Source organism: Homalodisca vitripennis, chromosome 5 (genome assembly GCF_021130785.1).
Source record: "Homalodisca vitripennis isolate AUS2020 chromosome 5, UT_GWSS_2.1, whole genome shotgun sequence".
In the NCBI taxonomy this organism is placed as follows: Eukaryota; Metazoa; Arthropoda; class Insecta; order Hemiptera; family Cicadellidae; genus Homalodisca; species Homalodisca vitripennis.
The window spans coordinates 103,649,494-103,771,389 of NC_060211.1; the positions used below are offsets into that span (position 1 = coordinate 103,649,494).

Below are 121,896 nucleotides of genomic sequence, written 5' to 3' on the forward strand. Positions count from 1 at the left end.
GATCTTGAATCAGCTAATTTTAGAATTAGCTGATTAGTTGATTTTTTTTAGATTTGGGGGAGGGTTTAGTGAGTTGTTGATTTTTAACTACTTTTTACTTCTGTAAACAACGATCTTGAAATCAAGTCATATCGGATTTATAATTTATGGATTCCTCAATGCTTTTAAATGAGATCAGGTTTTTTAACCTTTAGTTTTTATTACTAAATAGCAAAGTATGTACCAAATAGCAATCATTGCGAATGAGTAATGAGAGAAAGAGTGACGAAGAGTCTGCAATATCAAGGAATTATCAATGTATATAATATGACTAATATCGTCCTTAATGTAAATGTATTACTGAAAATTCTAACTTTAATACCAACTTGGAAATAAAACCAGTGAGAAACAGAGTTTAGAAATTTTTAACATTTTTAAATTTTTAACAATATTCTCAAGATACGACTTCACACTTTCAAGCGGACAGTCCTTTGGGAGTCGGTAAATCTTAATTTTAAGCAGCATTTTATCTTAAAACTTTTGATGTGGCCTGAAAAATAAACTAGTTATTACTATTTTTTACTTATTATTTTTTATTATAAAAGGTTTTTCATTATTTGATTTAGATTATTAAAAATATTTCAATTAAAATGATCAAAACGACATTTGTGCAACCTGGTAAAGATGGGAAATAATGTAAAGTTTTTCAAAATAGGTACAGTATACGCAATTTTTCATTAAACAGATTTATTATTAATTTTTGGTAAAAAAAACATAAAAATTTATGGGTTGAAAATACAGTTAAAATTTATTTTTTCCAACTGAACTTTATAATACTTTTAAGTTGTAGCCATTCGAACTTTTTCGAAATATTTGGTTTTGAGTGTTTGTATTTAATGAAATTTGATCAAATTTGTTCATTTACGATTAAATGTTTGAGGGATTTGACTGAAAGTTATTAATTATTACAATAATTAATAATTTATTTTATTTGTGGATGCTTAAATAATTCCACAATGTTGTTATGTTTTAGTCCACCATAATGAAACGCAATATTACTCTATACAACATTTACGTTAAAATGACATTAAAGAAATAATAGTAAGTGTTTTTAACATTGAAACCAGTGTTTTATTCCTCGCTCAAATACGTTAGAGGTGGTTTACTGTAAAATATATTTCTTTTTAAAATACGTTTAAAAATTGATTTTATTAGTTATTACGTTTTTGATTTTATCAATATGCTTGTATTCGTTTGTTTTAAGAGTAGACAAATTTTCGAAAATATGCTTATGTAATATGCCATTAAAAAAGCAAGATTCATTGCAAGATTAACTAATTTTTAAAAAGATGATGAGAATACAATCTTTGTAAAACATCCTTGTAAGGTTTTTTTGTTCCAAACAGTTTTTTTTTGGAAACGGTTAAATAATTTTAAAACATACTTCACAAATTTGTTTTTTAACTGCAGCTTCAAAAGAATGTACAAGTTATCACAGGTTTAAGTTTAAACATTTGAACATTCGAATATAATACTCCACACATTCGACTCGCCCGCACATCAAATCGTATGTAAGTATGTAAAATAAATGTCCTACACATGAGTTAGAGTTTGGGGTATTTTGTTTCGTTGTTATAACCTTACACGGCCTTCCGCAATACACTTAGGACACCTTATTAGACTCAACCTGGTATCAGTACCAATGACCTTGAACTGTATCGACTCCCTCTTATTCTGTTTGGTAAGATCCTTGCACAGGACAGTGACCCATGAGGACGGACAGGATAAGGTTTAAAAAGTATATTTAAATTTCCGGGAACATAAAAGGCAAAATAGGATAATGGATGATAACGTGAGATAAAGGAAATGGTAGGAACTACACTAGTATTTAATCACAGGACTGGTCCCTTTTAGTCACCAAACCCTCACAGGAACCTCAACGAACTAACCGACCTGCAGAACTTCCTCAGCATCTCGTGGTGGACGAGAAACCTTAACAACCGAGATTTAAGACCCAATATTATTAAGAACTCAGAGCGTATAATCATTATGTGCATATTATGATCATATACTGAAAAGTAGAAACTTTTTAATCCATAACTTTAATTTGAATTCATCTTTGCTTTTCCTATCGTGCTGCTTTGTTCGTAACCAATATCGATTAAGTTAGTCCAATTCAATCATAACAGCATGTTATTTTAGACTTTAATTATTGACTGCAAAGTGGCGAAAATTAACATATGAACGGCAAGTAAACACAAACAACGCAGTTATAATTTTAGGTTACATTACAAATGTTTGTGTCGATAACACCAGTCGAAACTATTTAAGATTTGTAGTTAGCACGATTAATAAAGTCGGCTAGAAGAGACAGAACAGTGAGCAATGGATACTGTAGCCACGCCCGAAGTGATAGGCTGTTTGCTGCTGGCCCGCACCGCCATCCTTGTCATCATCTGGATGAGGATTTTACCGCAAGTTGCCAGGGATCTTTTACTGTATTAGGACATGACCGGTGGAGCTCAAAATTGTCAGGGAATGAGTTTCAAGTTAATAATTAAAAATATTACTTGCTGAAATTAAATATGTCTTTATCGTAGTCCTTTCTTGCGTTACATTGATGTCAGAATTAAAAATTAAATAAACTGAATTAAAAAAATACAGCACCCAGTGACCACGATGTGTTTCTTGATAAATCTAAGCTATGTAATTGAAATAAAGTTTTTCATTTACTCTTTACAATTTGTAAGTAGAATAGATTTAATCGACTCAAGCAATTTATTCATGATGATTTGCGTGCGTTCTTAACTCTTGAAGTGGCAGTCAGTTTTTCATCAGATGACTGGCCATTTTTTAATGTTTTTTACCCATTCTTTAACCATAACCCACCACATACACCCGCACACCAGCACATAACCGGTACAAATGTGCATACATTCTTTTTTTTTAGGAAATGTAGAGATAATGATGGTATAAAACATTATGTATGAGACGTCAACTACACTAGACTATTTTGTTCAGGTGGTAGAACTGCCCCTGATAAAGTGTTATAATATTATAAATATTAGAATGTGAGATAGGCAATGTATTTTTTATTTTATCAAGTTTTAGAAAATATAATAATGGTATCCACGTCCCCTTAACAAAGTAGTGTATTTTGTAAAACCAAAAATAGTACACGGAAGGCTAAATTTGTTGCTATATATACAATTATTTTCCAAAATTTACAAAAAATGTAATTTTTACACGTAATGTTCCCAAAATAAATCCAAATCTAGAGAATTATGTACACTAAAAAATAATAAATTAATTAACAGCCAATTTCTAGTTTTGTTATTTTTGAAAAGTGGTGGGACGTACCTACATTTGTTACAATGGGTACGATAATTTAAAAAAATGACCAAAAATATATAATTTTTACACTAAACATTTCCAAAAATTTAGTATAGTATAGCCTAAAAATCTATAACAAACCTAAACCAGTATAATAAACCACACCCGTTATATATCGTTAATTTTCAATATGGGTAAACAAAGACGATCTTTCTGGAAAGATTTATGACGTCATCTCTATAACACTGTTGCCAAAACAGCACAACAAATTTCACCATTCAAATCAGCAATCTTTTTGTTTGAAGTGGTATATAAATAGTGGTGGTAGTGTCGATTTGTGTACATTATAATGTCGATTACCACCCATCAATCGATTCAGATTGACATTATAATGACGATTGCCAGCTCTAGGGTTAAATGGTGACTCATGGAATGCGGAACAGAAGTACAGTAATCCCAGTAGAGTAATCCTGAAGCTCTATCTGTACACAACTCAATCTGTAACACCCTGAAATACTGACCTCATTACAGCTAGACTAATGAACTAAAATGTGTTTTTATTTAAAAAGTAACCACAGTAATACTATGGTAGAGAACCCATGTGGTTTATACCACTTGTTTTCGAATGATTCAGATGAAACATACTTGTAACATCGGACAACCATGCAGAACTTGCTGTTGTGCCTGCGGCTTCCATCGCCAGAACATAAATAATAATCATTATTTATTTACTATGAACATGAAATATGCACAAGTAATTTATAATAGAATATGTCATTAAATACTGTATACATTACACTAAAAAAACTAAATAATGTTACATATGATCTACGTAGTTATATACTTTTGTATGAAATTTTGGGTTATCCGGAGGCTACTATTTTTTAAACAGGTCTTCGTACCGGAGACCTGTGAAAACTACATTATTAGTAAGTCCATACTTTATTTGACTCACTGTGAAAATGACATGTAATGACATTTTGATCGGAATGAACAAGAACCGATCATCATAATGATGATGATCGGTTCTTGTTTACTGCCTCTCAAAAGGAAGCGATGTCGACGAGAAGGAAGCCACTCTGCCCAAATCTACTAATTGTTATTACGTGATATAAGTAGCTTTAGATTAGGTTATCAAAATACGTTACTAGTAGTGTCAAATTTAAAGATGACCTTTACGAGCGCTCACGTGATCTGAGCTTAAATTTGAGTACTATCTCGAGGGATGTTTTTCTTTATTCGACAGAAGTGTGAAGTGGACCCTCCCCCTACCTAAGTCCGCACTGATGGCCAGAGGCATTTCCGATCAATATTTTGCTGACCTCGGATCACGTTCCAGATCGTCCAACGTTTCCTGCGTCAGATCACGTTGGACGATCTGGCACGTGATTTGAAGACGAGAAAGCACCAATCGGAACTGTCCCTGGCCATCAGGGTGAGCTTCGGTGATGCCTTCGGCACTGGTTACATTTGTATATTTATAAAACGTACGTATGTATTTACCTACTATATAGCCTAATAACAATAACTAGATAGGGAGAGAGTGGCGTCCTTGCCGACATCGTTTCCTTTTAGGAAGCAGAAAGCAAGAACCCATCGTCATAATGACGTGTAATATTCACAGCAAGTCAAATAAAGTCTGTTCTTTGTAATCATTTAATATTTTTAGGTCCCTGGTAAGAAAAAAAATCTTAAAGAATTATTAAAAATTCTGCCGTTTCTCATTGCTATCACGGTTACTCATAAGATCAATGTTAATATATTCACTAACGCTCAGCCAAACCATGGAGTGATATGCAATATCCAGTGTTCCTCATATTGTCATGAAGCTTCATTCAAAATTTCAAGTCTATAGGTTCGATTCCTTTTCGAGATATTGTATGTACAGACTGACAAATGAAATTATACGAGCTTCTCCAGTGATAGGATTCGCTAAAGCTCAGCCAATAAAATAATCATTTAGAACCTTTGGGATATAGCAAAGCAGTCATAGACAAAAATTACTGTCTTCTAGTCGAGCAGTAAACATGTAGTTTAATATTTTGTACACCGCATGAGTGTACATTATGATTAACCAATATAATTTTGTATTACTTAACAACAATAACTGCTGCTATAGTATGAAGTCAGAATTGATTAACTGAGTCCAAGATCGTCCAGCGAGTATGACATTTTAACGTTTTGGAGAAAACAATAAATACTTACTCTTAATTTTATTGAATCCCTTCACTTTACTATAAATAGTTAAGTTAATAATCAAAACATTATTATATGTGTTATAGAATTGTAGGAGTAAAGAGACCACGAGTACGAAAAATGACACTTTTTGATGTGTTAAGTTTTTGTGAAATAACAACTAATAACAAACGTTTATACTATTTAAAGACCACAAAAATATTTGTCAAAGTATACATACTCATTTTGAAAACAATTGTAGACCATAAAATAATGAGGAGCATTTTTATTGCATGCTATTGCAGTCCCAGAACCCTTTCGGCTCGTTGGTTGCCTAGATTTTCCCATATCCAGGCTGGGGCTACACCCGTCCTCAGGATCTCAGTGCTTGATATGCTTTGGGCATTACAAAGCAAGACTATTTAGAAGAGCTCAAGTTCGTTAAATAAAGCGTATTACATCAACCGTTGAAGATACGACAAAAACATTAATCATTTCTTAGAAAATGTAATGGTCCTGAAGTAGTATTCGAGCCATTCTTCTGGTATAGCCACTACAGAGCTGTGAAAACCTTTGTCGTAGTAGTGTATGAATAAGGTTGCGGCTCTCTAACCGAGAGGTCACGGGTTCGATTCTCGGAAAGGTCAATACATATTTGTAAGTGGGTTTGGACTGCTTTGCCTTAATATCGTTTTATTATCAACTGAAATGCCATTCGAGTAAAAAGAAACCCCTTCCAAAAAGACCCTCTGTATATGTATGCTATTTTGAGAAGTTAAAAGTAAAAACTCCTACATTCCACAAAAGAAAATTGATGCCTTAAATAACCTACATAGCATGTACAATGATATTATGTAATACGTGTAAATACAGTTTTATATTGTACTTTGTTATTTTAGCTCAGTCTGTGATTTTTTCTGTTTTAGGGGGATCTGGGATTTAAAAAAGGGGTTTTCAAACTCTACGATGGTCTGTTAACTTTCAACATTAGAAATGTCAAAAATCGTGATTCTCATTAAGTTAGCCTTGGAAATATGAAAGTATGCAGAAAATGGGTGAGCTCCGGATACAGGTTTCCATACGCAACTCAAAAATGAAGAACAAACAAGAGAGAAATAAGATAAAGTGAAGTTTGGAAGGCATTGAAGATGACCTTGATGCTCAATGATATGGAGCTAGTGTTTTAAAATGATAAAGATACCACATTTATAATATTTACATTAAATTATGTGTTTTCTACTCTTTTTATAACCGTTCCCCAAAAAACTGGGATTTACAGATGTCTTTGTCGACAGATTTCTATGGAACTATTGCATACAATGAAACCGACTTTGTACCTTTTATTTTCACCATACTAGTTCCCAATTTAATTCATGGGAAATATAATATTACTTTCAATTTCAAATTTATAAAATAAATATTTGTATTACAAATACCTCATAAAATGCAATAAAATAATTGTGTTTTCATATTAAAATCACTGTTAATGTACTAAATTAAGTAAATAATATATATTATAAATTTGGCTTTAATATATCGAGTGGTTTTTTAGAAAACTGTGCAAAAATTATACACAATTATTATGGTAAAGATACAATACTAATGCTACTCTTAATCAGTTTTTACGGAATATTTACGGTGTATTAAAGAAAAAATCTTGAAGTATTACTTATTACAAATTATAATTATTACAAAGATTAATCCAAATTTTAAATGTAGGTCTAATCATTGAACATAGTTCTTAGGTGGGAACTGGTTGTAAACAAACAGACAATATTTAACTAAATACATAAAGTTTATTTTTAACCAAGGAAGTAGCTGTTAGCGAATACTTAATTATTGTGCGGTACTTTTGACTTATAATAAGAGTAAAACTATTTTTCAATTTTATTAGAAGTCAAATGTGTATTTTAAATTTTAAATTATTTGAAATGTTAATTATTTATTATTTACGTTTTGAATAAAACAGTCTCATAGATAATATTTTCAGTCAATTACACTAAATAAATAATTATATACAATACTTCCTTGTTCCCTGGTTGTTTTTTATGACAAGGAAAGTAGGCTTATCACGAGCAAAGAAAAACTTAGCTACTTAGCGCTAAATAATTTACATAGATATAAAAAGGCATTATTCTTACTAATTACAAACGGTATGGTTTGTTTATATTATATCCATACTACTACTACATACTACTATTGGTAACAAAATTGGTTTCATATCATTGAAAGCTAATCTTAGTAGAAATAGAAAATTTATATACAAGTGACAAAATGTGTGTGCTTTCAGTTTAAGGCTTATGTTACTCATTTCAAAGCGGCGAAAACCTACATTGCTACTTTTAAAAATACAATACTTATAAGCAACTAAAAAAATACTTATTCAACATCATACTGTATATTGTGTGTATATATACATATTTTCTTAATGTATGATTTTATTTTTCGTGACAGTTATTTTTTAATAGAGCTTTACGTTTACTGAAAATTATGTACTGTAATTATTACGCTTAAATAAGAAAATTAAGAGAAGCCAATTTGGTTTGTAAATTTAATCTTTCTATAATATAAATAATAGCAATGTATTTCATGTTAAAATTGATAACCAGCATACTAGTGGTGGTAAAACAGCCTGAATATCACTAACATTTTTTATTTTCTACTAAATAGACATATAGCCGTACATCATAATGTATCAAAACCCTCTTTCTATTAGGAATTAATGATTTTTTTCTCTTCAGAGGACGACACTAGAGATGTCAAAAGGTAATAGAATTACAGGTCAAGTGCAAATAATTTAAAACACCTTCCTAAAGGATAACCAGAATGATTTTTGGACGACATTGGAAAATTGGAGATGCTTTAAAATTGTTGAGTGCATTAAATATAACTTTCAAATAATTAACTGAAAGCTCAACATGTATTTTTGAATCAGATCGTAGGCGATTGTTCTCTGAAATGGGTTCTACTTGAACTATTAATCAGTTGCATTTAAAATTTCTCATAAGTATTTTCTTTCAGGAGATAAAAAAGAGTCTCTATGGTAGTATGAGAACAGTTTTTACTAGTATATTAAATCGACCCCTCTTGTGAAATTAACTTTTAAAACCCATCTTGCAGTTATTAAGATGTATTCAGACCTTTCTACCACTCAGTGTACATGCCTTGCCAATGTTGACAATTGCTTCTGTCCTAAGGCTTGCCTTTCATAATATCATCCTAGAAAAATTCCTAAAATGAACTGAATCTAGTTATTTTGATAGAAATAGGTTATCCCAAGTAATATTGCTTGGCAATGCATTAAATTTAGTAATCCTAAAATTAGCATTTTGTTCTAGTGTACTAGACTTTATAACCATAACCTACCTCTTATATCCAATATTACCTCTACTAAATAAAAAGATTATTATACTGTAAATGCTAATTTACCTCTAAAACACGGTTTAATAAATAAATAGAAACCTGGCTATAAATAACTGTATTGATCTTCACTAAATGATTATAGAACAACTAATTTTAAATTCTGATGTTCACGATAGTGCACAATCTCGACCTATGGTTATATACATTTTAACAGACAGAGAACTAAAAATATAAGAAGAGAGAAGTAATTTTCTTAAATACTATAACATTTTAAAGTTGATTTTACCTCTTTAAAAACAATGTTTATGTTTCTATTGTGTTTAACACTTTTACGTTCTTATTACGGCAATAGAGTTGTGGCAGATATCTAATTTTGAAAATATTAATACGCACCCAAATACTTAGTTTATTAAAAATTGTTATTGGTTACTTCGAATTTCAAACTTTTTTGTATGTCGTCGTTTAAACATTCAAAAAGTATAAACTTTACAAAAACATCGAAAATCATTTTGATGCGTGTTTACTCGTATTATATTTTAAAAAATCAGACATTCTGTACAACCCTACGACCATAAATAAGGCAGAAAGAATATTTGAGGTTTAAAAATAATGTTTTATGTGACAAAACTCAAGAACGTTTCACTACATCCGACTCTTAAGAGTATATTTTACATGTTACAGTGTTTTAAGCCTATTGCACTTTATAGAGACAATCCCGGTCGTATGAAAGACATTGGAAAGACAAAAGCAGAAAGTCACACAATATCCTGCACTTGTCGTAAAGCACGTGGAAGGATGGCTACTCCGGATGGGGATGCTCGTGGGTGGGATGAGTCCCGTCTCCATGCTTGGTTATCACTCTTTCGACCATTGAGGGGGAGGCGGTCTTCAGGTCGTAAGCCCAGCCTATCTTGGCGAACATGTCGATGAAGAAGGTGGTAAAGTTGGCGCGGTAATTACCCAACTCTGCCGCCTTGTAGTCCCAGGGGAACACGTGGTGGTAGTTGTGCCATCCCTCGCCCATGGCCACCAAGGACACCGATAGGTTCTGGGACGGCTTTATCCTCCTGGAGCACAAGTGGAAATTATTTATCATACGTTAAAACTGGCCACTAATTTATTTATTTATTTATTTATTTATTTATTTACATACGGTATACACCATTTCACATTTGTTATAGGTATTGAGAAAATACAAGAGGCTTGATATAAACAACTTACATAAATAGTTTACATGCATACATGCTAAAGCAAACAGAAGCAAAAAAATAAGCAAAACAAGTGCCAAATAACATCAACATCGTGAATAAAAAGAAAAATTACAACAGCAATATACTTCATAAACAAGTGCAACATGAAGGTGGAACCGTAAAAAAGACTTAATTAAAGTACCGGTAGCGTATAAAATATAGAGTTACTTATATACTACTGAGACATACATGAACAAATACAATACGAAAGAAAAAATAAAGATTAGCGTAGCCTATGTTCATTGATATATAAAAAAATCACAAGAAACCATTTCCATTTAGCAAAATATAAAACATGCTACAATATATGCAAATTTTGATGCTATTATAATAAATATATGAACAAAAGTGGTAAGAAAATAGCAAGCAATATATAACATTCACAAGAAACCATCTCTATTTAGTGAAATATACAATATGCGACAATACATGCAGGGTTTGATGCCATTAAATATAAACAAAAGTGTTAAAAAAAAACAAAAACAAAAAAAAAACAAAAACAAAAACAAAAAAACAGCAAGCAAAATATAACGTTCAGTGTCAGAGTTTCACGTGTGGCCAGAGAGATATTTAGTGACCTCCCTCTTGAATGATGTGTCGGACATGCTGAACAAATCAATATGCGCAGGAAGACCATTTCCCAACCTGTGAATTCTCGGTATTGTACTGTTGTACGCATAGTTCGTAGCGAGGAATTCCCTCTCGAAAAGCTGCACAGATCTTGAAGATGGTCGAGGACAACGAAGATTGATCCTCTCTAAAAGTCTCGGGGAATCACAAGACGACGACAAAATCTTCTTCAAGAACATCAGGTCAGCAATTTGGCGTCTGGTGCTCAAGGGTAGGAGCCCAAAGTGGCGTTGCAGATCTTCAACAGGAACCCCGTCGTAGGCAAATCCAAGTCTCAACCCAATCAGCCTGATGAATCTTATCTGAATTCTTTCAACGAGTTCAACCTGACCCAACAGGTAGGGAGACCATACAGGCGAACAGTATTCCAATATTGGTCGAACCAACTGGACGTACAGGGCCCGAAGTGTCCATGGTGAAAACCCATCTCGAGAAGTCCTAAATATAAGACCGAGGGCAATAGTGGCTTTCCTAGTAATTGCAGACAGATGCTGTTCAGGGCTCAGTGACGAGGACAAGATAACTCCCAAATCCTTAACTGTACTTGAGCGATTCAGTATGGTTCCCTCCATCTCGTAGTTGAAGACTATGACCCCAGCTGAGCGATGGAATGATTATTCTTTCTTGGCAGTAGACAGTGAGTGTGAGCTATTGCTGAGAGTGTGATATATCTAAATAGATAGATGCTAAATAAAGGTTTAAAGGTCACATATTATATACCTTGACTACTTTCCACAGATGATTCGCAGATTGAAACTTGTGCTTGGTTACAAAACAATGTTATCTAATAAACACAAATTGACTAATACTTTCTTTTTTAATGAAAGGTGAGTACATTTTCATCATAACTTTAAAACGCACGTAGAAGTTTGCTACGTGTTATCTGACGCTGGAGGAGAATACATAAGATTTATGTTTTTATTTAAGAAGGGCCAGAACGGAAATCAATGGCTTCCCACGAATTCAACATTGCATAGGACTCAGTTCAAACATCTATAGGTGTGACTATTTTCGTAACGTAACAATAATATTTATTAGATGATGCAACACAAACGACGATGATTCGCTTGCAATCGCTTGCTGGGAAGACCGAGATTGGACTTTGAAGCAATAGAAATTGTCGTACTAATCAATTGGTTAGGAAAGCCTCCACAGCCAGGAAATAAATAAATAAAAAGGGCGATAACGTTACTACCCCTGAATTCCAACGCCACAAAATGTCAAAGTGTATATAATAGTGACACCCTAAAAGTTAAAAGATTCTTGTCATCGGATAGTAGAGGAAGAAAACAAACATATATCAAGGGATCATATATCTACTAGGACAGGATACGATGTTTTCCAATAGAACAAACAGACTTAATATTTCTCCATCGCACTTGCAGAAGAAATGATTCCAGCACTGTTTACACGCTACAAATAACTTATCTCTGAAATTCTTTGAAGATTAATAACAGATTACTGCTTCCTCAGACAAAGCGACACTAATTGAGGAAACCATGTCCAGAGTCTGTTATGGCCCTGAGACCAAATAAACTTCTTCGCTAATTGACACAAGAACTTGTAGCTACAGGCGATGGTGTGGCTACATCCATGAATGGTTTCAAATATCTGTAAAAAACAACTAATAGCTGCAAGGACTCATATTGGCACTCGACGCCACACAAAACGTCAAAATTTGTGAAAATCAGTCATACCAGAACATAAAAGTTAAAAAACTAAACAAGATATTGAATGGAACAAATAATATTTACAAAATTCTGATCTACTGTCCTAGGATAATAAGAGAAGCCTTATAAAAATCCAAAAAGGAAAGTAACTACATCAGAGAATACAACATTAGAGTATGGAAAACCTGCCAAATTGTGATAAAGAAAGTTATATAGATCGCTGATTGGTCAGACTGATTATTGATTTGTTAAACTAAAACCAATCACAATAAAACTCTGCCTCCAAATAACCTGCGGATGGTATGCATTAGTTTCTGCCAGTTCTGGTCAAGCCTTATTGACTTAGCAAAAAAGATATCCATTGCACTGGTGTTACCCATTTTTGAATTAGATTAGTTTAAATTAGCTTGCAACAGAGTCGCGAAAAGGGCAACGGTTTGTGCTCAGTGTAACGGTATTTTCAGGAGGTCTACATCCAAAATAAACTCCTGGGTAAGAGGAGAGCTGATCATCTGCTGTACAGTTTGTTTTATATTAATTCCCATATATAAATAGTATTTACCAAAGCTGTATAGTCTGCGTGTACTTTGTACTCTGTACGGGCGCAATATGATGCGTTAATTAATATCTTTGAGGACCATTCATAAGCCAAAACTTCTTTTTGAAGTACAGTAGCTTCCACAGGAATGTATAAAATACAAAATACGTGATCCGCGTACTATAATCAGTACAATTAGGTTTCTTTATTAATAATCTCTCAAAACGTTTAATTTGAGAAGTAATACATCATTCCATTTCTTGAATAGATACAGTTTAGATGAAAAAAATTTCCATACTTGATATTACCTGCTATTTTTGACTGGTGGAAGGTAGTCTTTTTATATTTTATTAGATTTGCTTTTTTAAGTTCTTTTTTTTGTAGGTCAAAACGAGAGAGTTGCTATTTCAAAAGCATTCTAGCCATTTTGGGAGAAGGAAAAAAATAAAACTAAAAGTTATTCGATTATATTTGACTTTTTTACCATACAGTAGGTATGATGATCTTTTTATTTTATTTATTAAAAGATATAAAACCTAAATTGTCAAACGACACAAATTTACGTACTGATCGGCTGGGGACAATTTAGGTGTTTTTATTTTATAAATAAATATGGAATTAAGTACTTTTGAACCCCATTTCCACCCTCTCTCATTTTTGGAAATGGCGCCATATTAGTCATTTCGAAACAAAACTTGAAATACTCTAAAACGACTCACAAATGTTTGAATTTAATGGTTAAATCAGTTAAGAGAAGAGGAACCGATCTCTTTTTATCACATTCTCACGTTTCTCAAGTTAGTGGATTTCACGGACATCTAAATATAAAATTGCTTATCATAAAAAAACAAATTGTTCCTGTACCTTTTCGCAAATTTTTCATTATCTTAAAGTATTATGCCATAACTATGACTTAAATATTGCAATTAGTTAATTATGTTAATTATCTAAAATTAACAATGAAATTTTACTTTAGATACCTGAAAATCTTTTACTTTTTTTCAATAAAACGAGCGACCTCTTCGGTCTGTGATAGTAACAAAGTCTTTTCGTACGGAGTCAACATCTATCTAGAGATGCCCCAAGCGCTACCTTTTACTCGTGCATACATCTACAAAAGAGACCCTTTTGGACTGCCGCTAACGTGGGAGTAAAAAATAATTGAGTGAATTCTTTCAAAAGCAATATTACTCCTCCACAACAGCCTATTTAAATTTATTTATTTTTTCCAAAACAGATAAATTTCTATATCACTTTTGCAGACGTACTCTAGGAAGATCTTAATTTATCTTCAAGTCATCTATATCAAACTGAAAATAAAAAGATATTTTTGTAATAAATCATCTTGGGGATTTATAATTTGTTGTATAGAACATTTGATAATATACTCAAGACTAACGTGAAGTACTATTTAAGATACTTATCATTACTTGTGTCATATTAGAACTATTACACTCTTACTTGTCGTAAGGCTTGTTGCCGTAGATGTGCGCGGCGCTGTTGACCAGCCAGGTGAAGTTGAGACCCATCACGTACCGAACAAACACCATCCCCTGGATCATCAGCCTCGGGTCCTCGCCCCAGCAGTAGATCGGGATCAGTGTGGGCAGGATGAAGCAGAACACTATCTTTATTAGAGTAAAATGCCTATGAACACATGTTAAGGGTTATTACTATTTATTTGCAAGCGGTTTTGTAAGAAGATCATGTCAAAACATGGGTTGGTTGAAACCCTGTAGAAGTAATCTGAAATATTGTGAAATTGTCATCAGACGCAGACATACTTGAGGAAGATTTTAATTCTGATAACTCAAGATGGCCAAGTGGACAGATTCTACTGCAGAGTTACAATCTAGCCCTTTGTAAATAAACCAAATGTTTATGGTCTTAAGGAGCCGTTTAACGGCTTAGAAGACGTTTAATTACGGCCGTTCAATTACGATGTAGACATCGTAATTGAGGTGCTATTACATTGTAAATGAAAATGTTATTTAGTTAATTATAGGACTTTATCATTGCTGGACTAGAAATAACTACAATTTTGCATAACATAAATTAATGTGATCCGCAATAAAGTAATCCAATGATATTGGACTCAATTTTGCCATATCGCTGATGGCCACCAGTTGTCCCCGCTAAACAGATGAATGAAATCAAATGTGCTCGTACTTGTTTACCTTAACAGCTGATGATATTTGTTTATTGCAACATATGTAACAACCATACAATGCAGACGGATACGTAATTTTCCGTACACGTGAAACTATATAGCTACAGTTTTGGGCGCGGAGTGAAGAATGGTAGTTCATGAGCAACAGCCACTGTTAGACTATTTTTGCGCGAGCTGCTCTAGCAGAATGACTCAGGTGCTCTCTCCCTCATGCGCCCAGTTAAAATCTGGGCTTTCAAGAATGCACGAATAAATATGATAAAAGTGATACAGTCAATATAATGAAATTCACTGGGGATGTTTATAAGTGGAAATTTCGAGTCTATTAGCAAGGCGTGGAAATGAAGAGATGAGTGTAGATATTGTGTGAACCGACATACACGTGGTTGTGTTAGTATCTTTGTCAATTACGATGTGTAAACATCTTTAAATATTTCTCATTGTTATTCAGGCGTGGAAATGAAGAGATGAGTGTAGATATTGTGTGAACCGACATACACGTGGTTGTGTTAGTATCTTTGTCAATTACGATGTGTAAACATCTTTAAATATTTCTCATTGTTATTCAGGCGTGGAAATGAAGAGATGAGTGTAGATATTGTTGTGAACCGACATACACGTGGTTGTGTTAGTATCTTTGTCAATTACGATGTGTAAACATCTTTAAATATTTCTCATTGTTATTCAGGCGTGGAAATGAAGAGATGAGTGTAGATATTGTGTGAACCGACATACACGTGGTTGTGTTAGTATCTTTGTCAATTACGATGTGTAAACATCTTTAAATATTTCTCATTGTTATTCAGGCGTGGAAATGAAGATATGAGTGTAGATATTGTGTGAACCGACATACACGTGGTTGTGTTAGTATCTTTGTCAATTACGATGTGTAAACATCTTTAAATATTTCTCATTGTTATTCAGGCGTGGAAATGAAGAGATGAGTGTAGATATTGTGTGAACCGACATACACGTGGTTGTGTTAGTATCTTTGTCAATTACGATGTGTAAACATCTTTAAATATTTCTCATTGTTATTCAGGCGTGGAAATGAAGATATGAGTGTAGATATTGTGTGAACCGACATACACGTGGTTGTGTTAGTATCTTTGTCAATTACGATGTGTAAACATCTTTAAATATTTCTCATTGTTATTTCAGGCGTGGAAATGAAGAGATGAGTGTAGATATTGTGTGAACCGACATACACGTGGTTGTGTTAGTATCTTTGTCAATTACGATGTGTAAACATCTTTAAATATTTCTCATTGTTATTCATACTGGGTGTTCATAAAACCATCCCACAGGTTAACTTTTGAACGTTTTAGAATTTCCCTATTTTTCTCTTTCCCTATCTCTCTTCCACAATCGGGAACTGGCAGGAACCAAAGCACTTTAAATTGAATGACCAATTCGTTAACACCAAGTTTTGAGGGAGAAAATTAACGACATCGAGAAAACCAAGTTCTAACTCCCATAACAAAATTACATTTACTGTTTCACTTCCTTAATTGTTGAAATGTGAGTACGAATTGTAATTTTGTGATTATATTTATTCAAAAACTGTATATTATTATTGTCTTGGAATGTAGTAAAATACTATTAACTTTCTTGTATCATATGCTTGTAATGAAACTTTAAAATGAAAATTCTATACCCGCCAAGAAACCGAGTAAGTAACCGTAGTAAGTATACCAAGTAAGAAAGAAGTAATACCGAAGGTGGGAAATAAGCAAGCCTCTGAAGATTTCTTTTCTAGGTTCTTTGTTGATATCCTTCGGAAGTGAAAATAGAAGCACAGTTGATGACGAATAACTTAGATGTTTGATTCAGGACACTGTACCTTCGAATTCTTTATTCCATTTAGGGCTAGAAGAAAGTACTACAGATTGTTCATTGGCATTGGTCCTCACACAAGAATTCAAGGAAATATATACTGATGGTCATCAGTAGCAATTAAAAGATGACAACTTCCTTGACGTAACTCCGAGTAATACAGAACTTCTTGTACCTTTTGTACATGGTTTGTGACCAAGGAAATTAAGCTCTAGCTGTATTCAAAATTTTAAGCTCAAATTTCAGCTGAATAGAGCGGGGTATAGGTAAGAATGACTAGTTAGTACATATTAATTTCAAAAATATTTGTAACTTTTTCATTTTTTTGGAAGTGACGAAATAGTTTTGAAATTACAAATTGGGTACTTTTTTTAATTTGGTAAATCTTAGGTAAATAACGAAAGTAGCGTTAGACATCAACCATTGCATTTTAATGTTGTAGATGTTGTAGATCTAGACCATTGCATTTTAGTTGGATTTAACCCTTAGATACTGAGAAAGACTTACTTAGTATGGAATGTAACAAGAGGATCGGCAAGGATGTCGGACATGTCGACCTGAGCGCCCTTCCGCAAGACCTCCGGGTGTTTGCGCTGCATCAGCCAGCCCACGTGGGCGAAGAAGAATCCTCTATTGGAGTTGTGGGGGTCGGCGTCCGTCTCGCTGAACTTGTGGTGTACCCTGTGGTCTCGCACCCAGTCGTACACTGTGTTCTGACATAACACACTATCGTATTACTCTTATTCGGTACTGCTAAAGAGAACTCCTGTTAAATCGTAAGCTATATATAATATTCATATACCCTCTTGAAGTAATGGAAATTGAGCTTTCTGATTAAATAGAACCATGTTCGGTTTAACATTTCAAGGAGTATCTTTAGAATTTGGACCGGGTGCAAATTGTATCAGCTTAAGATGGCTATAATAGTCGATTCACCGAGTGTTGAGAGTAATGTACCGCCCACCACTGCCATGACATGGAACAGCCCGGTTCACATGCAGCCTTCTTGAGAATTCGTAAGGTTGGTAAACATTTTTTCATTGATATAATCGGTGGATTTTGTATAATAAGTTCTACAATAAAACGTCAACCTCTTCCCTCATGCGAGGGTCACTCTTACTTTGGGGAAAAGCAATATGAAAAATACCAGCAGTAAACTCGGCACTTCGAAATTCTTGGAATTCACATAGTCCACGAGGACTTTCAGAGGTTTTGTTTCCAATTGGTCATAATCACGGAGCCACGGCACGAGGGGGGTTTAGAATCACTCACAACACTCGATGACTACTTTACAGATACCATACCGGCTGCTTATTTTGATAACATTCATAAGATAAATATAATTTAATAAGTAGGATTTAGCTTAGATAGGCTGTTTTGAATAAGTTCCAATATCCGAATTTCCGAATTTAATACCCAATGGTCAATGTCAACCATGTTATGTGTGGGCCAGGGAAATTAAGCTCTACCAGTATTGACATTTTAAGCTCAAATTTCAGCTGAATGGAGTACGTTAACAAGCTGTATGAAACAAAAGTGTGTGGTATGAACTTCACACTTAATACAACTACACAATCTGCCTCGTAATATATTGGTACACGATAAACCAATATATAAAAATAAACTTATACAACGGAGTATCGAAGAATTCGACCGATCGTAACGAAAAACTTTATCGAATTTACTGTAACTGTTTACCGCATCATTACAACCTGCATCCATGTAAAGAATATAGACACCGAATTTAATGGAGTTCTCCCTTGAAATAAGTGGAACCTATTTACAAGTTTCAAGTCTTTTGGATCTTATCAAGAGTTATCGCGAAGACACGATTTTAAGAAGGACCTGTTTGGGTTTAATAAATTAGTGCATAATCAAGCCGTCAATTAAATGAAAACTTACTGTGGAGAATGAAATGTTGTTCACCACAACATCCTTGTTTGCATAATTACTTGTCTTTCTTCTTACAAATTAGTTTTCTTCGCCTTTTATATTCACACTAAGAAGTCGTACAAGGCAAGCAAACACACGGGTGCAACATTTCCGTAATATTGGCTGAAGAGATGGAATCGAGCGATGGCCGTGACGACTGTGGTCAATATTAGTGTGCGGAGATAAGTTGCGCACCTAACAGTCTGACCTTGATGAGTACATCAATACAACTCGAAATGTGCTCCTAAAGTAAATGCAAGCTTTTAACTGTACAAATAGCATGGGACGAGTTCTGTGTAAATTAGCTAGTCCGGCTGTAATGCATTTTCATTTAAGTGTTTTTATTTAAAATTTTCGAACAGACAGCATTATGAATATACTAGTCCTTGAAAAATAACGATGGCTTCGGATTAACGCAACTTATAAAACCGCTCTTAGTATTTAGCCATTCAGCATGAGATGCTCCTCGTTGAGATTTTGAGAAAAACGTAAAAACAAATTTTACAAAACACGGTTAAAATATAAAAACAAACACATTAATCATTTATCTACAATTTTCAATACCAAAAAAGACTACATGTGAACATAATGTTGGCTTAGTGAGGCGTAACATTTTACTGTTAAAACATTTCCACCTTAGGAAATACTTTCGAATCTTTCACTGAGGGCACCCTCAAAATCTACATTTTGTATTAGATTCATGCGTACATATCTGATATGAAATATGGATATGATCCGTATTATACCGTAGCTGCTTCCAACGTAACGAAGCATTTGGACAAATAAGACTACCTTCAGCGACTTATACCATGTATTTCATGATGCAAACGTTTATTTTTGCATCTCAAAACTTTAAAATGAAATGAAAATCATCTTTCCTAGTATTAGATTAAAGGCTACGTTGGGGTTACAAATAACCCAGTTATACTTGTGACATGTGGCACATGAAGAACCCATTCTAACAAAAAATGAATTAATTGAACTAACTCCAAACGAACTTGCCACGGATACACTTATCGGTGCAAATTTGAGGAGAAGTGAACAAAATATGGAATAACATAGACAAGACAGACTTTGATATTCAATTCAAACATATGTATCGGTTACGTTTCCGCCTATCTGTCTCTGTAGACAAGAAAGCTCTTGGAGATACACAATTTTAGTAGCGTATATCTTACCCGATTCTAACTTTTATCAAACTGTATCAGTGTTACCACTGAAAAAACGGTCACCACTAATCTCTCCGTTTTCTATACGGATTTTTTGAGATTTCATAAGACTTTGTAATTAACAAGACTATAAACCATCCGACAATACAATTTAAATGACTTTTGCTTTTAGCTGAGTAATTATGTTTCAGATTTAATAACTAATATTCATGGATAAACCGTTACGGAGTATAGGAGAACCCAACATGGTGTACATAACAAAAGAGTTATCTCTCATACAGACAGACAGACGGTAAGACCTTAGGACACAAAAATCATTAGAGTACTTCCTTGGACCAAAAGGAACATGCATACCTCAAGTTTCAAGTCTCTAGAACATTGTTATCAACAGTTATCGCACAGACGGACAGACTGCCCTTTGACCTTTTCACTCAAAAATCAATAAAGTCCTTCATTGGACCAAGAGGGTACCAATTTTCAAGTCTCTAGGACCTCTCCAACAAGAGTGTCGGATGGACGGAAAACTTGAAAAATGTTGGACTCCACTGCAATACTTTAATTCGATATCAAACTTATTTGCCGAGGTGTACTCACTAATCGACTAGGTCGCGCTGCGACACAAACAGTTGACCGACTTCTCGTTGACCTACAAAACAATCGGTCAATGACTGGTGGGCGTTTACAACAGTAGCGTCTTCTTGTACCTAATATGAATTATTTATATATTGAAATCACAGCAACCCACGCTCTTCATATATGGACATAATGTGGCTGTCACTTTAAAATGGAATCAGATCTTCTAGTGGATTATTAGATAATAAACTGATACACCTGTGTATCTAAGGACTCGACAGAACGTAAGAAGGTACCGCACAAACGGACAGACAGACGTACGGACTGCCCTTTGACCTGATGACTCCAAAACCAATAGCGTTCTTCCTTGCACTAAGCGAAACCTATGTACCAAGTTAATAGACTCTAGGATCTTCTAACAGAGAGTTATCCCACAGACGGACATGGGGACAAACAACTAGACGGAGAACTACCCGACGCGATAATAAGTAGGTCCTGTTAATAATTAATTAATAATCTCTAGAGAAATTAGTATATAAGACATATAAAGGGTTAATAAAAGTCTGGAAAAACTTGTTGCTGGAGAACATTGTTGTTGGATATCTTTTCTTTCCCTTCGTTGATAATATTACAAAATACGGGTTACAAAGAAATCTCTATATTACATTGTATGAAATCTTATGTGAACACCTTAAAAGTGAAAATTCACTGAATTGTCCTTAAAACTAACAATTGTTAGCTCCTCCAAAAGGTTACTGCCTATGTTGTAAGTAGTTAATTCTGAGTTGTAAAATTTTTAATTGGCCGCCATTTTATACCGGGTTAAGATAGAGACCTATAGTTTGGGTTGTTAGTTCTATTTTATCGGGACCTTCAAAATGAGAGGTTACTCGATGGAGCTTATCCTTTTAAATTTTTGAGTTGTACCCTAAATCCCCCATCTTTGGTTTTTCAACTAAGTAGTAATTATGCCCAAAAAGTACTTTATAACATGACGTGAGCCGTGAAAATATTCACAGAGGATCTCCTGACTTTTTATTAACGTTCTGTAAAAAACACTTAACTCTAAATCATACTATTCGAGGAAACTTTGGAAAGCTAGATTTTGGAAAAGTTCACTTGTCAAGTAGTGGCAGAGTTCAAATTTTGTTCATCTCTTGTGTGCAAATCGGTTGTCTTTGTGTGGTAAAATGTCCAACACGATTTCCTTATATCCGGGTAACGTCTGCTTACATCATCTCATTTCGGCAGTGTCCAAATTGTATTTATTTCTTTTAATATAACAGTTAAAGGTATTTAATTTACCGGATCACATTAAAAATATAAAAGGTCCTTTATCAGCCCACTTAAAGCCAAATTTTAGACAATTTTAAATCCGGGCTCAATAATAAATTACGAAGAAAAGTGTTAAATTATTTAGTATAAAATAAATTGTGCTTTAAAGGGATAAAATACTTTTAAAGAAATGTGGCAAGTCACATTATAAATAAAGCCATTTTCAAACTGTTATATTTTATACAAATAGAGTAAACATTATTATCCTCATCTCCAATCTTTCAACCTAATTTCAAGTTATCTCTCTAATCTCTACAATCTATCTTAGCAATGATAACAATCTACAAAATCGTAAAAAAATAAATATTTTTTGCTTTCAGAAGGAATTCTAATGGGCTGTGACGATGACCAAGTGATTGGTCTCAAGTCCATTCTCAGTAGATGTTGCAGTGCATCGGATAGACAACTAACCTAGATCTAGGTGAAGTATTGAGTCCGGTACCTGGCCAGCTACGGAGTAGCAGATGAGCAGTATAACCCTGAGAGGCCATTTCGCTTTGTAGGACCGATGCGCCCATAGCCTGTGTGCGCCTCCTGTCACGCCGAACCCGCCGATCTGGCCCACTATGTACCCTGAAACACAGAATCCAATCCTGTTATTGAAATTATGACACAGCAAAGAGCTGGCGACGATTTGGGCTATTTAGATCTTCGGCAGTTGTCAACAAAGTGGATCGTTCTTAAACAGATTCGCTGAAAAGATTCGTTCATTGTTTTCATTACTACCAGTTGTCACAAATTTTCTCAGAAATTATAAATATCCGTTTACGCCACATTTCGTTTTAATAGGAGAAGAAAATCTCACTACATTTGAACAAACAGGCATACTTGTAAAAAATTAATATTAAGTATTGATAAAACATCTAGGTAAAAAGTAATACCTTAGACTCAGCCTTACTACTTATTATTCTTTTTTTATTTAGATAGGCTATAGGGTGGTAACTTTGTTACTATCAATGGCTACAATATTTCAGCATTATTTTCTATAACAGCTGACTGATTGGAAATGTTATTAGAGGATCTAATACATAATTGAATTAAGTGGACATATTATTGTCCTATTCGAATATCAAACGCGTTCCTCATATTTCCGCACGTATCTAAGAAAATGTTCATGAAAATAATCGGATTAGTTATGTAATCCAAGATGGGAATGTTCAAAGTATTCATGAATATATATTGGACACCCTACATCAATTATGCGGCCTTCCGATTAGTAACATACTGAAGATTCGCTCAAATGTAAGAATGTTATAATGTTTTATAAAAGAGCTTTATCCTAATCACTGAAGATGTAAAACAAAGATTCTCTTCATCGTTATTGAGTAACGTTAGAGCAATGACATTATAGCTGTAGTAATGTACGTGTATGATTTTTCAAGAACATTTTTCAGCTTTTATGAAACTTTTGGCACAGGCTCTCATAAAGGTCTGAAAGACAGGTGACATGAAAACAAGATGCCTTCGGCTCAAGCCAGATTATAGGTTATGAGAATGAGCTAGGATCGTACCATATATAATGCTGATCAATCTGAACTTGTAGAGATCAAAGATGACGGTGTACAGGGCGATCAGGTGAAAGAGGCTAATGGAGATGATGTTGAGCCAGATCAGTCTCGGCTTGTATTCCTCCAACTTGGCGGGAGGCTCTACCACCACCGGCTCCACCGACGAGTTCAGGATCGTCTCGCTCTGAAGCTCATTGTTCGGAGGCATTCTGTAATATTAAGATATCATTTATTATTGTAAATTCAAAAGATTCCCCTATTTTCTAACTTATTAACAAATACTGTCCTTCAGGGTGGGAACCTAATGGAGTAACAATTCGAGACTCCAGCTCGAGCTTTTGAGATAAGCTGCGGTACATTATATTGTTTGCATGTTATATTTACTCTCAAATGTGAAGAACTAAAAAGCATTCAGGGCAGCTTACGTCACCAATGTTGTTTTCAGTTAAAGAAGTACGGCCAGTTATTGATTAGTTGTTGGTAAATTATTACGTTTTCTCGCCTCCACCAAATTCAAAAGTACTGAGACATTATCGAGTTTGGTTCTATTTTTTAAATAAAAAGTATAATAAATAAAAACGGCTTTATTTACAAGCGATTTTTGTTCATGAAAGTTTTTGTAAAATAACCAATACCAGTTACCTATAACTATATAAATGTAATCCTTAACTATATGGATAAATCGAAAAATATCTAGTAATTTATATTGTAACTAATCTTCAAATTATATTTAACTTAGAATTAGATAACCATTATATGCTCTCGGGAAGGTTTATTTAAAATTTTTGTCCCGAAGAAAGACAAACTTCTTCTGTGAATCTCTAGTCTTACTTTGCGGATTAGAAGTTTTGCAGTGGCACTAGGCAAACAATAGGTGACAGTTTCAAGGGGCGGCAAACAGAAAATGTATATAAATTACTATACTTTTTTCCGAGCAAAAAAATAGAGACAATACGAAGTACAGCGTCCTGACTTGTGAGTTCTGTGTGTGGCCTTAAAAATACTGTTTTCGTTAGCTAATTGAAACTAATTGAAATACTCACAAAACCAAATACTGTATGAGTTTGAGCTTCATAGAAACTAACAATACGTTTCTGAATCTGCACAGACCCCTCAGTCTACCAATGGTTGCTGGAGAGCGTACTTGACATGATTTACCAACTAGATGCCATTGCCAAACACGATACCAAGAGCATCGACTGCCACTGCCTCACAGACAGCTAGACTCTCACCACAGAGCACGATACCCACGCCCTGCTCACCTAGATTCTGTACAATTTACGACTGATCATCTTAAAGTAGTTTCAAAATCAGCATTGATTAAAGAAATTAATTGACGGTTTATAGGGCAAGTGAAATTGACATTCAGCAAATTGGTGACTATGTAGTTATGCATACAAGTGGGAAAATAAAGTGCACAGATTAAACAGCATAGGTCCTAGGAAACTTCCCTGAGACACAACGATTTTCTGTACCAGGGCAGTAGAAGTTCATTTTTACCCAACGACCTGACTTCCAAGTATGGCTTGATCCAACTGACTGATCTTACATAAAAGCCAAATCTAATCTTAGCTAATAAAAGCATACGACGTATTGAGTCATGGGCCTGCAAATAATCAAACATTAATAAAAAATTTGTACGACTCGCTATCTTTTCCATGAGAGACATCACTAAATACATTTCCGAGGGCTGTGCACGTGCTATGGTTATTTCTGAATCCAGGTTTTAATTTGTGGGAGAATTTCCGTTTAATTTGCTGACAATGTAAAATAATTTTATTACGTGCGGTATAGCTCGCTTCTTGACTTTTCAGTTGTTGTTCTGCCATGTTTTAACCCTTAGACGTAAAACAAGAGACTGTAATAAACCTGTTTAAATCAAAAGCATTCGTGGGTATTTGACTGCTTTTAGTTTTTTAATTCCGCACAGTGAAATCTAATATCGCATAAATAAAATCGATATTTCGCACAGCAAATTTAGGTGAATCTAGATTATAATACTTAAAGAATTACATGTTCAGGAGAACTAAACAACTAGTAGTCTAAACGCCACAAATATGACGGAAATATCTACACGTATCATTTTACTCGGCTGGTATCACATTTATTGTTGCCTTACAAACAATGCGTTGGCAATTCAAATGCAGTGATGTATGTGTTTTGCCGTTTACAATTGTGAGGGCACTTTACATCACGTGGCGTGATATGCTGAAATGAATCATATGGGCCTAGGGAGAGACTTATTGATTTGTTTGATTGATAAGTCCTGTACATCTAGATTTATTATAATTTATTTAAACAATTTTAAAAATTGAAAATTTAAGTGACGTGAAAAGCGTAGGTTTATGAAACTCCACATGTTGTTCCGCACATTACAATGTGAATATAGTTTTGTTATCCATTTCTATAATATTGCCCTAAGCATTTAGAACTGATAATTTCACAGTCTAATTTGTATAACATCTTCTCTAATGGATTCAAGACGTGTTTGTTAGAGGTAGTACCTACATGTACAGCAATACTTATCAGTATTCGTTGAAACCGTAGTACTTTCAACGATACTCTGTGGTGATATACGTACGAGTACAATAGTCAAGTACATTTTAACAATGTAACAATGTATTTTAACAATTGGTATATGAAATACCATAAACATATAATACTGTCACTGATTTTCAATTTTCAATCAACCATTCAGGCTCTCATATCATATTAAAATCTGTTAGTATTAATATTAGTTAAATATAATAGTAATAAAAATAGGTAGTATAATGAAAACAATTATCGCAGTGGATTCGTTGAGATCGTAAGGGTTCATAGCGACGAAAAGTATTTTTTGGCTAAATAAAGAATTCGATAAGATAGAGGAGACCAACCTACTTGTATTGCTTAATACTGTATTTGAAGCTTAGATAGAAACAAAATAAAGAAATGTTAGAGAACAATCTAGGATACAACGGTAAACAAAATTAGGAGAGGCCTGAATGATAAGCTGAAGCAGACAAACTTAGTTCTGAGACTGTGATAAAATTTAGATTAAAACCTTGGAATGACTGTTTACCAAACAACATCCTATTGCCTAAACATAAAACAGACTCCTAACGTCTGTTTAACACCTTTGACTGTGTAACAACCCTATAAAAACCAAAAGTAATACAGTAATAAAAATAGTGTCTGTATCATTAATTTAAATTATTTAATAAGTTTATTTATATAAAAGACTATTACAGCTGTTCTGTTAAAGCTGGTAATTTTGGTATTCAAAATCTGCCATTGCAATAAATGAAGTGTCATTGTTACCGTTTTGTATTGAGGGAATTATATGTAGTACATTAAATTATAAGTATTAAACTATATATTAATTCATTTATTTAACAGCATAGTAGTTGATGACAATATACGTATAAAAAGAAAGTGCAATGCTAAATTTCAACATGGTTGAATTCCAGACAAAAATAACGAAATGATCATAATCTGACTTTCAGGATCGCACTGGTTATTATATAAGGTTATTAGATAAGAAAAATAGAATCACTAACAAAACTTCAATTCCTAAATTATGTTTTACGTAAATTTGCTTCTGAATCCTAATTTAAAATAGTCCTTTTTCAGTTTTTTTCAATACTATTCTACACATTTCAAAAGTTGAATTAGTTTAAGAAATCTTATGAATCGTATATGACTTTCTAGCCTGGAATACTCAAGTATTATCATAGTCAGTTTTTAAATAGCTGTAAAATGTAATCATTATTTAAAATTGTAAAATTGGTAAATTTCTTTGATTACATAAATATGTTATGGAAACTATTTAAATAAAAAAAACTTTGTTCATACAACATCAAAATTTAATGAAAATTCTGAAATTTGAAACAGTGAAAAAAGGGACATTGATCTTATAATGTGTTTTAATTATGTAACAGTTAAAATGTCTAATGGTTTTTTGGGAAAATAAATAAATACATTGTGACGTATGTGTGATTGTCCTGAGGATTGTCGAATAATATGACAAACTCAATTATATTATATTATGCAATTATATTTGCTGTCAATGTTATTATTGTTTACACAGATTAACCTTGAGTGTATAAAACTCCCCTACAGCCTTGCTCTAGGTTATGAAGGTCATACACCAGAAGCGCTATGGTTCGCGGAAAAAAGTAAAATTTGAAAGTTCGAATCAATTTTTTTAATTTCCACTTACAGGTACATTACGATAGATTCGTGTTTTCCGTCGAAATGTATATGAAGAGTGAATGTGAATTACAATTGACTTTTGCATTCATTAGGAACCATTATTAGATATTCTTAGGCCCAAATATTTCACTATGTTATACTAATATTTTTCATACACTACACTCGAACATGAAGGTACTCAAGGGTAGGCTGAATGTAGTGTGAACTACAAACGTATATAAAATATTTGTTATATTGGCGGGAAAGAGAAAGATATGAACATATACGAACTGAAAGGGTAACAGGATTTCGGAAATTTGCCATCATTGTATGTTAAAAATTATAAAACAACGTTTCGAGGAGTGAAATCTGTCCTCTTCGTCAGGTGGGGGGCGGTATTAACACGTACAATAATACAGAAACTCTGACGAAGAACGTAGACTCTAATCCTCGAAACGTAGTGTTATACCTCTTATAAAATATAACGAGGGCAAATGTACGAACTCCTGTTATCCTTGCAAACCTTCTATCGTCGATAAGCTACTTTAAACAAATATTATGCGAACTATTTACTATGAGCACCGTCCTGAAGTAGTTACACACCCTGTTGAGTGAGTCATAGTAGTCACCTTTCCGTCTTTACTTATAAAATAATCCTTATACTCAATCGGAAGGAGTATGTATAGCTTGTGAAATATTTGTAGTTTATTCTCATGGAATTTACAATACACATTACAATTACATTACTACAATTTTTAAATACTCGAAAACCATTTGAGATCAAGAAAATTGTTCGTTAGAAAAGGTTTAAGAAACGTTATAAGCGTTTCAGAAAACTTTTTCTCTTGGTTTATGAACGGAGTAGCAAAGTTTTTAAAAAGGTGATTTAATATATTTTAGGAAGCAGAGCATGTAACATTTGTAATAGATTTTTGGAAGTAGAGTATACAACATTTGTAATAGATTATAGGAAGTAGAGTATACAAAATTTGTAATAGATTTATGGAAGCAGATTATACAACGCTTGTAATAGATTTTTGGAAGCAGATTATACGACATTTGTAATATATTTTTGGAAGCAGATTAAAAAAAACATATATTTCGAGCAGATATTTCATTGGATACATTCTTCAGCTGTTTTCAAGCAGGTTTAACATTCTAAGCAGATTTTTCAATAATGTTTGTGTTATACTTTTCTGGATTATATATGGTTCTGTAAACGTATTTTATTCGATTTTCGGTCTGTTTAAAAGTGTGGGTGGCAGATTTTTTGTGACATTATTTATGGTCCTTTGAACAGTAATTTACATTGATTTTCGGCCTGTCCCAAAATTAGGCTAGGTTCGGCATATACATATCTATTTGTGTGTGTGTGTGTGTGTGTGTGTGTGTGTGTGTGTGTGTGTGTGTGTGCGTGTGTGTGTGTGCGTGTGTGGGCGCCCGCGTGTGTGGGGGTGGTTTTAGCCTCTGGAGAGGGGGAGGGGTAATGTTAGGTGAAGCTACGAATAAATATTCGCTAAATTCTACCATGAGGACAATTGCAATATGCTGATTTAGGATAAAAAACCTATATAAAGTACAATTTGAAAGGTTTTCGTTCAAAATACTCAAAATGGATTACATATTTATTATACATGTATCTACAATTCACATGTTCACCAATCTTCCACTGTGTAATTTTCATACTTTATCTTACCTAAACTCTATGTATACGAGTGGTCATAACTTAAGAGAGAATTAAGACAAGTCTAGAATTAATGTGCATGAAGGCATATACGCGTATTTCTATAAACAAGGCACTTATCTGTCTTACCATCAGTACCGAACTTTACACAACCTCCATCGGGATTACCAATGGCAGCATTCGTTGTAACCTCCGTTAGCCATTTCATTATATTTTTGTAAAATTTAGATTGGATGGCTGGCCATTCAAAGCAACAATATGGTTGTGTCACCAGCGATGGGTATCTAAATGTCTCCTCCTTTTGTACGCATACTACCTCGTCTTTTGTCGCTGTGCCATCAACTAATCGTTTACTAGTTCGAATTGCAAAGTAAAAAGTATTAAAGTCCACCTAATTCAACATGTTCTTGTTAATTATGAATTTCACATTAACAAAGACGGATCTATCTCGAGATTTGCGATTTCATTCAGATACATACGATTAGATACACGTAAATATCAATTATACAGTATAATTATTATAAGTCTCTCAGTTTAAAAACCTTTATGAAATAATAAATGACTCTTTATTTATTAGAAGTTTCAACACTTTAGCATTCGCAAATACGATTGTCAGCTGTTGTACGTACAGACCTGCAACATTTAGTTGCAATGAATACATACATATTGCAGTAATGGAAAAAAGTTGCAGACAGTGTGTGGCTGTCCTAAGTTCTTAAAGTAAAACAGCCTTATCGCCCCAGATCTCCCTGAAATACCTAAAGTCCAAATAGCTACATAACACTAATTCACTTTCAGCTCAACTTTATCCTGGCAGCACCAATTAATGATTATTTACAGCACAGGGAAAAACAAGGTCCGTGTACCACCGGCGGGACAAATATTGAGGAATGGTGTAAACGAGATAGTCTAAACGCAACAAACACTTGGCCCGGGGGCGACATTTTTGCCGGGTCCTCTGTTGTTTGTGAGGCGCGGTGCAGGGCCCATCTGCCCGCCTGTCTGCTGCCGATCGGCCGCCACTTTCTCTGCCGCAGGCCGCGAACTGCCGGTCCTCGAGCTTGCGAAACGTCATCGTCAGACATTGTTGATGTTTTTATCACGAGCCGAACAAGTACTAAAATGCAAGCAATGTAATTCTATCACAAAGCCATGTTGTGCACGCAACAGTCCAAGTGTGAGTGAACCACTCTGCTCTCCCTACTCGCATACTTCTTGTTGTTCCTCTTCGTTCTTCTTCTAATATATGTCCTCTTTTCTATCTGATATTTCTAGTTATGGCCTCAGAGTATCATAAGACCCGACAGGACGTAACGAAAGTCTTTGCTGAACTCAATGCAACAAATTTGCCGGACAGGTGGTTTTTCCGAACTGTAATTAAGCTGCCACTTGACCTTTTGACACCTAAATTCATAGAGTCCATAAAATCTCTAGGACCTTGCTATCGAGAGTTATTACACATATGGACAGACAGACGGACGGAATGGCCTTTGACCTTTAGACACCAAAATAAAAAGGACTCTTCTTTGAATTAAACGAAACCTATGTATCAGGTTTCAAATTTTCAGGACTTTTCTATCGGGAGTTATTACACATATGGACAGACAGACGGACTGAATGTCCTTTGACCTTTAGACAACAAAATAAAAAGGACTTTTTTGGGTTAAAATAAACCTAGGTATCAGGTTTCAAATCTCCAGGACTTTTCTATCGGCAGTTATCACACAGACGGACAGACAGACGGACGGAATGTCCTTTGACCTTTAGACACCAAAATAAAAAGGACTCTTCTTTGGATTAAAAGAAACCTATGTAACAGGTTTCAAGACTTTAGGACTTTTCTATCGAGGGTCATATCACAGACGGACAGATAGACAGACGGACGGTGAGATACTCTTTTAAGAAGGACTTGTCATGTCCTTAATAGATTCATAATACTAATTATAATTATTATTTATTTATTATTTTATTATTGGAAATATGGATTAGTTAACTGAATTTTATTCTGAATTAGTCGTTATAAATTACTTTGATACAGTTTGGCTGAATACGAGTAGATGTTCGTACTCCACGTACTCAGAATCAGAGTTGACATATATTTTAGATCGTGTGTTTTATGGCTCTCCTTGTACTTGCATGATAAACGGTACTTACATGACACAATTACTTTAGTTATGTATTTTCTTATCTCACGGCACTTCGAATTCATCCTGTATAGAAAATAGCTGAAATTACTACATCAAACTTTCATTAAATTTCTATTTAAAGCTCTTGAGGGTATAGAATTTAGAAGTTTCACATCCTCATAAACCTTATGCCATTGATCATTTTTTTATTATTAAAAAAGGAGAGACCGATCCTCTTCTAAGCCTTATTCTGTCCGTCCTCATGGGCCATTGGCCTGTGCGATGGATGTTATCAAACAGAATAAGGGGGAGAGTCAATACTGTACGAGGTTGATGGTACTGATAAAAAGTGCAACGGTCACAGACAGGATCTGAACCTGCGCTATCTCTAACTCAGACCCAAAGTCCAACGACAGACCTCTCGGCCATCGGTACTCCCAAAAATCCATCCATCCATCGGTCTTTGGTGGTTAAGGTAGGCTATACTAGCAAATACCCCGATACTGGGAGAGTTTGGGAGAATTTCGGTATTTTAATTTTTCACTAATAATTAAGCTTTTCAACTTTATCTGTGTTACGTACCAATTCTAAATTTACTCCTTTTCTCACCTAGGACATCTAGAACTTTGAGAACTTGCCTGAGATATCCTGATCTATATATTTCATTGCTTCCGTATATTGTATTACTGTGCTTATCTGTTTAAAACGAAATTCTGATGTTTGAAAGATAATAAAAGGAAATAAAAAAGAAATAATAATGAGGGCATAAATAATAAAATTTGACTCAATATCAGCAATTAAAAAGTAATTTCGTTTTTAGTTTAAATATGTTACACGACAGTGCCAAGAAATTCAATACCATGGCACAAAATGTTTACAAGAAGGAACTACCTTATGAGCAAAATTGCTTCTATCTTATCGAAGTCATTGATAATTATAATTGCATTTGTCGGTAAAAATAATATTTATGTACAAAGCGTAAACTAGTTATCATAATTTCAATATTTACTTACGGAGGCAAAGAGCGAACAAGATTTATTCATCTGTTGTATACTCATTATATTACTCATAATTTATTTACGCCTATCACATTTTGGTAAACCTCATAGTATATAAATCGATAGACTTTAGAATGTCTAATATTCATAAGAATATAAATGGCACATATTCTTTCAGAATTTCTTATTGTTATTATTGTTATGGCGATGTGCAAATTTATCCAATTTGAATCTCAGGTGCCCCCAGAGTACTTATGATATCAATATATTTTTTAATATTTTAATGTTTACTATACTGATGAACAGAGTTACACTGAATAGATAAAAATGTTAAATGATTTTAATATTCTGGAACTTTTTCAGTACTTGTGTGTATAGGATTTGTGTACATATTATGTACTCGTACTAGCAGTTACCCGCTCCTTTGCACACAAAGTAGGTGTAGCACGTGTATGACCACTGTTGGTTCGAATGGATTATATTTCCGATGCCAATGTTGAGTTTTCCTTGTTGTCACAATAAATAAAAAAGTGTTTTTTTTTTGTCAAAAGACAACTATGGGTGTTATAACAGTCTTTAAATTTAGAGTAAAAGTTAGATAGTAAATTTGTCTTTTATTTATACATTACAGTACTGACCAGGTACTGCGTACGTAATATTTGCTCAAAATGTACAGTTAGAAGAATATTTTTACTAAACAATTTCGTTATCTGGACATTTTCTTATCCCGTCCTCAACTGCGCGGCTGTAGAAAATGTTGAAAATAGAAATGTTGTTATTATCAAGCTTACTCTATGCTTTCAAGACTATAAATGTAAACACAATGAAAATAGTGGTTAAATTAAGTAAGTTTATGGTTGCTTACACAGAACAGTTGATTACATTAAACAGGCTCTTTCAATTAATAATGTTGGTTTGCTGCAATGAAACTTTAGAGACTAGTGAGGCTTAGCCCGGATGAATTTTTGAAATAAGAATATGTCTATATATTAACCAAGGTCCAAATAATTTCCATGACAATTTTCAGTACACTCGGTTGAATAGTTCACGCGTGAAAGCGTGACAAACAAACACTCACTTTTGGATTGATATACCAGTTAGATACTATACATTATTACAATGTTAGTAGTTTTTAATTAAATACTAATAAACTGTTATTCGGCAAAATTAGGCCACTCAGAGAAGATGGCACAGGATGACAATATACTGGCAAGGTAGTTTGTTGCCATTGTGACATCAAACCAATGAACCGGCATGTAAATTGCAACACTTGTAAATGTAAGCAGATGCTAATAGTGAATTTAAATGTGCCGCCGGGCCAGGCTGATTGAATGAGCTTGGGCCTACTTTGAAATTTGGACTGTCGAGCTGAGAGGCCGTTGGCATTGGTGGCTTACGTGACAATAAAATTACAGTCTGCTCTAATTATTGTGTCTATGTCTAACGATTTTAAGTATATATGCAATGAAACCGAAAAATGCATACGTAATTGTAGTATTATTCACTCCGAGCATGGCGAAATTGAAAAAAAAACTTAATCCTAATCAGGAAGAGATTTGGTTCAGAGCAGTAGTACCATGGGTGTAAAATTGTATGGAACTCTTAATCTGGTCTCATGCATAGGGTTCAACATATCATGCCCATAGTGCTTTAAACGACCTCTGATACCTTTACCATCAGTTTTGATGCGAGAGTCATTCTAATCCAGAATTCACTATTTTATACCATTTAAGTTGTACTAACCCATGTTAAAAAAAATCACGATCTGTCCTCTTCAAAAATGTATGTAGTATTTACCAACATTCTGTTCATCACTAAAAAGTATATTAACAATACATTTTTTAATAACAAAAATCGTAAATGCTCTTAGTTTCTTTTACACTTTTTGGACTTTCAAGACGCCATTTTTGAGAGCACATACCATACCTGAAATCAATGTGGAAAAATAAATAATACTGGTAAAAATCTCAGAATAATTTACATTGGCGAACCTCACTTACATTTTAAAATCAAACTGAAAGCAAAATTACACTTGCAAAAGCTTAATTCTCTCAGAAATTTTTCAGAATATAAAAGTTTCTTGGTGTTTTTTGCAAGGTAAATGTCATGGAATCACGTCTATTCGACCATATGTGACTATAAAATAACGTAATTGAGTTGACAAGTATTCAATCGTGCACTAAACATCCGGCGTCTTTTGTTTGAAGAATGTTGTATAACCTAACAAGTGCTGACGGACAGAATGAAGTAACGGCACAATGCAATGGTAAATAAATATTTACTTTCTAATGTGACACGTGACCTTCACATGGGTTCTAGGAACCAGGACTATTAGTTCTTTATTTGTTGATATATCAAATCAAAGAAACACTTTCAAATCCATCTTGCGTAAGGTGCCAATTAAGTAACGTTTCAGGTTTCTTGTTAATAAATTGCATTACATATATGTAAGATAAGTAAGGACATTTTATGAACTATCTTAGTGTATTTGTGTAAATACTGTCGTTAATATGGAAATGTTAAAAAATGCAAGTTTACTGTTCATCAGTTTATTTCAGAAAAACAATATAGATAAGAGTGTTACAAATTCTTTAATTATAGCATGATTTCGGTTATATACGTGAGAAAAGTACTCTGTAAAGAACAAAAATCCTCAGAATGGAACGAAACCTAATACAATTTTATAAAATGCAGCTCGTTTTATTTCTCAGTCATTTTCTACCCTAAAAAATTGAACGTTTCAAAAGGAATATTCCTTACACAATTGAAGTTCACTGAAGTAAAGCCGTCAAGTAAAAAAGGTTCTATACAAAATTAGTTATCTATCGTCCAGTCCTCGTATTACCTTTGTTTACAAAAATCTTTTAAAAAGATTATTAATGCAAATTAATTACACAAAAAAGCTGTAGATGACAGTTTCAGAAGAGATGAAAGTACAATATTATCTATTTCTGATTTGTTAGATAAAATTCCTCGTGCAATGGATGAATCACTTGACACCACTATGGTACTTGATTGTGCTAACCTCCAAATTGTGTTGTAAAATCATCAATACTATTATAAAATGTATAAAGTAGTCATGACTGTCATGTTTATCAATGTTTTGCTGAGAACAGGTATTATAAATATGAAGATAAATGTTGTTTGAACTAAAAAAATCATATAAAATGATGCTCTGACCTTCTTTGATGGATTTTATGATGTTTGTAGGCCATTTCCCATAAAAATGTATCAATAAGGGAACTACGCAATAATTGGAGCCCAACGTATCTATGACTAGAATATATGCAAATGATTTTAAAATATTCAAACTTTCTTTCATACTTTTTTCATGATTGAGATTTTGTAAACTTTTTGTAATAGTTCATGAATGAGGTAGAATGATAATTTTAGTCTGACCAAACGTTTTAACTATCAAAAAGAATCGCTGACTTTCTCGAATTGTTTTTTGGCTTTGATATTTTGACCCCAAAAACAAGTGTTGTTCCTTGGAGCAAAAGAAACCTATGTAGCAAGTATCAAGTTTATGGGACATTTCTATTAAGGGTTATTACTCAGACATAAAACAGCACGATTTTCAGAAGCAACTGCCGGGTCCTTAATTAAAAGTTTAATTTATATATGAACTAAATGTAATATAATGAACTTATCTATGTATATGTCTATCCTTAATCAGTTTGGATTACTCACCTACTGAGACGGTGGTCGGTGCGGTGCTGCACGGTGTGACGACGGTAGGAAGACGACTTACTGTCTACAGTAGGGCTCTGTCCCGGACAACTGTCACCAACACCACCGCCGTCACCACCACCACCACCACCACCACCACCACCACAGGCGCCTCCAGTATTTGCATACCTTGCCAGAATCTGCCCTGACTTGCACTATTGGTTATTGTTGCTTGCTTACCTCTGCAATCGGCTTGTACTAGTTATATCAACTGATATATCGATTACCGTCTTCAAGACAAATCTACATCACGAGGTACGTAAAGTCTTCAGGAGTTGTATTCTGCAGTATTGTTTTAAAACAATACTTATTCTTTATAATACAAATGGTAATCTTTGCCAGTGATGTAACTAATGTTTTCACCGGGCATTTACATAGTTTTTTTAGAATTTTCTAGAAATTATAATACAATAAAATATGTGCTTAAATGGTAACTTGATTGTTATATCGATTACCGTCTTCAAGACAAATCTACATCACAAAGTACATGAAAGTCTTTAGGAATTGTATTCTTCAGTATTGTTCCAAAAATATACTTTTTCAGGTAAACATATTGTAATAACAAGTGTTTTTATGTCAGTGGTGTAACTAGAGTTTTCACTCGGCCTTTACATAGTTCTCTTATGAACAACTAAACCATTAACAGAAATTTCTAGAAATTATAATTTAAAAAAGTATGTGCTTAAATGGCAACTTGATTGATATAGCGATTACCGTCTTCAAGACAAATCTACATCACAAAGTACATGAAAGTATTCAGGAGTTGTATTCTTCAGTATTGCTTTAAAAATATACTTTTTCAGGTAAACATATTGTAATAACAAGTGTTTTTTTGTCAGTGGTGTAACTAGAGTTTTCACTCGGCCTTTACATAATTCTGTTATGAACAACTAAACCATTAACGGAAATTTCTAGAAATTATAATATAAAAAAGTATGTGCTTAAATGGCAACTTGATTGATATAGCGATTACCGTTTTTAAGACAAATCTACATCACAAAGTACATGAAAGTATTCAGGAGTTGTATTCTTCAGTATTGCTTTAAAAATATACTTTTTCAGGTAAACATATTGTAATAACAAGTGTTTTTATGTCAGAGGTGTAACTAGAGTTTTCACTCGGCCTTTACATAGTTATCTTACGAACAACTAAACCGTTAACGGAAATTTCTAGAAATTATAATATAAAAAAGTATGTGCTTAAATGGCAACTTGATTGATATAGCGATTACCGTTTTTAAGACAAATCTACATCACAAAGTACATGAAAGTATTCAGGAGTTGTATTCTTCAGTATTGCTTTAAAAATATACTTTTTCAGGTAAACATATTGTAATAACAAGTGTTTTTATGTCAGAGGTGTAACTAGAGTTTTCACTCGGCCTTTACATAGTTATCTTACGAACAACTAAACCATTAACGGAAATTTCTAGAAATTATAATATAAAAAGGTATGTGCTTAAATGGCAACTTGATTGATATATCGATTACCGTCTTCAAGACAAATCTACATCACAAGGTACGTGAAAGTATTCGGGAGTTGTATTCTTCAGTATTGTTTTAAAAAGGTACTTTTTAGGTAAACATAGTGCATAACAATCGTAATCCTTTTGCCAGTGGTGTAACTAGAGTTTTTATCTGGCATTTACATAGTTCTCTTAAGAACAACTAAACCTATAACGGACATTTCTAGAAAATTATAATATATAAACGTTCGTGCCATTTAAGATGTAATTTTTATTGTCATTCAAATTGTTTTTAATTGTTCTAAATATTATCTCCCAATATATGTAATCTTCTCATTTCTAAATATTATTTAAAGGTTCTGTTAAAATCTCAGAAGTTCAAATCGAGCGTACCTTTAACATTTAAAATAAATACCTTTAATCGTCCATTTTGAATCATATGATTGGGGTTGAAACATAATGGAGTATTATGGTTACAACACATACTGTTAGGGGTGTAAAATTTCATGGTTGAAACCCATTATACCATTTTTATCCAAAAGTCAGATGCGATTAGAGTTCTAATACATTTTGAATTTGTAGCATGTTTAGTGAACCAAACACACACGATCGCCAACTAATTAGGTTCATTAGCTACAGCCGATTATTCGCTATGGATGATTGAAACAGGATTTCGGACATTTTACATCATCATATTGTGTACAAGGTTGCATAAACTGAATACTACGTTTCTGGAAATGGTACTTGTCCTCTTCGTCAGGCGTTAAAACCTAAGGCATAAACTGAAATCATTAACCACTCTCTAAATCGAATTTAATTTTAAAATACAGCGATAATAATCGCCGGGAATCATGTTTATTAGATTATTTAGCATATATCTTAATAATCTAATTAACAGGAATGGGAATTTCTATTATGTTACCAGGCGTCGGGCGCCGGGAAAGTGGTACATGTGGAGCTACACCCAACAGAAGAGACCTTAACTCGCTAACTCGTTCTACTATATCCATTTACTGTTATGGCATGTTCTAGAACGCATTGTTTGATCGCTTTTAAAATGATATTTTAAATAATAGAATTATATTTTCGATATTAGTTTCAATGTAATATGTTTTTTTAAATTTCAAAATGAAAAAAATATTAATTTTTAACTAGGTTTAAAAAAAGTTACAGACATCGTTTTGCCTCGTAATTAATTATTAGGTAGTTTAGTGGACATCAGGTTTATCCAAACCTTTTAAGTAATTAACGCTCTTAGAATTTACTGCGTAAAGTCCTGCATAAAATAAACTCTTTATGCACAAATACTACCTAAGTGTTCAAATAAATATAAGTGTAGAACTTCTAACATAGTTTAACTTATACCATAAACCTCTAGTGACTTTGTCGTTGGCAATGCCGATTATATCTTTCGCCCTTTTAGGGCCGAAACAAAACCAAGGGATCTTCATCCAAGTTTGAAGAATCTCAAACCATAAGCATTCAAGATCAAGCCTAAGTTAAATGACTGAAATCTAGCATGTTTCTATGTGTCGTAACTTACCTACAAGTAACGTTTTACTCATCATGGTTTAACCTTCTTAATTATTTTCGGTGAAATTTCCTATTGCCCAGCCACAAAATGTTCATAAGACCTTGTGAATGGTGAATGCACGCCCTTTAATCAAACTTGTGACCCTTACAAATGTGACCTAAACCACTCATAAGGCTTTGAAAATATACAGCCTGTTTCGTTTTACATTTCAGAAACTCATGAACTGCACCTAAAATATAGCTAGCCGACAATTACCGTTACATCGTCTCATCATAACAATTTACCTTGAGTCATATATAAGTGTGAACGACCCCTAGGTAGTCTTGTCGTGCCGTATGACACGAGGTTGTGACATCCACTCCTCAGCCATTTCTTTCTATACAGCGGCTTGCGTAACAACGTAACCCCATTGTATCAATCACAATGGTGAAAGTATTTAATAAATCTTGTTCTGCTGGCTGCAACGACTTAATTACACTAATTAATATTTGCAACGATAATGTACAGCTTTAGTGTAAATGAGTTTGAGAAAACTGTGACCTCCATTTTTATAATTCTTTGTATTTATTTATTTTATTTTATTAATTTATTTTTACTTTCACTTCCAACGGCAAATCCATTATACAATTTCAATATCTTAATCTAAATAACTAAAACATACAAATAATAAATATACAAACTTACCAGGCTACAATTTACAATAAAAAAAAACTGATATTAATATACATTGATCTGACACTCTATGCGCAAAAATGATCGCTGCTTTAATAGACAACTCCGGTTCTGACAAAATGCTCAAGCATATAATTAACTGGTCATAATAGACCAATAATATATTCAATAACTTATAAGTTTTGTCTCAACCAATCAGTTACTATACTATTTATTTAACAGCAAATGAATATAGTGAAACAATAAGAATAACAACATTAACAACATAATAACATAACAATATATAAATAAATAACAAAATAAACAATAACTATAATATATATAATATAACATAACAATAATTACATATGTATAAGCGTAAACATTAGATAAAACAACAACATAAATATTAACATTAACCCCAATAAATAATCCTAAAATAATATAACAATAGTAAGGTAACAGGTCACAGATTCTCGGGTGAGTGTGAGTGAGTGAGTGAGTGAGTGAGTGAGTGAGTGAGGGTGTGTGTGTGTGTGTGTGTGTGTGTGTGTGTGTGTGTGTGTGTGTGTGTGTGTGTGTGTGTGTTTTAACTTCTGTTAGGTCAAAGAGGCATGTTTTCATTATATAGAGGTCCTTTCTGAATGAACCTCTGGTCGCCGTAAAAAAGTCCAAGTGCGGAGCGATTTTATTTCCTAGGATTTGGACTCTGTTCATCGTGCTGTGACATTCGTAATTACTGCTCAGACTTCTTCTCTCGAATAAATCCCTAGATCTAGTTCCAGTGAAGCAGCGTAATCCTATGTGGTCAAGGATGGCTGGACAATCTACCAGTCCTGTAATGACCCCGTACAGGAACAGTGCATCCTGAGAGTTCCTCCTGCACTGAAGGGAGTGAAGACCCAGCAGCCCTATTATTTCGTTAAGGGGGACAAGCCTAAAGGGAAATCCCAATCGACACCCAACAAGCCGCAGGAATCTGTTTTGGACGTTCTCCATCTGCTGATGTATGATACTATTTATTACTAAGGAGCCCTCCTTAAAATCCTATCGTTGACCGTCCGTCTGTGCAATAACTCTAGAAAGAAAGGTCGTAGTGAGTTGAAATTTGGTACGAAAGTTTCTTATAGTTCAAGCCAGATATGTATCAATTTTAAGATAAAAAGTCCAAAGGGTAAAAAGCCGCTTCTTATGTGCAATAACTATTGATGGAAATTTTATAGAGACTTGAAACTTGGTACAAGGATATGTGTTGGTATATGGAAGAACTTTATTGGTTTTAGAGAAAAAACTCAAACTACAGTCTGTCCATCTATCTGTCAGTCCTCCTACACGTCTGTACGATAACTATTGATTGAAAGGCCCTAGAGACTTAAAACTTGGAACAAGGATTTGTGTTTCTTCAAGAAAAAAACTATCTGTCATAGAAAAACTTCTCAACTTAAAGATATAAAAATGTATTTATACGTGTATGTGAACAGTAACTGAGGGAAGTAATGTTGTTTTATACAACAAATTAAAAAAAGATATAATTTGTTTAATACATTTAATTTAAATTAACCGTAAAGACCGTAATTTAATTAACAGCTATACATTTAAAAACACGTAATTTCCTGAAGTTGTAACTCATTACATTCTGTAAGAAACCACTTACTTATCCCAGCCATCCTAGGATTACATTACAAATTCGAATCCCACGATTCCTACTAGATATTCCTATAGTATCACTATAGTAAGCACATTGATGTGGCTATCCTAGTGTTACTGAGTATTGTCACTTGGTTGTTCTATTACAGAATGTGTGATTGTCTACCCCATTCCAACAACATATTCATACCACATTGGATAAACTTGAAACGATATTAGCAAAAGAATATTGAGAATAAGTTGCGTTTAAAATAATTCTTTATTGGTATTTTCAAAGTAAAACCACGACGTATTTACATACAATAATTAAGAAAGTTCAATCAGTTTTTGGATGAATCATGGTTTTGGACTTTAAGCACAACTTTGGTCACAGTCTTTAAGATGCACTTCTGAAGACAGAAAGGATAAAAATTTGCTTATTTTTTACGAGCAGAAGTTGGAATTTGAAACAGAATGTAGGAGTATCTTATAGGAAGCTCCAAAAGAAGTACTATCAAAGATAAGGATATGAATTTTGTACAGAATGCACTTGAAAGATAATTGGAGAGGCAATATGTTTACCTCATCAATAAAAATCGATTTCGTGAATAAAAGTTTATTATATACCCGTTATTTTACTCTGGATTAATTTAATTAATTTATTTCTACTTGATTTGTCTATAATTCTTTTAATATTTTAAAATATGTTTTTCATCTTCACGGCAGTTTTTTCAAAGAGATCTCTAAAAGCCTGAAGAAATAGACAAACTAAAAACTAATTATGTACAGCCATATGAAGGTCAGTGAACCATTATGATCCTTACTAAATATACCTCCAGAATATATTCTCCAGAACACGTTGGCTTTGCATTTATTGGATATGCTCTATAACGAAGGAATTTAATAACCCGATTGGCTCTCCAGGAAATATACTGCCTTTAAGAAAAGTATTGATATTATTTGAAAAGTGAATAAACTACCAACAACGCCCAGCTTTGTCAAATATAGCTTGGTACATGAGTTGAGAAGATGACAACAGTATATTAGGCCTGATAGACTGTCATAGGAGTAGAACAACATGATTTGATCGTGTTTAAGGTGGTTGACCCACTGATCGTCTTATGACTACCTAATGTTCTAATGATCTCCAAACAAGGTTTAGATGATGGTAAACAAAACACGGGTTGAGGCATTCAAACATTAACCGGGCCTAGCCGTGAGAACTATGTCACATTAACTGCACCTGTATTATTACACCGATTAGGCTTAGCCTATTTTTAAACCTTAAACTTGAACAATGATTTAAAGGTTAGTTTCATCGAGTTTAGATCATTGAATATGGTCGCTGTGTGCAAATAAATGTAAACAAGAATGTTTTGTTAACTCATTACATTTTTTGTCGTGAACTCAATTCAATCAGATTCAAAAATTAATTAATGTACAAATAAATAAATTTAAAATGTCAAAAATACATGAATTTATACTATTAAATTAAAGCAATATATTAAAATAAACTGTAATTTCTTAGGATATTGGAGAAAGTACCCACATAGCGCAAGCCTGTGCGTGGGTACGAGTCATAGAAAAAAGATCGCGAGAGGTTAGCACAACTTCAGGTTTAAATTAAAGCAATATATTAAAATAAACTATAATTCCTTAGGATATTGGAGAAAGTACCCACATAGCGCAAGCCTGTGCGTGGGTACGAGTCATAGAAAAAATATCGCGAGAGGTTAGCACAACTTCAGGTTTAAATTAAAGCAATATATTAAAATAAACTATAATTCCTTAGGATATTGGAGAAAGAACCCACATAGCGCAAGTCTGTGCGTGGGTACGAGTCATAAAAAAAAAGATCGCGAGAGGTTAGCACAACTTCAGGATATGATAGTAGACACTAACACAAACAAAAAAGTTCATATAAAAATATGTCATATCTCGTTTTGTTTAAAGTCTGTCCGTCTGTCCATACGTTTTTTTATATTTTTTAATCATATCTCAGAAGCCGTTCGAGCAAATAACATGAAACTTGCTTGTTGTTATTTTATGCTAATTGAAGGGAAAAATACCTATTACACTTTCCGTTTCAAAATGGCAGCATTTAAAATTTTCCTAATTTTGCTATACCATAATCTGCTAATCGCTCGTAAAAGTTGCAGGAATGAACATGTAAGGAAGCATAAACACTCACCAACAAAACTTTTTGTAATTATTGTATTTCTCAACTGATCTAAACAAATTTGGTGTTGTTAATTTTGTCATTACATTTGCAATAAATACTTATTCCTGCAATCTTTACGTGGGATTAACAGTTTTTGGGATATCAAAGCTTGAAATACTTTTAATGTCACCATTTTGAATTGGAAAGTGATAATAAGTATTTTGTATTTTCCCTTTAATTAGCTTAAAATAGCTAATTAATAGATAAATAGCTAAATTAAATAGCCGTTTCATGTTATCAGCTCCAATGGTTTCTGAGATACGATTGTTTAAATATAAAACACATATGGACAGACAGACACTAAATGAAGCGAGATAGCATGTTCATATAATGTTTGTTTTTGTGTGAACTATCATATATAATATACATTTTGTTCCTTGCTTAGTAAAGGCTTGGCTGGTACAGCAGATAAGGTAAAACTCTTATGTGTAACTAGACGCAATAACGTTCCCTGTTGCCTCCACTCTGAAATCTCGTACATTCCAATGTTTAGGCCTATGTTCTGAGCACCAGTTAACGGTCTTGACAATTTCATAATTCAAATTTACATTATGTAATGAGAATTAGTTCTTGTAGAACTATCTGTCTTTTATGATATTTACAGAAACCGAACAGAAACTCCGAGTTCCATACGTATGGTTGGTGGATAACTCTTTAATTAATGAGGAAAACACGTTAAAGCAAAAAGTCCATAACTGGATTCTTTGTTTATTCAGTGAAATCGTGGTATTTATAACTTTAAGATTAATTGTTAATTAAACTATAACTTTAACTGTTATTGTTTGATAGTTCATTGTGGTTTATTGATATTTTTGGTATTGTTGTTGAATGTTTAGAGATTTGTTGCTTATATTTAACTATTTATAGAATGCTATTTGTTGATGGGCAATATTTTATATATTTTGTCTATATATCCAGTTATATAATTTATTATCTATTTATACTCTGAATAATGTATGTATTATCCCCATAACGCTATATAAAATGTCAATATTTAAAAATCTGGAGTTATAGAAGCACCACAGCCACACAAAGAGCAACATACTACTTTCTTGTAAAAGCACTAAACTGATCAAAACAAATAATTGTAGAAACTGTAATTTTGTATCTTGCTTTTTTAAAGTTTCATTATGGACCTCACCGATAAGTCATGTTGACCTGGTGGGGCCATGATTATGTAAAATTATGTGTTACAAAAAAAAAAAAAAAAAAAAATGTTAGATGGAAAAATTATCATTAATATGGTGTAATTGGTTGGAATTATATATAAAAACAATTTAGAATCATACATTTTTGGATAGTATCCATGAAGACAGAAAGAAAATATTTTGACAGCTCCACGAGGAATAATAGGCGTTTAAAATAGGAAATTTGACAATTATTGTATAACTAGAAAAATATTACTCCCTCCAATAATTTTTCATGTACATACTTAATAATAATAATATCTTTCCATTCAGCATATTTTGGGTCTGATTATAACATGCTCCTAAATTCTGCTTCAAATGCCGTCTCCTCGTAGTGAAGTGTTAAAAAAGTTGTCTGTGTTTTTCTTGAAAGGAGTGGAACCAAAATTTGTTTAAAATTTCACAAAATATTCATATCTAACACCGATAACAACAACCGTTGAGGTTATGGGTGTACTGATCATTGACAGGAACACAGGGTTGAACCACAATTATCAAGAATGCAACTTGTATCTTTAACAATTTCACCATCCTACTCAACCATCTAGTTGATTTGTCACCAACGTCAAAATATAGGGCTATAGTTGATCATTAGATCCCATGTTGCTGTTACAATGATAGCCTCAGCTTCTTGTTTAGCTCTTATTTGTTTTATTAGTTCACTTTTAAAAACTAAATTTAATAATGAACTTGAAACGTAAAATACGCAGCAACTACTATGTTTTACTTCAGGAGAGAACCATTTGGCTTTCGAGGGCAGAGAAGACGTTTCAGTACGAAAGTACGTGCAAGTTATCACCAAAGATACTGAATGCAGATCGGCCGTTATAGACATTGATCCAACTTTCAGATTAAAGATAATATCCAAATTTAGCATTGTTCGGCCTAGAAAAAGAAAGTGCTTTCACTGCGCACAGTTTCTTGTTTCCTGTTGAATTTATAACCTTGAACCAAAGAGCTGTGCCTTATGATGTAATACATTTGTATCATCAACTTTTTACTCATTTTCAAATCAGCTTGTTAAAATATTGGGAATACACGAGCCTCTATGATTGTAGTTTCTAGTTACATGTCTTCGTCGATTGTGGTCTTTAAAATGTTACCAAAAATCTAATTTATCCTTTTAAGAAATACTAATGTAATTTGTTTAGTAGCATTTCGTCCGAAGTGCTATTCAATTACACCACATTGCGTTCAAATTCAATAAATATAGCCACTTCAGTACGCTAAGAACTGGATTATTTTATACTAAGGTACAAACTCCATAATACTGAAAGAATAACAGGTTTCGGAAATTTCCGATCAATATCTATAATAAAAACGAATGTTTGTGTGTTTGTCCTTTATGGAATCGTACACTATTTGACCGATCATTATGAAAATTTGAATGTATATGTACTTTTCGACGGAGAAGGTTTATATGCTATACTCAAATGAGTATAGCATAAATAAAAAACTAACCACCAGGTGGCGCTGCAAAATATAACAGTTTTCAAAGCGCCTGCACATTATAAACTGCAATTACGAGACAGTTACGTATATTAATTTGCCAAAGACTATTTGAAGGCACTAAGTTAGAATATATGTTTGTCTTTATGATATATATATGGTTGGACTTAAAGCTTGTGTGTTAGACCGCTTTATAATAAAATACATGTACGCGTATAATGGGTATATAATAAGCATACACAGATTTTCTTGATCGTGACAACAAGGCAAACTCGACATCGGTGTTAGAAATATAATGCACTTGAACCAGAAGTGCAAATACATGGCCAAGGCTTACGTAAAGCGTGCGAAGCCGCGGGAAACAGCTATATGTTATAAAAGGTATAACGTTGGAAAATGTTCGAAATCCTATTACCCTTTTAACACTTCAATAACAAACTTCAAACCAAGAATCCATCATACTTTTCAAATTTGCATAAGTAACTGACATTTTCGTAATTTCCTGTATATAAAAGGCACACTGTTGTTTAGTCTTCAGTAAGACCTGCCACATCCGAGTCATTTATGGCAGTACATCCTCAAGAACCAGCACCTCATTGTTAAGTGATTTAATATTTTGGTGCAACAAAATGACACCATTTGAACACACCTTTTATGATAAATATTTTGTAGAATTCTTTTTCTCAATTCAAAAAAAGTAATAAATCAGCATGTCAATCTGGAAAAAGATCGTGCAAAAATATATAGGTGGCTTATACCGTCATATTTATTTGATGAACTCAGACCAGAACACCACAAATATGATAAAATTGACTTAATGTAAATACTAGTTGTCCTGGTAATACAATATATCTTACCTTACTGTTTGTTTGATGTTTTAAACCTAGCAATATTGTATTACTCATACTGCATAATTCGTATCATTACTAATTTTATTTTCTCTGTCCACTAAATTTTTGTTAATGTTCTTTACTAGATTAAAACACGTTATTACGAATAGGATCAGACATGGTTGTAACCTTTTACTGAAACTTATGTATCCATCAATCAATTGAGGGGGAGGGGGTGTCGGAGGTGTTGAGGAGGGAGCAGCCTAAGAGCTGGAGCAATTGAGTGATTTCTCAGAACCATCTATGCAGGTAAGAGATTGGACGTCCACAGGGTTGCCGAGATATAACATTATCACACTATTTACAATAGGTTTCGATTATATCAGGGCCGTAAAACATATTGCCAAGTAAACAATAAAACTCCACCACCAATGTTTTTAAAGTTAACCCGCAAAGATACAAATGTATCTTTAATATCATTATCAATATGACACCCGCTTATGAAACGTACCATTCTTATGAGTGTTCTGCAAAAAAACATTTTAATTTATAAACATGGGTTCGACTTAGTGTGGCTGGAAAGCTCTTCACATAACCAATCTATACAATTGTAAGAAAGCTACTGCAGATAGATTTCTTCTAATCAGCATGGACAATGTAATCCTCTAATAAAATGGGGAAATTTCGTTCTTAGATAAAGAATCATAACGTTACCTGCCTCAAGTTGCATTGTTGTTATATAAAGATTTATACCTTATTTATTTGTTTTGTAGCCAAGAATGTTGCGATATTCAAGAACTAACAAAAATGACCGGTAATGATGAAAGGTACCGGTACTGCTAAGTTGCTATACTTAGACAAAAATCTTTTTATCGCTATAAATATAATTTGTCTCAGTGGTTTGTCTCTTGTACAAATAAATATCACATAAGTATAAAGTTTTAATTAATATCATATAAGTATGAAGAAATAATTAAAATCACGGCTTACATCCAAAAAAAGAAATCGTCAAAACGTGTTTAAGATATTGGAAAGGTAACTTACAGTTATTGTAAGTTTTGAAATAAAATTTAAAAAACAAATACATAAAAAAGTGTAAATTTATTTGAGGCGGTGTTAGAGCTGTTTAGCCATCTCCACAACTCAAACTCAAGATCATATCAAACATTTAAAAAAACCATGAATAATAACGTTTGCTTAGAAGCTACAGAACGTAATAAACAAGTAGTAAAATAATCTAAACAACGGTAAGCAATAAATAGTTATACAATATTACTGTATTATGAAACAAAAGGCATTAAGAACTTGAAAAATTCAGTCAAACAATAAAATTGATAAATTTCAATTCTTTATTACACTACATTATAATGTAAAATGTTATTCATTCAACCAGCCGTCACCTGCCCACACGCACTCCACAGGACTCACACACAGCCCCTACACAACTCGCTACAAGTCCTTGAGAATCGTCCTGAAGCGACACGGCTCTCAATATATCTGATATTATCAGTGAGTTCCGGAATCAGCAAGCTTGAACCGTGGATGGATAAGATTTGCGAGCGGTGAAGCTCCCCTGCGTGAATATCCTTCACTGATATCACATATGAAACTAAACTTGTCAGACAGATAACTAGGGACTCTACCTTGATGGTTGAGTATAAAATATCGAGTATAAGATATTCACGGAGCTGTTGGAGTTTGAGAAGAGATAGTTCCTGGAAATTTTGAGAAACGTGTCCAACCAATTAAAAAAATAGAAAGAAAAAAAGTAGTTGTGTAGTATCATAACAAAAATACTACCTTTAAGAAAAATATTATACTAAAAATAGATTCTAGGTTTTAGTTATAATATTGTGTGTGATGTGAACATATGTAGACGAAATGCACTTTTAGATGAAAAATGTATCAACATTCGTTTGCTAACACTAACTAAAATGTAATATAGGGAAATTCACTCCGTTACCCAATAATACCGGAGTTTTACCAAAAGGCTGAATTTGTGCAAGGTCTATTTTCGATGTAATATTAAACTTGCACAAGAACAAACATAAATTAACTTCCTTTTTCTTGATTCAACTACAACTTCAATTTTTGTGCTTAGTAAATGTTTTACTATGTAATGTGGTTTGTAGCTCTCAGTTTAAGTAAAATAAATAGTTAGTTACACGTATAACAAAATAAGCGAAATTTGTTTTTAGGTAGATTTTGTATACAAAACTAGCTTATTGCAGTCACCCTCATTGTAGCATTTACCAAAAATACCTCCAGAACCCATAATTATTAATATTTTTTTGGTTTCTCGACTGGTTTTCGAGATATTTTTCTTTAAAAATCTCACTAGAATAATTAATTAATATTTAGATCGTCACAAAATTTAACAGACTGAGCCGGAAGGGTCAGGCTATTACAATATTATTATTATTATTTTTTTTTAGTACAATATGGAAAACATCACCGGGGATACACTTTTTGTGAAAGCAGGTACAAGTAAATTGTTATGAGTGTTTAGTAGTAAACAACATTATTTTTTATATTTTTTTAGTTTTTACTAAAATAGTCAAGAATTAAGTGTGTTTACAATCCTCCGACTCCTAATGCTCGAATGTTCGTCTCTTTATAGAACGTTTGAGTGGAGTCGAATGGTTTGTTGGGGTAAAAGATTCACTGTTTAATATTTTATTTTCTGCTCTGTGCATTTGTATTAGCTTTAAAGTAATACCAACATCATTAAATTCTGATGAGTAGTTTGTATTTTAAAACATATAAGCAAAGCTCTACACGGAATGTTTTAAAAGGTTACTTCAGTATTCACCATTGACAAGTCTCTTATCTTTAAATCTGATTCTCAATAACCGAAATATTTTTGCATGATTTAAAAAAATGTATTCCGTACTAATTGCTCTGTAAAATAAACCTAGGATTTTAAAACGTATTTTATACAAAAAGTGTCATTACATTTTAGATTGGATATGTAAATTTTTAATTATTGTTCAATGTTTCGTTTTTTCATATTTTGGTAAATCCTCAGTTTGTTTTGTTAACATTTAATTATGAAACAAACATTTAGAACTAATTTATGATTTACTCGTAGTTCCTGAGAAAAGTGTTTGGACAATTTATTATAGGTGAGATCAAATCAAAAACTCTCCCTAAATAAATTTTGACGGTCAGACGATCTTAAATGTTATAGTAACTTTTCCAACGTCGCAGTAAGGTGAGGCCTCGATCGCTGATCAACACGATCTCAGAGTGGCAGGAGAGATTGTGCAACGGTGTCTGTAGAGCAAACAGAACCAAGACGTTGTGAAAGGGCGGTATTTAGACATCCAGTCATCCTCACTGCGTCAACGGTGCCGTGTGTGCGTGCGCGCGTGCTTGTGGACGAGCGCAGTGAGCGAGTCGACCGCCGCGCCGTGTGTGCGTGGCTGGTCATTGATCCAGACTATGTAAATGTCTCACTTACTTCCGTCACTATCTCTTATCAACAAAAGAAATGTATTTGCGCTTTTATATGACCTTTCTCTTAGTTAAAAAATATAATTTATCGGTTTTCGAGTGACGTTGCGACGCGTCATCACTTGGACTACCTATCAAGCATTGACCTGAGTACTGCATACATGCACTATTGTGCACTCTCTGTGTAGAGTAGGCCGGTGTTTTACACCACCTTACAACAAATACAAATTTCATTCAATCACACGCCCTTTCACTTGAGAACTAAAATGACAGTCGCCTGGAAGTTGCCTTCAAAATATCTGTTCATATTTTATTATAAACTGTACCTATATAAACAAATCTACACAGTTCAACGAACAGCATACATATAAGTAAAACCTGTATAGATATCGAGTGTTTTAAAAGTCCCCCCCCTCTATTTTATGAATAGAGATAAAGTTATTTACTTTAGGGATTGTTTATATAACCAACTGAGGAGTTTTTGACGTATACAAATTTTTGACTCCCCTCTGCAAATGGGTTTTTTTTGGCGGTAAATAAAATTTTTGCAAACAGGAACCCCTAGCAAGTGGCTAGTATGTGAGACATGTTCAGTCCGACAAAACCAAACCTAATAAATGCTATGTTAACCATGGTTGTTGATGTTTGTTGATTCTTGTACACCCCCCCCCCCCCCCACCCCCCCCCCCCCCCACCCCCCCCCCCCCCCACCCCCCCCCCCCCCCACCCCCCCCCCCCCCCACCCCCCCCCCCCCCCACCATAGATATCCTAATATCATCAGCATAAAACTGGCCCTCACAATTCTGGGTTTAAATGAGTATTGATTGATGCACAGCAAAACATATAGTATGTCACAAATTGGGACTCCGAAGCACTTCTGAATCTATAATAAAATTCTCTGAATGCACAAGTCTAAATGATATTCTGACGGTCATTTCTAAGAGGAAAGACATGTTACAGCAATTAATATCAGGAGGAGATCCAAGAAACAAAAGCTTTCTCAAGATATAAGGGGGGGGGTCAAACTACGTTTCAAATGTAGTGTAGATGGTATCAACCTGACCTCGTCACTACACAGTAGTAGGACCAGCCTCCTACTCAGTGCACACACACTCAGTTCAGTAGGGTTTAGTCTAAAACCTACGAGACAGTTAAATTACCTTTTAGTAACTGCTGGCTTGGATAATGTTCAAATAGCAAATCCTTTAAGATGAAAACTGAATTCAGCCTTTCCGAAAATCTATTATCCGTCATCTATTAAAGAAATTTATTCAACATTTCATATTCTTCCAAGACTTTGGGGACCTTTTTTAATTCGGCGTGACTATTACAACCTTTTTCGCTTACCTCAACCATTTTTTAGTTTTCATTGTATATTATTCACCATAGACGTAACAATCGCTAAGTTTAAAGCCTCAGACTTACTACTCAGAATTTTATTAAGGGAAGAGAATCAATCAGAACAAGCCAGTTAAAGACAAAAGCTGCCGGAATAAAACACAGATATTACCCGAATAGAAAGCAATAGTATTCAAAGTCAGAAACAATAGTAAAATAAGTGACTTCATTGATGTAGATTTAAAGAGGAGAGTGATCCTCATCATCGCCGAAAAGTGCAACACCTCCTGGGCACTATGGTTCAACTTGATCATAGTTCATGTGGATCAGATCTAGGATATTCTGACTTCACTGTGAGAATGTAAAAACTCAAATAATTTATGTATATATATATATATATATATATATTATATATATATATATATATAAAGAAGTATTTTAGAAATGAAACTTCATCTGTGGAAAAGAAAGATTGCATCTCAGTCTTAATCGACTAAAATCGTCTATCATCACGATTTATATTCGATTAAGTCACTCACTTATCCTCGATAGAATTCAGGAAAAAGTGCCATTGATACTTAGTTATTACAAGGAAACTCACGACTTTCGTCCTTTCCAACCACATTTTGGACTATTAAGTTTATCAGAAACCTTATTCATTGTCCAAAAGTTCAACTGACATAATCACTAGCACTAGTCTCATCCGTGGCATCAACGCCGTCAACAGCATCTGAAGGATCATCAAAACAACAAGTCCAACAGTTCCAGTCAGTGCAGTCGACTAAATGTGGAGTGATGACGAATAAGAAAGATCAGCTGAGGAGGATCTAGGCAGATCGCCAAGGTCAGGTCGTTTTCGCTAGATCGAATTGTATTTTCCTCATCGACTTAAGGATCTTAGTCATTTCTTTGACGACATCCTGAACTTACCGAAGGATACTGTCTTTGGAATGTGTGATAAAAATTCATATGATTCGATGTAAAAGGTTGTTCTAAATGTGATGTTTTGAAAATTGTCATTTATACTAAATATGAAAAATAATCCTGTCGGTATGGCATACAAGATGAGGTAGCCTTTTTGTTTTGTGGGTTATCTGTCGTGAATTAGTGTTTAAACCCCTACTACTCGTATAAGTATCAAGGGTCTAGAATTAATCTGAAAAGGTTAAATTTCTTACTAAGACCTCAAACAATGACAGCCCACATTACATGCTAATGAAAGATACAATCCGCCATCTTATCACCGTTACTCTGAATGGTGGCAGTTATTGAACAGGTAATCAGAAAACTGTATTTATCATATGCTAGATAAATACATGTGGGTTCTCACGATAACCCACACGAGACGAGATATGCCTACTTGAAAATGTCAAGTATCTCCAGCTATCGCCTAGATTTCATTCCTTCATTGTATCATGACTTTTGATATCCGAGTAGTTTCTGATATCAAACAAAGTAAACGAGTTAAGATTACAGTCTAGGTAAAGATAAACCAAAACCAAAACAAACCCTTTCCAACGATATTTCATATGATATGTTTCTAAATATTGCAATATCAACCATTGCCCCAACCTACACTTCCACCTCTGCCAAGAAAAGTTTAGACTGAGCGCCGAATTGAGAAAATAGGGATCGATAAGAAACTAGCCGTAATTTGGACTCGTATTTTATATTATTAGAAAAGAGCTACCTTAGTTTTTAATGTTGAGAGATTAATGTAATCCGCAGATGGCTTAATGCAGAAACATGTGTATGTCAATTATAATGTTTTAAAAGGGGTTTAGTCGCCTATTTTTATACTAATTTAATATGAATATTATAGACATGAATAAAATAAACCAATACAAAAAAGCATCGAAGATTTTGACAGAAAGTCTGACCTTTTTATCCTAAATCAATAGATCTTCCTTGGAAAAGAGCCTATGTACCAATTTCAAGTCTCTAAGACCTTTCTATCAAGAGTTATCACATAGATTGACATACAGGCAAGGAAACGATGTTCAGAAGGGCTTCTCGGGTCCTTTATAATATTATCTCATGGTTAGAACATCTTCAACTATTCAAATTATGAGTTTTTAGTTTAGGGATTTTCGTTATAGCTGGAACTTAATTCAAGGTATTTCCAGAGATACTATTTCTCTAATAAGGTTAGAGAAAGAAAACATAACTTTTATTATGGTTTGTGTAATACCAGAGAGAATACAAGTGACATACCTTAGTATCTTAGTTGATAATAAAAGGATTATAAGTTTGCAGCCCCAAACCTAAGTCTTGGATAAGACACTCTGTAATGTGGAAATCAAATCAGACGGCTGATTTAAAACTTCAAAGTTACGGTCTTGTAAAACTGCCCTCGCCCATCAACTCCGCGCCATGTGACGAGCGGGCGACTTATTACGCAACCTGCATGCACTCACAGATAACAACTGGCCCTCACCTTCACCTGAGTTCATTTGCGTTGAACAAGGAAAACCTTCACCTTATTTTTCTGACAGTAATTCCCAGAATAAAAACCAGAACTGATAGTTGGTACTCCTTATCTTTGTCGTCCGACACGACAAACCTCGTATTAAATTTAGAAGCCTGTGCATCCCTTCTCGGTCTTACAAAAACAGGGGTCTACGTACAGTACATCCGGTAATGAATCAGGTAAATATATCCGCACCGGGCCAAGGGTCTAGGGCGATACGGGCCAGATGGCAGGAAGGGCGGGGGTGGCACGCGCGGCGGTACGGCATCTGCCCTCCCCTCTACATCCTGATCTTGGGTACAGCTGTTTGCTGCCAACTGGTCCAGGCACAGATTCTCAGGTCGGACACGGACTGTCTGCTGGAAGGAATTGGAAATTTAACGTGTCACTTTTGTAACATTACAAATACTCTGCAAAAATATGTTCATAAAAACGTCAACTCAAACCCATTCATAACAGTAATTTCCGAATTATTTAGTAACACTTTAAGATACTGCATAAAAAAAGTAATAATATACGATAGTATTCAACCATAAAGATGGATGTACGTATTGGAATTCCTCCAGTTATACAAATTTTAAAGACATGCTAAATAAGAAATTAAAGTTGATATATTCAATCATATTTATGTGCATACATAAATGTTATATATTTGGGTTCAATATGAATGAAAGGCTTAATGCTGGTAAATATCTGTCACCTATCGATCTATAATATCTCGTCAACTATTATTTATTATTTTGTAATGTTCCACTTTTTGATGGAACTTCTCTCTCTCAGTTCTGCTGCAAATATACTGTACATAAATTTTGACCTGTTTTATATTGTATTATGTATTGTTTCGTTATAAATCTGAGAAGAAACACTTTATTATGATAAAATTTACTTTTTTACTTTTTATTATGATAATAAGTTTGTTTATAATATAACAAACTCTTTGTTTCCGTATTCGAAAAATCACGAAATAAATATATTGAGATATGATAATAGTTTCTTAAACTGTAACTAATAAGTAAAATAAATTATTTTCTATAAGTACATTCCTGCAAACACAAATTTACAAGTGACGTTTCAGTAATCTGTCAACTTATTACAACAATAATTTATTTATGTGACGAGATGGACAAAGATGAATTTTGTGGTTTTTCTATTAAAACAATTTTAAATAATTTCAATCAACGAATAGTAGGTTTTACTACTGAATATGTTTAGAAAAATATAAATTGATGAAACACTAAGAAAATGTGTAAATCTGGCGAGAACAAAACTTTGCCATACCCCTTGTTTGTCTATATTGGATAATTGGCTCACTCGAGAAACTCCTTAAGTTATTTTACTTATTACGATATACATTTAGCATAATTACGTGTAATCGTATGACATTACAGTGTGCAACTAGTAACACCATGGTGTCGTGTAGGAATAGGTGGTTATTAGTCTAATTAAATAAAAACTATGAAAGACATAACAATCTTTCACTTTAAATGAAGGACTACGAAGGTCGAAATTCAATACTTGTTTTACAAAATCTTCATAAGGCCAAGGATCAAAGAAATCGAACAAATAAATCTCAATGTAAGCCTAGATAGCGATGATAATGATAAGTGTAACTTAATGTCCAAATTATTGATTTAACTATGAAATATTGTTTTAACTTATATTTCAATGAATACAGTAAAAACTTCAAAAGCCAAGTGCAACTGGCATTGAGTTTCACAACACAAGAGGAATGTCACTCATCAAACACTGTTTAGTTTTCCTAGGAAAGTGTATACTTTTTGTATATTTAAACGACAAATTATATACAAAGTTTGAGATTTATTTCTGGACACAATAACAAAAAATAGAACATTATAACATGCTTTTGGATGCGTGTTAATCATATTATTTAAAAAAATACATCTCCCTTAGTTCTATGGCAAAAACTAAGAGAATAAAGTTCATGCAAGGCTAAAATTACGAAGGTCGCTAGCTCAGCCGGCTTTTAGATCAACAAATTGTCAGAATGCACCTCGTGTTAATTTCACAGTTCTTCGGTATTATTGGTTATGTACTTTTTGACGTGACAACGTCTTAAATTAGGTTGCGGCTCGGAGTCACTCATGAAAAAGTGTAACGCCCGGTAACGTTACGATGCCCGTCCAGTGGGTCCGCCGCACGGGATCCGCACGGGATAAAGCAGATAACTGTGGGTCCGCCGCACGGGATAAAGCAGATAACTATGTTTATTCGTGAAAATGTGGAGTGCTTAGATTCGTCATTTACAACAACTACAACAATAAAGGTAAATAATTGTACACTGATATTTCATTATCGTAAACTATGATTGATTGATTAATTGTTAGATTGACACAAAAGTTGAGAAACTGAGTTTATAGGTTATGTCATACTATTGACAAATGTTGATAGTGTTAAGTAAATTATTAGTTTAAATCACTCTGCAATCAATCGTAATTCAGTCGATTGAGAAGAAACAGCGCGTATTGCTAGTCAAACATTTAAAATAACAAATTATAACATCTAACCTGTCATAACAGTGCGACCAAACAAACGAACTAAACCGACCAATCACCACGCGCGGAGTTAGAATTTAACTGTGTTTAGCAAAAATTTCAAATTCCAATTTTAGTAAATGTTTTATTCAACTTTACCATTTACAATAACAAATTTTAATTAATTTCAAATTATGTACAATGTTTTAGTAAACAAAATATATTTCTATAGTTAAAATTTGTGCAATTCTTATTTTCATTCAATTCCTTGTTCCTATTGTGCAATTTAATAATATTCATATCAATAAATATTCTACCGAGAAAAAGACGTTGTCACGTAAAATCTTCGCCCGTAAAACCGACTTTACAGGCAACCATATTTTTTAAACCTCCGTTTCCATAAGGTAAAAATACTGATTATAAAACCTCAAGGACATCATGGGTTATCATTAAACTAATAATTTATTATGACAATTATTTACAAAATAAAAGACAGCTTTGTCCTATATTAAATATTAGTGATTACAACTCCCGAAATTAACCATTTACTTATACAAGAGGTTGTACGCCACACAACGTGTCTCGCTTCGCCGAGGTTGATTGTAAAATTTCTATAACTCATTTAATTCTCAAGAACTCCTGCGGGTAGATAGACAGACAAACACACAGGAAAATAATTTATACAAAAATCACGTTCTATCAAATTCCATGCTTGGACATGCACCATGTAGAACACATTATTCTCTATATAAACATGATGTTTCATGCAAAATGTAAAGCCTGCTGATGAAAGTCTAGAGATGAGCTTTCACTAGATATCTTACCACATAATACATTAAAAAACATGTTCATTGAGTTTCATGAAATCACATAATAAAAGTTACAGTAAGCTAAGGAGGGTACATCAGCACAAGAGTGCGCTGAAATCAAATCTTGTCACCTACTGTTAACATTGACTTTCCTTTGTACTATTTTTCATTTTACTCGATTGACATTTCATGTTCTAAAAACGATGGATGAATCAATAAGCTTGTTTTTCAATTATTGTACCCGTAAGGTTTACAATTTAAGTGTAAACGAATAAAAACTGATTTCATATTCAATAAATAACATGTTTTGCTTTTACCATTTAATAGTTTTTCATGTTGAAATTCCCAGGATCGTTAGAAAGGAGCTCATAATCCATAAATTAGGATTTTATTACATACCGCTTAACCTTCATAAAAATATTCCAAAAAGTTTGATGGTAAAAACAAGCACATACAGATTAATACACGCAAAACAATTTTTTAAATTTCAATTATTTAATACTAAGAAAATGTACAAAATGTTACCAAATTTAGAAATGTTTTAAGAGCGACTGTATTAGTTGCCATCGTTCTTATGGAGTAAAACTCACAGTTTCACTAGAGGGCCCTGATGGACCAAGTAAGGCAAAAATTAAAAATTGTATTACTCAAAGCTATTGCAAATAAGAACAAGCATAACCTTGTAGTAAAGAGTTAAAGTGGCTCGAATAAAATAATATAAAAACGCCTCCATGAACGTATGTGGAACAAAATTGAGAATTTCGGGGCATTGGTGGTAAAGGTCAGGGAGTAAGATATTTTGCTACAATTGACATAATTTTCTGATAAGCATAACCATACATCGAGATCCATCTGATATCTATATGTTTTAAGGTCTAAAAGGAGTACACATCTATAACTTATTTTTTGTATTAATTTATTAACTATTTTCTCTAAACATGAGCTCAAGGATCCAATGGGGACAAACCATTCAAAAGTTATAAATGTACTTGAAGGCAAACAGTATTCTTTAGAAAGCACTTGATTTTTTTAGCCCAGTAAAAACTTCAGATATGAGGAAAACCTGAAATAAAAACAATAAATAGAAAATACAGCATTTTGGACAATGGAGGAGGTGGGTGAAGGCCAACGGATGGATTGCAACCCAATATGTTAAAGTTATAAAATATAAAAATCCATCTATGCAAAATTGTGCAAAACAAAGAGAAAAGTTTAAAACACAAATTGTAGAACAGTAAAAAATATATTTTGAGAACTGATGAACAAGGAAGTAGATATATAGACTACGTGTTGCAACACTTTTCGTTGGTAAATTAAAAATAACTTTTACGATTCAACCTTTATCAGCCATCTCAGAATATCTGCAAGTATGCTTAGCACTCAAATAGACATTAGATTACATCACAGACTGTTCCACATATCTAGTAGAGCTCCCCTGGACCTCTAGAAGGTCTACAAGCTTACTTAACACTCTAATAGGCATTGCATCAGAGACTGTTCCATATATCTAGTAGAGCTCCCCTGGACCTCTAGAAGGTCTACAAGCTTACTTAACACTCTAATAGGCATTGCATCAGAGACTGTTCCATATATCTAGTAGAGCTCCCCTGGATCTCTAGAAGGTCTACAAGCTTACTTAACACTCTAATAGGCATTGCATCAGAGACTGTTCCATATATCTAGTAGAGCTCCCCTGGATCTCTAGAAGGTCTACCAGCTTACTTAACACTCAAATAGGCATTGCATCAGAGACTGTTCCATATATCTAGTAGAGCTCCCCTGTATCTCCAGAAGGTCTAAAAGCTTATTTAGCATTCAAATAAGCGTTGCATCAGAGACTGTTCCATTTTATCTAGTAGAGCTCCCCTGTACCTCCAGAAGGTCTAAAAGCTTATTTAGCATTCAAATATGCATTGCATCAGAGACTATTCCATATATCTAGTAGAGCTCCCATGTATCTCCAGAACGTCTACAAGCTTACTTAGCATTCAAATATGCATTGCATCAGAGACTATTCCATATATCTAGTAGAGCTCCCCTGGACCTCTAGAAGGTCTACAAGCTTACTTAACACTCTAATATGCATTGCATCAGAGACTGTTCCATATATCTAGTAGAGCTCCCATGTAATCTCCAGAACGTCTACAAGCTTACTTAGCATTCAAATATGCATTGCATCATAGACTATTCCATATATCTAGTAGAGCTCCCATGTATCTCCAGAACGTCTACAAGCTTACTTAGCATTCAAATATGCATTGCATCAGAGACTATTCCATATATCTAGTAGAGCTCCCCTGTATCTCCAGAACGTCTACAAGCTTACTTAGCATTCAAATATGCATTGCATCAGAGACTGTTCCATATATCTAGTAGAGCTCCCATGTATCTCCAGAACGTCTACAAGCTTACTTAGCATTCAAATATGCATTGCATCAGAGACTGTTCCATATATCTAGTAGAGCTCCCCTGGATCTCTAGAACGTCTACAAGCTTACTTAGCATTCAAATATGCATTGCATCATAGACTATTCCATATATCTAGTAGAGCTCCCATGTATCTCCAGAACGTCTACAAGCTTACTTAGCATTCAAATATGCATTGCATCAGAGACTATTCCATATATCTAGTAGAGCTCCCCTGGATCTCTAGAAGGTCTACAAGCTTACTTAACACTCTAATAGGCATTGCATCAGAGACTGTTTCCATATATCTAGTAGAGCTCCCATGTATCTCCAGAACGTCTACAAGCTTACTTAGCATTCAAATATGCATTGCATCATAGACTATTCCATATATCTAGTAGAGCTCCCATGTATCTCCAGAAGGTCTAAAAGCTTATTTAGCATTCAAATATGCATTGCATCAGAGACTATTCCATATATCTAGTAGAGCTCCCATGTATCTCCAGAACGTATACAAGCTTACTTAGCATTCAATTATGCATTGCATCAGAGACTGTTCCATATATCTAGTAGAGCTCCCATGTATCTCCAGAACGTCTACAAGCTTACTTAGCATTCAAATACGTATTGCATCAGAGACTATTCCATATATCTAGTAGAGCTCCCCTGTATCTCCAGAAGGTCTAAAAGCTTATTTAGCATTCAAATAAGCATTGCATCAGAGACTGTTCCATTTATCTAGTAGAGCTCCCCTGTATCTCCAGAAGGTCTAAAAGCTTATTTAGCATTCAAATATGCATTGCATCAGAGACTATTCCATATATCTAGTAGAGCTCCCATGTATCTCCAGAACGTCTACAAGCTTACTTAGAATTCAAATATGCATTGCATCAGAGACTGTTCCATATATCTAGTAGAGCTCCCCTGTATCTCCAGAAGGTCTAAAAGCTTATTTAGCATTCAAATAAGCGTTGCATCAGAGACTGTTCCATTTATCTAGTAGAGCTCCCCTGGATCTCTAGAAGGTCTACAAGCTTACTTAACACTCTAATATGCATTGCATCAGAGACTGTTCCATATATCTAGTAGAGCTCCCCTGTATCTCCAGAAGGTCTACAAGCTTACTTAGCATTCAAATATGCATTGCATCAGAGACTGTTCCATATATCTAGTAAAGCTTCCATTGATCTCCAGAAGATCTACAAGCTTACTTAACACTCAAAAAGGCATTGCATCATAGACTGTTCCATACATCTAGTAGAGCTCCTCTGTATTTAGATATAAATAGATTCATGGGTTAGAATAAGGAGGATCCAACCGCCATCTCTGCTGTATTGCCAGTATGATTTCCAGAGGTATTTTTATAACGGCTACATTATATTCATGGAGAGCAATGGAGCAAATATACTCTTAGTAAAATGCATAATTATTAGACCCAATAACGAATTTTATTATTTGTATCTTATTAATTATATGATAATAATTTTTAATGTAATGTTGGTTGTATAAGCGAGGACATTCACTAATAAAGCAGTGAAAAATGGTAAAAGCGAAATATATTGCTTTAAAGCAAGTGACCCCTTTAGATATTGTTAAAATTTCACGTGTTATTGAGTGTTCATATATATTTTCATTTTTTAGTCAAATGTTGTATATATAGGCTATAATGAAAAATGTGTACTGGGATTTGCTGTAAGCGCCTTTTCTTAAACATAGTCTAAATAATAAAATTCGGTAACAGTAGAAACAGTGGTTTTGTTTGTTTATTGGGAAATAGTTATATTTCTTTAAAATATTTTCAGTCTAAAAAGTGTTTAGTGCTTTCTGATGGGGGTTTTAAAGAAATACTAAAAAGTATACCTTCAGATGCTGAAACAAATTTGTTGCGCATTGGTAGTCCAGTACACTTTGTGGAGCAATAACTACTACTATGAGCAACAAATCGGGCGTTACTGATGTTGCATCACGAGTGTATAATACTATCAGTGAACCTTGTTGCGCATTGGTAGTCCAGTACACTTTGTGGAGCAATAACTACTACTATGAGCAACAAATCGGGCGTTACTGATGTTGCATCACGAGTGTATAATACTATCAGTGAACCTTGTTGCGCATTGGTAGTCCAGTACACTTTGTGGAGCAATAACTACTACTATGAGCAACAAATCGGGCGTTACTGATGTTGCATCACGAGTGTATAATACTATCAGTGAACCTTGTTGCGCATTGGTAGTCCAGTACACTTTGTGGAGCAATAACTACTACTATGAGCAACAAATCGGGCGTTACTGATGTTGCATCACGAGTGTATAATACTATCAGTGAACCTTGTTGCGCATTGGTCCAGTACACTTTGTGGAGCAATAACTACTACTATGAGCAACAAATCGGGCGTTACTGATGTTGCATCACGAGTGTACTATCAGTGAAGGTACACTTTGTGGAGCAATAACTACTACTATGAGCAACAAATCGGGCGTTACTGATGTTGCATCACGAGTGTATAATACTATCAGTGAACCAATTTGCTTTTAATGTTGGGAGAAAACTCATCAACCAATGCAGGTTTTCAAAATTGCTTGAAATTATAGCTTCCGTATGAGAACAGTTCCAGATACAGCCCAGAAAACTGTGCTACTATGGCTAAATCCGAACACAACTGAAGCTGTTGGATCGTTGATTATTTAAATTAGCCGTTTATAACAATTCAGATGAAGCGTGGATAACGGAATATTTCTATTGAATCCAGTGGCGTAGCGGAAGGGGGGGGGGTCCAGGAGGTCCGGACCCCCCCCCGAAATTTTAAGACGTATTAAAAATAAAGCATGGAGCAGGAGAAAAAAAGGAGAGTTATCATTTACTCTACAAACATTAAATTGATTGATTTAATTGATTAAAGTGACCGTTGTTAAAAATATAATTATCCTTTCGTTTAAATCATAAAGTATCAAACGATACTTTTGGGCTCGGCCTTTCGGATAGCGTAGTGTAATCACGGTATTGCTATAGAGTCAATTTGAATCTAACTGGGATTTTCAGCTAATTAATCAATGTATTAGTACGAGCGAAGTGTATCCCCTATGTAATTGCGGAAAAAAGTTTGTCATCATTACAAAACCTGATTTTTATGGGGAGCGGCATCTTTGTTTAGTTTACCAATCTTTTCCGTAACAGGTGATTTTGCATTTTATTTAATGTTTTATATTACATTTACTCATACTTAAGTTCATTAAGTTAATTTCATCTTGTATGGTTTCGAAAAGGGAATGATTAATTTTAAAGCTAGGTTTTTTCTAAATGTTAGAGGGGACTATCTATAGCTCCCCAAATACTTCGAAACACAAGAAAACTAATAGCCTTGCGAAGTATCCTGATCTTCATCAAGAACTCCCTCCCCTCTGGCGCAGTTTGAGCAGCTGTGCTGAACGTGCTGGAGTGGAGGGGGTGGGAGGGAAGTGGTGGGGAGGGTCAGGGCCGCCCACGGTCCGCCGAAACGGGAGGAGCTCGTGTCCGCCGAAGTCCGCCAGAGCGCAGCGAGCGGAGAACCAGTTGATGAGAAGTGTCGTAGTGTGCTCGTGTGGTATAATGTGACGCGTTCTGTTAGCAGCGAACTAGGGATTAGTCAGTTCTTTGCTTTAGTGTTGTGAGGATGGAATGACGTCAGCTTGACTGTGTACAGACTCTTGACTGTTTCATCAAGTTCATCTTCTAGTCTGTGCCTGTGATATTAACAGGTAAAGTACTCAGTTTTATGTTACTTAAGTTGTCAGGCCTTTCTTGTGCTGTTAGATGAGTCATCGGGCACTGATAACCTGACACATTAATGCATTGACCAGATAAACTAAATTAGCTCTTGTTTATGTATTACAGTAGGTGCGTGAATTAGTTTTATTTGTAAATGATACATTATGAAAAACATTTTTCCTTCCGTGGGTTTTAAATGACATTATTAATCGTAGCATAGTATAGTATTAAAGTATAATACAGATCGGATTAAAAATTAGTCAGTATGATTGTAAACTAAAAACGTGTTCTAGCCTATAAAAATATCTTTCTTCCTCTAAGTAATTCTTATTCTTTTGCCAATTATGGTATTTTGATGAAACAAAGAATGTATTTAAAACTTGGAAAATATCTTAATGTTTTTAGATGATAATGCATAGCAAAATGCAGGTTGCATCAATGACATTTTTCACGTTTTTCCTGCTATGGGGAATTTTCCGTCTGTTGGATTGCATCAATGATGTGGTTGTGAATCAAGAACCAAAGTGAACAGTTAATGCTATTATTGGAACATTCCAGTGCTATGGGATGACTTAGAATGTCGTGTTCAGATTCTAATATCCCCTAAATCTTTAAATTATGGGAATGGTACTTAGTTTTTTGCAACTAAATCCTTCATTTATATGATTCTACAATGTTGCATTGCGCACGGCACTAGCGTGACTATAATTATGTAATGGATATTCATTAAAATTAGTCATATTTAATATTTATATATCTTAACAATTTATAATTGAGCAAATATCTACTTTGTTGGTATTATGCATAATCAAAACCTTTCTTCTCAATCACATCCAGTTTACCATAAGTTGTTTGTAAACGTTATAAATTATTTTGAAAACAATTGTTACTTTGGATGGTTGACACTGGTGGAATGTTTAGGGAGGGAGAGGTTTTGGGTTCTAAAGGGTGTTTCGCAGTAGTTTCAAAAATGCATCAACAACACAGGCGTACTACTCAAATTACAATTTTTTTGTATATTTTCTATAAACTTAACATTCACTTTCTTCGTGATGGAATTTCTAATCTTATTTGGATGTTATAGAACAATGTATCATTCAATTTTGCTGCTTGTAGTACCCAAGGTTAATACACTGCTCCTACGAGTTTCGGTTACGCAAAACCGGTTCCACCCTACCGTCGTCGCACCCCTATAGGCCTACTAGTAGTGTAGTGCTATATTGGTGACGAGGTATTTAGGGGATTATAAATGGCGAGGTCCCGAGCAAGAAAGTGTCTAGACGTCGACGGGGTGATTCTAGATAACATAGAACATCAGTGTAATTTGGTGTGTCTGAAATGTATTTCGCCAATGTACCTCAATGAATTTCTAGGTGTAAGTATTGGTTTTCTAGTTGGAAATGAAATAAATAATGATTCAAATATATTGCAGGAAACATTGAACGTTTTATTGAACAACATTTCTGTCATTCAATGTTCAAAATATGGAAAACAGATTACCAGTACCTCACTGGTCCAACTTTTTTAGTTTGACTCTTCTGGACAGAAACCGGATGAATTCACTGAATTACAGGAACTGCCTTATTAGTATCAGCCATATTCTACAGTCTATCTACAACTACAATCATTATATTCTTACTTTCATATACACATGGGTGAATATGAAAGGAAATATGTTAAATTAATCTATTGAGTTTAATTTTTACAAAATAATTAATAAGCAAATAAAAATAATTTAAATACATCCATATGTTGTTGAAAATCTCTTACGCATACCGTGCACGTTTTTGATAAGTGATTTTTGTTGTTTAGCCACTGTAAAAGTCGGGGTTTGCCAAATATGATCTAGTCTATTCAGTATTACGTTAGTAAGTATAAAAGTATGATCTTATTAAAGTTGGGAATTATGAGGTCTGAGGTCTGCTAACATACTTAAAAAAACACATCGTCGAGAATTTATGAATTAATAAAGACGTAGTCACGTCCAAGTTTGGTTTCCACCGGAAACAAAGTTTGTTTCTCTAAATCAACATATGCTGCCATCGATTCATGGATTTTGTTCATTGCAGATAGCTCAAGTGCACGGAACAGTAGCAAATACCACTTCAAGATTCAGAATGGCTTTATTATTGTATCATCATCTAATTGTTGTCATGTGGGTCACATGCAGGGCTATTCTCTAGTCACTATTAGGATTTGGTCTCCTTTGTAGATACTAAATATCATGACTTACAATTCGCCCTCTTGTGTAATCGTTGGAGTATTGGTCTAATTAGTATTGAAATTGAGTCATTAATTTTTGATAAAATCTAAACAGTTAAAACTGGTTTCAACTTGCATCTTTATCGTGACTGAGGTTGTAAAAGAATATGATGAGGAGGGGATTTATCGGTCCAAGATTGGATAGAAGCAAGTTGTAATAGGCCTACGTGCCTTCCTGCTTACAAAAATAGTCTTTTAGTCATAGATTGTAGAGAACCACAGTGTTTTACTTCTAGAATAACTGCAATTTTCCTTAAGCGCAGTATGTAATAATTATCATATATTAAATTTCATAAAAACCATGTCATTTCCGTAAGCCATAAATTATTAAAAATATGTCATTTTCTAAATAACTATTATACGTAATGGACAATCATATATTCAGTGGATTTCCATTAGCCTAGTTAAAATTCACCAAAATTCCTACTTTTGGTTTATGTCTCCTTCCAGAGGTTAAAAAAATTGAAATAGTTTTTCTGTCTTCAAGAAAGATGAATCTGCACTGTTTTCAAATACCCAACCAAAAACCAACTGGATAACATTAAATGTTGGCACGGTTGAGGATTTTCCAATGCTCCGTCATATAAAGCAAACTTCGCCTGATAATATTTTTCGAAGATTTAATGAGATATCCGAATTGAGAACGTTTTACATTATTTCGTAGCACATTCCAATGAAGAATGGCATGCTTCAATCGTTAGACTGTTGAAAAGAAGTATGATCCAAGAAAAAAATAGTATAATGAAGTTTGCATAGGATTGGGAAGAACCCCCTCTCCCACATGTTACGTCATGCGCTATCCACGCCACTCGTTAGTAGCAATTATCCTCGGTTCGCCAGACTGTAACAAGTTCCGTAACTTAAAGCCTGTCTATATACAACAATTTTTTTCTTTATATAAGTTAAAGTTCTTCGATTCATAATGGTCTATCCATTCATGCGCTAATCGGTTTGGGCTTTTGAGGATGGCATAATAAAGTATTACGTCGTGTTGGGACTGATTATAGGACTGAAGGTCCACCGCTATTTTTGACTAGAGTGAGTGACGTTTGTGCAGAATAGGTCGGTAATATCTCGCTGACATCCTTAGACTAGCAATTCTAATTTCAACCATTTAGTCCGAGACCGAGACCGTGGATTTAAAGATGTAAGAAATGACCGTGCCAGTTTTACGAAGTGGACTCTCAGTTCGTGTACCTTTGGGATCGGGTGTCCTGTTTCACGTTATGTCCAGAGTCATTCGTCAATTAGTCATTCGGAGATAATGAGATATCAAGGGGTTGTGAAGAGATGAATTTGACATAGACACTACATTTTAGCTTCTCGTTGACGTTGCTGACCCTCGTGATTCCTAGTCAACCTAAAAATGCAAGACTTCTCGGTTGTATTTGCTTATTGTGATTATTAGTAATGGCACAGACAACAGACAGTGCGTCCGTCCGTTATCAGTGGTAACGCCATTAATGCCATACCAACCATTAGATCTACGACTCGTATTGTGCTTTATTGTCCATGCCTAATTCATATCACTACTTTATTATCTTATTCCTCTTACACATTCGCATTAAAAGGCGTTCTTGGTGAATCAGAATGTTTCATTAGTAGGACAAATTTTCGATAATGTTTTTGCAATGCTCAAAAATCCTGAGTGTTTTTCATGTTGTAGCATTATTTATGTTAATCACTACAAATCGTTTTAGAGTGGCTGACATGATCTGAGCCCGGAAGACGATATGGTATTGTTTGCCAGAGAAGGATATCCTGCAGATAGTGGTCACAGCCCGGGGCAGGGTAACAATAACTTGCTATGGTACTGTGATAATCAACTTTCTGTTAACGATATTAGCGAGGTCATGAGGGCAATTATATTTTAGGAGGCCAAGAGGGATTAGCTAAAAATGAGTTTGGTTTCGTTTCAACGATTTTAGTTTGATATTTTATAACGTGAAATGTTCCACTGTAAGAGTGAATGCCCTTTCCAATATTGTTTATCTTCCGAAGCGTCTGGCTGTTGGAAAGGGTCATTATACTTGTTACCTATTGTGTGTATTGTGTGCCCTTTTTGACGTTTCTTTATTAATTTCTTTTAGATATAGTCGGTTGACGTTAAATTTAACAACTAAGAATGGTCGTCATTTTTAAACAGATAACAGATGTTTCCCAATTTTATATATTAAATTAACAAGACAACAAGAAGACAAAAAATAACAAGACAATAAATAAATAGTCATGGAAATTATAACGATGAAATTGTCAGCCATTATAAGGGGTTTTCATATAAAAATATTAGAGGCAGAATATAGTATGAGATTTGTTATAGTTAGAGCAATGCTTCTTCTGTTCACAAACACGTAGCTATTTAGTAATACTATAAATAAAAAAAACACACATTTTCTGTACATCCCTATCATGAAGTATCGAATAGCCTAAGGAGGAATGTATAAGTATGATGTTCCTTTAGCGCCATATGAAAATCCAACTCTTCTTAGAGTATTTGTGATAACTCCATATTTGATTGATGATGACTACTTAAATTCCTTACAGTTCAACGTGTCTACATTTTTCACCTAATGTATTCATTTCTCATACATTAACGTGTAATTTTATCAATTTTTGTTTAAATGAAATACGTTTAGAACTGAGAACACTTGTTTATAGTAACCAATAACCATTACACATCTGATACGTGACGTCTTTTTGTAATAATTTTACCACAGAAGAACTATAAATTATTTTACTATGGGGAGCAGCATTGAATCCAAGCCCAGGCGTCTCGTAAGCTAGAATCAGTCAACAGAGTTCGCTATTGAGGCTCTTTGTATCACCAATGGCAGTTCCTAGGTCTGGCCGGCGGATGGCGCTGTGAGCAGTGTTCCATTGAGATTGTGTTCTGTATTTGCTGTGTTCAATATTGTACAATCGTGTTGTATGACGATATAGGAGGGTTCGGGGTTGCTTTTCCCGTCTGGGTTACCGGTCAGCTGTTTATTGTGTCCGCGGCATGCAGCATTGAGTAATAGGCTATAGCAAATAGCTCAGCTGGGTCGCTCCCCAACCCACCGGTTTCCTAACCTTTTATTCACGTCACTCTGACAATCCCTCGCTTCAACCCCAACGGTCGCCTGTTGCTTCCACATCCGGCGAGCGCCCGCTCGACAGTGACGCCCTTATTATACATTGTTCACTGTACCCTTACCGCCTTGCCGCAGCCGTCACTTTGATCCACAACTTCCCCTGCTGCACGTTCAATGCTGTCAAAGTTAAGTGTACTTTATTGGTTTACGTCAAATGTCTGGTGATTTACGCAAGATCCTTTGTCAAGTGTTCATAACACGCAATGAGCTATTCGTGTTTAGTTGTGACGCTTTCATTGTGAATTCAGTTTTTATCTTGAGTGCATATTAATTGAATTACTGAACTGGCCGGCTTGTTTCCATAACAAAGAATCTACCCACTTGGAGATCTAAATCTATAACAACAAATCAACCCTTGAAGGATTAATCGCTGAAATACCGTACATTACAATAGTAACTTTACAGGGAGTAGCATATCCCATTCAGGATACATAATGAATACAAAAAGTTAGCACGAATTGATGCGACAAAGAAAACTGTTCTCCGTTTTGTCACTAGGACTATTAAAGATGAGGTCAGTCAAGTGGAAGTCGCAGCTTTGTCAGCCTCTGAGGGACTAACGGACCCAACCCTTCTTTCTGCATGATTGACCGCCTGCCTGGCTTCAGTTGTTACATTGCTGTTCTCGATGTTTCCTGCAGGGTGCAGGACAAAGGATGTAACGGTAGAGTGACAAACTACTCCCGCCCGACTCTTGGTGTTGACATTCACTTCCTACAGTTTAGTCGCTTAAATACATAGCTCTAGTTTAAACAGTTTTATTGATCCGAAAGTCTGAATTTCAACGGGACTATCTCCATAAAAAAGGAGTTAATAAGATTTCAGAGTGATTACATCCAGCGATATTACTTAAAGCATTATTTAAAACAATACTTATAGAGTTTGTAACTTTCTTATAAAAATTCACGTTATGCTGAAACTTTAAAACCAATTAGGGTTGTTTTTATTGTTGAGAAACAAAATAAAGGTTTGCACCTTTAATTCCCACGCTTCACATTCTTATAATAAAATTAGATGGTCATTCATTCTTTAAAGTATGTGAAATTATAAATAAAATAATGATCGTGCTTTATGACCTTTAATATGTTTGATTTAGTTTGTTTCATAGAGATTCACAAAATGGTCCCTCATCAGGGACTCATAGAGATAGTCTAACAATGTTAACGAGTGACAGAGTTGCCTTTCGACATCTTTTTTGGTTGATACATGGTCTGATGCCACAGTACTCTTGATTGTAATTTGTAATGATTGAATTAAAAGTTCAAACTGTCACCAGACCGGGTCTACACACTGCCCAAGTAGTAGAGACAGTTAGCTTGTAGATCTGGCGATAATTTTGTTCAACCCACCAAAGTTAGCGAGTCGATCTTTGTATTCTGCGGGGTCTTCTCTCCAACCGCCTTCGCTGCTCGGATCTTCTGCTCGTAAACTTGCGGACCTCGGTGCCAAGTTTCGCCAGCCGCACCTTGTTCACGCCTGGCCCGACCTCGCCTCCTCACCTTTGTTCACAGCGCGGCCGTGTACTCACGGTAGCCACTTGAGCACATCAGTACTCTAGCCACGCCACGACTCAATGGCTGCGACACAAGAAATGTGAAGTCGGCCTATTCACACATTTCGTTGTTGTTTTGTGACAGCCACCTCGGCAACCGTGTGACACTCGAAATGTTAAATGTTTGTATAACTTGCTGGACTGTGTTGTTGGCGGCAGTGTTGTTATAGAGGAAAATAATAAACAGAGTGGTAATACGTATTGGAGTTTTTCACTTTGAAATAAAGCCGGCCTTCGCGAGTTGTTACAGCAAGATGGCGGTTCTGGTTGGCTTCATTCCTTACACACTTCTGACAAAAATTTCACTCGGTACTGTACAGGAACTAAGAGTCACCTAATCTGCCAACCGCTTTTCCTAGACGAGAAACAAATGATTAGTAAATTATCAATTACGAAATGTGTGGAGATTTATAAATATTGTTGTAGAAAATTGATTACAGAATTTAACGTCACATCGTTTATAAAACAACAAGTTAGGGATACGCCACACCATGTGTCGCATAACAATCTTCGCTGAGGTTGCATGCAAAATTGCAAGTCTATAGCACATTTCATTTTACAGATAGACATAATTATTATTTTTAAAGTTTTATTAATTTAGCACTAATAAAACAATAGTCTAGTTTTAACCGCAAAGTAGGAATCAATCCATTGCCAAAAGTTCATAATTGGTAACAAATCTAGAATCAGAGCTTGGGAACTACAAACAAAGGTAAGCATAAGACGTGGCTTATCAGTATTATAACACGGGGGGTTTACGCAATAGCTGGAGACTTGGAAAATATATCTAATAACCATTGTTTTAGATAAAGAATTAAATTTGGCGTCTCTTTTTAGGAAATGCTGACCAAAATTAACTAATGTAAGTAACATATTTTAACTTTGGAGTAAACATCGACGTCAGCAAATCGTTCAGAACACTGTTTAATGAAGTTTGATCCATCTAAGAAAGAAATCAGTTTTGCTCAAATTTTCAGAGCAGATTTGTCCTACAAAGAGTCAGTTAGTGTCCTAATAAAATAATATAGACAAAGTTAATTGCAGTTACAAAACATAGCAGACGACGAAGAAGCTCTTTATTAATATATAAACAATTTAACTGGGTATTTTCTTGAAGCAAAAGTACAGAATTAAAAAAATTAAACTTTAAAGGATTTAGTCCGGATACTATACTTTACAAGTTACTAGTTTTATCTTTTCAAAATCTAAAAATTGTAAATAAATTCTTCGAAGCGAGGGCATTTAATGCATGTTGTGTAAATATGTGTTCTCTAAAAACGAAATGGAAAATTTTAATTCGAAAACCCAGAAAGGTTTATTTGCTTTATATCCAATTTATTAAAATGTAAGATGTCAAATATCTGACTGAAGATGTTACAGCTTTTCTTTTTAAATTTAGAAAAGGAACAAATTACGTGATTTTAAGGAATCTTCCAACAATGAAATAAAGACCGTTATCTGATTCCTTTAAGCATAGAAAGTGTTATACATTTACTATAGAATGACCTAACACATTGAGCTAATCACTGTACTAGATGCAATAGACCAGAGCAGTGGTCCAATATCCAACAGAAAACAGTTTGAGAAACTGCGCCCGTGTTTATATAAAGCAACATTGACGTTTTTGTAACCCGGAGATAGCAGCATTTAACACAATTCATTTTACTGATTAGCACAGTTTGTTTTCTCACAATCATTAGATGAATATTTGTTTGTCTTTTATTTGTTGGTTTGTCGAGAAAGGTCACTCTCATCGAGATTATACTTGTTTATCTAGTAAATATTTTAGTAGCTTGGTATGCGCATAAAACAATACTGTGAATATTTACTTCTTACTGGCTGGGCGTTAGTGAGGTCTGTCAGCTGGAAAAATGTCATTTCTGTAAGTCTGTCTGCACGATATATCGGAAACAAACAGATCTGTAGACTTGAAACTTTTCATGAAGATTCATAATTCCTATACAAGGAACGTCAAGTTCGATCATGACGCATACCACTTCATGAGCGTTCGCGAATATTTTAATATTGGTCTTATGGCTAACGACATGGCAATGAGAAAATCATAGAATAAATTTGTACAAATAATATACTTTAGTCATATGAAATATAAACATATGATATTTGGTGGATTGGTTCGTAAGACTTTTGTTTATTCTATCGGGTACCTCGATACTCCGTACAATCAGTATATTTCTATAGAGATAAGATTAAATTAGTTGATGGTACATGTGCCTACATAGGATTTGGTTGTGCGCCATCGAAGCCTATAACACAGGGTGCTGTATCGAGAATGAACTGAACTACTGAGTTAACCTTCTTGTATATTTTGTTTATCTATCACTGAGGCTTCTGACAAAATTCCCCTCCATTCTGTCTGTCTGTCTATCTGTATATCTGCCTGTGGAGTATGTTTCTCTATGGATATATCAAGAACGAATTGAGTTATCGACTTAAGTTGCTTGTAGCTTCATTTCTGCTAAGCATTGCTGTTGTATGATTTGGGCAGCGTCGTCGCTTAGACTTTATAAGACAACTATCCGCAGGATATCTTAAAAACAATTTAATCTGTAGACTTTGAATTTTGAATAAAACAATTTCAATATATAAACAAATGAGTTCTATGAAGGTCCTGTGAAATTTGATAGAAGCCCACCGAGTATGCTGGCAGATGTTTTCTTCTGTATGTCTTTTAAATTTCTTATATTCAAACAGAAAATGTAGTGTTTTCATAATTTTGTAATTTGAAACAGGGCTAGAAATCATATATCTGCAGCATTTAAATTAGGTTACATCATTACTCACTTTTTGTAAATTGTATTGTTTATTCGTAGAACACCTCAGTGCTGCCTTTACACTAGGCTGCTATACAGTTATACATCCGGACTATTTAGATAGGCGACAAATTCATTAGTGCGCATCATAGACTTCTACGTCGATTAATTTGAGAGCTATAAAGCCAAAATTTGGTTTTCCATCGATGGTGGTCGGTAAAGATCAAAAGAAAGGTAGCTCGGTTATATCGCTTTTGGAAAGCAGACCGTTTAAATTTGGTTATACATCAAAGCTAAATGTTTCATATACAATGAGCTCTGCTACAAACTCCAGCTAATAACCCGGATGTACGAGTATAGCTCTGTAGCTACGCAGTGTATATATGGCTTGTCAGTACCAACACTGATAGGAAAACTACTGTCTCTAAACTAGTTTTTGTGTGATAAATTTCTTAAACTAGTTAGCGTGATCTGATGTGAAATCACAAGAACAGCTTTCTGCACAAATGGTTATCAGTGGGGTCATCATATAGATTTATAGCCCATTTATCCAAAGCCTAACTACTCATCTCATCTAGTTTTAATGGAGTTCAATATCTATAAGTTATTCGTAATAAAACTATTAACTAACTTCGAATTAATCTTTCATGGGCACGTTTTATAAAATACGACGTTTTGTTATAGTTTCGTATCATGTTATTTTTAATCTTTTATGCATGAGGTTTTGCAGGATTTAATATTCGTGTTTTATCAAATTCGTTAAAAATAATTTTTTATAAATCTTCTGCATTTAACATGCGTGCACTATTATGTTATAGTAACCTTGGTTTTGATTTTATTTAACGTCTGTTTTAACTTTTAACGTGTAATATTATCGATTGTTTTGTAACACCTATACAAAATTTTATTTTATATTTAAAATGTTACATAAAACCTATAAAAAGAAATGTAAAACCAAATATGTAATGTTTTTTATGTTTTTTAAAGAAACATAAGATTGTAAAACAGTAGTTTAGTAACATTTTGTGACATTGAGCATTTTCCCAATAGACCACAACTTGTAATTGTGTACCTCATCAAAGGGGGATAGCATAAGAGGTATACATTATCAATTATGTACTTTATTGACGTTTTGTTACTTGAAATAAAATTGTGTTTTGTTACTGTGTTTACGTCGGACATTTTTTAGTTGTCCCAAAATCCCATATATTTGGGAGATAATATTTATTTAAATCATCAAACGAAACTTTCTTTCCATATTGCGCCACTGCGCTATCACCTTATGTATACTTTAGACAAAAATAGAGGGGGGGGATCTTGACTTTATATTCGCCCTGTTTCTTGAACAGTGTGCAATGATTAATTTTTAAATTAGTGTCAATATCTCAAACCTGTGTAAAATAAATGTTATTTAACTTTCATTTTAACATCGGCGCACTATAATTTCTGTAAACTACAGGTAATTAATTAGTATTACGATTCGCAGCGATCGAATAAAACTAGTCGGCTAAATAGGTTGTATAAACCGTATATTTCCTCGATGCGCTCTAACGTTGTGTTGGTTCTATTATAGTAATAACTATCGGAGATAAATATAGTACCGTATCATAGAAAACGTACTATCCTCTAGTCAGAAAATTCTAGCAACTTAGAGCTACTGTAATACTTATCAGAATATGTAATTCTCAGCAACGATCCATATTACAGTTGCGAAATGAAACGATACAACGACATGTTTGGAGATTTCCTATAATAGCAGCTTAAGTTTACGTCTTTGTGACTATTTAACTAGCAAAACCAAAAATTCATTATAAAAAATTTGTGTTTTGGTATTTATGAGGTTCATTTTAATTTGATACAACGTGTAAAAGTAAACTTGTATTAAAACATGAATTTGCCAGTATGCAGCAAGTCCATGGGTCCCATATTAGAACGGTTGCTGTGGTCAACAAACGAAGCCACAGTTAGAGTTGATACAGTAAGGTAGGGATGTGTGAGCAGGTGTGTGTCACCAGCACAACATCGACAGTCCTTTGTCTGACCACGTGACCTGGAGTGTGTTACTCACTCATTGTAAGCGGTGGCGGCAGTAACACAGTTGACCACGTCTATTCTGGCACTTTAGAAAGTCATATTACAGTTAACCACTCCAACCTTGTTCGATTCTCTTAGTTTGGTTCCTATTCCATGAAAGCGCATGTCCCAAACGTATCTTACCGAAATCAAACACTATGCGTTCCTTCTTCATGTACGTGACTTTCAATTCGTAAAAGTTATGATTATTAGACCAGTCTTGTTAGATGAAATTTAACATCTTATTTTCAAGTAGGCCATTCAAAAAAGTTCGTTACAGTTACAAAATATTAATAGTTGAGATTTCTATCCTGCAGAAAATGCAATTTTAATGAGAAAGTCTTAATAAATAAAAACATTTTAGAATTGTGTCAGACATTACTAAAAACAATTCTATTAACAGTACAGAATAACTCTATTTTGGAAGAAAACATTGTGCCAAGTGTAAATCTATGACAATGAACGATCCGGTTGTTAGCGTACCTATTCTGTAACGACTCATTCAAAAATTACTCAGCTATAAATAATACTAAATGTTAATAAAACAATACTTTCCAATTTGGTTTATTTTTTGAACCAGGCCTTTCGAAACCAAAGGTTTCATCATCAGACGACTCCACAAATAAATATTTACATTATTTTTATTACAATAATATTAAAATACCATATTGTGTAAATATACAAATACGAAAATTGTGGAAATACTCAGTTATATCGATAGAGTGAGCTAAATTATAAGAAAACAAATTATGTATTCATAAAAGATGTTGTGTACAAGACTTATCCACATGTTTTTGAATTCCCGAGTAATAATTTCGTACGGAATAGAAAAAAACAGGTTTATCCACGAGTACGTTCTAGTATGTGCTGAGTATATCAGACTCAGTGAACTGCGACAGATAGAGAGAAGAAGTAAACAAACACGTAGATACCGTATATCAGTGTAGGCAGGTCAAGGCAGGCCAGTCTGTGGTATGCAAGACCGCCGGACCTGTCCTTTGTCCCCGAGACATTTTAATTTAAACCGCTATAAAATACACTAAATTAATTTTTTATTTTTTAAAGATACATTTTAGAATTATAAGTCTAATTTTTTAATAGATATACAGTCAAATGAGAAATTCGGAAAGAATTTACAAGAGAATGGCTATAAAACTGACCTGAAGCATACTAATGCATAAATACTTATGCATTAGTTCTAAAAAACCATTAAAGAAGTTGACCGAGCAAGCTTTGAGTCGTGATACAGGACGTGACCGTGATTCCGTCACCAAACGTCTCATGAAGGTGACATGATTTTTCGTGTATTTACCATCTTTCAGTGATCAAATAATTCGATAAAATTACGTTTCAAGACCTGTATTTTGATCCCTTCTTAAGGAGAATAACAGAAAATCAGTTTCAAATAAACAAATCATGACAAAGGAAAAACACGCTAAAGTCGAAATCGCAACAAACATTCGTGTCTACTCCATGCTCATTACCTCTGAACCATACATTTAATGAATCTTAATTATATTGTCAAATGTTCACAAACTCATGTTACAAAACTTCTATCGTGCAAAGTTTGTCTTAAAATTTGCAAAGCCAACAAGCGAAGCGAGTTCAGTTGAGGGTTTAACCTGCGAAGCGGATACGATAGTTATAGAATCAAACTGTTTCATACTCTCTTGCTGTTCCTCAACAATTGTCAGTACAGTCGTTGGTAATGTCTCGTCATGGACTTTATTCCAGTCACTAGCGAGCTAGCCAGTCATACTGAAACATTTAAATACAGTAATAAACCTACTAGCGCGTTACATCAGAGCTAGGCAAACGCTTTTCTGACTTCACGGTCAATTTTCCAACGGCCCACCGTCAACTCATCCACGGAGAAGACGCATTTAGCACCAGATGGCGTTTTACATGAGCCTCGAAGTTTGAGTGACCTTGAGCCTTTGGGTGGGGCCCAAAGTACCCTCCAAGTCCTTGATAAGAACAACATAGAGATTCGAAACTTGGTGCATCGGTTGCTCTTGGTCCAAGGAAAATCTCTATTGATTTTGGGGTCAAAAGCTCAATATTAAAGATAAAATAAAGCCCAATATTTTGTATATTGGTTTTATAGGCATGATGGCAACGAAAAAATCGCGGAATAAACGCATTTGCAATCATACTAAAAACAAACCATATTATAAATACATATTATGTTACATACTACTATTATGTGATGTAGTTACTTTGTTGGAAATATTCCTTCATAATATGTAGGTATTTTGTTCTATTGGTTTGTTTATGTCAGTACAAATTTCAGGCGGAGAAAAAAAATGTTTCGCAATCAATTAAAAGCTGTTTTATAATATTTGTAAACGTAACTAAAATAGATTTTTTAAGCAGCGTTTTTTCCTTAAATACGATTTAAAAATAGATTTTAAGTTACATAAGACGCTGTGCACACCTTTCTGGAAGATGGCTCAACTGCCAAAAATACACAGAGTTTTGGTAGTACAATGCAATTGTAAATTGAATTGCATTTATAAAAACGTTATACAATTCCAATGTTTTAACGCGATGTAATATTTACCTGGTCGTATGCCTCTCTCTGACTCTCATTGTTTATGATAATCGACAAACAAGATATGGACAAGAAACTGTCACATGACCCACTGACCATATATGAAGTGTTCAATAGTTCTCTTTGTTACTACTGCTTACTACAAACATCGCCAAGCACAGTTTCATCGCTCGCCGGCTTTAAGTCGCTGTTTGGAATCGTAAAAAGTTGTCCTTCGTCGGATTTAAGAGACACGTTGAAATTTGCTTCTTTTTGGACCGGAAGGAGATTTAGAATGTATAATTATTAGCCCAAAACTGTGACACAAGCACCATTACGAAGTACCAATCTAGCTTATTTGCGATGATCTCATCTTGTAACCTGTGCAAAAAATTTACAATAATGACCTTTATAGATAAAATACAACAATAATTGCGTCTAAGATTTTGCGTGGTTCTTTAGCCGTGCAGTTAGTGGTTCGGTTGACTTACGATATTTACACATAAGCTTGCGTACTATTGATAAAAATCTCCGTAAACTGGCATTAACTTTTTGCAAGATTTTTTATACGTATTTCTGAGTTTTTAACAAAATCGGATACAAAGGCGTGGATTGATTTCTCAAAACATTAAGGAGATGTTGAGCGTTCGTATAGGCAACGCCAATCTCTAGGAACAATCACGTTGTCTGTGGTTTGATCATCGCAGAGTCGTTCAATGCTTTATTGTAAATACGAGTTTCATTTTACTTCGGTATCATATGATACATCAGGTACGTTTTAAACAGTTCACATTCACGTGAATAACCAAGTCGCACATAATGTGAATTATTGTTCAGTCTTGCCTCCCCCCCCCCGCTCTGCTTGCACGTCCAATTGTACGTTACCTGACTGACAGCTGGGTTGCGGTAGGATGATGAGATGTAAGGCCCACACCCGGATCAGCTGGAGAAAGTGTCACGAGGGCGTCGACCGCTTGTGTAACCGGGCTCAGCACTGCTTACCGATTGTGGACTTGTAGACCGGTTCTGCCGCCACACTGGGGCAGTTACAACCCTTACCATTAAGGGTGAGGGAGGAACACGTATACATAAACAATAATTTTGAAAATAGTTTAATTAGTTGCTTAATAAATTATTATACCATCTATGGTAGAAGGTGTTATGATGGCCTCGACTTGGTTATGTTTAGTGAAGCATGCTGTTAGTTTTCGTCAGTTCAAGATAATGTAACCAGAAATACAAAGGTTTAAGTGTGTGTCTTGCATTTAGTTCCAAATATATAGTTATCTAAAGTGAATAAACATAATTTTTGGTAGTTGAAGACTCTTGGAGCACAATTGACAAATTGACAATTGAAAATTGTTTTGAATAGTACTAAATGTTAATAAAACAATACTTTTCCGATATCGTTTATGATTGGACGAGGCCTTTCGTCCAAAGAACATTAACCATATTGGTAATGTAATTAACCATATTAACATTTAGTACTATTTCATAATTTTCGATGATCAGACAATATTTACATTACTATCCTTCGCTTGAAGTAGTCATCCCAAATAAAAACTGAGTGTAGAGAAATTTGGAAATAAAATAAATTATTAAGGATGCCCAGATATAAATTGTTTATTCCTGGATAACAATATCCAGGGTGCTTTATTAATTTATCTTCATTTACAAATTTTTGTTTATACACATTAGTTTTCCAAACTGATACAAATTTCGTTGTGCAATTACATGGGAGTACCAATCCGTCGACGGCTCATAACTTAAAGGTTAAAATGTCTTATCCACTTTTAACGCAACCGTAAATAACATATGTATGTTTTTTATATGTTGTGCTCTTTACTGAAATAAATTCATACCTGAAGCTTTACACAGACTGAATATATAACTTACTCATAATCACAATACGGTATTGTTAACAAAATATCCCTGATCCGTACGTTCAGCTTGAACAGTATTACTGATTTCTCGTATCACTGAAAAGTACGAAATGTCCGAAAAAATCTTTAAACAAAACTACTTACAGTTGATCAAATTTCATTTAAGTATGCCAACGTGGAGCCGATTAAGCGATTGATCAGAGTTCCTTCTAATAAAATAAAACCGATATTCGAGAACACTGATTATTGATTATTATTTTTTGGATTACAAGATGTTTTCAAATACATACTTGAGTTCTTCAAACTCGATGTTTCTTTTGAATTAAACAATGAGCTCACACTCAATTACAGTTGCAACATCGTCACCGCAGCTGCGATTAGTGTTACCAGAGGATGGAGTGTAACATTGTTTGTGTTGGAGACTTATGGAATTTTCCATTATTTGAACAACTATTTCCATTGATATTCATCTTATTGCATTAAACTGTTAGTGTAGAGTTATAGATAAGATGCAGCAGCGACATATTGACTTCCAAATAGTATTTGATAGCTTATGAATAGTACAGTTAATTGTTTTAAATAGTACCGTTGTGTTCTCTTTCGTTGTAACATAATGTATATAGTCTTCATTTGGAGTGTAATTCATGCCTTCTAAATACACTTCTAATGTATTATTTAGTATTCTTATTAATTTTAAATATACATCTGAAATTGTTGTACATAGAAATGATTTTGTTTTATAAAATCTTGGTTGAACATGAAATATAAAAACACACACGAAACTCACCGGCCAATTTTAGTAATTTAGTTTGGCATTAAATGCCAAAATTAGAGATACCAAAACTCCAAAATTTTAGTAGCATATTTTTTGGAGGATGCGAGGGTCCCTACTGAAATTTTTAAAAAGCATCATTTGTGAAGGCTTTTTGTTGGCGCAGGTACAGATGAAACACAATTGTTCTTACGACGCTTAGATGTTAATCTGTCAAAAAGTTTACCAAAGAGTTCCTGCTGAACAATTTCTACTTATACAGCTTACAGCACATTTGTAACAATTAATATGACATATGATGTCTGGAAGAGAATTGCAAAGCTTCCTTGCAAAACGTGACACGCCTGTGTTTAACATTGGAACGCGCTCTGTCTCTGTATAAGAAGGTGAAGGAAGACGTTCCACGAACTCGAGGACAGCCGGTGCGCAGTGTGGAGACTGAGGCGTGACCTTGAAGTGTTTACCTCCCCGTTTTACACCTTATGGCCAAACTCTACGATAAACACGATATAGTCACCGAACTGTTGCCTACTTTCAACAACAACTCCTCTGACCTCTGCACTATCTATTGTCCTATTGGTTGTGGCGGTGAACATATAATTCTCCTTTCGTATTATTTGCTCAATGTCAAGTTTATTCTTAACTTTTGTAAAAACCCTAAAGCAGGTTTGCAATAGTATTATTGACACATTTCCGACCAGTATTGTAACAATACTTCCATTATTTGTACTTTATAATATTATTTACGAGGGCCGTTCGATAAGTTCATGCAAAGTACAATCCAATGCGTGGCAGCATCTGCGCTTGGCAAGGCTGTTTTAAAGTTGTAACCTCTGTTGGAAGAACTTCCTATCACATAGGATTATTACTCTGTGTGCATTCGATTGATGCGTACAAATAAATAAAAAATGAACTCTGTGTCAATATAAAACAACTTTTACGGTTTGTTTCATTTATACGAATACACGAGGTCGTGTGCCAAGGACTGTTTTTTGCTTTTTCAGTAAACACAAGGATTTTGGACGAGCATCTGTAGCTGAATGTGGAAGAAATATTCTTTTTTACACGATTTAAACCAAATAATAGTGGACACGACAGTTTTCTAAAGGAAAGTGTGCGCGAAAAGTCAATTGCTGTTTTCTCAACCACGATAAGGTTATGGAGTATGTTTTTAAAGTGTTAAATGAATATTTTTTTTCAATTATTTCAAAAATATCAAAGCGATTCAGAACACATATTGAACTTAAACTACAGTTGCGTGAAAAATTCAAGGCTGTTCACTAATTTTTTTTATAAAAAAAAACTCATTTCATTTCTGTGCAGTTATTGCGGTGATATGTAAATTAGATTGAGATACAATACAATCTTCATCTACCTATTTCTCTTGGTTTTTCCCAGTGTTGCACAGTATTGCAAACTTGACTGGTGTGACAATATTTTATTCAACAAGGCTAACTTGTAGAAAAGAATACCTAGTTGTGGGCGTTGGCAGTTATTAGTATGTACTTGGAAAGTGTTAAACCAAATGTATTATACTACCAGGAGGTAGTTTGAAGAATGTATATAGTTTATTCCGAAAAATCTACAATTTCAATAGCTTTTTGGTATGTGTACTCGTACATCCACTACGTTAGCAAATTAATTATTTAAGATTTATTTACTTTCCTTGTAGTACTGGCTTTATTTTCCTAAACGTGCACTTAATTGAACATTTTCTCTGGTGAAAGAGGAGATGTGTGTGGCGCCTTGTTTTTATGTGTTCTCGTGTGTTAGTTATAATCGATTATACCGTCACTGACCAAGCCAGACGGCAGGTGCTGTGCGGGTAGACTGACAGTATCATGTTGGCCGTGGTATCGGATCCTCTCACACAGTGGCAGCGGTAGGCATCTGTTTAGTTTTTCAGAACCATCTGTCTGGTTTGTGGCCCGCTGCGCCACGCTAATGCTTGACATTGAGTTACAGAAAACGGACGAACCGAATGGAAATCCAATGATCTGGTTTGTGGCTCGCTGCGAATGCTTGACATTGAGTTGCAGAAAACGGAAGAACCGAATGGAAATCCAATGGTCTGGTTTGTGGCTCGCTGCGCCACGCTAATGCTTGACATTGAGTTGCAGAAAACGGAAGAACCGAATGGAAATCCAATTATCTGGTTTGTGGCCCGCTGCGCTACGCTGATGCATGACATTGAGTTGCAGAAAAGTGAAGAACCGAATGGAAATCCAATTATCTGGTTTGTGGCACGCTGCGCCACGCTTATGCATGACATTGAGTTGCAGAAAACTGAAGAACCGAATGGAAATCAAATCCAATTATCTGGTTTGTGGCACGCTGCGCCACGCTGATGCATGACATTGAGTTGCAGAAAACTGAAGAACCGAATGGAAATCCAATTATCTAGTTTGTGGCACGCTGCGCCACGCTGATGCATGACATTGAGTTGCAGAAAACTGAAGAACCGAATGGAAATCCAATTATCTGGTTTGTGGCACGCTGCGCCACGCTGATGCATGACATTGAGTTGCAGAAAACTGAAGAACCGAATGGAAATCAAATCCAATTATCTGGTTTGTGGCCCGCTGCGCCACGCTGATGCATGACATTGAGTTGCAGAAAACTGAAGTACCGAATGGAAATTCAATTTAGTTATTTGGTTTGTGGCCCAGTGTACCAGGTTTGTGCTTGAGGTTAAGTTGCAGAGAACTGTAGAACCGAATGGAAATGCAGTTTAATTATGTGGATTGCATGGCAAAATATTTAATTTTTCTGTTGAAATGCCCAAAAATCATCACTATATATCACAACCGACAAATGGGATGGAACGTCTTTCAAAAGTGTAAAAGTATGTCTGTGGTAAACCGCACCACTGCTCGTTGTAACCTGCTAACAGTGTGCGCCTCGGTGTACCTGCAGCACATTGATGACACATGCGGGCAAACAAGCAGGATTAGCACTGAGTTGCTACAACAAATATGAGTTGCTGAATTTTGCATTAGGAAGTTTTAAATATTTTATCGACGTTTTAGATGTTTTTGTTAGATGACTGTACTCAATTTGTAAAAGACGTCGGTCTTCAAAATTGTGTCTGTTGAAAACTTTTAAAGTCAAATAACAAATGTCAGTATATTTATAAATAAATGTACTAGGCACCAACTATTTGTAAAATTTTATTACAATACCAACGGTACTTGCTTGAACGAAATCCGTCATCGCATAAGCGAGCACGGCCACTTTAAAGATGCGTTTGCACAAGCCAGGAGCAACAAACAACTGATACCTCTCAACTGTGACATTTTTTGCGTATATAGATATATTATACATCTTGAGTTATTTGTTTGTTTCTAGTACTTTAGCGTTTGCCTTAATATTAAAATATATAGATAATATAAAATAATTACTGCAGTGTAATACTATGGTGAGCGGCATGATTGTTGTGCTCTTCTGTGTGCGCACTGTGCCACAGCGCATCCTTCTCCTAATGGTCTGTTTAAATGTATCTCCCCTATCTCCCGGGCACCATTAAGGCCGAATAATACACAAGTCAAATCATGTCGAAATCGAGGGAAAACAACCAAACGAATGGCGGGTTTTTCGGTGTTTATTTGTAATTAGGGATCAAACATAAACCTGAAGCCCCTTGTTTTACTTTGTAATTGTTTCACTTGTTGTTTTCTCTTTTGCTTCTTATTTTTTTGTGCTGTCATAAAAACGCAGTGGTTATAAGAACTAAACATATTTTTCTTACCTATTTCTTTACTTAAAAGTTAATGCATTGTTTTAAAAATGTTGATGTAATTGTAGGCTAGTGAAATTGGCCAATGTCATCTTTTCTTATAGATTTAGTTACGTTTAATTTCATCCATTACCTGCAAATATTGTAATGGTATCATAGGAAGTAAATCTAGTCAGCATGCATATAAAAATGTTGTTTCTTTGTGATTTGATTATTTAATGGTATATCGGAAGCGCACAAACAGTTCTTAATTTCTCCCCTGTCAAGACGGTGTCCTAGAAATTTTGCTGTCGCCAATAATTCTTGAATGGAGTTCTAGTAGCAAGTGTTAAGAAAGCAATCGGGATTATAGGGCAGGTAGTATGAAGGAAAACGATCATTTTATTATTATAAGGCATCTTTCATAGATTCCATAATAAATGAACAACAGTTGCTGTTTAGCATGTTGATCGTATCTAGTCATTTTGTCACGAGCGAAGAATTAGCCCCCCTCGCTTATCAACGATAATTGATTAGCATTCTTTGTTTCAATACAATTACAATATATGCATAGTTTAAATCTTTACCAACAACGCGACGTGGGTATGTCCGTTTATTTGCCCACAACGTATTTGGGCATTTCTATTCGTGTAATGTCCGAAATTTAGTACCCACAACGCGTTTTGCTCTTGCAAAAAAGCTGTACACATTATTGAAGTGTATAATGAACAAAACTTGAGTTCTTTTTTGTTTTGTTTTATTTAATTTTTTTGCGAGGAAGTTGATTGAATATATTTTACTTTAATTTACATAGAAAGGCTAGGCTTATTTATCTTTTTGTAAAGTAAAAATGAATTCTTTATCAAGCATATATAGTACATAAACTAGTTAAATATAAATATGTAGAACTACAAATTTCTGAACAAGTAAAGTAATCTAACCAACATAACGTGTCTCCATTTATGTCTTTTCTGTAATTGAATAGGCTACCCATGACGTGTTGTGGACAAACGATATGCTGGCGACGCGTTGTGGATTGAAAATTTCAATCACTAACCGAATTCGATGTTTGAGCGGAACATTTATATCGAAATTTGTAACTTGTCAAACACACCACCTAGTCCCAAACGTTTCTTCGTTTTACTAGTAAATTTAACGAATGTACACAAAGAATAGCGTTTATCTCAAAGTTTTGATCATGGCTTCGATAAATAGGTCATAAAGCTGACTGTCTATGTTTACTAGTAATAACTGAGCTCAGCAAGACAGTTTATTGTCGGGAGGACGTGTGAATCACTGTTCTAGGAGACGGGACAACAACACAAAGATAACGTGACTTACTTGGTTTGTCAGTAGTATTTGTGCAAGATTCGTGAGTGCTCATCTCCAGGTATGTAATGCAACAGGATACTATTCCATTGTATCATCTATTATAAACTATGATGAAGTGCTAGTTTGTCCTAGATAACAATTAACATTGTGCTTAGTTAAAGGGAACATATCAGTCGGAATATTATAATTGGCCACTTATTCATTCAGGCACGCTTTTGTGCTTCAATCAAGTTACCGAGCCAATTTTGAAAATTCTTATCACTCTATTTAAAGCCACGTATATATTTTATAAATAGTATTTGAAGAAATAAAAACTGTTTGTAATTGTTAAACTTTGTTTATTACCTGTAGCATCGTGACTTTTGCTTTGTGAAACGTTAAACATAAACTAACATCTAATTTTTTTTAAAGATTTGTAGGTATATCTTTTACTAGATGGCTATGACTAAAGTATCTCTCCTAAATGAATCTAATGCATCACCATTGTTGAATTCTAGGAATAATTTTTGAAATTGATTCGTTGAGCGAATGGGAGTGTGAGGTGATTATCATCTAAAAACGTTCACAATCAGGCTATTTCTCAAGCTCTTCTGGGATGATTGTATGGGTTTAATTGACATGTTTACTAAGCGAAATTTATACATAAAATTATTGATATGTACAAGATTCATTAATTATTTATTATGAATGTTTTGAAGGACCCAAATTACTTTACTCTACGTCATCTACGATTTACGACAATATCTGTACTAAATATCTTGTTACATAAATTAGAGACCGAATGCGGCTAATCACTCCACGACGCGCCCAGACTCAGGGAGGTAAAAAGTGTCGTATGAAATTATCAAACGTTTTTATTTTCTCAGATCACAGATTTATTGTTTTGGTACACTTAAAAATAACCTTTAGACACGAAAATTAAATGGAAGACAACTCCAACCAACCCTATAAAGACGAATTTTTTGCTGAAAATTGCGAATTTTAGCCCTCGTAGTCTGATATAAGTATTATTTATGTAAGTGATAAGTGGGATATCGGCAACAATGCTCAGACGTACAATATACTTCAAACGTGTAGGTTATGTTTTGAATCAAATTATCCATTTTGGTGGTGATTGTTTCAGAAATTATGTAGTGATAATGTTCAAAACCGAGCTAAAATGTCATAAGGATACCACATTTTGTCACTATGGTTAATTATAGAACGACTGCTTGTTGGTAAATACAACTGTGAATTCCCATTAATACGGTGGACCTTGCTTATAGCCTAGTAACTAAGACGTTTCCAACTATTGTCTGTCATCCCCTTCACTTCCTTCCTGCCACGAAACCCTGCCGGAGCACTTCCTCTCTTCCTCCCCAACTTCCGAAAAGGAAATGGCATAGAATATCTTCAGGTATGAATGGATTTATTTATCTACACAGCGTCCTTTTAAACCTGATCAGCTCGACTCTTTCTACTTCACGGAAACCTAATTAACCCAGCAGCCGGAGACCTGAGAGTGGCCAAACCTGTCTGCAGAACACCTGCCGCCACTGCTGCTGCCGGGCCTAGATTATCACAGCCTCCTTAAATTTGTTCCTCCGCGCCGACTATTTACCTCAGCCTGTAATCGTGTTTATTGTGACACGTAAGTGCAGTAATAAAGCTTCGGCGAATATCAGAATCCAACTTTGAACGCTTGACACATTCTACTCTAGTAAATGTAATATGACAAAATGACATGATTGTGACATTTTTTATAAGGAAGACAAACTTAAGACTAAAATATTCTTCTCATTTTTGTCACAATCATACAAAATGCGAAACAGACTTTTCCAACCAATGCTGCAACGGTCTTGCTTAAATAAAATGAAATAACTTCCACATTTAAATGATCATGAACATTATGGACTCAATAATATTGAAAGATACAAGTAATAACAAAAATTAAATTGAACATAAAGTTGATAAACTCGCTTAACATATTCGAAAAATAACAAAGTTACTCTACAACGCCTAAAAAAATTCACATCGTCTCGAAACGAGTTCACCAGTAGTTGGGTGTTGTCAAGAATAAAATGCCAATGCCGAAAATGTGTGCACTGTGGTGATGAAGAATGGTGAAAAAATTAGCCATAGCGGGAATTTCGAGACAAGCTTCTTGCAATTCTGAAACTTTCAACGACACAGTAACTGTTACTTAAGCAAAACTGTTGGAACTTTCCTGCCTTCCATATGCACCACAAAGCAGCCATCAGATCTTACAGTGACTTCGTCAGTTTGTTCTTATCGAGATACGGATGCCTTTCACCATAACCTAGTCATCCTCGGCCGGATTAGTGGTTGGGATGAACTTTGTTTACCAGGAAAACTCATCACTATCAAATGGATCCGCTCGTCAAGAAGGTCCACCCGACTTCAGCGTCCAGTAACACAGTCCTGATCCTGGATCACGCCATAATACGACTTCCACCATCTTCGTATCCCAAGAGGGTAGCAGCATTTATTAGGGATGACAAAAGTTTGAAGAACTCTGAAACTTTCAATCAGTGAGCCTACTCCTCAGATCATCTCAGTCAGTGTATAGATTAAATAAGCCTTGGCAGGGTGAAATCTTTCAATCTGGATATTGCAATTACCACTTGGATAGTCTACTTAGGAGTTGAAACGAGCTGAAGCCTAGAAGCCCTTCTAAAACAATTAAAACTCAACCCAACCCACTTATCGACACTACCATAGGTTTAGTTGGTAGTAGACACTACCTCCGCCATGGTAGTGTAACCAGATAACTAGATCCCGTTTGTTTTAGCAGTAATGAATTTATTAGTAATATAGTATCATCTGTTTAATGTTCAGTAATGAAATAGACTCAGTTCTTAAACCAAAACAAGGTATTTTGTTTACACTTCTCTACCATTACACAGTAAAACATTTAGTTCTTTGTACCTGGATTCCGTGTAAACATTTTAATTGATTTAACATCTTTTTTACTGTCTTGTCTAGTCTTGATACAAGAGTGGGCTTGCTAACATCTGGATTTAGTTTGAGGTAATTGGCCTAAAAGAATTCAGCTTATCACATATCCTGCAAGTAATTGTCACAAAAAGGTGTCTCCAAGCGTGAGACTTAATCTCTCTGTTTCACAAACTGTATGTGTAGCTCTTATAGGTTATCGTGTCCGGAATCGGTCATCGCAAACTCTAGCATTGCTATATTAATGTTAGTTGTGAGAGGCCATCGTGAAGAGTGTAGATTAGTTCAAGGTCACGTCAAGGGCGAGTCACGCCTCGCGTCACGTCTACAAACCGGTCTCACCTCCAGCAACAGGAGTTTCCGTTCAGTGTCAGGGGATTCCTCTACTCCATACATACACTTATATAACATATAAAAATATTGATAATCACAGGTGTGAGCAATCTATCAACCACAAACCCCCGGGCTTTCCATTGTAGTAATGGTCTCCATAACTTCCAGTTACATCTACACTATCAAGATGGCAAGTGTCCTGTGTCTAGATCTACATTGATGTCTTAGATTCGATGAAAGGTTTGTGTTACTGTATACACGTTTTTCAAAATGGTTATTATAATAATACTAGGTATCGTGTAAAAATATTGTTGTTACTCTAAATATAAACATAAATTTTATTCCGAAAATTGAAGCACATTCATTCGTTGTATTGAACGAAAACGCTCCAGGCGCTTGTGTGACACCTGGCCAACGAACTATACTACTGGAACGCGCGCTGGGCTACAGAACCGGGCCGAAATCCGGGGGTTGCGTCTGACGTTTGCAGGCGCTCGGAGTGGCAAGAACACGCTCCGCGTACAAGCAGGGCTATGCAGTTTTGCTTTCGCGGCATTTTTAAATCGCCCTGTAGCCTCTAATATGATTAAATTTTACAACATAATTTTCTAACATCTGTTGTTTTACACAGCGTTTTTTCTTAAGCATTTGAGGTGTATGTTAAATTACTATAAACAATAACCTGTAATCGTTATCAAATTACCGTAGGCTACGACAGTAACTAACACAACAGGAACCAGATATAGTCTAGGTAAAATAGTAGGCTACATGTTTTTCTTATTACTTGTGGTATATTTCAATTCATGTCACAAACAATTCACAAACATGATAAACTTAGTCTAAGTGTTGGAAAACAAAATCATTTTATTAAGTTTTTGTCTTATGCCCAAGTTAGATTTCTTCGTCACATGCAAGGTTTTTTTGTTTTGCAATGTGATGAGATATTATTTTCAAAAACAATTGAGTTACAGATTTTATTAACAATAATTCATGGCTTCCAGTAAATTCATCGTTACTTAAATGTCCTTTGAATACACTACCTGTTAAATGGTTACAAACTCTCATTGTTAAATTTACAGTAGTCAAATTAGTCTCAGATAGCTTGAGCAAATAGGCATATTTAACAACCTTTAATACATCCTCACTTGATCTGATTAATTTGCCCTTAGATTTAAAATCAGTAAGGCGTGTATATGTTCTAGATCAGAATCATTAGCATGGAGTACATAACAACAATCTTTACATTTGATTTGTTTCTCCATTCGTCTAACAATGACTCCACAGATATAATACAAGATTTCATCCTTAAAACTAGAGTCATCATAATTTTCCATTACACATATGGCGCTCTCAATTTCACTCTCGTCATCTATGTCATCTACAACACATAAACCATGGCCTAACTCAAGAAGGCCTAAGTGTGAGTTGGGGTCAAAACTCAAGACAGTTGGAATTTTCAGATGCCCTGACACTGTTCCTAAACATTAGTTGCCTTACTGCCCAAGTAAACTGTTTTGTATTAGGATTGTCATTATTCCCACCCCTAACTTCTAATACAGGAGAAAAATAATTCCAGGTGGTCTTGACTAAATTTGTATGACAAACAAGTATTTAAAATCCTCTAAAACTAACAATCTGTCTCTTAAAATACAAAAACTCTTAATATTACTTAGAAAAACCTAAAGCGAACGTCTTCCTTGCATGATTTAAAATTGATTGTCCTCCAATTTTTAAGTTTTGACAAATAGTTGTCTGCTTTTTTAAGCATTAAATCATCATTTGCTTTGTTTTCTAGTTTCATCGGGCCCTTGTAGCCTCTTCCAAATGGATCCCTACTGTTCATAAAATCGAAAAGATTGTCAACTATTCTTAAAAATTCTACAGTTGCTAGACAATCTGAATCTGAGAACTGTGGATGTTCTTTAATGTTCAAATATTGTAAAGCGTCTGCTACGCTGGAACTAATAGTCTGTGCAGCTACCTTTACATTCATTTTTCTATTTTTGTAGAAAACATGTTTGTCTGATAATTTGTTACACATTTTCAGACCTAGCTTGTTCTGTAAATTATTAAGATCCTCTATATACTTAAAACAAATTCTCCCTGACTCGGAGTCTATAACCTTTATGTCCGCTAGTGCATTTCTTGCTAGTTTTAACATGTGTGGAGGATCCAAAATGGCACAAATATCGTAATTCATAGTATCGAGTTTGAAAAATGGCGCTTCAGGGAACTTACAACCTAAATGTTTCAATGCGCTAAGATTCGTGCTGGTTCCGTCAAAGGTCACGCTCTGTACATTAACGCCCACTTCACTTAGTTTAACTATAGCCACTTTAATTAGCTGCGACAGAAAAACTGATGAAGTTTTATTTACATCAAAAATACCCTACGATACATTTAAAGTGGCCTCTCAAAGAAAAACAATTTGAAATACTAAAGCTTCTGTAGCAATCTCCTCGTTGTTGTCTATTTTGAATCCTCCAAACATCTACATATCCTACATTTTTCCCTAGTTGCTCGTCATAAACTATCTGCTTTCTAATGCTCATGGAATCGAATACCAAACTTACATTTCTTTAGGTGCTCCTGTTCCTTAACATTATGTCTTAAATACATGAATACCTCCTCCAAAAAAACCCTGGACAACAATTAAATTTTGAAATCCATTTTCTTAATGTGGCAGGATGTGGTAAAATTAAATTTGAAGGCCCGCAAGTATCTATAAGCTTTTGGTGAATAAAAATATAGTGTTAAGGCAAACTCCTTAACACTTTCTGTGAAAGTATGTTTGTTTTTTTTACTTTTTCCTTTTTGTTTTTCAGGCTACTCAACAATAACTCGAAAGGCAACCCTGTAAAGTTGTTTTCTACAATTTTCGATTAACGAATCTGGTGCTTTAAATTTGTTTTTCAAATTTGAAATAAATTCTTTCATTGACCTTAATTTACAGTCCCTTCTTTTTAATTTTTGCTTTAGAGCTTTAACCTTCCGGCGCAATAGCACTTTTCTGGGAGATAGAGATGTGGGATGGTGATGCAGTTTTCCGCTTATCCTAGAATCATTAGCATTGAATTAATTACAACAATTAAAATTATTGTAATTATCATTCGTGAATTTATTAAAATTATTAACCCAAACTTATTAAAAAAAACATTTGTATAAGAACCCACTCCAATTCATGAGACATTTTTATCTAGCCGCATCCTCTAAAAAAAACCTTTTACGTGATGTCCGTGTCTATGTCTACCAACGAAACTATACTACAGCTTACCGGTGTTTGATGTAGGCCAAACTGTTGATTTTTGCTCGTTTGGTGTGGAAACTGACTGGTCGTGTTCCAACGGCAGCAGCAGAACCTCAAAAAAATACAACAAAAATGCTGTTAGATTAACCTGCGTTGAATATAGCCCTATCGCAGCAAAATTGCAGACAATAAAAACAATAGAACATTATAACTGAGGTTTGCGGCAACAAGGCTGGCTTAAAATTTGTTTATAGTTTTATATCAAATAAAAAATACTTACAATAGTATTAATAGAATAATAACAATTTAATATAATGATTTTATGTTTTTTAACACTGTGCAGGGGAGCAAAGTAGTTTTTACGTTCTTTTAAAAATTATGTTTATCATATATACACAATTTGCTTTTTGATTCTGACAACACAAATAATTATGTTAAACTTACCGATGACATAGACGTGTTGGCTTCAAATCGAAGATCTGCACTAGGTGGCTGAATAGGTACGGGTAACTTCTTTTTGATGACAACCCTCCTCTGTTTTTTTGGCGGTGGTTGGATATTTGATGGAAAGTCAAACAATGTCGGAATTGCTTCATTTTTTAGTCTTTTCTTAGTTGTGTTTGGTAAAACTAAATAAAAATCGTCTTCTTTGAAATGTTTACCACACAGAACAGTATGTTTTGTTGGTTTGAATTTCTTTCTTTTCAATGCAATAATCCATTTTTTTAAAAGTTTGTCATCATCCAACGGAAAGCTAAAACATAAAAAGTCTGTATAATTTACTGAAAAAATCAAAAACATAACAATAATTTCTGAAGTACATAAAACAAATGTTTTAGTTTCGTACTGGATTGGAATTTGGTGCATAGTGTAAAAAGGCTAAAATCTACTTTAAGAATAGATAGGCTAACTTGGAACAACTCTCTTGAGTAATTGGATTTTTAAATTGTTTACAGAAATATCAAATTATAGTTTTAAAAAATATAAAAATATATTTTTGACTAGCGGATAATCAGTCTTACACATAATTATTTATTTATATACCATCAACAGTCGTACTTACTGAACTATTTCTGTTAGGTCCTAATAATCTTGCAAGTTTATGAAACAAGTATAAAATAAACATATCATGTTACAATTTATAATTGCTAAATGTATTACTATGGTTAAAAATGTTAAGTCCTTACTGTGAAAAGAAGTGTTGCAGCCTTTACTCCATCTCGAAGTACAGTTGTACGCAGCACAACTCTTTACCATTGTTAAAAAGCATCTCGAATATAAAACAAATTTGTAACTCTTAAACACCTATTAAAACGATTTAAAATAATAATTGACTTTAAAACGATTAAAAATAACAATTGACCTTCTCGTAGCAGACGTTGAGGACAGACTGAAGTAAAGTATGTCCAATGATGAGTTCGTGTTTGTGACATGAAAAGTTCATGTTGTGACATGTAAAAAGCGGGTTACCTGTGTAGTCGATTAGTGCGGTTGAGTTCTTGCCCACTCCGAGCGCCTGCAAGTCTATGGATACTCCCGCAGCACACGGCTGTGTGTGCCCGGAAAACATAGTACAGGGCTTATGGACAGCGCGCGTTCCAGTAGTATAGTTCGTTGCACCTGGCGCACGGCGCTGCAAGTCAAGCACACTCGCTCGGGCATTTCTGGGAATACTATTTGTAGACTTCGTAGAACTAATCATCAAACTGCACAAGAACGCTTAGTGTTTCTGTCAGACAGTCGTGCTAGTGAATGAATATTCAAAAGCATTTTGTAATTATAATACGTATTCGAATACTTTACAAGTATTCATACTTGAATAAAGTATTTATTACAATTATTCGAATTTTTGGACCATCCGTCCCCCGTTCCTAATAAGTGCAAAAGTATTCACTACAAATCATCTGAACGATATCATTCAATATTCTCCACAATTAATTATTTCCAGGGAGTGAGATATAACCTGTTCAATTATAGGTGCTTTTCTTATTTTTAACACCCAATGTGGTTGTTTTGACAAATAACAACTATTAGCGAACGTAGGTATTTTTTATGTACTGTTATTTTACATAAAATAATCAAAAGAAAACGTGTTAAATTTGCAGTTTAAAACTAGCCATTTCATTATTAAAATATTATTTACATTATTTGTATGTAGTTTTTTTATTAAATTAGATATACTTCTAATATGAAAGAAATATTGTAAATTATACGAAATAAACTAGTAAACCGCTCTTACTTACAATTTTAAGTATCGATAAAAAATATTGTTCTTAACATGGGTTTTATTACAGTCTTTAAATTTATAGTAAACGTTATATGCAGTAAATTTGTCTTTGATATCTGCATTACAGTACTGACTAAGGACGTTATAATTAATATTTTCTAAAATGTACAGTTAAAAGTATATTTCTACTTGTCTTACCTAAGTATTCTCTTACTCAATGCTCAACAGTGGTTGCAGAAAAGGTTGAAGTATGAAGTGCTGTGCTATCAAGCTTACTCTATGCTTTTAAAACTATAAATGTAATTAAACTTAAAATGTGGTTAAATTAATTAAACTTATAGTTATGCTGTCGTAAAACTATACTTACTTAGTAACGTTTATTAAATATGACAGGCTCTTTTAGTTAAGTAATAGCATTTGTTAGCTGTATTGTAATTACAGACACCAAGGTGGGATTTATCGTAACTTTAGAAAGCACTAGGGCGTAGCCCAAGGGATTTTCGAATTAAGAATAGGCATATTATATGTTTATTAGGGACCTTAAGAATGTCCATGCAAAATTTCAGTACAATCGGTGCAGTAGATTTTACGTGACTGAGCAAAACAAAACACACACGACACGAATACAACCTTACCTATTTTCAAGCCTAGCTCATGCACGGATAACGTATTCTCTGTCAGTCCGTATTTACCGGCTGGCCTACAATTGACAATTACAATTATTGATCGCCTACTAATTGTTCCCATAATAGATCTCAGCCTGACAGAGCTTCTGATCACTGATGTCATTGCTGTTGCGTAACAAATTTCCTAGGTCATATTTATTTGTGGCGTATATAGATTTAAACTTCTGGGAACTGAAGGAGAAGTTAAAACAACCAAGAGCTTCGGGAGAGAATAGGGTAAATAATTATTACGTCATAAAATTCTTCCTTTTCCAACCCTTATGGGTTAATTGAAAAAATTAATAATTAAAAATATTCTGTTGCTTTAAATACAATACAGTTGGTTTAGAATATAATATTTAACTTGAAAATTGTATCAAGTTTATCAGCAACTAACTTAGTAAATTAAGCTTTGTACTGCCTATTATTTTATTATATTCAAATCTCAAATGAGGGTGTTGAAAGTATAATTCAGGAAACCTATCTTCCTTTATGCCTATCGTCTAGGAGATTCCTTCTCAAACATAAACAGTACCAAGATTTTAATATAAAAAATAGTAAAGTTTTGGAAAATATTAAATTCATGAATATTCAAGAATCAACGCTTTTCTAGCGCATAACATGTTTCTTGTAATGTTATTAAACATATGAGTTAACAAATACTTACCTAACCTAACCTGTCACGTCTCCCCGAGGACCTACCGCCCTACCCGAGGGCATAAAATCTAAAACTAAAGATTAAGCCAAATGACAGAAGAAAAAAATAATAAAAACATGACCTACCAAAAGTCATAAATAAATAAATATAATTTAATGGCTTTGATAAATAGATACAAGTAATATATTTTAATGACAACATTAATGTAGAGGATGGTTAAGCTTTGCAGGCGCTTTAAAAAAATGAACCCGTTCAGGCGGAGGATACCTGAGCTAGATATCCGAGAAAGTATTTCTTGGAAACACCGTATGGATAAATGGTTTTCTCGCACTTCCCTTGAAACCCGTTCCATAGTATTGTTGTAGGCGCAAGTCTCTCCTAGTCACAATCTATGAAGGTGCAATATATTCAAACACCGACTGTCCCTCGATGCGACCCGATTATAGCCTACTTCCTCTTCCCAAATTTGGCCTCATCAATCTGAATATTTGTAGATTTCCAACTCATTCTGAGTTTTCAACCATGTGGTTAACAAAAACTTCCCAGCAGTAAGAGTACCACTCCAGAATAGTCTTGTTGCTGAGCGTTATTTCTCGCCGAATGAAACTCTGCCTCGGCGGACTAAAATATAACAAACTCTGCATAATATAAATACATCATACAGTTGTAGATGAAAGTTGTCATAAAAAAACCGACCCGCGCTGGTGTATTAAAGTACACTGCACTTTCCTCTGTTCCCTCTTAGAAAATCTACGATAACACCTATTAGTTCAAGTACGCTCGACGAACAGTAATCTGCACATGTGTTGCAAGTAGTCCCAATCTTAAAAATACGATGTAAAACTAAAAACTTAACAATATCGCTATACTTTATTCTAAGATATTCGTTATGACTAACAGAGCAACTATTGCACACCATTGCAACATCGCTTTCACTAGAACTGGAAGCCTCCATCTTGGTGAATATTGTATACAAACTACTACTCTCATCAGTGTACAAACTCTTAAAGACTTTTCGCTTCTTCTTAAGAACAAAGGAAAATTAAATCTTTGAACGTGTAAACTAAGTTGCGCAGTAACAAACTCTCGACTAATCAAACATCACAACGTAACAAACGAAAGTTAAAATAATGTAATACGCATGCGCGAACTTAGGTGCTTAGATACTGTAAAAATTTCCCTATCAAAGTGGTAAAAAATCTTCAAATTATTTGTTGATTTGATTAAACAAAGAAAAAACTGAAAACTCTTACCGGAAAACTTGGAAAGATATAAAATGTGCACCTCCTTGTGTTCTCTTCCATCCCGATTCCTCTCAGTTTCTAACATTGTAGGGATATTAATGGGGGAGAAATTCCCTCCTAGTGGGGGAATTATAGTATTTGGAAAATTTAAGCTTACTACAGTACTATGGCGAGTCGCTATGTCTTAAAGAATGCCGGCTTTCCTATTGTGTATATATTCTATATGGGTTTTGCTACATGAACATGTTATAGAGAGTTAATTACACGTAGAGTAAAAAAATAATACGAATGCAACAATTAAAGTAAAAGAAAAACTATAGTATAATGTGTAGTGCCATATAATGTTACATTAATATTTATTCAATGAGTATTAGCTGTAAAATGTACTGTTTAGTTTTGAAAGAGGACTTGTGTATTTTTAGTGTTTTACCACCTTGTTGACATTTACTGTAACGGAGTATTGTGCAAGACATTGCCGTAATACTATATTAGCGAGCTGAGTAGGTAAGCGGAACGTGCAACCTTTCCCCCAATTTCCTTATAGATAAACCTGTTCACAAGTGGTTTATTCGTTTATTTCGTTTGTAAAATTAAATCCACTGAAATCTGCATGGCAAGGGTCAAGTACACTACGTGATTTTAGTTTAAAACTTTATTACCACTCTTTCTTCCCTGTCTGTCTATCAAAATGAAATATTGCACAGATGTCAAGTAGATGCAAAAAGGAAATGTTATGGTAGACTTATGGACTTTGTAACTGAATTTATTACAAGATAGAATTACTCCACACCACGTTCCGAAACAAGCTTCGCTGAGATTGCATGCAACATAGGGTCAATCATGCAAAAGAAATAGGGTCAATAATACAAGAAAGAAGTTGACACGAAAATGACGAATTGTAGAACTCATTCTTGTAGAGATGAAAGTTCAAGCAAAATTTTAAGTCTACATATGAAATCTTTCTGGGAAATATCTTACCACTAATACATTCAGATTCTTTCAATTACACTGGATTCAACAAAATCAGTGTATAAATAATAAAAAGTCCGCACTCATATAAGTCACTATACGTGATGTTTTATGTGTTAAGATTGTTAGGCTACATCTTTAATATGTCACGTGTTTGAATCACTTATGTGTACATTGAGTTTGTTTACACATTTATTTATTCTGCTTTTCTCGTTGCCATCATGGTCACTAACGCTCCAGCCAAATCCCATTGAGTGATTCCATTGAGTGATAACGCCTATGCAGCATAATTTAACTCAGTGCAAAAGAAATATACTGAGGAAATATAGTTTATGTAGTGAGGAAGCTTCGTGCACAAGTTGTACAAAGGCTATAAAGGTTAGTTCGTTCTCACGATATCGTATGGACATACAGACAGAAAGAAATGAAATTGTAAAGTGTATTTATTGCTGCATTTCGTTATTGTTAAAGAGACCAGATAAATTAATATTTTATAAAATTAATTTTATTTGCTACATTATTTTAATTTTGTGTATTATTTATATTAACTACCTGTAGTAGATTTTGCAGCTAGTTATAAAAACGTGTCATACATTACAGCACAAGGCATAAACTTAAAATATTCCAATAATTCCACTATTAAAAACGGTGAATAAAGAGTAAAATAATTCCTCCTCAATTCATTGTTTTCTTCAATTGTTCTAAAAAATTCGAGCAATTCGCTTTAATAGAAATTAAATTACGTGTCAAATTCAAAACAAAATATCTTTTATTACGATTGCTTTGTTCGTTTCTTAATAATTTGTTTCAAATTAGCCATAACATACATTATCTTAGCCAACGTATCTAAGCATAGCAATAAAATGTAGCAATAAAAAAGTATAATGACTGTGTCCTCGTGAAAGGTCATTATCAAGAGCCGTTATCTTGCTGTCACATAATCCTCGTTAACTTGAACTGGCTTACGTGTGTGAGTATAACGACTGTTACTATAAGCATTATTTACACAGAATAAAGATTAAAGCAGAGTAAAGCAAATTGTTAACGATGACTAAGGTTTAGATTGTAAGGAAGAAGAAGTTAAAGTGAGTTTTGAGTATAATCGTAAAATAATATATAAATAACCAATTGGATACATGTTTAAATTCCTAAAGCTTTTAGATCATCCGAATTTCTAATAGCCTATATCACAATTTGTTAATTTTCGTTTACTTCTTTCCCTGATTCATTTGCTTCCTATGTATTCTACAAAACAACAATAATTTAACATGCAACGTGTTTTGAAGCGAATACTGCGTTTGCTCTCTTCATTTTCCGAAACATAATTTCAATACAAAACATAGCTTATAAATCCTTAAAGTATAATTTGAGGAATTTGATATTTGTTTTTTTCGTATCAAAATATCGTTGTATTAAAAAAAGATTAAAATAATTAATTACAAAATATTAAATATTGTTGTTTTGTTGTTGCATTTAACAGAAATGTATAACGTTTTGCAACAGTTAATAAATAATTACATTATTTTAATGTATATTTTAATTATATAGAACTTGGAATTCCTTTAACCAGAAATATTCAATTCACATACTTGATTCTACATAGGATTTTCATATAACACTTTTTCACTTCAGAGCCACGATGTTTCCCCCATCGAACGACACATTCAACTATGAATTGAACAGTTAATATAAAATTACTGTCACATTGATTGTGCGTTTATTATTTTGTTATTAGGTTTAAAAACTAATAATACTGTGTAATGTTTTGTAAACATTGTCTTAATATTTAAATTAAATTAGTAAAAGTATCTCTGACGATATCTACATGGAGAATCGACGAATTGAGTGCTACGTACTACACACATTTTTTTTATTAAAAAATTAGATTTTGGAAGTAATAGCGGGATATTTTTAAATATATAAATCAACTGGAAATGACTTCTTTGTGACTCGTGCGTAATTATAACAGCTAAGATAGGTCTTAGCTGTTATAATTACGCACGAGTCACAAAGAAGCGACTAGGGTCGGCGATGTTTTGTCTGCAATGTTGAACAAACAACTTTTAGAGCATTAATAATCAGGTGGTGGAATAATTAATAATGGTTCTGTCATGTAGGCCTACGTTTTAAATGGCTTCATCATTACAATATTGAAAAAGATCTCCGGAGAGGAGGCAGATTCGTTAGCTCATACAATAACTGGATTCTTCGCTGCAATATACTCCGTATTGATGTTTTTTTCATCTGGACAAAATATAGTCTAGTTCTGTGGTCTCATTATTAATCATAGAATAGAAAGTCACTTTCTTCTAATACCACTACAAGTTATCGTATTTAGAAGGTTTTATCACTTAACCAATGAAACGGGGACAAACTGACAAACAATAATGTTGTTGGCCGACAAGTGGCGGTAGGACTTTCACGTTTTGGCAACGAAGCCAAATCTCGAAGTAGCGTCTTGGGAAAGACGCGAATCGACGGATCCGTAGGAGGAGGCTATAATAATACAAAGAGGAAGTTATACAACAATCAGTGAGGTCACTGTCACGCTTCTGTATGGACACATTTCACTGTCACTGTTCCACTGTTCTTATCGACGGAGCAGCGTCAGTAAACACGTACTTAGGCCCGTCTCGGCTCCGGCTGTTGTTTCCTTATCAGTGCAGCCAACATCGTGGGACTCTGTATAAACAGTGACAGCAGTACCTGAGCGAGTTGGCAACACTGACTGACTGGATGTGTGGTTACATACAACCTTGAATGCCGCCTGCCGACTCATACCAAACATCTCTTATACAACAGCGCACTCTGTGTTGTTCTACAACAGTAACTTTCTCGTCCAGTGGCCTACTTTTTCCATAACACGTGCAGAAATCTAAATAAGCTTGTTTTCGTCACTACAAAGAGAAGGAATTTTATGTATACACAATTAATTTAATTGTTTTTCAATTTTATTATCAATACTCTTATTGTTTTAAAATGCGAACTTCAATACAAATCACGTTAAAAAAATGGTAATGAACAATTTTTAAGAATTTTGTCTAGAGTGGGTCCACTTGTATAGTTATGCTCCTATTCCTTTGTGTAATTCAGTCCACTTATTTTAGACTCTGGTCCTAAAGAGGCACTTTGTCTATTGAGTGTTTTAGTCAGTCAGATCTGAAAACTATGAGGGTGTATCTGTTAAAACATTAACAATTAAAATACAATTTGTAGAACCAGATCATATTATAAAGGTATTATGGATTGTGATTATTGTACTTTTATGAAAGAGACTCTGGACTAATTGAAGATATGTGTTACAGGATGGGAGTTGCTGGTGTTCTGTTGCTGACCATCACTGGGGTGGCTGTTGTCACTGGCCAGTTCAACTGTAACAGCCTGGTGCCACAGTGTAGCTGCTCAGGTCACACAGACACCTTCTACGAGCTGCTGTGTCCTCAGTTCATGGTCCACTTTGGCTTCCACGACAGGGTCCAACTGCAGTGCAACTCTGTGGATCGCTTGGACTATACCGTTCTTTCCGGTCTTCGATTCGGCGATGTTGAGAAGTTCATGTTGAGTTTGTGTCCATTGCCGGATACATCGATCAGAGAGCTCATGGACAGCATCGGGATCAACAAAATCAAAATGCTCCAGATCCAGTCCCACAGAAATCTAAGTGACACATTGCAGAAGAAACACTTTGAGAAGCTATTTGAAGTTACCAACCTCAGCCTGAACAACAATGGATTAACATCTTTACCTAGTGATTTATTTGAAGACATGGAAAATCTCACGTGGTTGGATTTGAAATTCAATAATATAATTTTACCCAAAGAGATATTTTACTTTACGCCTAAATTGGAAGTTCTCGAGTTAGGAAAGAACAATCTGACACATTTGCCACCAGGCATTTTCAAGAATTTGGATCGCCTCAGGCTGTTAAACCTCTGGACAAACAACCTTGTCAATCTTACCAGAGCTGTATTCTCAGATGTACCAAACTTGGAATCTTTGGATCTGAACACAAATGGATTGGAAACAATTAGACCCGACCTTTTTGCAGATTTAGTGAAGTTGCAAAAACTGAATTTGTATGGCAATGCTTTTAAAGGTCTGCCCCAAGGGTTGTTGTCAAGAAATATTGAGTTGGAAGAGTTTCAAATGCACGAAAACAAACGTCCTTTAGGCACCTTACCTTCAGGTTTCTTGTCAAATCTGACCAAATTAAAAGTAGTGAAACTAAGTGGTTGTAAGCTGACATCGTTACCTGAGGATGTCTTCTCTGGATCATACAATATTGAAAGTCTATACTTGAATCGTAACTCTTTGACTAGTTTTGCAGAAAACACATTTTTTGGATCTTGAAGACCTTGAAGTTCTGGACTTAAGTGAAAACTATATCACTCATTTACCTGAAAAACTGTTTTCCAAAACAAAGAGATTGAAAACTTTAAAACTTTGCTACAATCAACTGGTAGAAATAAAACCGTAAGTATACATATTTTATAATATATAAATTACAAGTATTAGTCTTCATCTGATTTATTATTTCATAATATGGATTAAATAATTGAGTTTCTTAAACAGTAAGTACTAAACTGACTTTACACTACGGTACCAATACAACTAAATTTTGGTCATCAAGCTCCTTTTGGTGTAAATGAAAAGACTGCTCAAATTAAGTGATTTGCAGGGATATACAGCTTGATTCATAAACAGAGTTATAAAAGGTTTATCTTCTTATATTTTTTTAACTAAAATGTTTCTAAATAAGCTCTTCATTGACGTTTTGAGTATGATGGGTGTATAAATATTATTTTTCTTTCATAAAGGAGTGAATATAAAAAAATTCTTTAGTTTTTTGGATGTCATTGTACCGTGAAAGCAAAAGTTATTTCTACCCTAGGGAGGTATATTTTTTTAGTTTACACTTAAAGAATAGAAACTATGTAAAATTATATTTTAATTGGACAAATATAATTGGCTTTTACTGTGCCGTTGGCAGCTGCCTAACTCATGTTTGGACAACACGCTTTTTTGTATTTGTCTGCAGTATGTATAAACTAGGATGATCACAATAAACTCAAAGACACGTAAATAAAGTTTTCAAGGTTATGGATCGTAAATTTTCACACAGTCTGCTCAATTGTAACAACACACACAATTGGACATCATTTTGTCAAATGGTCTTTTTCACCAAAATATGGTTGACCAATATAATGATCAACAGATGGTCTTTTTTGCACATTATATTATCAGGATATATTATCTGCCATTGATACTCAGAGATTTGATCTTTAGAGTGTGGTAAATTTGATACGTTGCCAATGTTTGGGTAATTTGATTTAATATTTCAGTTAAACTAATTCTTAATACCATATATAGCCGAACTAATCAAGGGAAAGAGCAAAACTAACTCTGTCCAATAAGCAATGGGCATTGAAAGGTTATAGACTTCTACCAGTTCACACACATTCCATACCTAACCACCTGTACCCTACTATCTGCCTGCTGTGAATCATTAACTGGCATCACGATGCACAGGAATTATTTTTGATTATTTAATCTATTGTAATAATTTATGAGGTATTTATCTCTATGAATATCTAAAGGAAATCAGTTTTAATACAGCATTAATATTTTGCTTTTATGGAATTAGGATTTTAAATACAACTTTATTTCACATTTCAATGTTAACTTTATCATTTCATAACTTCGTCATATTTGAATTAATTCCCTTTATTTTGGAGTGAGTATACATAACATGTAATAAAATAAACCAAATTAAATGAGAAACAAAACTAGTTGGTACACATTGGAAACATGGTTGACGATTGACAGTACAACCCCAATCATTACCCAGCAGGGATCACTTCTGGCTGGTTTATACCTACCAGTTGAACACACTACTGGGCACAGCAAAAACCGATGTGCCACTCCAATCTGGGCAACCTTATGGATGTCCAGTAGCGGCACATCACTAACCGCAAATGTTGAGATTCTGGGATTCATGGGCAATTCGATAGGTCTAGCCTACTGTGGAGGATGGCTGTTGGAGTTGGTGGGGTTTGTTCTCTTACCTCAGAGTCTCTTGTTAACCTCAACAAGGGTGTGCCACCCCCTGCCTACTTTGACTGGAGAGGCTGGTTCACAGCTAGCCTCCCTTCTTCCGGGATGACTTTGAGATGTAGTGCCCTAATTCTTCCTCATGGATCTCGATAGGAGGCAGCCCCTACTCCCTAACCTTACCCATCCTGAATATCCTATCACTCGGAAGCAGCGCAAAGGTCCTTACAGGACTAAGTGCAATTTATAAGCTTCTTGTCCTAAGAGAACAAAAAAAAAAACCCCAATCATGGCTGACGATTTGACAGTACAACCCCAATCATGGCTGATGATTGACAGTACAACCCCAATCATGGCTGATGATTGACAGTACAACCCCGATCATGGCTGACGATTTGACAGTACAACCCCAATAATGGCTGACGATTGACAGTACAACCCCAATCATGGCTGACGATTGACAGTACAACCCCAATCATGGCTGACGATTGACAGTACAACCCCAATCATGGCTGATGATTGACAGTACAACCCGGATCATGGCTGACGATTTGACAGTACAACCCCAATAATGGCTGACGATTGACAGTACAACCCCAATCATGGCTGACGATTGACAGTACAACCCCAATAATGGCTGACGATTGACAGTACAACCCCAATCATGGTTGACGATTGACAGTACAACCCCAATCATGGTTGACGATTGACAGTACAACCCCAATCATGGCTGTGAGTGCATGTGCAAGAGCGCTTGGCACAGTGAGAGTCACACTCCCACTCCATAAGCCACAGGTCACTTTTAATCACTAATTAAAAAGAACGCCCTCCCCATATTGTTCGACCCCTAATAGTGGGATCCCTCCAACATTAACACTGGCAAGCTGCTACTGAACAACTATCATTTAAGTTTTCTAGTTTAAAGCCTGTCAAAAATTGTCATCAAAATTAAATTCTATAAATGTTTTAACTTTGCTGTGGAGAGTCGGATGTTAAACTAAAACTAATCTAAATGTATCCAGCCTCTTTGGTTTGTATGATGTGATGTGGTTGGCATCAACTCAGCCAACACTTCAACGAGTGATGTTCTAGATGATATAAGCCTCTTTGAGAGAAAAAAAAAAAACAGGTGCTTAGCACTCTGTTTCTTCAGTCACACAGATTTAAATAAATATTAGTTTTCATCACTAAGAGCATTTTCACAAATACTGGTATAACTGGAGCCGACACCAGATTCGTTTCCAGCACTGGAATCTTGTAGCTTTCACAAACTCCAGCAAAACCTGAGCAGGATGATTGTACTCTCTGAATAGTCCAGTAAACAGTCTACTTGTATGAAGTGAGGATGTGTCCTAGAGTTAACCTACGGTATCTTGCCTTGCTTCTTTAGTTGCGGAGAAGTTTACTGGGTTCATCCTCTTTTAAGTGTATATTACTTGGAGAGTTAATTTATACACCCTCTATGATAAATTATGAGGTGACAACAATATATTTTGTAATTATTTTTCAACATGAAACGTCACTGTGCTTGTTCCACAAACCAGATACAAATTCCACAAGTTCAATAATTAAGTACACAACATCATATTTCAATTTTGTCTTGATTAACTCCTGCAGAGACCCTGCCAATACTGAAGATAAGAAGCCTCACCGCCGTTTCCGGTGAAAGGGAGTTGGTGTGAACATGCACATTGGTCCGGCAGCCGGCTCCTGGTAGGTTTATATATAGCTGAATTGCATTCTTTATCACTGTATACTGGGCTGGTATACAGTTTGGCCAACATTTTCCAGACTGGATTTAGTACGAACGACTACATTTAATAACATTGCTCCCAGTAATGGAACTGGATCCGGCTCTGGTTTCACTGGTGTGTGCGAAAACTCCCTTAGAAGCAAAGCAAAACTTAGTCCACAAATATGCAAAAGGGACTGAAAGCCGTTGTTATGGAGGATGTATTGATGATTAATGGTTTTGTACTGTATGACAAAGACAACATCAACCTATTATATAATATAATATATGGCAGTTTTGGAAAAATTTAAGGAGGGCAGGCGAGAAGGACTCATAAAAAAATAAAAGACTTTACTTAAACAAAATGGCAAAAATAATTAAAAACAGACAAATTTAAATAAAAATTTATTACAATATAATTTGTACTACTTAACCATGCCTGAATCTCCAACTTTGTTGAAAAATAAACCCAAAAACAAATATACTAAATTTACTCTTTGATTTATTTTGGAGTAATTATTGGCAATAATTGCTACTGAAATTCAGCTGAATTACATTTGGTGAATATATATAGGATGTGTAGGTTTAAGTTGATGTTGTAATGTTTGGGTTATAGATAAAGGTTATAGTTTCTGTGCCATAAATAGACTTGCTTATTTGGTTATGAATTTTCCAGGCGGTTATTTTTACATCTCAGCAAGCTTGAATTCCTGGATCTGAGATTCAACAGAATACAAGAAATAAAAGGAGAGCAGTTTTATGGACTGGAATCGTTGAAATCTCTAAACATATCCGACAACCAGTTGTCATCACTTGCGCCCACAACTCAGCTGAACGATTTTGGCAATTATTCTGTGCTCCAGAACTGCAAAAACCTGGAGGATCTCCAACTCGCCAATAACTCACTGACTGAGGTCTACGCTGACTGGAAGATGCTCCTCAATCGTCTACATATCCTTAACTTGGCCTTCAACAATATCCAAATAGTAGAGGTAAAATAAATTTCTAAATTTTTATATATACAATGTTAAATTATCTTATAACTATAGTTAATGTAAATAATCTTGTACCAGGAGTAGTGAGTTAATCCAATCATAAAGCTAAACTTAACATTGTGCGCAGTGTAAACATTTAAAGTTTCTCTAAGATATTAGAGAAATATGTATATTACATTCATGAAGTATCTTTTTCTCTTTTGATTCTTGAGATGAATCAATTTAATAATATCTAATTCATATATAGTTCATTAGGCCTTGTACTCTTTTGAAGAGCTTTTTAAATTTCTGTAGTATAAATGCAGTACAGTCCTAAAATAATAATTACTTATAAATTAAAATACAATTCCCCAATATTTTGTAATACGTAGCTTCAAAATCAAATTCAAAGCTTATAACGTGATGACTATATTTGCAGTATTACACAATTCAATACAACTATGTTATTAAATGAATAAAGATATTTTAATTGAATTACATTTTTAAAGTATGAATCTTTAATAAAGGATGTCATTGTAATAAATCTTAAGGATATTTTATTAGGATGCTTTAATACAGCAGTTGTCATTTAGACTTACAACTCATTTATTTCCAACAACATTTTGAAAGATGAAAGACTACTCATGTAGGGGATGATCTTTAAAAAGTACAATATTAAAAACAATTTGTATCCAAAATCTTGTCTAGGTGATAAATTTAACTGTTTCCTGCATAGCAAAAATCTTAACAACTTTGCGATGGTGTGACCCACCCCACGCAACAATGGTCTTCTAATACTCTCTGAATATTATCCATTTTTTACTGAAAAAAAGGACAGGCATTTTTTTTATTTTTGGCCAAAATGTATCGTTATTTTAAAAAGTATGATAATTTCAGTCGTTTTGAATATGTTAAAACTAAGATTATGTAAAATTTTTGCTGAGAATGCAATATTTAACAAAACAAAACTTTATTATCTTCAGAAAATGAGTAGGTTTTAACTACAGGGCCCTAATATTGGTTTATCCATGTTTTTCCTTTTTCTTATCTGTGCTGCAAATCATCTATAGTCTCTGAGTATCATTACAGCTTCTTTACTACTTTGTCATAATACACTAGTAAAATATAAAGTATAATGTATTAAAATGTAGACATTTATTTTTCTTGCGAATTTCTATTTTAAATACACTTAATAATATATAAAACCTTTGGCCGTATTCATTACACGTTCGAGATAAATCATTCAAATCATTTTAACAGACGAAGTGTACTGAGGTCAGGGGATTATTTCAGATAGTTTTAAGGTCCAAAACTAGAACTGCACCATATAATTTTGATTGTTACCATTAAAATATTTACTACCTGAGCTATGGGTCTCTCACCCCGCAGAAGTTAATCTGGGCACTCATTATTCCCTTCTTCACTTTTTCGTGTTTTTTCCCTGTGCATTGGATGAGTTATCTCATGTGTAACTAATACAATAAGAGGTATAACTTAACTTTTTCACTCAGTTTTTATAATAGTAATATTATCTTACTTAAAATGATACCATACATGCATAATTAAATTTTATTCCAAAATTCCTTATCATTGCAGTATTGATTGAAACATGTGTTTATATTTAATTCTTACTGTAATTAATAACTAAACACTAAATGGTAACATTTGAAATGTACAAAAATGTACCATACAAAATTTATTTGCCCTTGAAATGTTACCAAATTAGTCCAAGATGGTGAGTGAAATATGACCTGTGGTCTGTTGTGTTTTATGAACTGGCTTGTTTGCTAACCAGAGGTTATCAGCTCTGCTGTTTGATAAACTAAGCTGACAGAATTATTCATGTCTCTATTATACTGACATTAGGAGACATAATTAAAATGTAGAATTTATTTTTGTATTATTTTATGAAGCCTTTTGGTGTTTTTAAAGCAATGGTCCTTGTATTTATGCTAAAAACTGTTTACATAATTTAATGCACTCTGGTTCAAAGCACTAGAAGAGTTGTACAATATTTAGCTAGTTTGACACATATTTTAAGATGGTGGTAAATAAAAGGAGCTACTCATGGCTCAGCTTCCGGGCAGTAGAATTTACTATGAGGACAGTAAATATTATTTGATATTTGACTAGCCCCAAATTTTTTGAGATATAGGCAAATATGAACAATTATGTGATAATTGTATTAATCTTATCTGATTGGCCAAGGGTTACTACAATGGAACTGAACAGCAGTAAGGATAAATCAGTTTATCTATGTGTGGAGTTGAAAATCATCATGACTTGGATTTATTAAGAGATCATTCCGGACTAGTTTTTCAAAGTCGGTTTATCCTAAGAAAGTTGCATAGTTATCAATCTACATTTTGTTTTCGGAACACAAACACATGCTATTGTGTTTCTGTGGTGCTATTATTAAAAGAGAACAAAAAACTGTGGTTGTTACTTTACCTGGAAACTGATATTGATGTGAGTCAACATTTAGAGTATTTTGAGTTGAATAAAGAATGAAAAATTCCAATTGTAAAGAGATTAATGGTGACAGAGTTTTTTGGAACTTTAGAAAGTTCATAAGTGTAGCACAAAGCATATTCTCGTATTTAAAAACTTTTCAGGTGGCCCTGGTATGGCAAGTGTATAATGTAAAATGTGAATAATACAAAAAAATAGCTTTTCAATTGTGTATAACCATTAAATATTTTAGTATCATAAAAACTAAACATATTTTATGATCAACCTGTATAATATATGACTCTGCATGTACCAAAATACACTACAATATCTTCACAAAGGAATTATTTCATATAAATTAATTATTGTGTATTCTTAAAAACACTGAGGCATAATATAAAACCCAACATCTACGCTTGTCATGTCTACATCACATTTTTCTACCTTCCCACAAGCCACTAACTGAATAGAGAAATTTATCTGGTACTTTAAAGAACTTAAATATGAATCCTCATACATTCTTTGGTTATAATCTATACAGAGCCTGTTGAACACTTCAGTCCAGAGAAGAAAATAAATTGCCCATGAATAAGCTCACATTCTTAAAGGAGACCAGATATAACTGCCATGCTTCAAAGTCTTAAATCTGGATAGTGAACAAAAAGTTCAGTTTTATAAGTATTATAATGACAAGAAGATCAAAGTATTTCAACAAGTAATTGAACTAAATCTTTTCCATTCTTGTTATCGTTTGAAATCATCAAAATAAACTTTTAACGAATAACTAGTTTTGGTTTCTGACTTGGTTTTATTTATTTGCTATTGGAAACCCTTACGATTTGTGTGAACATATGTATAATTTTCACATATTGCAGCGTTACAGTTGTATAATCATATTTATTATAAGTACAGTAGATTCAAGATCTGTACATTTTTATTTTAACACTGTCTTGCTTTGCTAATAGAGCCTTAAAGCCAATATAGTTGTTCATAGAGGATTATTTAAAATGTTCTGTATTTAACAGTTCTTTTTCTATGAATTGTAAAAGTTATTATTTTATCTATTTAAATAAAGGAAACTGTTTTTTTCCAGATTGCCGACTTGGATTTCTTTAGTGATGTCACAATGGATCTTTCAAACAACAAGATTAAACTGGTCAATTTCTGGGACGCACCGTTAGTGGCCCGTGCTCATCTGGACGTATTCAACTCTACTTATGAGAGAGACCTTCAGATCAGACAGAAACGTATCAAGCTAGACAACAACCCTTTTGTGTGTGATTGTCAGCTTCTACCTTTTGTTCAGTTTGTTCGCAATGGGCTGACTCCTGAAGTTCAGTACCTTTTTGACATTCCCAGTGCAAACTTGAAATGTAAAGAACCAATGGCCTTAGAAAAGCAGCCTTTGATCCATGTGCCATTAACCTCGCTTACCTGCAGATTTGTTAATCCTGAGTACAAATGTCCAGAACACTGCATTTGCGAGTACCGACCTATAGACACTGGCAACATTGTTAACTGTCAGGGAGCAGGTTTGCAGCAAGTCCCATCACGTCTGCCTCTCTACAGGTTTGCCAACCACACTGAATTGGTCCTTGATTACAATCGACTCACCAGCTTCAGTATACCGCAGAATGGAAGCTATGAGAATGTCACTCACTTCCATCTGTCCAACAACAACATCAAACGGTTGAATATTTCTGGAATCTCTAAGAAAATAAAGGTATATTTATAACAGTAAAATATAATTCTAATGTATTATTTTAATAAGTACTATGTTTAAGTACCATTATTAAAATCTATATAAACTGCATTTGCTATTAACAAATAATTTCTAATGTTTAAATTCAATCATTTCATTTTACAATTGTAAAGTGAATAGTGATCAACAAACAGTTGAGTTTTATAACACATTTAACTTAAATAAGTATCTTCATGAAAAGTATAACAATGTTTGATAGATAAATAATTCTGAAAACTAAAAGAAGACATATTAATTATTTATATATCATATTTTTTTCTCTGCTCTAAGTCTCTGTTTTAACCCTTAAAGTACTAACATTGCGCTGCCCGATTGATGGTGTTTAGCAATGATAGTAATAAACTAGAAAAACGGCACTATTAATTTAATTTAATTATATACCACATTTACCTTTTCCTAAATGCTGTTGCTAAAATAAAGATATTTTAGCTTTGCATATCATCAGCTGGAATCGTCATTGCTTACGGGAGTTATTTTGTTGTTACAAATAAAGTATTTTTATTCACTATTTTATTTCATATTTTGGCTTATTTAAAAAAATAATAATACATATATGTACATAATATGTTACACTTTGTTAATAGTTATGTACTGATTATTTACTTTAATACAGAGTGTAACAAAAAAGGTTGGGCTGGCTATGCATTTTCAGATTTTGTGTGATTCTAAGCTAAAAACAAAGGATAACTTTTTTCCAATTTCCACTTTATTTAGTAGCTATCCGCATTATGTTTGTTTTTTTTCAACAAATTATTATATCTAAAACTAGTAAAGTTAAAGAAACCAAATTTGGCATACAGGTTTGAATAGGTAAGAGGAAAATTTTTTTAATGTGTTATTTTCTTAAATATTAACAAAATGGTGTCTGTTGAAAATGTTTAAAGTCAAATAACAAAAAAAACTAGTATAGTTGTAAAAAAATTTACCAGATACAAATATTTGGAGAATTTTATTGCAATTCAATCGTTACTAGTTTCAATAAAATCTGTCAAAGCATAAGCAAGCACAACCACTTTAAAGGTACGCTTCTTACAGTTGTATATACAAATTTGCCAGTGCACTCTTTATGTCCACTTACATATTAAATTCTAGAACCCCTATGCAAAAACCTATTGAATTCAATGTAAAGAAACACACTGTCTAGGTACACTTCTAGTAGTCTGAACTTTTAGATGTATGAACGTCTCTCTGCTTTGCATTTTGTAATACTACAGAATGCCTAAATAGGAAAGCAACAACCAAGATAAAATTTACACATTATTCTCAATCCAAAATATTTCATCATTCTTTTGAGATTTTATTGGCCAACATAACCTCAAAGTAACTAGCATTTGGTATAATCAAATAAAATATAATTACCTAATAAAAGTTAATCTATAACCTAAAGTATCAGCACCATAGGGACTTTTGCAATCATAAGATTAATACTCTCTGTGTACACTTCAAGTGTCTAAGCGTTGACGTTAAAAATATTAATAAAAACCAAATACAACTTACCTGAGGCTGCTTTAGACTATAGTGACAGATGGTATAGACAGGTGATATGTACAGGTGCTGGATGTGAGCCACAACAATCTGACTGTGTTGACACCAGAGGATTCGTCGTTCCTGGAGCGTACTCCTGACCTGAACCTGCTGCTACTACATGACAACCCTTGGCAGTGTGACTGTGACACCATACCTCTTCTCTGGCTGCTTAGGAAGAAGTTTACAGCGGTAAATATTCCTAATAATTAATATTAAATGTTTGTTGCTCTCAATGATTCATAGACATCCTTACCACTATGGATGAAGGATTTCAGTCTGGTAATGGATCATTAGAAATCGGCATCAGAACTTAAAGTCTGGAAGCATTGACCGACCCATTCGGTGTCGATCATGTAACTTTCAAAGTGCGATCAACACAGAAAGTGGTGATTCGTATTTTACCGGGGAAAAAGCATTATTACCAGTTAAAGATCTGTAAATTATACACCAACCAAAAGCCTATGAGTTGTTTTTAAAGTTTAGTGGTCTTTGATTTTCTTTTATCGAGTTTCTAGTCGCCAATATGTGTGATTTTATCAGTTGTGATTTTATTGTTAACCTCTGTGTAGCAGAAATTGAAAAAAAAAATAGTTTTCAGACTTTTTTTATTGAAATGGAGCAAAATTAGATCATAATCAGACATACATGTAAACTTTGCCAAGGCTAAAGTTAGTTATCGTATTTTGATTTATTTATTATTTTTTTTTTTTTAACTATCAAATAAAAGGCTTACTTAGAAACTATACTACAACAGCTAACTTGAAAAGGTAGAAAAAAATTTATAATGCTTATTTCATGGTGTTGCTTAGCAACTGAAAATAGGTAAAAAATTAGCCATTTTACGCTTTTCTCTGTTAACATAAAGATTATTACCATTTTTTATATCTGAACACTATATATTTTTTTGTTCAATTTCCCACAACTTTGATACTTTTAGCATTTGAAACATTTTATTTTTTATTATAATGTGGATACTTTTATGTGATTTATTTTTTCACATGTCAAATAAATACAATATATGCTGTAAAAATACATTTTTTATTTTTATTTCAAAATTATGTATTTTTTCTCTGATTCTTAACCCTTTTACTGCCGGCCATTTTTTTATTGTACCAGTCAAAATTGCCAAGGAGGAAAATCACTGTTGTGCATTCATTTACAAAAAATGCTGTATCTTTTTTATTTTTCATTAGATTTGCATGAATTTTTATTTTATTTACTCGTATTTAAATGCTGTTTTTTAAATAATAAAAAGACATTTTAATTTGAAACAAACACATTATTTATTTTTAAAAAATGATATAAATAAAAAAATAAATAAAAAAATAAAAATTGTGTTTGGCATCTGATAATTTATTTTTAAAATTATACTAAAATTATGAGCATGATATCATTATAAACTAGAGCAATTGCTTAGAACATATACCAAATTTGAAGGTGCTACCTTGAAACATAACTGCACTATGAGGATTTTCCCAAAACTGGTAGGCCTCCTCTAGGCCTACCAGTGGAATTTGAAGGTAAACTTATCTGTGCCACATCCCCCTCACTATCTAATAACTCCTCATTATCTGATGGTAAGATACAGTCAGGATCGTCATCAGTGTCATCCACATCACTTTGATTGTCATCAATAGCCCTAACAATAATATCAGATTCGTTCTCGGCATCTGAATCTGACAAATTCTGAAGGAAATCGTCACTTAGTTCGTCTTGCACTTACTTATTGTTCCCTCACTCACAGGAGAGTTAGATGTAACTCTTTTACTCATTTTATCCTTGATCAACAAAAGTAACACTTCAAAAAACTTTCGATAACATTGTAAACAACAACAATGAACGAAGATTTCAGTAACATAATCCGATCATCTGGTTTTGACAGCTGTCTAGCTAGGTAGTTCGTCAATTCTAGTCAAAGACGACAAAAATAGAAATCCAAAGTTCTTCAAATGGCTTCTTTCATTATCCTTTGCTCCTAAACAACCAAAATACCGAATATTTTGGCATTTGAACATAACAGTAGCCAGTAACGATAAAAAAAACAGACGTCCGACATATCGGACGTTGGCGTTTTCGGCAAAAATGCCGACGTCCGATATGTCGGACGTCGGCAGTAAAAGGGTTAACAAGAAAAACTATAAATAAATAAATACATCTTTATTGCCACAAACGTTTTACAATATAGTACAGCTATAAATAGATGACATTGACAAATATAAGCTACACTACTCTTGTATGAGTAGATGACATTTCCAAACAACCAAACATGCAATACAATACAATACAATAAAACAAGGCATTAATTGACTTACCATAAGAAAAATTATATCAACTTGTAGACCTACTTAAAATATAAAAATCAACATTAACAAACAGTAATGCAGTCCTTAAAATAAAAATAACTTAATTTAAAAGCTCACTTACACTATAATATGCCTTTGTAAGTAACAGCTTAATGTTATCTCTGAATGCACCTGAATTCCTTAAATCTTAAATGTAATTTATTGAAAAGTGTTTTCCTAAGTAGGATGTTGCCCTTTCCACCACATTCTGATTATGTCTGGAATATTGAAAATTAGTTTTATACCTAGTATTATGATCATGTTTATGGTTTTCATTACAAAGGTTGTCATAATTATACTGCACTGTTAATAGAGTTTTGAAAATTATTAGGCTTGGTAGTCAAAACTTTATGTTCATTAAAAATAGGTATAAAAGCTTTCTAAAATAAAAATGTATTTTTAAAGATTTCTTCTGAATTTTAAAAAATTGTATATACATCTGTTGAAAACCCCCAGAACCCATACTGAAGAATTGAATAAAAATAAACATAATATATGATTAAATGTGCTTTAAATCTATGATATGTCTCAAAATAAGCACCTAAGCTTGAAGAGTTTAGTTTTCTTAAAGTAGTTTCAATGCACTTAGTCCAGTTTAAATGCAAATCTAGTTCTAGTACCAACAATTTAGTGATTTTACTTATAGAGAATCTCTGATATCCCAATTCTAAACCACAAAAATAATTATTTCTTGATTGAGGCGTTCAAAATTTACCAATTGAGTTTTTTCTTGGTTTAGTTTCAGTCAATTTGCTTCAAACCATTCCTTTAATTCAGCTATGGTTTCACTGATTTTAAACTTCAGTTCATCGTCATTCTTAGATTTAACAACTGCAGTTGTATAATTTGCATAAAGTATTAGACTGTTGATATGTTTACAGGGAGAATGTTGTGGAACCTCAATGTTTAATTGCTCCCACTGTAGATTTAACATAATTTCTATAAATGACTGTCCTTTGATAATGATTTGATAGATAAGATTTGATCCAAGATATTGAACTCTTAGAAAATTTGTAAGCATTCAACTTTTCAATGAGTATATCATGATTAACGCAGTCAAATGCCTTGGACAGATCACAAAACACACTCACTGCACTCTGGGAACCATCCAAGGCCCATGAAACTTTGTCAATAAATTTAGATAATGCAGTCATTGTACTCATCCCTCTTCTGAAGCCAAATCGTTCAAAAGCTAAAATATTATGTTTTTCTAAAAATGATGGCAGAATTGAAACTAGCCTATCAAGATTATGATAATTATATGATTATTATGATAATTAGGATTGGATTTCCCCCATCCATGAAACATTCTGTATACCTTTTGTAACATATAACAATGGCAAATGGCTGAAATCCTGTTATGCTATCAAACCTTCCATCATCAATAACAAACTAAAAAAAAGAATCTGTTGTATTATTACTGTATTGTGAACAAACTCCTATTTTAATCCCTTAATGGTTTATTACAAATTACAAAAATTAACAAAAAGTGCTTTATTTTTACATATTGGTAAATTTTAATTACAACAAGTAAAAAAAAAATATTTTTATGCTGAATATTTGCAAAAAAATAACCACTTTTTTACTGTTTCTTGTTGAATTGTCATCTTTAACATCTTGACGGTCTTTTAAATGAATGCAAGTGCAACAACACAAAAAATTACTTAATCCTAAGTTCAAAATTGGAACAACTTCTAAGCTGCTTGACGCTCTTGAGGAAACCGTTTTAAAAATTCGGTCTAAAGTAGGAAAAGGTATTTCGGACATTTTCTAGCTTCACCTTTGGGAAATGAAGCTGGTTGTCTTGACTGGTACTGCGAAGTGTGATTTCCCTGCACACCTAGAGTTCTTGCAAATGTACCGAGGTTATCCCACTTGCAGGGTTTTGTGGATAATAAAGTCATTATTTTGTATAATTATATCATTGAGGATATGTTAGCTGCCTCCCGGTAGAGTAATACAGATCAAATCGTCTGAGACAGTACATGAACAGCTGAGTTCTACATTTGTTAAAACCTTCTCTAATCCTCTTTCGATATGCTGTTGCCAAAGATTGGGTAGCAATAATAAAACTACTGATAAAATCTGTGACTGTGTAATCTGAATCATTGCATACTCTGGCAGTAAGTATTTAAATCAGTACAGACTTCTCAGTCTACCCAGAGCTATTTAGATTATACTGGTGACGTGTTCAGAGAGGGTTAAATCTTTATCTAGCAAAACGGAACGGCAAGAGTTTTGATCTGTGACTCAGCATGTACTCGGCACCAAGAGCTACCCTCATGTTACTATTACTGAGGGCTTTAACAGCTTCCTGTGATGCTGTGTACATTACTGAGCACTTGTCTAAATTGAGTTCAAATTGTTGTAATCTGACCACTTTTTCACTGCAGTCATTCAGTGTTTATTTTATCAATGGCTGCATTAATTAACCCTGACAATTGTCTGTATACTGATGAATTTTACAATTCTTTAAACAGGACGGAAGGTCTGATGTGTAGATGTTAAACAGAACAGGCCATAAGCAGGTGACTAGAGGAACCCAACACTCCATTAAGAAAAGTGTAGACATCTCACTCCATATTTTAGTGATCTGAACGTAGTCTCTTAGGTAAAACTCTATCTAGAGTCGAATCTGCTCCAAAGCCATAGTATTTAACTTTGCCATCAACATCTGTTGTCTAATGAACTACTCAATATAATATTTTGTAATATAAATTTATGTACTTTCTTTTGTAGTTTTAGATAAAATAATATCATGTTTTGCAATGAAAATGTTGTGTTTCAGGTCAAATTGTCACAAAACATAACCTGTCAAGACAATACTTCACTAGAAAAACTTGAAGAAACTCAGCTCTGTCCTAGCAGTGGAAGCATTATAACAACAATAATTGGTTTTGTTTTAGCTTTCCTTAGCCTTATAATAACATGTTTTACTGCTTTGTATTACCAATACCGAACACAGATCCACATATATTGCTTCTCGAGTAAATGGAAGGTACTGCGCTGGATGGTGTCACATCCAGATATCGATGCGGATAAGAGATATGATGCTTTTATAAGCTATGCTAAAGAGGATGAACCATTTGTAGTAGAACATCTAATTCCAGAGTTAGAAGAAAATGGAGAGACAAAATTTAAGCTGTGTGTCCATTTCAGAGATTGGAAAGGGGGAGATTCTATTCCTAGTCAGATTTTGTCTTCTGTCCAGAATTCAAGAAGGACAATCGTGGTCTTATCGCCCAGTTTCCTGAAGAGTGTGTGGGGAATAGTTGAGTTTAGAACAGCTCATTCTGAGGCTCTGAAAACAGGAACTTCAAAAGTCATTGTGATACTGAAGGAAGAAGTAGGTGCTATTACTGAACTTGAAGATGAACTAAAAGCGTACCTCCAGATGAACACTTACGTCAAGTGGGGATCACCGTGGTTCTGGCAACAACTCAAGTTTGCACTTCCCCATCCACCAGAGGACCCAGATGACATCAGCTGTTTCTTTGGTTGTTTCCCTTGTTTCCCAAAAATTAGCAAGGACACTCGATCTCATAATGTTTTGCAAAACGTTTGTTTGAAAGATGGGGAAGTGGCATATGTGACAGAAATGTCTGAAAAGAGAAATGGTAAAGATTTAAATAGTCCTCTTTCACCTGACAAAAAGTCTTCACTTATCATTGAGTGTGTGGATACGAAATTGCCTGAACATCATCAGAATGGTACAGTTATAAATGTATAGGATATTGAGTCTCTTATTTCTTGACAGAAATCAACTTTAAGGCTTGTTATAAAGCCTGCTGTACACACATGTATATATAGAGCCAGAACTGTAGGAGATGTTTGATTTTGAAACCATTGTCCTGTTTGCAGAGACAATGGTTTATGATCTCTGAACGAGAGTATACTATGATTGATAACAGATTTGATTGAAGTAATCATCTTTAGTCTGTTCAAAGACGTTTTGGATGATGGTGACAGATTGTTCATAGAACTTGATTTTGTGTGTCGGTTTTGAACATTGTCTAGTCTCTGGGTGATTGTGAATTTGAATAGTTTGATCAGAGCCACATTCTAGAAGCATTTATAGATTTTTAGTCACAGTTACATAAATATCCAATGAGATAAATAACATTGAATATGGATTATTAAATATTATAAACAAACAATATATAACAATAATATAAAATAAAATTTAATTTGAAGTCAGATGATACATTTTAGAATCATTTTAATTTGTTTTAAAAGTCCAGTTTTCAGACATAAACCATCTTCATTGTTCACTGTTAATTTTCATTCTTCACTTAAGCTACTATCTTTGTAAGCTTTCTGTAAAAATATTGTTAAATTTTTACAAGTGAGAAATGCACTTTTACATCCTAATAACATTTTCATAAACTCGGATCGTTTGTTGAATATAAATCTCTTTTTTATAATAAAACTGCTCCCTACTCGCACTTTTTTTACAAGCACATTATTATTTTTTTTTTTTTTTTTTCACGAGTTCCAAAATGTTTGGAAACTTACAAATTGTGTGCGCATTTGAAAGTATGTTAGTGAAAACGTAAAGAAACTGCTTATGAAGTGCTGTGTATGTTTTTTTTCTGCATTTGAAGAAAAGCTTTGTGAGAATACATTCTACCAGCTTCCTCTTATTGTAATATAATACTTAATTTATAAACAAAAACTCCAATAACTATTGGAGTTTTTGTTTATAAATTAATTATTTTGTGAGAATACTAGTAATGCTAACGTGCTCTTTGTATTCTTTAAAAAGTAAATATTTAAATAATTATTTTTCCTCTATCTTTTGGGTGAAGAATGTTCTGAATGTGGCTCTGACTGGAATCTAGTTGATTTCTCTCCAACCAAATATTTTGTAAATATTGTGAATAATATGTTTTAAATTATTACTACTTTAGAGTATTGTATCATTTTAAGGTTAAGACATCGACCTTGTCATTATTGTCAAGGTGCCAGTATAGAGTTGTATGCCTCATTGTATATACAAAATGTGTATATGAAGGAATTACATAATAACATTTGTCCTAAAACTTTATTACATATCAGGTTTATTATTTAAACAAATGCATCAAAACTTTGATAAAATATATTATTCTTTCTTAGTAATCTAAAACTAATACCGCACATTTATGGCCGGTAGATAACCAAAATTAATATATGTATGTCCATTCCAAAAAGATTAAATTCATTGATGCTATGTTAAAAAAATATAGCAAATTTATCACAAAGTATTTGAAATAACACAAACAACATAAATAAGAACTAGAATCTTTGATCTTGTATACACATTCATAAAAGTTCTGATTGTCATTTTAGGACCAATTATGGCTTGTAAAATTTTAAGCAGCTCACTTTATGCTATGTTTGTATATATTGTATCATTTAAAATATATTCATTATTTTCTTTATCTGATCTATCTATAATGCAGTAGTTCTTAGTTTTTTTATAATATAAAAGTTGCTTCATTTTTATGTTTATGATAAAGCTCCCAGTCATAAAATGTAAATATGAATAAAATATTATTAAAACAATATTAGCAGGCTTGTCATACTTTCAGTTTTGTTTAAAAACGCATTACTTATATTAAATCTAGCTCAACTTTTTTACTAAGATTACTATGTATGTGTGTTAGTGAAACAGTAGATTCACTATTAGTCGTATAGTTCTTTTTACTGCTTTTAGTTTACTTTGTGATTGATAAATACAATGATTGTGTACTGCAAACAAGTGTACCTATCCTGGTACCACATCAATACTGTCTACGTTTAAGTAAGCAGTGAATAAAACTGTAAGTTAAGAAATAGAATGATGCATGCAAGATATTTGAAAATCGTAGGACCATGTTTTGATTTGCATTACATTTGGAGGTAGAAATCTCAGCTTCGAAATAGACTAGTAGAGCATTAAAGTGTCTCAGAAAATTTTGTTACAAGTTTTTTGTTTTTTTTTGTTGCAAAAGTCTGTGTTTTTGTGAGGAATTTACATTAGATAACTTCTCAATGGTGTGATTCAGTCACTAGTAAGAAACTGCCATTGAATGTGAACTGTTTGGAGGCAAAAAAATCGTGCATGGATCAATAGTAAAATGAAAGATTACAATTGTACATTTCTTCTTTGGTAGTATAAATAAGTTTGTATAAATACTCATTTACTTCAAATAAATGTGCATAACAAACAAAACAAATTTTGTGTAAGACTGATAGATTTAAGCTGTGGATATGTAATCCATTGATGGTAATCTTTTGTGTAAAGTAATCAGTCAAGTTCAGTGTGGAACTTAATAAAACAATACCATTCGTATAAGAAAAGCATTGAGCACTTATTTGATTCCCTGTATTATCAAATGTCACATTTAAGACAGCCATTCAATCATTGACTACTATCACATCAATCATCATTTATTGCTATCAAGTTGGTTGTTTTGTGTGTCATTCTTGTATTAACAACTATATTTTGAGTTTCTATCCATTTCAAAAGTACAAACATATTACAAGCAAATTTTGTAAAAATATCACAAATTAAAATGTGATTTTAATGATTACTATGTCCCAAACTCCTGTAGGCTTACTCTGTGTCTGTTTCCTGTTTTTAACATTACAAAGTTTACCACATAGAGGCTGGTAGATAGTTTTTACTGTCATATTTTAAATGTTGTAAACATTAGAGACAAAAAGATTTATAGTTTTAGGAACTTATGTCGTTCATGGATGGACGTTGAACTAGTATATACAGGGTATATTCAAAAAGCATCTGGATTGGCGTTATTAAAAAAAGGAAGGTTTGACTTACAATTGTGATATTTATTATGTTTCAAAACAGCTCCTTACTGATGCAATACACTTTGACCGTTGCCGTCTCCATTACACAA

General features: G+C 34.0%; 2 protein-coding genes across 2 annotated transcripts; one reads left to right on the forward strand and one right to left on the reverse strand.

Moving 5' to 3' along the window:
- Positions 1–7,263: 7,263 nt before the first annotated feature.
- On the reverse strand, positions 7,264–36,241 carry LOC124362615 (acyl-CoA Delta-9 desaturase-like). The gene is made up of 6 exons (XM_046817276.1): positions 36,133–36,241; positions 23,465–23,670; positions 22,396–22,526; positions 17,452–17,657; positions 14,400–14,585; positions 7,264–9,917 (listed from the first exon to the last, which is right to left on the reverse strand). The coding sequence occupies exons 2-6, from the start codon at positions 23,667–23,669 to the stop codon at positions 9,650–9,652; spliced, it is 996 nt and encodes a 331-aa protein (XP_046673232.1). The 5' UTR covers position 23,670; positions 36,133–36,241; the 3' UTR covers positions 7,264–9,649.
- Positions 36,242–63,621: 27,380 nt separating this feature from the next.
- Positions 63,622–121,336, forward strand: LOC124362617 (protein toll-like). Its single transcript, XM_046817277.1, is given in 7 exon segments — positions 63,622–63,841; positions 101,482–102,496; positions 102,498–102,649; positions 106,636–106,951; positions 110,478–111,107; positions 112,698–112,862; positions 117,804–121,336. Coding segments are annotated over 6 exon segments (3,219 nt in total). The 5' UTR covers positions 63,622–63,841; position 101,482; the 3' UTR covers positions 118,746–121,336.
- The last annotated feature ends 560 nt before the right edge of the window (positions 121,337–121,896 follow it).

Bases quoted from the DNA above. Each gene is read 5' to 3' on its own strand.
- LOC124362615 (XM_046817276.1), bottom strand. From the start codon at position 23,669: ATGCCTCCGAACAATGAGCTTCAGAGCGAGACGATCCTGAACTCGTCG. The intron at 14,586-17,451 runs GTAAGTCTTTCT...ATGTGTTCATAG, and splicing joins CTTGTTACATTCCATACTAA to GCATTTTACTCTAATAAAGA. The intron at 9,918-14,399 runs GTAAGAGTGTAA...CTTGTGCTCCAG, and splicing joins GGCAACAAGCCTTACGACAA to GAGGATAAAGCCGTCCCAGA.